At 47.7% G+C, this 142,284-nt stretch overlaps 3 protein-coding genes and 1 pseudogene across 7 annotated transcripts; 2 read left to right on the top strand and 2 right to left on the bottom strand.

Moving 5' to 3' along the window:
- The first annotated feature begins 12,370 nt into the window (after positions 1–12,370).
- PTMA (prothymosin alpha) lies at positions 12,371–17,385 on the top strand. Its single transcript, XM_047773751.1, has 5 exons — positions 12,371–12,612; positions 15,367–15,438; positions 15,700–15,793; positions 16,266–16,339; positions 16,616–17,385. Exons 1-5 carry the CDS (start codon positions 12,568–12,570, stop codon positions 16,661–16,663), a joined length of 333 nt encoding a protein of 110 aa, XP_047629707.1. The 5' UTR covers positions 12,371–12,567; the 3' UTR covers positions 16,664–17,385.
- Positions 17,386–32,361: 14,976 nt separating this feature from the next.
- PDE6D (phosphodiesterase 6D) lies at positions 32,362–82,787 on the bottom strand. The gene is made up of 5 exons (XM_047773752.1): positions 82,565–82,787; positions 37,043–37,131; positions 36,032–36,157; positions 35,248–35,353; positions 32,362–32,954 (listed from the first exon to the last, which is right to left on the bottom strand). Exons 1-5 carry the CDS (start codon positions 82,612–82,614, stop codon positions 32,873–32,875), a joined length of 453 nt encoding a protein of 150 aa, XP_047629708.1. The 5' UTR covers positions 82,615–82,787; the 3' UTR covers positions 32,362–32,872.
- Positions 82,788–83,175: 388 nt separating this feature from the next.
- On the top strand, positions 83,176–106,499 carry COPS7B (COP9 signalosome subunit 7B). 5 transcript variants are annotated; one of them, XM_047773753.1, is made up of 11 exons: positions 83,178–83,381; positions 86,317–86,425; positions 87,110–87,258; positions 88,226–88,493; positions 89,494–89,558; positions 90,492–90,669; positions 94,279–94,354; positions 96,911–96,999; positions 99,250–99,452; positions 101,519–101,624; positions 105,262–106,499. In XM_047773753.1, exons 5-11 carry the CDS (start codon positions 89,527–89,529, stop codon positions 105,418–105,420), a joined length of 843 nt encoding a protein of 280 aa, XP_047629709.1. In that variant the 5' UTR covers positions 83,178–83,381; positions 86,317–86,425; positions 87,110–87,258; positions 88,226–88,493; positions 89,494–89,526; the 3' UTR covers positions 105,421–106,499. The 5 variants fall into 5 exon arrangements, with proteins under 5 accessions (XP_047629713.1, XP_047629709.1, XP_047629712.1 ...); XM_047773755.1 differs by lacking the exon at positions 89,494–89,558 and having other exon boundaries at positions 83,179–83,381; XM_047773757.1 differs by lacking the exons at positions 94,279–94,354; positions 96,911–96,999 and having other exon boundaries at positions 83,176–83,381.
- Positions 91,311–92,213, bottom strand: LOC125122343 (60S ribosomal protein L28-like; annotated as a pseudogene).
- Positions 106,500–142,284: the final 35,785 nt, after the last annotated feature.

The following is a 142,284-nucleotide window of genomic DNA, read 5'->3' on the forward strand; positions in this document are numbered from 1 at the left end:
GTTTCTATCTTGATAGCCAAGGCAGCCCCCTCATCTACGGGGACCCCACAAGTACACCACCAGGGTTGAGGCTCCCTGACTCTTTCTGGGGTTTCAGGTCGCGATGCTTGGCTCTCTCGTGGCCTTTCCTGCAGCCCCCGGCTTCCTTGGCCTCCAGCCGCTGGCGGGTAGCAGGCAGCCCTGGCTCCTGGGAGACTGGCACACAAGTGCAGCCCCTGCGGACAGAGAAGGACTGAGGTCCCCTGGGAGGGGGACCCGAGGGCAGGGATCAGAGCCTCAGGGCAGAGCTGGGTGACCTCAGAGGCTAATACCACAACCACACCGCTACAGTTTCTTGAGAGGCAACAATCACGAACTTTGAATGACACGAAGAGACATTACTACCAAATAATAATAATAAAAGCTACCAATAGGCTCCAAGTTGTCGGTTGACTGAGATGTGAACCAAATGACTGCTGCCCGTGTCCCGAAAGGGCTCGCATCTCCCCCCCGCCCCTGCCCCATCCTCTGAGAGCAGTTCCGCTCCCTCCATCCCGCCCCGGCTCAGAGCCAGGCTACGCTGGCACATCAGGGCTTCAGGTGTTCAGCTGACCGCGAAGGCTCTGCACCCCAGACGGCAGCTGCAGGTTTGAGGAGGGTCCTCACCGCATGTCGCTGGGAATTTGTGAGCCCGTGGGGGTTCCGGGCCTTACCCAGGAAGCCAGCTCGGGGAGTGAGGGGGAGCCAGGCTGGGTGGTGGCTCTCCCCAGCCTGCCTCTGCGTTCTCGGAGGGACCAGCCCGGGCTCCGCCGGGGAACATCCAGGTCGACAATCCCAGGAAAGGGTTAGGGAGGCTGTTGGTGGCCCCTGAGTTCCAAGCTCCTGTGGCCTTTGTCCTGGGAGGGTTGGACCACATTTCCGGGGGCCAAACAGCATGCCAGCTGTAGGGGCATTGCTGTCATGGGAGGAGAGCCAAATCTGAATTATCTGGGTAAGTGCCATAGAGGGGACCAGGGAGAGGAGTGGCTGATTTTCACTTAAATACTGCAATGAACTTGACCTCCTTTTGGAAAGTCCCCCCGAAGTCAGAGAATGATAACGGGGAATTGGGGGTGGGATGGAAGGAAGTGGGAGGGGGGCAGAAACACCCCGCCGTCTTCCAGGCAGGTGGGAGATGCTGGGAAGGGCAGGCAGAGGCAGGAGCAGCCCCTTCTGGAGCCAGGGTGGGGGCTGAGGGAGGCTGGCACTAGGTGGCTGGGGTGGCGTGGGATGGCCTGTCTCCACCTCACCAGCTCCCTCTGGGGGCCTCCATGTCCTCTTCTGTAAAATGGGGCACCTACCTGATTAGTCTGAGTCTGAAGTGGCATAACCTGAGAGAAATTGCTTTGTTATAAAGGGCTCCAGCTTGCTTAATTACCACTTTTGGAGTTCCCGCTGCAGTTCAGCGGGTTCAGAACCTGACTGCAGTGGCATGGGTTGCTGTGGAAGCATGGATTTGATCCCCAGCCTGGTGCAGTGGGTTAAAGGATCTGGCATTGCTGCAGCTGTGGTGTAGGTCACAGCTGTGGCTCAGATCCAACCCCTAACACGGGAACGTCCATATGCTGCAGGTGCAGCCATAAAAGAATTAATTACTGCTTGAATTAATTTAGGCCTTGGTTCTAAAATTTATAGAATTACCTAAAGGCCAGGAACAGGAAAAAAAAAAAAATCACTGGAGGGAGTTACCTGGTGGCTCGCTAGGTTAAGGATCCAGCAGTGTCACTGCTGTGACACGAGTTTGATCTCTGGTCCAGATATGTCCACACGCCACAGGCATGGCTACAAAAGGGAAAAAATCACTAAGGGAAAATAGGGTAAGAATTCAGAGGGGTAGGGTAGTTTCATCAACCTTGGGGTGTGCTCTGGAAACCAGACTGCCTTCGAGGTGGGTGCTGGGCTTCGGGCAGCCCAGGCAGGGAGGGGAACGTGCTGTTGCAAGATGCTGATGGTCTGGGAGTTCCCATTGTGGCTCAGCAGCTCACAAATCTGACTAGCACCCATGAAGACGCAGGTTCGATCCCTGGCCCCTCTCAGTGGGTTACGGATCCGGTGTTGCTGTGAGCTGTGGTGTAGGTCACAGATGCGGCTCGGAACTGGCGCGGCTGTGGCTGTGGCTGTGGCTGTGGCTGTGGTGGAGGCCTGCAGCTATAGCACCGATTTGACCCCTAGCCTGGGACCCTCCATATGCCATGGGTGCGGCTCTAAAAAAAGACCAAAACCAAAACAAACAAACAAAAACCCCACCAAGATGCTGCTGACAGTCGACAAAGAAAAACCGACAAGTTATTCAGGAGACGTCTTAGGAGATGGTTATTGATTCCTGTTTACAGGTGAAGCTCATGGAGGTTAAACTTGCCCGAGGACTCTGGCTAAGCCACCGAGATGCACAAGGAACCCTGGTCAGATGCGCTCCGTCCCCACCCCACGGGAAGACAGCAGAGGGACCTGGAGTTTGTGCTCCTAAATCACCAGGCTACACTGCCCTGACGGTTCTGAGGCCTGAGAGAAATTTGGCCTGTGGGTCGCTCTAAAAGAATCATTGTGCAATGTTGTGCTTCCAGAGTTCAGAGCAAGGCCATGGTCAATGGCAGCCTGGATAAATGTTCAGGGCACTGCTGCCAATTGTCTACTGATGTCATGAAGAAGCTCAATGAACCAGCCCGGGCGGGCTTAGTGTTCCGAAGGCTGACTGCTGGCGAGCCCTTGGCCACAAACATTGCAAAATGCCCTTTGCCTGGGTCATCCCCGTCCCACCAGAAAGAATCTTGCCTCACAAGCAGAAATCCTCACCTGGGCGTTCCCGTCGTGGCGCAGGGGTTAACGAATCCGACTAGGAACCATGAGGTTTCCGGTTCAATCCCTGGCCTTGCCCAGTGGGTTAAGGATCTGGCATTGCTGTGGCTGTGGCGTAGGCCGGTGGCTATAGCTCTGATTAGGCCCCTAGCCTGGGAACCTCCTTAGGCCACGGATGCAGCCCTGGAAAAGCCAAAAGAAAAAGAAAAAAAAAGAAAGAAAGAAATCCTCAACTGGGATGAATTCTCTGCTTCTTCTGCAAACTGAGAAGCATGTGCTGGGGGACAAGAGCCTCAGGTGGTGAAAGACTCCTTACCCATCAACAGAGGAAAGCCCAAGACCTGGCCATGCCTTTTGAGGAGTTGGGGGTGGGCACAGGCTGGTGGGGGCAGCATTGCTTGTGATCAATGACTTTTTCCTTTGAAAGCTGGGGCTGCACCTGGAGGTACTGGTTTATTTTTTTTTGGCTGCATCTGCATCGTGTGGAAGGTCCCGGGCCAGGGATTGAACCTATGCTGCTGCAGTGACAACATGGACCTTTAAACCACTGCACCACAAGGGAACTCCCTGTTGTTTGGTTTGTTTGTTTGTTTGTTTGTTGTTTTGTTTTTGGCTGCGCCCGTGGCATGCAGAAGTTCCCAGGTCAGGGATTAAACCTGTACCACAGCAGTGATAATGCAGGCTCCTTAACAGGCCAAGCCATCAGGGAATTCCTGCACCTGGTTTCAAGCTCAGATCTGGTGTGTACTTTGGGCAACATCCACCTATTCTGCGCCTTGGTCTCCTCTTTTGTAAGGTGGGGATAACAAGCCTCATGGGATTGAATGAGTTAATGTGGGTCTAGAATTCAGAACAATGTCTGGCCCAGACTTTGCCCGGTAAACAGGAGCTACGATTCTCACATGGGCCTCTCTACCGTGTACATTTCAATGTGCCAGGGTTGAGGCCGTGTCACTTGCTGTCGCTTTTGTGCAAAGATCTGCGGGGTCCTAGCTGGTGGCCATGCCCCAAGTGGAAGAGCATGTTTGGAATGTCTCTGCCTGGACAAGTAAGTTCCAGACAAAGGAACATGACAAAACCCCCGAAGAACAACTAAGTGAAATGGAGATAGGCAACCTCTATGAAGAAGACTTCAGAATAATTATAAAAAGGATGATCCAAGAGCTTGGGGGAAAAAAGGAGGCACAGATTGAGAAATTACAAGAGATGCTTAACAAAGAAAGAAGACTCAAAGAACAGAGGTGAACAATATGATAACGGAAACGAAAAATACGCTAGAAGAAATCAGTAGCAGAATACATAAGGCAGAACAACGAGCAAGTGAGATGGAAGACAGACTGGCAGAAATCACTGACATAGAACAGAATAAAGTAAAAAGAATGAAAAGAAATGAGGTCCGTCTAAGCGACATCTGGGACAACATTAAATGCACCAATATTTGCATCATAGGGGTCCCAGAAGGAGATGGGATAAAGAAGGGGCCTGAGAAAATATTATTGAAATAATATTGAATGGAGTTCCCACCGTGGTGCAGTGGAAACGAATCCGACTAGGAATTATGAGGTTGCGGGTTCAACCCCTGGCCTCACTCAGTGGGTTAAGGATCCGGCATTGCCATGAGCTGTGGTGAAGACACGGCTTGGATCTGGTGTTGCTGTGGCTGTGGTGGAGGCCGGCAGCTGTAGCTCCAATTTGACCGCTAGCCTGGGAACCTCCATATGCCACAGGTGCGGCCCGAAAAATACAAAAAGACCAAAAAAATTAATAATAATAATAACATTGAGGCGAGAATAGCCAATAACTTCCCTAGCCTGGGAGAGGAAACGGTCAAGTCCAAGAAGCCCAGCAAACCCCATATGGGATAAACCCAAGTGGAATATCTCTGTTAGTTGGGGGACAAGGCAGATTTCAGCAGCATCCTCTTCCCACTGACCCCCTTGTCCCTCTTGGACCTGCGCCTGCCTGGCTTGTTTCCACGTTGCAACTGCCCAGACGCTCTCGCTTCTGCTCTCTCCCTTCCATCTTACCCTGACTCCAGGCTCTGGCCAAGCCCCACTTTGCTCCAGGAAGCACCCCTGGCCTCTCTGGTCTGCCCTGGTCTTTGAGTTTTTAGGGCTGGTGTCAGCCAAGGCCCCAGTCCTTCATGGAGAGGGAGGATGGATGGTGTGGAGCCAGGGCCAAGGGGGCTCTCGTCCTGGCCAGGGGGCCACTCTGCTGGCAAACCAGTCTCCTATGCTGGGTCCCAGAATCTCCATCTGTAAAATGAGGCTGTTTCCTGTCCTCTCCATCTGCAGGGGTGCTTGCCATAGCTGTTGGAAGTGTGTTCAATTTTTCTCTTCTCTGGCACGGAGCAGGGATCGGATCAGTGGAATGTCAGGCCCAATTCCATTTGATTCAGAGCAACTGAATGGTTATTTCTTGACGAAGTATAGCCCGATGTATAAAGCACAGGGCCACACAGAGCTACGGCCACCGGCCTACCCCACAGCCACAGCAACGCGGGATCCAAGCCACATTTGCAACCTACAGCAAAGCTCACGGCAATGCCAGATCCTTAACCCACTGAGCCAGGACAGGGATCAAACCCACATCCTCATGGATACTAGCTGGGTTCTTAAGCCACAACAGGAACTCCTTGGCCGATGCTTTTGAGGTCATACTCTTCAAGTACCTAAATGACAAGAGAGACTGGCCAGCCTCGGAGAAGGCTGCTGAGAGCCCGTAAATGGCCACAATGCCAGGCACGGTCGGCTGAAGAGGCCGGGGGCCCTTGGCTCAGGTGTGTGAGCTCCGGGCTTTCCTCCCAGGCGTTAAAAGCACGTGGAGCTCGCACCTCCTGAGAAAAGGTGCTGCCACCTTTCTTTTCCTTCCCTGGGGATGTTTGAGTTCTAGGATGTTTTATCCCATTTTGAGATTTTCCTATAGAATTATCCAAGTCAGGGCCTCATTTTTTTTTTCTATGAGATTCCCAGAATACCTCTTGGAGGAGAGAACGCTTTTAACAGGAACCCAAGAAATCTCCCGCAGTTGTAGAGCCCCTCGGTGCCACCTGGATCCGGAATCCGAAGGAGTCCCACGTTCACGACTGTCACCGCACATGGCAGCCACCAGCCCTCGCAGGAGGGCGCCCGAGGTCCTGATCCCGGCGTCACCAGCTCACTCTGCGATCTTCGCCAAGCCCCTCAATCCTTCTGCTCTGCCATGTGCAAACCAAAGGCTCCCCGTGTCACCCTGGCTTCTCCATGGCAGAGAAGCAGAATCCAGAGAGGACGCGGGGTTGGCACGGAGGACCATAGGACCCTTCTTCCCAATGGTGTGTTATAGATTTCTTTAGAAATGCCACCCTCAGCAGCACGTGACTAAGGACCTGGCCGGTTATCGCCATGTAATCACCCTGTCCCCTGTGTCCGGGAGTTTCCTCATTGGGGTGCTGAGGGTGCTGTGTCACCGCACAGTCAGGACCGTCGGTCACCCTGTCTGCACTCCCCCTTGGGTGAGAAAGTGAGCAAATCTTGGCTGGTGGTGTGTCCTCTGTTTTCCCCAAACAGACTGGGAGTGGCTCCTCTGCTGGCGGGGGGGCTGGGGGGGGCAGAGAAAAGACCCCTTTTAGTTTAAGAGAGAAGAGGACAGAGGCAACTTCAAGATGGCAAAGAGGAGCTCCCTGCCTGGCTCAGCGGAAACCAATCTGAGTAGGATCCATGAGGATGCGGGTTCAATCCCTGGTCTCCCTCAGTGGGTTAAGTCCGGCATTGCTGTGAGCTGTGGCGTAGGTCGCAGACGTGGCTCAGATCTGGCGTTGCCGTGGCTGTGGTATAGGCCGGCTGCTACAGCTCTGATTGGACCCCTAGCCTGGGAACCTCCACATGCCGCAGGTGCAGCCCTAAAAAGACACACACACACACAAAGATGTCAAAGAGCCTGCCTCTTGCAACTTCAAGCTGACTTGGGCTGGGATTTCTGGCCCGACCCAGAGCCCCTAGATTCTTGGCTGGGGCCCGCTCTTGGCTCCTGTCTCGCTGGGTTTCCACGTGGGGCTGCGTGGCAGGGAGAGCAGGTGCGGAGCTGCTCCGGTAAAGGCCTCCTCGTGGTCACATAGAGGTGTTTAGCTCCTCTTCAGGCGCGCTGCTCACGCAGGTGTTCCCCGGCAGGACACCGGGCATGTGCCCGTACACGTGCTCTCCTAGTCAGCACCTTCACCTGCCACCTTGACGCTGGGCCCACACACTCACCAACGGTAACCAGAGCTTAGGCTTAGGCAAAACACCCACTCGAGCTGTGTACATAGTCACGCACACACGTGGATGGATGCACAGAAGAGGGACCGGGAAGTGGCACATGGGCAGACAGAAGATTTCCGGAGCCACCGTGGCATGAGTGTGCTCAGGGGGTGGCAGTGGCCATGCACACAGCACACACACACCTCCTCCAGCTGCCTGAGCTCGTCTTCAGCCAGGACTCCAGCCTGGCAGCAGTTTGGGGGCAGGCCCCGAACTTCAAGAGATGTCCCCCCCTTCTCCCTGTCAGGCAGGAGCCTCTGGGTGGCCAGACCTGTGTGGGTACCAGAGCCTTCTGGGACAGCTCCCCGTGAGACCGGGCAGGCCCAGGCGTGCTGCGCAAGAGAGCAGGCGTGCGGGGGGTGGCTCTTACACAATCCGCATCCGGGCTCGGCCAGGCGGGAGAGTTGAAAGGCCCCTGGCAGCTCCCCAGGCCCTGGTGCCCGGGCAGGGAAACCACAGCCTGAAACCCCTGGGTTTCTGAAGGCGGGATTTTTTTGGAGGCCTGCTCCACTCAGGCTGCCTCTCCGACTCTGTCATTCCTGTGAGGCCAGCGGGCTGCCAAGCATGTTGGGCACCGAATCATAGGCTTCCAGAAACTCAGCTAGGCTGGTGCCCTCATTTCCCACCGAATATGGGAAGAATTTGCTGAAGACATTGTTCCTTTGTCCAGAGTCCCGCAAACACTGTGAAACCCACCCACTCAGCTACAGATGGCAGCGGGAAAAACGGGGTCCCGAGGACACTAACAGGTTTCCTGGGTGTGCCAGCCTCTACTTTAAACAGTTTCTGAATGTTAACTTGTTCAGTTCCTACCATAGCCTTGGGAAGTAGGTACGATTTTTGGCATCTCCATTTTTTAGAGGTGAGGAAGTAACTGCCTGATTTCACACAACTAGCATGTAGCAGGGCTGGGCGTTGAACCCAGGCCGCTTCACTCACATTTATATTCTTTTGGGTCTTTGGGGAATCAAAATGATGAGATGCCCCGTTGGGAATACATTGGAAATAGCTTAGGCGCAAAGGCTGCGAATTTAAGTGCCTATAGGGCCAGCAAGTGAAATACACATGTGTCTCAGGCCAGCTGGCAGAGGCTGGTTGTCCCCCTGGAGGGTGTGTAGGCAACCCAGAGGTGTCCCTCATGCACCTTTTTTTTTAAATTTTTTTTGTCTTTTTTTTGCTATTTCTTTGGGCCGCTTCCGCGGCATATGGAGGTTCCCAGGCTAGGGGTCGAATCGGAGCTGTAGCCACCGGCCTACGCCAGAGCCACAGCAACGCAGGATCCGAGCTGCGTCTGCAACCTACACCACAGCTCACGGCAACGCCGGATCGTTAACCCACTGAGCAAGGGCAGGGACCGAACCCGCAACCTCATGGTTCCTAGTCGGATTCGTTAACCACTGCGCCGGGAACTCCCTCATGCACCTTTTTTAAAGATAAAACTTGCCTGGAGGCCATTTGAGTCCCCTGGCTTAGAGCGTCTCTAACCTAAGCCCAGTGCACCTCGGGCTGTAAATAGAGCTGGGGCAGGAAATGTGGGCTACCAGGGCATACCAGTTTGTCTTGAGGGGTTTGAAAGGCCACAAAAGCAGTACGGGGCAGAGATGCATCAGTAAGTGAAAGTGATAGGGAATAGAACAAACAACCTGTTCAGAAACAGCAAAAGAGGTGAGGGGTTGCCTGTTACTGGAGGCATGGGGCTCTTGAGAGCCTAAATAACACCTCCACTCCTGAGCTGTCACATACCACACTCCTGTGGCAAGATGGAGGTCCGAGGCCACTCCTGACCCATGGCTCACAGAACAACGCAGATTCCTCCATTCTAGGGTTTTAGCCCCAACTTGGCCGTGGAATCACGTGGTTACTCCAAGTCCCTCGCTACATATGGATACATATATATCCCTTGGTTTGCTGTCTTGACTTGATAAAAGGAGAGTGATAGGACATTAGAGGTTTAACCTATACATTTGCTGATGTTCAATTTTTTATTTTATTTATATTTATTTTTGATTTTTTCTTTTTTATGGCCACCCCTGCAGCAGCATATGGAAATTCCTGGGCCAGGGGTGGGAATTGGAGTTGCAGCTGCTGGCCTACGCCACAGCCACAGCAACGCTGGATCTGAGCCACATCTGTGACCTCCACCGCCAGCTTGCTGCAATGCCAGATGCTTAACCCACTGAGTGAGGTCAGATATGGAAACTGCATCAAATCTCACAGACATAATGTCTGGTTCTTAACCCACTGAGCCACAACAGGAACTCCTCAATTGGTTTTTTTTCCTTTTTTTTTTTTGCTTGTTAGTGCCACACCGGAGGCATATGGAGGTTCCCAGGCTACGGCTCCAATCGGAGCTGTGGCTGCTGGCCTACACCACAGCCTCAGCAACACAGGATCCAAGCCACGTCTGTGACCTACACCATAGCTCACGGCAATGCCAGATCCTTAACCCATCAAAAAAGGCTAGGGATCAAATCTGCGTCCTCATGGATGCTAGTCAGATTCGTTAAAGGCTGAGCCATGATGGGAACTCCCCTCAACTGGTTTTGACGTACAAAAACATCTATTTCATGATTCAACCCTACAATTGTCCTATCTCCTTTGCAAGGTGCAGAGAATAAGTGCAAATGTTTGAAGTGTGAGCCAAAGGCTCACTGCCATGTACACAGCAGGCACTCAGTGGCTGCTTGGTGAAGGTAAATGCAGATTCCAGAACCAGGAATGCTGGGCATGAACCTTTCTCTTCCGCTTCCAACAAAGCCAGCTGCACAGCAACAGGGTCAGGCATAGCAGTTCTTCGAGGGAAATTCACATTCATCCAGTTCCTCCGTGGAGGTTTACCTCCCACCCCACCCCCTTAACGGCCAGAATCCAGAACAGTCATGTAGTTTCCAGCTGCGGACAGAGACGACTGCCCAAGGCCACTCAAATGTGGCAGAGAACAAGCTCTCACTGCATCCGGGTTTTGTGGATAAACAATCTCCTCCAGGGTAACCAGAGCTTAATGGATGCGCCGCAGGTAGAAGGCGCTCTTCTACCCTCCCTCGGAGAACGAGGCGCAGAGGAGGGGTGGGGGCAGCGGTGGTTAAGGAGACCCTTCCTCCTGGCCGCAAGTCCGCGTCGCTATTAAGGCAACTGGCGGCGGGCGGGAGGGGATCGAACAAAGGGTTGCGACGCGTGGTCCTCAGGGACAGCACAGCGAGTCCCTTGGATGGGCGCGCGCGCCTACCCTGAGGAGAATCCCACCTCCGGCCCGCCGTGGGGACCCAGCGGGCACCTCCTCCGCCGCTGCATACCCGGAGCGGGATGGCGACCGCCGGGCAGCGAGAGATGGCCCGGTGCCCCTGCCCTGCCCAGCACCTGCCCCACGTTCCTCCCGACCAAAGGACAAGGAGCCCAGGCTTCTTTCTCTCCGAAGGGCAGCTCGCTCGGGAAAGTCCCCACAGGCGAGGGGCCGGACTGGCAGATGTGAACAGGGATGCGGGAGTGACGCGCGAGGGACAGGGCGAGTGGGAGCGGGCCCAGACTCGGGTGGCGCCCCGGCACCGCGCGCCCGTTCCCAGATGGGCAGTGGAGCCCGGGGCCCGGAGAAGTAGCCGGGCGAGTGCGTGGTGAGTTCAATTAAGAGGGTCTCTCGGCGGGAGTGGGGCCAGTTGGCCCCTGACCTAAGAAAACCTAGAAAGGCGAGCCACTCAGCCTCTCCTCTGGCCCCAGAGTTCAAGCACTGCTGGACTTGGCATCCGTCCCTTCGCCATGATCCCAGGCTCCGGGTTTTCGCCATTCCCAAATCCGCGGCCCCTAGAGACAGACAGCAGAACCTGCCAATGGCAGGACGCAAAGCGTCAACTTTGTGTTCGCCCGCCACTCTCAGCCAGTGCGGTCTCGTTTCGCGGGAGTCCCGCCTTCCGTGTCGGGCGCCCCCTTCTGGCAACACAGAGGTGAACCCTATCTGTCGCCATCTTGTGTGTGGCACAGGTATTTTTCTGGAATGTCTTTTCACTTATTCTAATCTTTTCTCCCATACAGCTGGTCTCTCAGTTCGAGAGCCAAGTGCACTGGTGATAAGGAGACCGTAGCCTACGGTTTGCGGGTCGTCTGCGTGGGTTAGGTCGCCACGTCACGCCACGCTTGCCGAGCCCAACGCCATTTTGAGTGTGGCGTCTTGATGGTTCCCATCTCGGGGCTCCGCGTGGTTCCCTAAATGGCGCCCCAAACTTCAAGGAGCCCCCAAGGACTAGAGCAGCGGGACTAAGCGAAGATTTGTTACCCTCAATGGCGCCCCCCGCCCCAGCAATGAATAAGTTCACGTGCCTGCAGTTCACATGCCCTCCGCAGAGCCTTAAGTAGGGTGGGAGAGGGACAGACTCGAAGGCCGGTTCCTGGAAGGATCCTAGAGGTTGTCGCGACGGCAATGACCGCCCGGAGCTGGCGCAAACCAGAATCCTAAAGTGCGGGGCCCGAGGTGTGATGCGAGGCCCGCGGGCTGTGCTGCTCGAGGGCAGAGCCCAAACTGGCCCTCGAATCCCCTCGAAGCACGAATCCCCGAGTGTGCGTGCTTGGCACAGAGCCCGCTCGTCGGCTGGCTTAGGTGGTGGATGCCGGGGTCGGTGGTGGGCAACGGGGTTCCCCCCTCCCCAAAGACTCAGGGCGCCCAGGGCAGAGGGAGTAGACGTGGTAGAGGGCGGGGTGGCCCAGGTGCGCGGGTCCCAGCCTCACGCCCTCATCTCTCGTCGTGGGGCTCGCGGACCCGCGCAGGGACAATTCTTGGTGCAATGTGCCAAGGCACGGGGCGGGCGGCGGGCATCTCCACAGGCACCCTGCAGGGCACCGCCCGGGGAGAGCACAGCCCAGCACCCGGTCTTCCCCTCCCCCTCGCTGGCAGCCGTCGTATGCGCCGGCCGCCGCCTCCTCTTCCCTCCCCCTCGTTCCGATCAGCCGCGGGGAGGGGTGAGGACGGGGGGCTGGGCGGGCAGCTTTGCCGCGCTTCAGCTTTCTGCGTCAGCAGCCCCAGCAAAACAGCCACGGGAGCGCGCACCCGGAGCGCGAGCTCGCGCCCCTCCCCCACCGCAATGGTGCGGCTGAGACCCGGCAAACTCAGACCCTGAATGACAGTGCGGCGGGCGACTGCGCAGCGCGGGACGCACCAAGGCACTGCCGCTTTAAGCACGCTTGCCCATTGTTCGGAATAGAGCCAATGAGCGAGCGCCCGCTCCCTGCTCTCAGCCAATAGTATTTGGGAAAGGGAGGCCGAGCGCCGCCCACTAATCTATATTAAAGGTTCTGGCGCCGCGTGAGTTCCCCACTGGCTGGTCTGAAAAGCCATCTTTGCATTGTTCCCGTGCCCGGCTCTCCGCTCGCCGCAGCCGCCTCCGCCGCGCGCCTCTTCTGCCGCCGCGGACTCCGGCAGCTTTGTCGCCAGAGTCCTTGGACTCCCGCTTCCTTTTTAATCCGCTGCATCGGATCACCGGCGTGCCCCATCATGTCAGACGCGGCCGTGGACACCAGCTCCGAGATCACCACCAAGGTGAGTTTAGACGCCGCCCGCCCCTTCGGGGTCCGCGCGTCGCCACCGCCGGAATAGTGTTTGGCGCGCGGCAGCTGGGTGCCCCGAACCCGCTGTTGCTCTTTTCTGCGGGTAACCCGCGCGCCCCCGTCCTAGGCCCTTTGGCAGCCCACTCTTTGTGTGTGCGGGGGAGGGGGTGGGAAGCGCCGCGGGCAAGCGTGATGCCCGTCGGGGAGTGGGCCCGGGGTCCTCAGGGACCCGGGGGGGCGCGCGCGGCGCCTGAGAGGCTCGAGGGGAGGCTGTTCCAGGGCTCCCGAAACTTGTTTGTGACTCGTCTGAGTGGTGGCGAGAGGTTAGGGGCCCGGCTGAGGGTCGTCGGCCCGCGGGGCGCACGGAAATAACTTTGAAACTCGAGCGCGTTTGGAATCGGAAGTGGGGGGGGGCGCGTGTGCCGGCGCGGGCCGGCTGCGGGAAGTGGCGGCTCCGCGGCGAGAGCCCGCCGGCGGCGCTGCTCTTTGTTCGGCTCCGGGCCGCCCTGTTTCGCGCCTAGTAGTGGGTCCGAGAAGGTTTATCTGGTCTAATCTGTGATAAGGCGGTGTGGGCCGGCGGGCCGCGACGTCGGTTGTCTCCGCGGAGGTGTGAAGGTCTTCTCCGCCCTGGGTGCCCTCAGGGAGGCGGGGGTGGGCGTCTTGGTAGGGGAGTGTGCCGGGAGCAGCCGCCCAGTTTCAATAATTCACCAGCGGTGCGGGGCTTGGCTGAGGAGGCGGCGAGCCCACGCGCCGGAGGGGAGGAAACGGAAAGTGAAGGAGCGGCACGCCGGGGCGATGATGGGCGCCCCCCGCGGCTGCCGGGGGGCACCGTATGTGCGGCGGCTTCGGGGGCTAAGCGGGTGAACAAAAGCTGCGGCCGCGGCTGGCTCTTTGCGGGGTTCCGGGAGTTATTGGGCCCCGGTGCTGCGGAATCATTGCCCTCGGTTGTGAGGTCCTGCGCGTTTGGCGCAGCTCCGCTCCTGCGCGTCGCGTCGGTCCCGCTGTCTCCCCTGGGGAGTGTCTCCGCCCTCGGTGGGAGCACGGCACTTTGAGGCGGGACCGCTTTTTTACCCTTCGGCCCTTGTGCGCACTCCTCTCGTGCCCCTGCGGGTGCCGACGCAAGTCACCTTGGCGTCTCCTTAACCCCTGTGCCCCTGGCGTCACCTCTGGTCGTTCCCCAGGGGCGACTCTTCCGGAGGAGCGGAGCTTGGGGTCCGGATCTCGGCAGGGGGCTCCCTTTAGCACCCTCTGGGCCCAGCCTGGGAACTAGTTTGAAGGGGAGGGTCGGTCCTGCCCAGCGCGGGCGTTCGCTTTCCTTCTAGGTGATTTCCCGCTAGGAGCAGTAAATATCCCCGTAGAGCGCGTCTCCGCCAGCCACGGGCTACGGGACTCAAAGAGCCCCGCGGACTTCGGGGCGGCCTCCCGCGGGACTTTGCCCGCCAAATGCGGGAACGTAGGCCCGCGCATCTAGGCCTGCTTGGGGGTGCGTCCAGAGGCCCGGAAAGACTGGCGAGTAACTCGCACGCGATCGGCGGAGCCAGTGCGGTCCGCGGGCTCCAGGTCTCCAGGGTCAGGGGCGCACTCGGCGGCCCGGGGCCACGTGCTCCGCGCGCGCGGTGCGTGCCGAGGCCCGCGCAAAGCGCGCCGGGCGGGGGTGCGCGCCTGCGCGCCGCGACCTCCCCGCCCCCACAGCTCCCCGGGGCTTCGGCCGCCAGGGGGCGGGAGCGGGCGGCGCCGGGGTCCTTCGTGGGTCGTTCGGGGAGAACCGGGCCCGCAGGTGCCGTGGTGGGGCTGCTTCAGCGTGGCGGCGGAGCGGTGCCCCGAGCCCGGGCCGCTCGATGCCTGTTTGTGTTGGCGACGGAGTGTCGCCGCGCCGGGTGGAAAAAGTTCCAGTTGCACGGGGCTTTGGGGCGCTCCCTTTGGAACTCGAGGCGCGGTCCCTTGGACACAGCTGACCCGGGGACGCGCAGGAGAGAGGCCGGGCCGGAAATGGGGCGCTCCCGTGCTCCCGGCAGCGCACCTCTGAGCTCGGGAAGGTCTCCGGCCCAGGAGAGCGTCGCCTGGGCCAGCTGTTGGGTATGGGAGGATTGGTGGGATTCGGGTTCCTTCGGAAAACCCGCGCTTGCCAGGTCTTGACCACCGAGGGTTGGGTCTCCGCGCTCTGCTGCTCTCCCGCGGGGCCTCTGGCTGGTGAAGCGGCCTCCCCAGTTTGGCCTGTTGGCTCCCTCCGGTTCCCTTCCCGGGCTCGTCCGCCCACGGGAGTCCGCCCGCAGTGTCAGGGCCCTCCCCTCGTTGGCTTATTTATTTATGGCACATACCTCCCGTTTTCCAAGAAGGATTTGTGAGGGGCGGAGCAACTCCTGGTTGGAAACAAGTCTGTGATGAGTGCGTGAGTGAAGTGTTCCTGGGCTTGTCCGCCCGGCCAGACAGGTTTCGGGCTGTGGTGCCACATGGCTCCTTTCCTAAGAAGCTTGAGGAAAGCGGCGGTGGGGATAGCCGTGGTGGGCTCTTTTTTCAGAAAGATTGTTTGCTTTTGAAGAGTTGACTTGAGACAAAATCCTGAGCAGAGGTACACTTAGTATTCTGTGGTCTCTCTCTCCACCTGTAACTCACCTGTAACTGGGCTTTCAGCTTTGGATGGCCAGATCACTGCATCCTTCCTACCTGTAGGCCTGGGCCCTGGGCTTCTTTGCCAGCCCCGAGTTGTTCAGAAGACTTAACTGGTGTTCCCTCTTCCTTTTTGAAGGACTTAAAAGAGAAGAAGGAAGTCGTGGAGGAGGCGGAGAATGGGAGAGAGGCCCCTGCTAATGGCAATGCTGTGAGTGTCCGGCCGCCTTGCTCATGACCCATCTCCTGGCAGTTTTTGGCCAAGATTCCTTAGATACTGGGCTTAGTTGGGGGGGGGGGGTTGAGGCCTTAGGTGATTGTTGTGTCAGGATCTCCTGGGTCTCTTCAGGAGGGTCAATTGATGGGGATTCTCGGGGGCCTGGAGCAGCATTGGGCAGGGTCTGGAGGAAGGGATGGGGCAGAGTTGCTGCTCTGTCCTTGTCAGTAAGTCGCTCTGTTTTCTTGTGAGCAGAATGAGGAAAATGGGGAGCAGGAGGCTGACAATGAGGTAGATGAAGAAGAGGAAGAAGGTGGGGAGGAAGAGGAGGAGGAGGAGGAAGGTGATGGTGAGTACCCGTCCCTGGTCTGTAGAACATGGGGAGGTGTTGGGGGGGCTACCTGAGGGTGGCAGTGGGGCCACTGGAACACCTGCAGTTGTTGCTGTGGAGGCAGCATCTTCCTCCTTGCTTTAGTCTGGTGATGGGAAGCTGTGTCCTGCGCTTTGCATACCCGCTCCCACTGGAGCGTGCCCTCCGCACTGACCAGTTGGTCTGGCTTCTCTGGGTGTGGCTGCTTGAACTTTCTCTCTGAAGACAAGATGCCTGTGATGGGCAGTGTGGCTGCTCCTGACTGCCCAGTTTGTCAGGTGGCAGACACAGATCAGGGGCACTCAACCCTGGCTAGTCTGTTCCTGGGAGATTGCCCAAGTCGCTGTGATTTGCCTGCGGGGGCCCCCCCCCCCTGTTTCTGGCTGCCGAGACCACCCTCCCTGGCTGGCTGAGGAAGGCGGACTGGTTTACCTGGGTTTACTCTCTCCAGGTGAGGAAGAGGATGGAGATGAAGATGAGGAGGCTGAGGCAGCTACAGGCAAACGGGCAGCTGAAGATGATGAGGTGGGTCTGGCTTCAAGCGGGAGAAGATTGGAATCGGGGGCAGGAAAGGAGGGGCTGATGGGACTTGAGTCGTTGCCGGTTGGTGTGGTGCCTGGTCCCAAGGGGGTCCTTGCTCACGTTGAGCAGGAACTGGAAGGCGCCTGGGCCCAGCGTCCCAGAGCTCTAGAGGCCCCCGGGGCTGCTTGTGCCTCTCCTCACTGTGCGCCCAGGGGCTGAGGGTGTTTGGTGGGTGGGCGCAGTGGGTGGGAGGGGCCCTGACACTCTCTCCCTGCTCAGGACGACGATGTGGACACCAAGAAGCAGAAGACCGATGAGGATGACTAGACAGCAAAAAAGGAAAAGCTAAAACTTAAAAGAAAAAAAAAAAAAAAAGGCCACCGTGACCTATTCACCCTCCACTTCCCGTCTCAGAAGAATCCTAAACGTGGTCACCTTCGAGTAGAGAGTCGCCTGCCCGCCCGCCCACCGCGGGCAGCGCCACCCGCAGATGACGTGCGCTCTCCACCACCCCACCAAAACCACAACGTGAATTTGCCACAGGGAAGGAAAGAAAGAACCAAAACTTCCAAGGCCCTGCTTTTTTTCTTAAAGTACTTTAAAAAGGAAAATTTGTTTGTATTTTTTATTTACATTTTATATTTTTGTACATATTGTTAGGGGTCAGCCATTTTTAATGATCTCGGATGACCAAACCAGCCTTCGGAGCGTTCTCTGTCCTACTTCTGACTTTACTTGTGGTGTGACCATGTTCATTATAATCTCAAAGGAGAAAAAAAACCTTGTAAAAAAAGCAAAAACCACAACAAAAAAAAAACAATCTTATTCCGAGCATTCCAATAACTTTTTTTGTGTATGTACTTAGCTGTACTATAAGTAGTTGGTTTGTATGAGATGGTTAAAAAGGCCAAAGATAAAAGGTTTCTTTTTTTTCCTTTTTTTGTCTATGAAGTTGCTGTTTATTTTTTTTTGGCCTGTTTGATGTATGTGTGAAACAATGTTGTCCAACAATAAACCGGAATTTTATTTTGCTGAGTTGTTCTAACAAAGCTGTCTCAAGCCTGGTTATTCTGTGGTGTTCTTCAGGCTTTCTAGGGAAGGGGGGTCGGGGGGGGGGCATGGAGAAGAGGGAAAGATCTTGACCTCTGGCCCAGCTATCTTTCCTGGGGACAGTGGGTTGAAGACACCCCTTTGGGGGTGGGTGTGCCCCTTGGGCAGCAGGGACTGATGAGTGGCCTTGGTGGTCAAGGACTGAGCTGCATTTGGCTGGTGTGACGTGGGGGACACGAGTTAACAGGCTGAAGGGGGTTCAGTCTGGTCTCCTTACTGTTGGCACCAGGAGCCTCCTTCCCCAGGACCACATCATTGGGTGCTGCCACATTAACGTGGGTGCCCTGGAAGGAGGTGTACACAGCTCCCGAGGGACAGGCAAAGTGTGAGCCTAGGGCCAAAGATGCCAACTCCCAGTGGTACTGTTGGTGGCCCCAGCCTTTCACCTCAGAATCCTCATTGGATTATCCTGGCTGGGGGATGGTGCCCTCTGGTGGTGACATGAGCTCCTGCTCTCTTGCAGGGCGCTAAAGCAGCCCTGCCCTCTTTCTCCAAACTCGGGCCTCCAGGGGAAACATCCTACCTGCTGTTTAAACACAGTTGGAGATGGTAGGTGAGCTGTTTGGATTTTCCAGACAGGTGAGCAGGGTCAGGAGAGCAAACTGGAGGAAGGGTGGCCTCAAGCTCCAACCTTGAGGGAGAGGTGACTGTTAAGAGCCCTGTGAGAACTTTCTGGGGTCTTAACGGATGAGAATCATGAGCACCCAGTGTGTGGTGTGCTCTTTGGAGGGGGGGGTGGTCAGGAAGCCCCAGTGGTGGGGGTGCTGGCAATGGGCTTTGGTTCCCAGGTGGAAAAGCTGAATGGCCCTGGCAGCCTCTGTCCCTCCTGAATGCGGTCGTGAAGACGCTTCTTTGGTGGCAGGATCCAAGCAAGATCGTGGGAGGGGCGAGGGCAGGGTTGGGGGACACCCCTGAGTTTGTCCTGCAGGCAGAGGTGGCTCCGGGCAGCGGAGGGAATAGGGACCGAGAGGCCAGGCATTTTCTCCACTCCCGCCTCTAAAGCTGGCCACGTGGGGCTAGCCAGCCTTTGGCTGAGGTGGGGGCACGTACCCTGCCCTGCTTTAGGGTGAGGAAGGGCCCCAGGGACCCAAACCTTTCTTGCTGGGAGGAGACGGGGTATTTTATCTTCACTCCTGCCTTCTGCTCCTCCCTCTCAGGCCCCAACTGTTTGCATGAAGTAGTCACCCTTCAAGGTGACAAGTTGTGGGCGGGTGTGAATGGGGGGTGGGGGCAGATGTTATTAACCAGGCTTATCTATTTACAACTCTTTAAGGACCACCCACTACCCTGGGCCACTGACTAGGGTGCTCGGAGCACAAGGACAAAGGGACCTGATGAAGCGGGGAGGGCTTCTCTGTGGAGGTGACATTGAAACAGACGGGAAGGCCCAGGAGGAAGAACAAAAGAGGTGGCGAGGCTGTTCAGGGGGCAGGAGCAGTGCGTGGGCAGCCCTGATGCTGGAGGCTAAGAGGGCACACAGTGAAAAGGGGCAGACAGGGACCCGCAGTATGAGCCAGGTCCCCAGGAAGGATTTGGTGATGCCATGAGGGTTTTTTCATATAAGAAAACTCTGTGGAAAGCCCTGAAGTGGTATCTGCAGGCATGGGGTTGGTGGTGATGGTGGGGGTGGCGAGGGCTGAGAGGGAGAGAAACAGTTAAGTTGTCACGTGAGACAAAGCATCCAGATTGAGGGATGAATGGGGTGGCGGAGACCCTTCTCACCCAGGAGCCCAGGCTCAGGCGTGAGCCTCCGGCACTGCGAGGAGCCACTTAGCGCCTGGAAGGGGCAGGAGATGAGGCTCTGGAGCCACCTGGTGGCCTCGCCGTGAGGTGGGCTGTCAGAGCTGTTGAGTGCACAGGTCTAGAGGGCAGGAGAGAGGCCTGGCCAGGCCAGAGTAACCAAGATCGAGGGAGGTGGGAACAAGGTGGGCCAGGGAGAGGGCACAGCAAGAAGAGACAAGGCCAGTCACACCAGGGCGCCCACCAAACGGGGCCCAGTCCCTTCCAGTAAGTGAAAGCTCAGAGACCAGGGTGGCCTCTTCCTCTGCTCCATGCCCAGCCTCCGTTGCTCACCAGCCAGGTCAGCCTCTTTGTGCCTGGGGCAAGCTTGGTCTGACCTCGCGGCCTTTGCACTTGCTGTTCTGTCACAGGAATGCATGATTCCCAGGCCTCTGGCTACTTGCTCCATGTTAGGTCTTGGTACCAACGACAGTTCCCCAGAGAGGCCGTCCCTGGTCCTCATTCTTTCCCTTGGCCACATAGCAATTCTCACAAAATCAGCTTGTATATTTACCTGTGTGTTTTTTGGCTTTCCTCACTGAGGTCGGGTGGGGGGCACTTCTTTTTTTGGCGGGGAGGTCATGCCCCCAGTATGTGGAAGTTCCCCAGGCAGGGATGGAACCCGCACCACAGCAGCCACCCAAGCAGCTGCAGTGACAACTCCAGATCCTTAACCTGCGCCACCAGGGAAGTCCGGGGGGGAGGGGGCACCGCTTCTTCATCAAGATTTTCTACACATGGTATTCTGTCCATTTCATTAATTTGTTCATTCACCCATCTGCCCACCTTTTTACCAAATGCCCTCTCTGTGCCAGGCACTGTTCTCGGCTCCAGAAAAAAGGAAAGAGCAGGAGAGACACAGCGGGACACCTCCTGGTGGTGGGATGTCATTCCAGACCTTGTCTCCCACACACTGATTACTGCCAGGCGCCCAGGCCCTGGGAAGGCCTTGCCCTTCTCAGGGGGTTGGAGCCTGTGGAGGAAGCAGTGTGGAGGCTCCAGGCTGATCATCTATCTCCCCTGGGGCTGTCCCCAGACTCCTGGGTCAATGTCAGATCAAGGCTTTGGTAGGAGGGCCGCTCTGACCCTGTGTGCCCATCCCACATGCCTGCCAGGCTCGGCTGCGGGACTCTGGAGGCAAGACTGGCCAGCTTCTCTGTCCTGCTGCCCCGGGCAGCTTGTCCTGAGGTTTTTCCCAAGGCCCAGAGCCTGGGGGTGGGGGTGGGGGGCCCCTGAGGCAGGGGAAGGAGTTGAGGAAGACCTCATAGCAGGCGACATAAGGCGCTGGGATCAGGTCTCACCCAGCTTGGAGCTAGAACCCCCCCAAGCCCCTAGAAAGGAGGACAGAAGATTCTTAACCCTGTCCAGACACAGGCATGCAGCCCTGTTAGTAGGAGGCAAGTAACTGAACCTTGCTGGGCCTCAACCTCGTCCCCTGCGTGAAGGGAGCAATAGAATGAAGCCCGTGCCAGGCGCAGAGCTGCCTTTCTTAGGGCGGCACGGTGGGGCCAAACTTGCTGCATCCCCTTGCTGCCGGCACCCCTCCCAATGTTTCATCTGAAACAGCCCTGGCTGCCTTCAGCTGAGCCCACGTTTCTCCGTCCTGAGCTTAGTACAATTTATCACTGCCTGGGATGTGTCCCCAGGGTCCAGGGTCACCTTGCTCCTACTCCCAAAGTCCCCTCCAAGGGCAAGAGCAGGGCACCCCAGGAGCCCAAGTTGGAAGCTACGTGGGGAACGGGCGCCCTCTGGTGGGCATGGAGGAACTGCACGGGGCTCCCCTGCGTGCTGCTCAGTCCGGGAAAGGGCAGCCTCAGCAACCCTCAACAGCAAGGTCCTCCTCCCTTTCTGTTGAGGGAACCTTAGTCAGACCTGAGAGTCAGTGGTCATTTCCCAAGCCTTCCCTCTGGGCAGCTGATGGCCCATTTCAGAGATCTGGTCCTTCTTTTCCTGGAGGGGAGACCCCAGGCCTTCCCAGAGCCAGAGCCGAGGCCAGGGTCAGCTCCTCTGGAATCATGGGCCTTCCCTGGGCTCTGGACCCCTGGGATCCGTCTTGTTTAGTTCTGCTCAAATGCTTGGTGTAGGAGTTCCCTGGTGGCTCGGTAGGTTAAGGACCTGACATCACTGCTGTGGCTTCTGTGGCTTGGGCCACTTCCATGTGCCATGGGTGCCTCCAAAAAAAAAAAAAAACAAAAAAAAACTTGGGGTTCCTGTCGTGGTGCAGCAGAAATGAATCTGACTAGGAAACATGAGGTTGCAGGTTCAATCCCTGGCCTCGCTCAGTGGGTTAAGGATCTGGCGTTGCAGTGAGCTGTGGCGTAGGTCACAGACATGGCTCGGATCTGGTGTTGCTGTGGCTGTGGTGTAGGCCAGCAGCTGTAGCTCTGATTAGACCCCCAGCCTGGGAACCTCCATATGCCACAAGCGCAGCCCTAAAAAGCTAAAAAAACAAAACAAAACAAAAAACGGTTTAGTGTGTACAGCAGGCCCAGCTCTTGGCCATTTCGGGTCCCTCACAGCAGCCACTGCCCTGGCCTTCAGCGGCTTGGCACGGGGTGGGTGTTCCCAGCTGCCCTCTGGGGCCCTCCAGGCTGCCCCAGGCCTGAGTGCCAGGATCTGATGCTGCTGCTCCACAGCTCCACTGCAGGCCCAGGGGTCCAAAGGCCTCCTAGATTCCAGTCCTTCCAGTGCCCTGAGGTGGTCCTGCCTGCCAGCTTCAGGCCCCTGACCACTCCATGGTCCCCTCCTGGTAGAAGCCGCTTCATGAGAATGAAAATACTGCAACAACTTTACAGGGGTAATCTAATTTTACAGTGTGGCTGCTCCTCCCTCCCAACCTGAAGCCTTTGAAGGCAAGGGTGGGGCTGTCTTCAGCCCCTCCTCTCCAGAGACCTCAGCCTATGTCCACAGGCTCTGGTCTGAGCTCTGAGAGGTGGGAAAAACTCAGGTTAGAACACATAGATGAAACAATCTAAGGCCTCCGGATATGAACCTTATATCCTGGGTGAAAATTATATGTGCATTATTTATGGAGAAGGCCTAGCAGCCAGGGGTGGGTGTGGATTCCTTGAAGTCATGGGTGGATTCCTTGAAGTCCTGGGCCTAGCCAAAAATCAGCTGGGAAGGTGTCTGTCCTCGTGAGCTCTCCATCAAGCCTGCTCCCATAGCAACAGGAAGTGCCAGGTGGTCACTTGAGACACCCTCATTTTACATGCACTCATGCTGGGGTCCAGCTGCGAGGTTCTTGGCAGGGAGCAGATCCCTTGCAAGAAGGAGCTGCTGGTGAGGATTCCAGAAGGTACTAGGGACATCTGTTGTTTTTGCCACCAGCAGCCATCCCTTCACTCTTCTCTTGGTAATAATCTCTTGAAACTGTCATTTGCCTCCTGGAGTATTTCCTTTTTTTTTTTTTTTTTTTTTTGCCACACCCAGGGCATGTGGACGTTTCCAGGCCAGAGATCAAACCCATGCCACAGCAGTGACAATGCCAGATCCTTAACCTCTTGGGCCACCAGGAAACTCCCTCTTCCCCACTCTTAATCAAGCCCCATGGCCATTCAGTGCTTGGAGGCCCCCCCGGCCACACTCATTGGCTCAGGGCTGGCACATGACCCAAGTTGATCCAATCAGAGTGAGCCTTGGGACATTTTTTTTTTTTTTGTCTTTTTGCTATTTCTTTGGGCCGCTCCCGTGGTATATAGAGATTCCCAGGCTAGGGGTCTAATCGGAGCTGTAGCCGCTGGCCTACGCCAGAACCACAGCAACTTGGGATCCGAGCCGCGTCTGTGACCTACACCACAGCTCACGGCAACGTCGGATCATTAACCCACTGAGCAAGGGCAGGGATCGAACCCTCAACCTCATGGTTCCTAGTCGGATTCCTTAACCACTGCGCCACGACGGGAACTCCAGCCCTGGGACTTTTGATTGTAGTATTGGGAAGGTAGCAAATTTGGGCCTTGAACTTAGGCAGCTGAGTGAGAAGCTGAGGCTGCAGCCCAGACAGACAGGAGCAGAGCTGAGCCAAGAGGCAGAGGCACCCTAAGTTCTGATGACATTGCTTGAGCCCCTGGGTCCAGCAGTGCCTGAAGCTAGAACAATCTCTGGACTGTTTAATTATACGAGTCAGTAAACTTCTTCCTAGCTTAGGCTGGTTTGGGTTGGGTTTTTGTGGTCTCTGAGTCATGCTAGTAAACAGGAGAATACAGGGCTCCAGGCTCCAATCTCCAAGGCCAACCAGGCCTCCATGAACAAAGACAGCTTGAGGAGGGAGGAGCTCAGAGATGGGGGGCTCCTCTGGTGTGGTTTCCAGGTTGAGAGGGAACAGAGGCAAGTGCATCAGCCTCAGATGCTCATGGTCCATCTTTCAATAGGACCGCAGAGTGCTGCTCATTTCCTGTCTGGGGAAGGGATGGCCCAGCGTCATCGGAGCTGCCCCTCCTTTTTTATTGGTTGGATCCATCCTCCTGAATCACCTGCCTGGAGCCTCCTTTTCCCTCATCTCCTCTGACCTTCCAGGGACTCGCTGAACTTCCAGTGTTCCCACTTGTGCCTCACAGCCAAACCACCCCACTGAACTACCTCCATTGCTCTCGAGGCTCCTAGATAAGAGGTGAGACCCCCTCATCTTTATGTGGCTGGTGCCTCCCAACTGTCTCTCTCCCCAAGCTGGACTGGAGAGGTGAGAGTCATCCTGTTGGGAGAAGTGTTGGGTTAGACAATTTTTTTTTTTTCTTTTTAAGTCGGCACCTGCAGCATAAGGAGGTTCCCAGGCTAGGGGTGGAACCAGAGCTGTAGCTGCCGGCCTTTGCCACAGCCACCAGCAATGCCAGATCTGAGCTGCATCTGCAACCTACACCACAGCTCCTGGCAACGCTGGATCCTTAACCCACTGAACAAGGCCAGAGATCAAACCCACATCCTTGTGGACACTACGGTGGGTCCTTAACTCACTGAGCCACGATGGGAACTCCTGGGCTGGACAATGTTAATAGCGTTTTCTTTGCACAGAACTCACCAGGTCTTTAATATACCAAAGAGCCTCTAAGAATAAGGTTTAACATGCAGCTCAGCCCAAATTTATTTGACCAGGATTTTTTTCACAGAAAGCCCAATAACATGGTGAAGGACATTTGGGTCCAGAAAAAGCTGATCTTGCACAAGGACCATCATTAGGGCTCAGGGAATAGTCGCTGAACTAAGCAGATGAGGGGAAAGGATTCCTTTGGGAACTGGTTCCACGGTCTGGCTCTTATAGCCCTGCACGGGCCTCCTGCAAGCTCCCTCGGCTCCAGGCGGTCTGGGGCCCTCTGCTCACAGCAGTGCCCCTTGTCAATGCAGCCCAGGAGGGAACTGGTATCAGTAGGGCTGAGGGGCAGCAAAGGATGGAAAGTGGTACAAACCTTTCTAGAAAGCATCGGACCCTGTATATCAAGATTCAGTGAGTACAGATTTTTTGACATAGGAATTCACCTGCAATGCCATTCTGTATCCTAGGAAAACTTTTACCCCTTCTCACATAGTTGATCTCTCAGTCCCCACAGTGTCCCAAGTCTGACTCCTGTGGTGTCCACTGGAGGCCAGGGCTGTGGCCTGCTGGACAGTCACCCAGTCTTGAAGGGGCTGAGGAAGGGAGGGATCCAGTCGCCTGGGGAAGTACACTGGAATCTACAATCCTGACCCTTGGTCAGCTTGCCCTGTGAGCCGCTCTCCTAGTCAACCTGCAGTCAGCAGCTCTCCCCAGAAGCTCATGCATTTCCTTAGAGACAATGTGATCTGAATGCATTTAAAGAAAAAACATTTACTGACCTGGGCAATAAATGGGTCCCAAATAGGTGGGCAGACTTTACTTTCTTGCTCTGCCAAAAATCACAAACCGTGGAGTTCCTGTCGTGGCACAGTGGTTAACGAATCCGGCTAGGAAGCATGAGCTTGTGGGTTAGATCCCTGCCCTTGCTCAGTGGGTTAACGATCTGGCGTTGCCGTGAGCTGTGGTGTAGGTCACAGACGTGGCTCGGATCCCGCGTTGCTGTGGCTCTGGGCATAGGCTGGCAGCTACAGCTCTGATTAGACCCCTAGCCTGGGAACCTCCATATGCCTCGGGAGTGGCCCAAGAAATGGCAAAAAGACAAAAAAAAAAATCACAAACCGTGACATACATACATACATACATGCATTTATTTATTTATATATGCATGCCGAGGCACGCAGAAGTTCCCGGGCCAGGGATTGAACCCATACCACAGCAGCCACCCGGGCTGCAGCAATGACAATACTGGATCCTTAACCCACTAGACCATCAAGGAACTCCTGCGACTTTTATTTTATTTTATTTAGTCTTTTTAGGGCCACAGTCTGGCATGTGGATGTTCCCATGCTAAGGGTCGAATGAGAGCTGTAGCTGCCAGCCTACACCACAGCCACAGCAATGCCAGATCCAAGCCGCATCTATGATCTACACCACAGCTCACAGCAATGCCAGATCCTTAACCCACTGAGTGGGGCCAGGAATTGAACCTACATCCTCATGGATGCTAGTCAGATTCCTTTCTGATGAGCCACAATGGAACTCCTATAACTTGACTTTTAAATGGAATTCCCTCATGGTGCAGCAGGTTAAGAATCTGGTATTGTCACTGCTGCAGCTCTAGCTGCTGTTGAGGCGCAGGTTCAATCCCTGGCCCAGGAAATTTTGCATGCCATGAGCATGGCCAAAAAAAAAAAAAAATTGTAGTCTGTTGTTACACAATGACATTTTTCAGATGGGCACTCTCAGTGGCTACTTGCCACCCTGGGGAGACCAAGGAGGTGGCTGTGGCAGAGGCAAGGTTTTCCGCTGCAAATGATCACACACTTCCTCCACGATGCCGCCAAATCCACAACTGAGCTCTCAGACTTCTGAGCCATAATAATGTCATTTGAGCCCGGAAACACTTGAGGATCACTTCGGGGACAGAACCATTTCAATAGCATAAAGTATCTACTTTTTTTTTTTTTTTAATGGCTCCATCCATAGCATATGGAAGTTCCCGGGGCAAGGAATGAATCCAAGCTACAGCTGTGGCAACACCAGATCCTTAACCCACCGTGACATAGCAGGAACTCCCAAATGTCTTTTTTTTTTTTTTTTGTCTTTTTAGGGCTGCACCTGTGGCATATGGAGTTTCCCAGGCTAGGGGTTGAATCTGAGCCGCTGGCCTACACCACAGCCACAGCAATACTAGATCCAAGCTGCGTCTTCGACCTATACTACAGCTCACAGCAATGCCGGCTTCTTAACCCACGGAGGGAGGCCAGGGATTGAACCCGAGTCCTCATGGATACTAGTCAGGTTTGTTACTGCTGAGTAATGACGGGAACTCCCTAAATGTTTTGTTTGTTTGTTTGTTTTGTTTTTTTCAGGGCTGCATGTGAGGCATATGGAAGTTCCCAGGGTAGGGGTCAAATTGGAGCTTCGACTGGAGCCTACGCTACAGCCATAGCCACATCAGATCTGAGCTGCATTTGCAACCTACACCGGAGCTTGCAGCAACACTGGATCCTTAACCCACGGAGTGAAGCCAAGGATCAAACCCAAATGCTCAGGGACACTATGTTGGGCCCTTAACCTGCTGAGCCACAACAGGAACACCATCAAATGTCGATTTTTTTTTTATGTCTTTTGTCTTTTGTTGTTGTTGTTGCTATTTCTTGGGCCGCTCCCGCGGCATATGGAGGTTCCCAGGCTAGGGGTTGAATCGGAGCTGTAGGCACCGGCCTACGCCAGAGCCACAGCAACGCGGGATCCGAGCCGCGTCTGCAACCTACACCACAGCTCATGGCAACGCCAGATCCTTAACCCACTGAGCAAGGGCAGGGACCGAACCCGCAGCCTCATGGTTCCTAGTCGGATTTGTTAACCACTGCGCCACGATGGGAACTCCCAAATGTCAATTTTTAAGTAAATGTAAACCCTCCAAGAAAACCTTTAGCCTAATTGTACCAAATGCATTGTAGATTGCTGCTCAACTCAAGCCAATTAAAAGAGAGTGACAGTTAGCAGACAATCTGCCAGAAGAGTTGATGTGAATTCCAGTTCTGACTGAGGGTTGGGTTCCAAGGCACCAATATGCAGGACCAACAATGACCCATGGAAGAAAAGAAACGACCATTAGCAACTTCTGCAACAACACAAAAAGGTGCAATGAAGTTCCAGTTCTGTAAATAGGTCGAGCAATCACGTACTGCTCCATTACAGAGTCCTGAGCACCATTCAGATAACATAGTGCATAGCTCAAAACACACACTGTAGCCAAACATGAAAGTAAGAATTATAGGAGTTCCTGTCGTGGCTCAGCGGTTAACAAACCCGACTAGGAAACATGTGGTTTCGGGTTTGATCCCTGGCCTTGCTCAGTGGGTCAAGGATCCGGCATTGCCGTGAGCTGTGGTGTAGGTTGCAGATGCAGCTCGGATCCTGAGGTGCTGTGGCTCTGGTGCAGGCCAGCAGCCGTAGCTCCGATTAGACCCCTAGCCTGGGAACCTCCATGTGCTGCAGGTGTGGCTCTAAAAAGAAAAAAAAAAAAGAAAAAAGAAAAAAAGAAGAAGAAGCCCTTCTAAGAAATTTGGGTCAATGCCTTATCTTACTGTGAATACATTTCCTTCAGTAAGTACAAGAGTTTAAAAGCGTTCCATGGAAACAAGAGCCAGGAGTTCATAGCTGGGTGGTCAATACCGTTTGTTGCTACCACTGCCAGTGACAGTGAGGTGTGTGTGGATTTCTAACCCTCTGAAAGGCATTTTAAAACTAAGGGCTTTAGCAGAAGTCCCCAAACTCTCACTGTTCACTATGTGTCTCAGTAATTTTTTTCACGGTGCATCTAGACCAAAATATATAATAGTCTCTTTATTAAGAAATTAGGTCCAAACATCGTAAATTAGGTCTCTTTTTTTTTGGCTTTTTTTTGTTGTTGTTGTTGCTATTTCTTGGGCCGCTCCCGCGGCATATGGAGGTTCCCAGGCTAGGGGTTGAATTGGAGCTGTAGCCACCAGCCTACGCTAGAGCCACAGCAACTCGGGATCCAACCCGTGTCTGCAACCTACACCACAGCTCACGGCAACGCCGGATCGTTCACCCACTGAGCAAGGGCAGGGACCGAACCCGCAACCTCATGGTTCCTCATGGTTGTCGGATTCGTTAACCACTGCACCATGACGGGAACTCCTTAGGTCTTAACTTAGTAGCTGTTGTATTATTTCAGAAAAAGAAAAGCCATATAAGTTGAGAAAAACTATTTTTATTTCATTGACAATCAGAATATCATACTAACAGTGTGTGTATGCCTTTTGGGCATAGCTTCTCAACCTCAGAATCAGATTGGACACCACACCCACCGCCTGTTCACACAGATTTTTTTTTTGGCTGTGCCCATGGCATGCGGAAATTTCAGGGCCAGGGATCAAACCTGCACCACAGCAGTGACAACACTGGGTCCTTAACCCACTGCGCCACCAACGAGCTCCCTGTTCACACTGACTTTCAATAGTGTAGAGCAGATGCCCCATATCACTGCATTTCCTTTAACAACTCAAAGATCCTATGGCACCCCTGTGGATTTGCTGTAGTGCCCTGGGGTTCCCCTGGGGTGCGCTGGGGTGCTTGTTCCCATACAGTTTGGGAACCAAATGAATTTACCAGATTTCTGATTCTCGCTCCACTCCATTGCATCCCTCAGTTACTTAAAGTTATAGTCAAGGAGTTCCTGTTGTGGCTCAGCAGTTAACGAACCTGACTAGTATCCATGAGGATGCAGGTTCCAGCCCTGGCCTTGCTCAGTGCGTTAAGGATCCGGCATTGCCGTGAGCTGTGTTGTACATCACAGACGAGGCTTGGATCTGGTGTTGCTGTGGCTGTGGTGTAGGCTGGCGGCTATAGCTCTGATTCGACCCCTAGCCTGGGAACCGCCATAGGCTGCAGGTGCGGCCCTAAAAAAGACAAAAAGACAAAAACAAAAACAAAAAAACCCGAAAGAGTTAGTCAAATTTGCTCAGTTTCAGACCAAATAAAAGCACCAAAAAGAACTGCCAGGCCATTTTATGTTTTCACTTTGAGAACCCATTTTAACAGTGCATTTTGACCACTGCACAACAATGTCCTGGTCACTAGCAAGAAGTTCTAAAAATAAACCAGGCAATACACAGGGATTGGTGATCAGATGCACATCCTGGGACCCTCTCTGGTTGTGATGTGAAGGATAAATCAGAAAGGGAGGCCACGGAGCTCCTGTCGTGGCTCAACGGTGAACAAACCTGACTAGGATCCATGAGGATGCGAGTTCGATCCCTGGCCTTGCTCCGTGAGTTAAGGATTTGGCACTGCTGTGAGCTGTGGGGTAGGTCACAGACGCAGCTCAGATCTGGTGTTGCTGTGGCTGTGGTGAAGGCCAGCAGCTATAGCTCCAATTGGACCCCTAGCTTGGGAACTTCCATATGCTGCAGGTGCAGCTCTAAAAAGCAAAATAAAAAAAAAAAAAAAAAAGGGAGGCCATGCTGTTGGCTGCTCTACTAGAGACAAAGCTCAGGAAAGGCAGGCCTGTGCCTCCCATGACTTCTCACTGATACACGCAGCAGGCCTGTACGTGTAGCCTGCATGTGGTAGATGGAGCTTCCTCCCCAGCTCAGGCCCAAAGAAGCCAGACAAAGTACTTCGCCGTGTGCATCGCAGAGGTCACACAACACACTGGCCAGTGACACAGATGGGAAGACGGACCCGAGGACACTTTAGCCAAAACTCTCTAAATAGGAATCTGTCTTTGAAAGAAGCCTCTTAAGTTCTCCCACGCCTCTCTCAAAGGCCGTGCTGCCTGGGACTCCCCTATCCTCTCCCCTCAATGTCCTCTTGAGCACAAGCTCCATCTACCAAGGGGATCTAGCCATGTGCAGGCTACACGTACAGGCCTGCTGCGTGTATCAGTGAGAAGTCATGGGAGGCACAGGCCTGCCTTTCCTGAGCTTTGTCTCTAGTAGAGCAGCCAACAGCATGGCCTCCCTTTCTTTTTTTTGTTGTTTTTTTTGTCTTTTTGCCATTTCTTGGGCTGCTCCCGCAGCACATGGAGGTTCCCAGGCTTGGGGTCGAATTGGAGCTGTAGCCATCAGCCTACGCCAGAGCCACAGCAACGCGGGATCCGAGCCGTGTCTGTGACCTACATCACAGTTCACGGCAATGCCGGATCCTTAACCCACTGAGCAAGGCCAGGGATCGAACCTTCAACCTCATGGTTCCTAGTCAGATGATTCGCTAACCACTGAGCCACTTTCCTTTTTTTTTTTTTGGTTCTGTGCACTGAACGCTTCCCCTCACCTGCACAGGTGAGAACTGGGACCACCCTCTGTACCTTAAGCACGCTGCTCGGAGACCTCAGTTTATCTACAGCCACCGGTGTACATATGCGTGTCTCTAATGCTCACTAAGTGCCTCTACCAGCATTTCAAAGTATGGTCCACAGACCACCTGTGGCAGAATCACTGAGGATGCTTTCAGAGGCAGATTTCTGGGCCCCACACCTACTGGATCAGCATCTCTGGGGGTGGGCAGGTACCCATACACGATTGAGAACCAGTGTCTGTACACTGTGCCAGGCCTGGTCTGCATGCTTCTCCTTCTAATAACATTGTGTGCCTTTTAATGTATTCACAACCCCTCCAGATTTCCAGGCATTTGGAACTGCACCCACCCTCCAAGGCCTGACCTTCACCTACCAAGGGTCACGGTCCCTGCAGCTCCTGTGTCCTGTGCCCCGGCCTGTGCCCCCTCCCTTCTCCTCCCATCACGGCACTCAGCCATCCTCCCGGTCAGCTCAGATCCCACCTGGGCTCGCAATTCCTTGATCAGTGTTGTTCCCGAAGTGCACGCACTTTTTTTTTGCCTTGCTTGTTTCATGACAAAATGATCAAAAGCGTCTCAGAGTGACTGGGCTACGAATTTTTTTGTTGGTTTTTCAGAGCAGTGAGCAAAGAAGTGTGTTCCTGACAGTGCTGGCTGGGGAGTGAGTGGAGACGGGCAGTGAAGCAGGTCTCAGCAGGTGGAGGAGCCTCTTCTCCACCAGAGGAGTCCAGGCCTGAGAAAGCCCCCCCCGCCCCGACAGGATTCTGGGGAGCAGATCTAGTTCAGCAAGAGGGAAGGAGACAAGTTCACTCTGAGAAAAGACATGGCATTTCTGGAAAGCAGAAGAAAGGCTTGACTCACTTTTACTTTTTTTTTTTTTAAAATCCAACCTTTGGCATTTAAAAATTAGCTTCTGAAGATAATAGATCTAATGTGAAGAATGATGGTGAAGGTTTACCGAAAATGCACTGCTTTTCCTCCCCACCCACACATGTGAACAGGCCCTGGGCGGTAACAGATGGAAGGAGCAGGAATCTGGGAGCAGGGCTGACACCAAAGAGGGCTTATTTCTTGGTGTATTTTTCCCTCCTCTGATCTCAGATCTTAGGACTTTAGGATCCTGAAAACTCTTTTTTTTTCTTTTTTTGCTTTGTAGGGTTGCATCCACTGCATATGGAAGTTCCCAGGCTAGAGTTTGAATAGGAACTACAGCTGCCGGCCTACGCCACAGCCACAGCAATGCGGGATCCGAGCCATGTCTGCGACCTACACCACAGCTCAGAGCAACAGTGGATCCTTAACCCACTGATCGAGGCCAGGGATCAAACCCGCAACCTCATGGCTCCTCGTTGGATTCATTTCCGCTGAGCCATGATGCGAACTCCTGTAACTTCTATCCTTTCACTTAAAAATATGAGAGGCCCTCTTCCACCAACTTAGAACATCTAGCCTTTCTGGAAACCTCTCGAATAAACACACACATTATAAAAGAAAAAGTTAAAAACAATAACAAATAAACAGGGACATAGGCTGTGGGAGAGAACCACTAAGTAGCACGTATAAAAGACCAATGTTAAGGTCCTGGGTCTTGTTTGCATACATTGTACGTTCCTGGAAAGCAGTGACTGAAGCACTTGGGCACCGCAAGATCTATCCGCTCGCCTCGGGAGTAAATACAGGAAATGTGATCCTACAGTCTCTTAAGTGTCTTTCTTCCCATCACAGAGCCAGGTTCGTATTCCGAAAAAAAGGAGAGATGAAAGCAAGGCCATGCTAAAGACGTAGGAATATTTTAATTCATATGTTTTAATTCATTACGTAATAATAATATCACAGTCTATTTTACAAGTTAAATGAATGAGAATGTATGAAATAGAAATGGTAGGAAAATACTAAACGTGGGTCAGGAACATGAATTTTTCCAAAACCAGGGGCCAAAGGAAGATGTGTTGCCTGCAGGGCCCGAGGAAGAGGCAGGGAGGGTGACGGGCACGGCTCTTGGTGTGTTTGTCCCCGTGTCTGCTCCAGGAAGGAGTCCAGACTCCCCCTCTGCCCTGGTCTGGGGTTGGGAGTTTAGTCTGGTCAGTGGAAGGTGGTGGCTTGAGAGAAAAAAGGCTTCTGGTTACCTACACAGAGCTGGTCCCCTGGTGGCTGCAGGTGGGTTTTGCCGTAGAGGGAATTAGGGGTGGAAGTGTCAAAAATCGAATGTATGGAGGAAAAAAGTAAACAGTTTTCTCCTTCCCCCTAAAAAAACCATATTCTTGAAATGCACACACATTCTTCTCTCAAACGTAGAAAAGTCTCACTCTGGATGTGCTTACAAGAAGATCGTCGTCAAAAAACTTTGTCTCTATGATAACATTCCCGCTATAAGTAAGAAGAGAGGGCAAAAGAGTGAGTGTGTTAGGCAACAGACTTCGTTTCCACTAAGTGGTTTCAATCTGGGTCTGCTGGTGCTGGGCCTGTGGCCACGCCCTCACCTATAACCTTGACTGAGGGATGTTAAAATCAGTGTCCACATGGGGTTAGACATCTAACAGGACACTTAACTTGTGTGACTAGGTTTGTCTTCTCAAGAGTCAGAAGTCGAAAGAGAGAGCATGTCTTAAACCACCGTATACTGAAGGCCCTTAGCAGAGTGCTCTAAGACATTGACTTTCTTTTTTTTTTTCTTAGGGCTGCACCCACGGCATACGGAAGTTCCCAGGCTAGGGGTCCAATGGGAGCTGTAGCTGCCGGCCTACACCACAGCCACAGCAACACCAGATCCAAGCCGGGTCTGTGACCTACACCACAGCTCACGGCAATGCCTGATCCTTAACCCACTGAGCAAGGCCAGGGATTGAACCCGCAACCTCATGGTTCCTAGTCGGATTGGTTTCTGCTGCACCAAGACAGGAACTCCAAGAGATTGACTTTCTGACCACACGGAAACCTGCAGGCCCCAGGAGTGGGGTCCTTCCCTCTACAACTGACTCTAGTGGGCTGGCTGGCCTGCATCTCCTCTGCTCACTTTGCGTAATGGCGCTGTGCTCTTCTACTGGGGACACCCCATCTCAGGTTCTTGGGGCAGCCGAAGGCTCCCTCCCTCACCTGGCAAAGGGGTGGGCACAGGATGTAATCTGGGCCAATCAGACCCCCTCCCTGGGGCAGGATCCTTCCGATGGCTGCTTCAGGACGAAACCACCCACAATTTTCGCTACCTGCATCTTTCGAGCTACTGAGGTCTCAGCCCTACTCTTTCAACTGTCATGCAAGCCAGAGTCAGTTTCTATGACCTACAGCTCAGGAACCCCAAAGGATACATCTGTATTGTACGGAGGGCAATTTCATTTTTCTTGATGAGTATCTCGGTGCTTCCAAATCAAACTATCCTTGAACTGAGTTAAGGGTAACAGGAGTACTATGTTGGGTTCTAAAAAGTAAGGCATGACTTAAATAAACTAAATATGTTATCACAGACCTACTGATGTTAGTACCTGAAAGAAATCAGGCCTGGTCAAGAAGAAGTCATACAAGGGCCAACAAAATCTAAGCATATGACACGACATATGACACTATACTTTTCCAGGGTAATTAACAGCCAGCGGATATATTTTTGCTGGTAGTTAATTATAAAACAGGCAAATAAGGAACTCGAGCTCAGACTGGCCAACAAAATATAAAAATACCCACTATACGATGGTGGGTATTAAAAATACGATTAAAAATCGATTCGAGATTTACGAAGTAAATAACCTCTATTTACAGATTCAGTGTAGCATTCATAAAGGACCTGCTTAAAGAGATGAACCAATAGTACACAGTTACTTGTGTGAATAGTTTGCTACTAGGCAATATTACTAAAACTTTTTTTTTTTTTTGGCCATACCTGTGCCACATGGAAATTCCTGAGCCAGGGTTTGAACCCACGCAACAGCAGTGACCCAAGCCGCAGCTGGGACAATGCTGGGTCCTTAGCCCACTGCACCGCAAGCAAACTCCCTAAAGCTTTTGAAAGACTAATATCTTTTCCCAAGAGAAAACAGTAGGTGGGCAGTTAGTGACATTTTTGGGGGGAACAAAGGATGAACAATTATTCTTTGAGCAGGAAGCACAACTATTAAAACGGTAAGCAAACCTCTGAAAAACTATAACCAAACATTAGCCTCTAAAGCAGAATCAGGACTTTGTCAGGTTTTGATGAAAGCCCTTCAAAGGAAGTACAGAGTACCAGAAGTTAGGTAGTCAGGAAAGGGAGCAAATTAGCACAGATTTTATATACATTAGGTGCCAGTTTCCTTCCATACCATCTCATTTTATCCTCACTACACCTCTGTGCGGGAGAATTACTAATTCTACATTTACAGAGGAGAAGAATAAGACCAAAAAGGCCCAGAGAGGTAAAGTACAGGGTCCAAGGTTACAGAGCCAGTCAGAGTTAATCAGGAATTAAGTCCAAGGTCTAATCCGAGGTGGTTAATTCTTCCCATTCTATCCCACTGGCTTTTTCACATGACGAAAGCCAGGGAGCTGTAAACTCCAGACCCCGATACTCTTTCACCCTTTTTCTCAACCTTGGCCGCCTGCCTGCCTGCCTGCCGACCGGGACGCAAGTCCCACCAGTCTGGGATTCCTGCTTCTAGACACGGCCCACGGTTCCTGCGGCCCGCTCACTCACGTTAGCACGCTGGCTGGCATCATCTGGGACTCGGGCGCTGCCTCTATCAGGGACTGCCAGGTGTTTGTGGAGTTGGGGATCACAAAGCCAAACTCGAAGAACCACTCTGAGGGAAGAAGGAAAAGCGGGTGAGCTGGCGCCCTGGGCAGACCCTCAGGTTCCTTGTCCCCTCCTTGAGAGCAAGCCTCTTCCTACCCGAGGACCGCCGAGGAAGCCATCACAAACTCCCCGGGCCAGAGGCACAAGGAAAGACCCAGAGGCCCTCTTGGGGCTGTCGGAGGCCTGCGCCCCAGGCGCCGGGGTCTAAAGGACTAGGACCAGCAGCATCTTCTTGGAAGTGGGCTGGGTGTGGATTATAAACAAAAGTACAGAGTGGCCTTTTCACTTGGGATTTCAGCTCGAAGACACACACGTGCACTCTTCCACTTCACGGTGAAGTGAATGCAGAGTGGCCTTGCCAGGCGAGTCTGTACGAGACTGTGTGGAGAGCACTGTACCAGGCCCTAAACAGCAGCTTCCTCGTGACCGGGTTACAGTACACGTCAGTGACAAGGCAGCCCACCAGGCTCAGAAACCCTTTTGTTGGCTCAGAGCTCCCTTGGAGTTGCTAGCTTTGTTTTCGCTTCTTTTCGCTGGGGCTCCCCAGTCTGCCAGCCTGTAGGAACTCTATCACAAACTGAGATGCAAAATAAATGTTATCAAAGCAGTGCTCTAGTTCGCTGAGCCTTGACTTTTGTCCCTGTCACCCTAAGCCCAGATTTCAGGCATGGAGGCAGCAGAATACCTTCTAGGCATTGCCCTTTGAAGTAAACTTTTTGTTCCAGGCGAAATTTTTCCATTTGCTCTGCTGAAGAGAAGTTCAATTCTCGAGACACTGCCTTGCATTTGAGAATTTTCTTGGGAACACGGGCTGGTAAAGAAAAAGAAATATTGAAACCATTTCTGAGAGCTTCTTAGAGCTGATTTAGAGAACATGTTATCTATGTTAAATTTCAGAGAATGCCTTGGTAATAGAATTACACTTCTTAAAGGCAGAGGTCCCAAACTGGTCCAGTGCATTTGATGGAAAGATCTTCCAGGAACAACCGATTGAGGGCATCTAAAGGCCTTAGCCAGCTCCTCTTATCAGGAAGGGGGATGCATGGGAACCTTCTCTCTATTCTGTTCTGCTAGTTTTATTTTATTTATTTATTTTATTTCATTATTTTATTTATTTTATTTTATTTTATTTATTTTATGTCTTTTCTAGGGCTGCTCCCGCGGCATATGGAGATTCTCAGGCTAGGGGTCTAATCGAAGCTATAGCCGACGGCCTACGCCAGAGCCACAGTAATGCAGGATCCAAGCCGCGTTTGCAACCTACACCACAGCTCATGGCAACACCGGATCGTTAACCCACTGAGCAAGGCCAGGGATCGAACCCGCAACCTCATGGTTCTTAGTGGGATTCCTTAACCATTGAACCATGACGGGAACTCCTCTGTTCCACTAGTTTTAACTCCTTGGTTTTTCTTCCACTTCAGGGAGATACAAATGCAAATTTTCTTTTGGAAAAAGGTCGAGATCTTAGTTTTTAACTTTGGGTAGGCTAATGTAGCTAATGTTAAAGTTTCAGCACAAAGTGGGTTTTGGGGAGTGGGGGAAATATGAGATAAACACTAGAAATCTCAGCACCACGTGGACTGGCGGGCTGGGCCTGTAGAGGCTGGTTCCCTGGTGGGTCTGCATTAACCTAGCTCCCTGCTGTCCATGCTCCTGAGTCATCAGCCCTGTGCAGACAAAGGGTGGAAAGTACCTTCATGCTCCACCCCAGGGACGGACAGGTCTTCTGTTCCTTGCCAGAGTATCTTCCCTGTCTCAGCATCCCGAAGGTTCATCCAATTTCTGATCAAATATATTAAGGAAGAATAAGGCATCGGAGGGACGGACTCCTGCTTTGTACTCTAGGCATCTCAGGTTTGCTTTTATCAACTCTTATTTGTTTTTTAGCAAGTTGGCCTAAGTGCTAAGGACCACGAAAGCAAATAAGAATGTACAGGAGAGTGCAAAAGACACCTAAAGGAAGCAGCAGAGACTTGGGGAGATCTTTTTATCGACATCGTGAGAACTTTAAGACTGTACACATCGAGAAACGGCAAGAAAGAGGTAGAAAATGAACAGTGCAAAATCTAAAATTTTCCAACAGAATCTGACCAGCCAAGATAAAAACCTAAAGAAACAGATATGAGAGGAATCCCAGGAAATGACTCAGGCAGATTGCCCTCCAGCGAAGAGCACAATCCATACGCTTTACTCACAAGTCCAGACCTCTCAAGCAGCTTTTTAGTGGCCTGCTTTTGTTTCATTATTATTATTATTATTTTTTATTATTTTTTTTGTCTTTAGGACCACACCCATGGCATATGGAAGTTCCCAGGCTAGGGATCCAATCGGAGCTGTAGCCGACGGCCTACTACGCCACAGCCACAGCAAGTCGGGATCCGAGCCACCCCTGTGACCTACACCACGGCTCATGGCAACGCCAGATCCTTAACTCACTGAGCGAGGCCAGGGATCGAAGCGGCATCCTCATGGAGGCTAGCGGGGTGTGCGACCCACTGAGCCATGACGGGAACTCCTTAGCGGCCTGCTTTTAAGTATAAGAAGACAGCCGAGGATCACCAGAAACTCAAGAAAGTATTTACTATGAAAGGCAGTCAAAACATGGAGAAAAAAGGTAACTTAGAGGAAAAAAGAGACTACAGAGGAAGATAAAAACTTTTTAAAAGCATTAAAAACACACACACAAATGACTGTTCACAACATAATCCTTACAAATACTAAAAGTTATATACAACTGAATTCTGCATATTTCAGGTGATTTTGAGACCAATCAACTAAAAATCCCTCTCAGTCAGAAAATGCCTTCTCACTTATGTTTTTATATTTTCTCATTTCTATATTGCTCATCACACAATAAATGAATCAGTAATAACAATTAAAAAAAAGGAATGTTCCGGAGTTCCCATTGTGGATCATCCGGTTACAGATCTGCTGCTGTCTCTGTGAGGACGTGGGTTCGATCCCTGGCCTTGCTCAGTGGGTTAAGGATCCAGCATTGCTGCAAGCTGTGGCATAGGTCATAGATGAGGCCCTGATCCAGTATTGCTGTGGCTGTGTGCAGGCCTCAGCTACAGCTCTGATTTGAACCCTGGCCCGGGAACTTCCATATGCCACAGGTATGGCCATTAAAAAAAAAAAAAAAAAAAAAAGAATGTTCAGAGGACAAAAAGAACTCTAGGAAAATATACATTTTGACAGGAGCATCAAACAATTCAATACAAGGGTTGGAAGACGAAGAGATTCTTTCAGAAAGAAAAGGAAAACAATTATAAGGATAGAAGATAGGAGTAAAGATACAAAAACTGGACATCAGTATAAGAGGCCCCACCTTTAACTAAGAGGAGATCAAGAAAGACAGAACAGAAGAAACCACGGAGAAGAAATCAAGAAGACGAATTCAAGGCCCTGTCCTAGATTAAAAGGTTTAGCAAGGGCCCGAGTCACATCACTGTAAACTTGGAGAACATCAAGTTAAAGGGAAGCTTCCAGAGGGAAAGGAGTTGTTAAAAAAAGGGTCAAAATCAGAATGTATGAGACTTTTCAACGGGGACTCTGGAGGATGGAAAAAAATGGAGTAGTACCTTTAAAATTCTCAAGGAAGCGATTCCTAAAACTAAAAAACCCCTACTTTCTCAAAAAACGAATGGTCTCTTCAAAACGACAGGGAAGAGCAAAGAGGATGACAGTGAATCCATGAAGCAAGGGACCTAAAACGAGAGGCAGGAGAAGGATCCTCAGGGGGACGGTGAAGGAGACCCCATGACAAAAGCTCCTTCGTTGGCCCAGAGCAAGGGGTCCAGGGGCCAGACGGGAGCAAGTCAGAACATTCAGGGAGAAGCTTTCTTTTAAGAAGATGAAATTAAAAAAGAAAAAGAAACAGAGAAATTCATAGACTGGCTGGTGTGTTTATGTGGAAAGAGGATTTATTCAATCAGGGAAGATTTGGCGGTCAAATTAGTGAGACGTATAGACAATTTAAGCAACTGAATAAAAAAAGAGATAATTATTAGCATGAGGGAAAAGTCAAAGGTGGTGCTGGGAGAAAGGAGGGGTCGCGATATACAATATGCGCCGAGGCTTCACTGCAAACGGTGTGCATGCAGTGACGATAACACAGACCACGCACGGACCCACTACAGTCACCCTGGGAGGCTGCGGGAAGGAGAGAGTGTGCGTGTGATCAAGTGTCAAGCGGTGAGAGAGAACAAAACTCATTTCCTAAGACAGGAGACAGACAGAGAGACAATGCCTAGAGCAGAAACATTCAGACACAACCACAGCGTGCTGTGTAGAGGCATCAAGGAAAAGAAATCGTCCAGAGAAAAAATTCTTTTCTCTGGGGAGTAGAACACAGGAGTGGGAGCACACGGAATGTGCTCTTCCTCATTAGGAAAGCGGGTGGAGTTAAGGCTCTAAACGCTGTACACATACAGCTTTGATAACAATAAAGACTCAATTTAAAAGGAGAGACCCAAGTGTTTTGCTTCTAAAAACCAGGGACAAATCACTAGAGGAAGAGGAAATGAACATCCTCCGTGCCTGCAGGCTGAGCCTGCGAAAGACGGTCAGTATCTGTAAAGAGACGAAGCTTCATAGAAATAGTTAATACAGCTTACGTGCCTTTTTTTTTTCTTTTTTGCTGTCTAGCAACCAAACGCTCTTTTCAAGCAGCTCCCTGCAGCCTCCCTTCCCCCATGGGAGGCAGTGACTGCTCTGCACTACAGCGACTAGAAGATCTAGATCCTTCTCTCTGGGTCATGGTGCAGCTGGGGGGAAGCACATGACCTAGGCTTGGCCACCTGAGCCCTGAAGCTGTAGTCACACAGGATTTAAGGAAGAGTTGGCAGTTCTTCAGGGTGGGGCAGCAGGCTGTGCCAACCTGACCCTTCTTGCAGTGTGGCCAGCTGCTCTAGTCCCTGTCCCTCCAACTGCCAGTCAATTCTGAAAGCACCAGAGCCTTCCAGAGCCTCTCCCATGGTCTGGGTAGCTTGCAGTGAAGAACCCTAATGACAGGTTGATGAGCATCGTTACGTATGTGATGGTGTGACATTTCACCCTCTGGAGAGATACTTTCCAAGTTTTGCTGCTTTATAGGAAAAGTCATGGGAGTTCCCGCTGTGGCGCTGGGGAAAAGAATCTGACCAGCATCCATGAGGATGCAGGTTTGATTCCTGGCCTCCATCAGTGGGTTGGGGATCCAGCACTGCCATGAGCTGTGGTGTAGGTGGCAGCCACGGCTCGGATTCTGAGTTGCTGTGGCTGTGGTGTAGGCTGGCAGCTGCAGCTCTGATTTGACCCCTAGCCTGAAAATTTCCATATGCTGCGGGTGCAGCTCTAAAAAGAAAAAAAAGAAAAGCCACAAAAGATAACCAAGGGCTATTCAGCAGTGTGCCTTGAATGTGATGGGTACCAAAGCCTCCTGTGCCTTCAACCTGCTTGCGCACTGCCACCTGAACCCACCATTGCTTTGAGGTTGTGTTGGCTGTGCCATTCTCCTCTCAGTGTGTAATCCTGAACAAACTCTCTTTGTGTGCTCATTATATTGCTGGATATTGCTGCTCTGTGTCACCTCTGTGGTTTTCTCTCCTCTGTTTCATATTTCTATGCTCCACTTTTTTGGGGGCATCCATGGTATAGGGATTGAACCTGAGCCAGAGCAGAAACCAGAGCTGCAGCAGTGAAAATGCCAGATCCTTAACCCGCTGAGCCACCAGGGAACTCTCTTTGCTTTTTTATTCTTGGCTGCATCTGTGGCATATGGAAGTTCCTGGGCCAGAGATTGAATCCAGAGCCATAGTGCAACATACACCACAGCTACAGCAATGCCAGATCCTTAACCTGCTGTACCACAGTGGGAACTCCCTACTCTTTTCTTTTTCTTTTCTTTTTCTTTTTTGGTCTTTTTGCCTTTTCTAGGGCCGCTCCTACAGCATATGGAGTTCCCAGGCTAGGGGGCTAAACGGAGCTGTAGCCACTGGCCTACACCAGAGCCATAGCAATGTGGGCTCTGAGCCACTTCTGCGACCTACACCACAGCTCACGGCAACGCCAGTTCCTTAACCCACTGAGCAAGGCCAGGGATGGAACCCGAAACCTCATGGCTCCCAGTCGGATTCGTTAACCACTGCGCCACGACGGGAACTTCCCTATTCTTTAACAACTAAATTCAACAGCGAAAGTATACATACTTGCCATGTCTTATAATTCTAACACATATTCTTACCCATTCTAGAGTCTTCATATATTAAGAGAAAGCTTCCCTAACTGGAGAGATAAAACAATCTATATTATGGCTCTAGCAAGTCCACTCTGAGCTTAGATCTAAACAGAACCGCCTTAGAAATTTAAGCCCAAGGTTTTCAGAAGACACAGTACTCACTGAACCTGCTCTGTACATGGTTTTTTCTTCTTTTTCTACAGTCTCTCTCCTTCTCCCTCTCCCTCTCTTTCTTTGGCCGTGCCCGAGGCATGTGGAAGTTCTGGGGCCAGGGACTGAACCCGAGCCACATCAATGACACCAGGTCTTGTCAACTCACTGAGCCACCAGGGAACTGTTTTCTTCTACATAGTCTTTTATGTACCGATACAGCCATACCACCAGACTTTCTTAAATTAAACAACAAAACTAAAATTACTCTTAATGTTCTAGGCTCACATGCAAGTAGGACATTCTAACAGAAGTACTGCAAGAAAAGCCTCAGGGAAGGGGCTCTCCTCACAAAGCAACAGATGGATAAGACTCAGCAGCTTCCAGAAAAAGCATTACTGCCCCTGGCCCAGGTCAGCAAAGAAAAGCCTTGGGCCAGGACTCACTCTTCAATCTACTAGGGGATAAAAAGAAGAAAGGCTTAAATTAGAGTGTCTCTCTGAAAGTTAGTGGATAGTGAATTTAAGTTTCCTCCATTTTGTAGCAAAGGAGAGAGGCTGCGAAAAATATATAGTTTATCTCCCTAATCGAAGCATGTCTTCTCTGATAAACTATCAGATTAAGGACTTAATTATCTTTTGGGAAAATGCATTTTTTAAAAAATATATTTGGCTAGTTCAACAATTAGGCATTTCCTGTATACACCCTAATCTGGAAAACTATCTATTAGTGTCTATATCATGCACTTCATTTCATAATCCTAAAAAAAAGCCTGTGAGATTTTAGCTGTAATAAATAACACAAAATGAGAGAAATACAAACAGAGCTCCATCCAATGATGCTGGGATGGAGGCTACTTAGTTCAGGTTCTACAATTTTAGGGGTGAAAAGGAAGGCTCTTAGATCAGTGATGCAGTCATTTGCAAACGGCTTTCTAAATCATAAAAATACAAATTCACGATAGCCTATCAGCAAAAAATAAATAAAAATGATTGAGGTAGGCGTCTTAAAATGATAACAATGAGAAATGCTGGTCTGCAAAAGAGGAAGCATATTTGGCTCAAAATGCTGGAAATGAAAGGCAAACTCTGATGGCTGATCATCATCTGGCTGAAAATATTTTTAACAGTTTTTTGCCAACTCGAAAGAACGTTGAGTTTTAAGACTCAGAGGTCAAGTCACTTCCAATCTTGAGAAAGGAGAGGATTAGGTAGACAAGCTTTAAGGAGGGGGTGCTGGAGGACTATTTATAAATACCACCTTCTGGGTCAGCCAGGTCTTTTCTCATTTAAAAGCTCCCTGGTGATTTATGCGCAGGTTGGAGGACACAAAGGAGTGCTCATTTACTGAGGGCCTTTGCTGGGAAGAGAGCTGGCCTTGGTAGCCCCTTATTTGGAACCAGGCAGACAAAAGTAAGAGTATCTTAAAAATAAGCTTCAGACCAAAAAGCAATCGTTTGTAAGGTGCCATGCCTTAGGAAGGAAATAAACTAAGACAAACCTTACGGACGAATGAGAGACACTTGGCTCCACGTGGAAGGTGGCATAAGTCCTTTCATGTTTTAAAGACCAGCCGTGGTCTGGAGTGACTTAGGTGCAGCCCAGCACAGGAGCTGGGGATAGACCTGAGGTAGAGAAGGCAGTTAGGGAGGTGGGGGTGGACAGGGAAGCGAAGGTGTAGGGATTGGAAGAAACCAGTTAGAAGAGTGGGATATGAGGTAAATTTCCTCATACCTTAAAAAAGCGCCTTGGAGTTCCCGTCATGGCTAGTGGTTAACGAATCCGACTAGGAACCATGAGGTTGCAGGTTTGATCCCTGGCCTTGCTCTGTGGGTTAGGGATCCGGCGTTGCTGTGAGCTGTGGTGTAGGTCACAGACACGGCTAGGATCCCGCGTTGCTGTGGCTCCGGCGTAGGCTGGTGGCTACAGCTCTGACTCGACCCCTAGCCTGGGAACCTCCATATGCTGCAGGAGTGGCCCAAGAAATGGCAAAAAAAAAACCCAAAACAAAAACAACCAAAAAAACCCTCAAAAAACCGCCTTAAAATACATTGTCACAATCATCTATAGAAGCATTTTTCTTTTTTTTTTGTCTTTTTAGGGCTGCACCCTCAGCATATGGAGGTTCTCAGGCTAGGGGTCTAACCGGAGCTACAGCTCCCGGCCTACACCAGAGCCACAGCAACGCCAGATCTGAGCCGTGTCTACGACCTACATCACAGCTCATGGCAATGCCGGATCCTTAACTCACTGATTTGATTCCTAGCCTGGAAACTTACTATGCTACAGGTGTGGCCCTAAAAGAAAAAAAAAGTGACAGGTGAAGGGGGATAATATTTCTAAATTCACATGTTATTTTATTAAAATTATGATCCTAAATATGTATGTAAAAACATACATTTGCCTAATCCATCCACAGCTCTTTCTAAACATACTTTTTCATTGGAAAGATAAGAGACTGCCTTATATTCAGGGTCCCCTTAAATTTGGGCATTATTCTGATAATTATGTAGGTTTTCTCTACTTAAAATCAAAGCACTCCTTGAAAAAGACACATGCACCTGTATGTTCACTGCAGCACTATTCACATTAGCCAAGACATGGAAACAACCTAAATGTCCATTGACAGATGAATAGATTAAGAAGATGTGGTGTATATACACAATGGAATACTACTCAGCCATAAAAAAGAACAAAATGCCATTTGCAGCAACATGGATGGGCCTAGAGACTCTCATACTAAGTGAGGTCAGAAAGAGAAAGACAAATACCATATAATATCACTTATATCTGGAACCTAATATACAGCATAAATGAACCTTTCCACAGAAAAGAAAATCATGGACTTGGAGAATAGACTTGTGGTTGCCAAGGGGAGGGGGAGGGAGTGGCATGGACTGGGAATTTGGGATTAATAGATGCAAACTATTGCCTTTGGAATGGATAAGCAATGAGAGCCTGCTGTATAACACTGTGAACTGTATCTAGTCACTTACGATGGAGCATAATAATGTGAGAAAAAGAATGTATACATGTATGTGTGACTGGGTCACCTTGCTGTACAGAAGAAAACTGACCAAACACTGTAAACCAGCTACAATGGAAAAAAAAAAATCATTAAAAAGAAAATCAAAGAACTTATTTACTCATTTCCTTCGAAACAATTTATACTCGGAGTTCCCATTGTGGCTCAGAAGAAACAAACCAGACTAGTATCCACGAGGATTTGGGTTTGATCCCTGGCCCCACTCACTGGGTTAAGGATCAGGTATTGCTGCGAGCTGTGGGTTTAAGTCCCAGACACGGCTCAAATCTGGGGTTGCTGTGGTTGTGGTGCAGGCTGGCAGCTGCAGCTCCCTTTCTACCCTTAGCCTGGTAACTTCCATATGCCACACCTGCGGACCTAAAAGATTCATATTCAAGCTGGATAATTTGCAGTGCTACTGAGATAATTCTCCAATGATATAAACTCTAATTCTCCAATAATATCAATCTAAGGATGAAAGATATATAACATTGCAATTCACCAAGAAGGGAATTGGTTTATCAGGTGTTACTCTATTCTAATCTTTTATTTTTTAATTTTTTAGGGCTGCAACCCTGGCATATGTAAGTTCCCAAGCTAGGAGTTGAATTGGAGCTGTGGCTGCAGGCCTACACCACGGCCACAGCAATGCTTTATCCAAGCTGTATCTGTGACCTACAGTGAAGCTCAAGGAAATGCTGGATCCTTAAACCACTAAGTGAGGCCAGAGATCAAACCCACTAGTATCCTCATGGATACTAGTCGGGTTCTTAACCTTCTTAACCTGAGCCACAATGCGAACTCCATAAACTTTTAATTTTAGAAGCGTTTCAGATTTACAGAAAGGTTGTAAAATAGTAACCAGTTTCCCTTATCATAAACATCTTACATTTGTCACAACTAATGAATCAACAGTGAGATATAGTTATTATTATATTTTTTAAGGGCTGCATCTCCCATTCCTGGCCCTGAAAGCCCAGGTTCTGTGTTTCTTTTTTAGGGCCACACACATAGCATGTGGAAGTTCCCAGGCCAAAGGTTGAATTGGAGCTGTGGCTGCCGGCCTACACCACAGCCACAGCAATGCCAGATCCGAGTGGCACCTGCAACCTACACCACAGCTCACGCCGGATCCTTAAACTACTGAGCGAGGGCAGGGATCAAACCCGAGTCTTCATGGATACTAATGGGGTTCGTTACCGTTGAACCACAATGGGAACACCAATATATTATTATTAATTAAAGTCTACAGCTTGTTCAGATTTCCTTAGGGTTTTTCTTTTTTTTTTTTTTAGGATCACATCTGTGGCATATAGAAGTTCCCACGCTAGGGGTCGAATTGCAGCTGCAGCTGCTGGCCTATGCCATAGCAACACCAGATCCGAGCAGCATCTGCAGCCTACAAATGCAGCTTGTGGCAATGCTGGATCCTTAACCCACTGAGCAAGGCCAGGGATCAAACTCTCATCCTAATGGATATTAGTCAGGTTCTTAATCTGTTGAGCCACAATGGAAACTCCTCAGATTCCCTTAGTTTTAATCCTTAGTCTTTTTCTGTCCCAGGATCTCATCCAGGATCCCAGATTACATTTGGTGGTCAAGTCTCCTGATACTCTTCTGTGAGAATTTCTGAGACTTTCCTTGATTTTCAAAAATTTTATTTATTCATTTATATGGCCACACCTGCAGCACAAGGAAGTTCTGGGGCGAGGGGCTGAACCAGAGCAGCAGCTGCCAGCCTACACCACAGCCACAGCAATGCTGGATCCGAGCCGCATCTGTGACCTACGCCGAAGCTGGTGGCAATGCCGGATCTTTAACGCACTGGGTGAGGCCAGGGACTGAACCCGCCTCCTCACAGAGACAACATAGGGTCCTTAACCCACTGAGCCACAATGGGAGCTCCAGCTTTCCTTGTTTGGGATGACCTTGACAGTGTTGAGGAACGCCGGTCAGTCCTTCCTGGGCGTCCACCAGTTGGCGTTTGTCTGATCTTTCTCCTGATGAGACTGGAGTTGTGGGTTTGGGGGAGGAGGAACATTGAGGGAAAGTGCCATTTCCATCATATCCAGAAAAGGGTACCTACTACCAACATGACTTATCACGGCTGATGTTGGCTTTGACCACCTGGCTGAGGTGGTGCTTGCCAGGTTTCTCCACTGTAGGTCTTTTCCTCTTGTTCCCACTGTGCATTCTTTAAAGGAAGTCACTGCCTAAATTAAGGGGTGGGGGAGTTACACGCCACCTCCCTAAGGGAAGAATAGCTGTGTGAATATTTGTAACTACACAGTGGAAACTTATCCCTTGTCCCATTTGTTTTTAAATCCAATTATTTATATCAGTCCAGATGGTTCTATTATCAAGTGGCTGTGCTCCCTACATTTTTTTTTTATCTCCAGCAAAAAAATATTTCAACACTAAGCAATCTGTTTAAAAATATTTATTTAAAACATTCACCTATTGGAGTTCCCATTGTGGCCCACTGGAAATGAATCTCACCAGTATCCATGAGGATGTGGGCTCACTCCCTGGCCTCTCACTCAGTGGGTCGGGGATCCGGCATTGCCGTGGGCTATGGTGTAGGCTGCAGACTGGGCTCAGAGCCCACATTGCTGGGGCTGTGGCTGGCGGCTGCAGCTCTGATTCGACTCCTAGCCTGGGAACTTCTATATGCTGCAGGGGTGGACCTGAAAAGCAAAAAAACCCAAAAAAACAAACAAAGAAAAAAATATTTTTCTATAAGTCTCAGGAATCCATTTGGATTGTGGAGGGAAGATAGTGACCAGAGGGCATATTAGTATGTAGTCACAAGGAAAAACTGAGAGAAAGGAAACCAAAATTGGTTTGGAGGAGAACACCTGGATTAGTGTCCAAGTTCTACCACAGAATAGCTGTGTGATCTTAGGTAAGTCATTTATCCTGCCTGAGTTTTAGTCTGAGTTTTAGGCTGATAATACCAAAGCCTTAAGGTTATTGCAGGATTAGGCAGAATGCCTGCAAAAGTACATTATAAATTGTAAACCATGATAAAAATGTAGGGCATTATTATGTCATAACTATTCTGGACTGGAAAAAGCAAACAAAAGGGAAGTAACTTCTCATAAGCTATTTCAAGTTCCCTAATAAAAGCACATATTACCTTTTTGTGTGTGTGCTTTTTAGGGCTGAACCTGTGGCCTATGGAGGTTCCCAGGCTAAGAGTTGAATTGGAGTTGTAGTCACTGGCCTACACCACCACCATAGCCACGCCAGATCTGAGCTCTGTCTGCAACCTACACCACAGCTTGAGGCAACACTGGATCCTTAACCCACTGAGTGAGGGCAGGGATCAAACCTGCATCCTCGTGGATGCTAGTCAGATTTTTTTCCACTGAGCCACGATGGGAACTCCAAAGCACGTATTATCTAAATGCTCCATACTTGTCAATAAAGGAAAAGTCATGAAAAACATGGTTGTATTAATGTTTGACTTTGGTTTTATTCACTCAAAACCTTATAATTCCATTAGAAAATATGCTGCAGTCCTTTGTGCTGCTCACACATTAATCAACATTTCTTTTCCCATCTTCATTTTTTTTTCTTTTCTTTTTAAAACATCTTATCTGTTTAAGAGTACAGGTAAGACCTCTTATACTTGTAAATACACATATACTAAATATTAGATACATAGAGAGCAGAAATTGTATTCAGGAGTTGGAGTAGCTTAACATGAAAACAAATTAAAGGCAGATACGGCTCCTTTAGTTTTACATTTCAAATAAAACCTAACTTTAATTCCTTTTGGTTTTCTACTTTGCTCATATCTTAGGACACAGAACTCAGGACTGATGTGTATTAACTAAAATTAAGAGGTAGATTTTTTTTTTTTTTGAGAAAAATCATGAGAAAATGATTTTTTTCTTTCGGCATTTGTTGTTAAGCTAATTCTCTTCAGGTATTTTTTCTCCTGTTATATGTTTGATACAAGAGCCTCCCAACTTCTCTCCTTCAATCTGTAGTCCATTGTTTCTCAAAGTGTGGCTGTGAGGGACTAATTTCTTAATCAGTATTTCATTTCTATCTCTTCAAGTGAGGCCTGGGGATGTTCATTTTAAACAGTAATTCCTATGTGCAGTAAAGTTGAAGTCCCACTTGTCTGGGCTTTACAGTCTAATACGCTGTGACTAGAGTTACTTTCCTAAAACACAAGCTGGATCATATTGGTACTTCTTTAAAAAAAAACCTTCAAAAGATTTTCACTGATTTGATCAGATCAATCTTTGTAGCTGCTTCTGCCATGTCAATCACTGGTTTCACTTCCCTAAAGGCCAGTGTGTGGCTTCTTTAAAGAGAGGGGCGGAATTACCAGGCTCTGTACCAGGTTTGTACTTCCTGGCTAAAACACACTATAAACTGACATCTCTGAATGAATCAAGACTTAAAAATGAGTTTCTACTTGCCAGTGGCCCCTCCCTGACAACTATCTGATTTTCTCGGGCTTGCTCCTCACTCTACTTCCCTCTATTCTCAACTCTCACAGGCTTTGAGAGGTGTTTTGTGTACTCGCCTAACTCGATAATGGGCTTCTCGAGGGCAGAGGTGTTTTCTCTCACTGAGTTGATAGCAAAAACAGGGACATCTTCTGGCCGTGAGTTCCTGGCTTTGGTCATGTCGATCAGTAACATTCCAGGGTGTCAAAAGCAATCGGCAAAAATTTTACTTTTCTTTCGGGTAATAGGGCTAAGAAGGATGAACAATGAAGAAACTGCTCTCAAGTTACTAGGTCTGGGGTATTCTATAAAAGGATAGTCAATATTAGTTTTTTTTTTTCTTTTGGTCTATTTTTTAGGGCTGCAGCAACGGCATATGGAGGTTCCCAGGTTAGGGGTTGAATCAGAGTTGTAGCCGCTGGCCCACGCCACAGCCACAACCACAGCAACGCCAGATCTGAGACACGTCTGTGACCTACACCACAGCTCAGGGCAATGCCAGCTCAATAACCCACTGAGCAAGGCCAGGGATCAAACCTGTGTCCTCATGGATGTTAGTAGGGTTCATTAACCACTGAGCCACGATGGGAACTCCAATATTAGTTTTTTATAGGGTACATTTTCTTAGGAAGGATTTTAATTTCAGGATTATGTTTGAATTAAGGTGGAAGAGGGACAAATTTCTTAATCAGTATTTCATTCTTATTTTACTTTGTAAAGAAAAATTTATCTCTTTTTCATGGCACTTATTAACAGGTATCTTTAGCGTTATTGTATAATTTTTATTTACCTAGGACTTGGTTCTTGTTTCCAGTCTACCTGAAAATTAATCAAATTCTGGAAATAATCCTTTCCTTCCAATTTAATAACAGTTTAGAATTACAAATTTTGGAAAATGGAATCTCTCAAGATGCCAACAAAATCAAAACAGGGGCACATTCCTAAACTAAGCCAGAGAAAGAAAGATCATAAGCTCTACTAGCCTGAAATTTGACCAAGAATGAAGGAATCACTTTAATTTTAAAAATTATTTAATTATTTTTTCTTTTTATAGCCGCACCTGTGGCATATGGAAGTTCCCAGGCTAAGGGTCAAATCAGAGCTGCAGCTGAGGCCTACGCCACAGCCACTGCAACATCAGATCCTTAACCCACTTAACGAGGCCAGGGACTGAAACTGCATCCCCACAGCTTAATCCGCTGAGCCACAATGTGGGAACTCTAGAAATTATTTTTATTTATTTTTATTTTTTGTCTTTTTAGGGCTGCACCGGCAGCATATGGAGGTTCCCAGGCTAGGGGTCAAATTGGAGCTGTAGCCGCTGGCCTACGCCACAGCCACAGCCACAGCCACAGCCACACCAGATCCCAGCCGTGTCAGCGACCTACACTGCAGCTCACGGCAATGCTGGATCCTTAACCCACTGAGTGGGGCCAGGGATCGAATCTATGTCCTCATGGGTGCTAGTCAGATTAGTTTCTGCTGAGCTACGATGGGAACTCCAGGAATTATTTTTATATGGGCTATTACTATAAATAACTAGCAGAGTATCCTTTATATTTTCATAGTATTTTTAGAGATTTGCTGGTTTGTAAAAATAACATCTGCTTTCTGGTCATCTGAATGTACACATTTAACTAGAAAAAGACACCACATCTAAGATTGTATGAGATGTCTTAATCTAACAGGGGAGAGAGAGAAAGAAGAGAGAGAGGGAGAGAAAGGGAGGAGAGGGAGAGGAGGAGAGAGGGGGAGATAATATTTAAAGTCCTCATTTGAAAGTTGTAAGTGAATTTTTGTGTACTGTGATTCTTCAGGCAGGGTACATCCAGGATAAGTCTTCATTGTGATAGGAAAGAATGCCAGTCACATTAGATAACAACGTCTCAACATCATACCCACTTAGCTATAATCTTATTTCAGACCTGAACCCTCTAAAAAACCAGAACTTAATTTCACACCACTGCAATAATCTTTCCATATCACACAAAACCTCTCTTAAAAAAAATAATCCTTTGATGTCTTCATAAATTTACATTTTTTTTTCTTTTTTTTGAGCCAAAGAACCTGAGGCGCATCGCTGCCATATCAATGGCACCTTATAATAATCATAGACCGTCAATAGCCTCAAGCAAGCAAGGGTCAAGTCCAAATTACCTATGTGGAGAACAACGTCCAAGGCAGCACTAACTTTATCTGACCAGGAGAACCTTAAATTCTGTGCTACGGCCGCATTTGCCGGCTCAGGCGGCTGCTGTCCATGTGCTCTCACATATTATCCTTTGTTTCCCTCAGAAGCCACAGGGGAGGGCTATAGGGTTTGCTTTTGACTTGTAACAACAGCAGAGGTTATGGATTCCCTCCCCGGCCTAACCTGACTCCTGGCTCCTCCCCTGGAAACAGGGTAAAACGGAGACAGAGCACGCCAGACAGGACAAGTAATCTCCTTTTCCACGAAACTTTTAGTTGGCTACTTGGTGAACACGGAAATGTCTGTCAGAGGAAGGGGAAAAAAAAGGAAATTCTGCAGAGCTGAGTTGACAAGGTCTATTAGTTTCCTTGTTACTCTGTTTCTTTGCTCAACTTCTCACTTCTTTTCTACACATTGCTGAGTCTGACTGTACATCAGAGAGTTGACTGCTTTACTGCTCTTCACCAAATGGACTCTAGGGTAACCCTAGAACATATGTTATCCAGAGAAAACTGTAGTTAATGGTACTGCACCAATGTCCATTTCCGGGTTCTGATAATACCCCACGGCTGTGTAAGGTGTTATCAGTGATGGACACTGGATGAAGGGGACAGGGAAACTCACTGTTCTATTTTTGCAGCTGCTCGTGCTAAAAAATAAGCTAAAATTACTCCAAAATGAAATTTAAAAATAAAAAAAATAGACAAAGACACCCATATGCACATCCACATTACGAGCTTTACGATAACATTCAAGACTCTAAGGCGGTGCTTTTCTTAAGGCCGTCAAAATTCCACTGCTTATACATTTACTTATGTTTACACCTTATTGAGTTGGTTTTTTTCCTTAAAAATGATGGTCAGAATTAAAACAAAAACTTCAATAGGGAAATAAGGCAAAAAAAGGACTTATTTCCAAGTGAAGGTAAAGAGAAACTGTGGGAAGGGACAGGAAGAGGCGGTTTCTTGTCCTCCTTTGACTGTGGGTTTCTCTCTCGTGCTGAGAATTACAGGTCTGGGGTGGGGAGAGAGCTGCTGAGTTATAAACAGCTGGTAGTGGTTCTGAACCCAGGTAACTAGAAAAATAATGGTCCTTCATAAAAAATTTAAGAATGAAAAAGAATTTTATTTTAGAAAGGAGGGGAAAAGAGTTGGTAACAGTGTGGTGAAGGAGGATGCAACACACAGGCCCTTTGAAAACCTCAAGGATGAAAAACCATATAGAACACGGAGGTGGCAGTGATGGGAGGTACTAACGTGTACTCAAGCTACAGTGATTAGCAGGGGACTAGCAGGCAGACTGTACTAGAAAACCTAGCCGTGACCTCAGCATATATCAAGACTTCTTGGAGTTCCCGTTGTGGCTCAGCAGTTAACCAACCCGACTAGCATCCATGAGGACTTGGGTTCGGTCCCGGGCCTCACTCAGTGGGTTAACAATCCGGTGTTGCCATGAGCTGTGGTGTATGTTGCAGACACGACTGGGATACCGAGTTGCTGTGGCTGTGTCACTACAGCTCCGATTCGACCCCTAGTCTGGGAACCTCCATATGCCTCTGGTGTGGCCCTAAAAAGCACACATACACAAAAAGACTTCTACACTATATGCTAAATTCTAAACCACTGAAGAAAAATGGTTAATTATGTTTTATTAATATAATATACCATAGTTGGCCTCAAGAATTAGATAAAAAGAAAATATAGGTGAATATGTGACCTAAGGATGAGGAGGGCTAAACAGAAATGCAAAAGCAAAGATCATAAAGAATACAGTGCACATAATTCCATAAAAATAATTTAGGAGCTGAGTGGTTTCAGAAGGAAGGGGAGAGTACGAGGCTTGGGGGCAGAGAGCAAAACAGACTAGCTTAATTTTTTGTCTTTTTAGGGCCACACCTGTGGCATATGGAGGTTCCCAGGCTAGGGGTCGAATCGGAGCTGTAGCCACCGGCCTACACCAGAGCCACAGCAACGCGGGATCCAAGCCATGTCTGCAACCTACACCACAGCTCACAGCAATGCCGGATCCTTAACCCACTGAGCAAAGCCAGGGATGGAACCTGCAACCTCATGGTTCCTAGTCAGATTCGTTAACCACTGAGCCACGACGGGAACGCCTATATGTGTATTACTTGAGTTACCTTAATTTAAACAGTATTGCAGAAAGTAAAACCATAGAACACCTTCTATTTCAAACTCATTATAAAGTCAGATGAGAAACTAGAAAAATAAGACAAGCAAATGGACAGTCATTATTATATAAGGAGAACTTCTATAAGAAAAAGATAAAATGGCTCAATAGAACACTGGGCAAAACATGGGAAATACAGGTTTTCACCTGTTAAACTGGCATTGCCAGTTAAGATCTGGCATTGCTGTGAGCTGTGGTGTAGGCTGCAGCTTGGATCCTGTGTTGCTGTGGCTGTGGCATAAGTCATTAACCGTAGCTCCGATTCTACCCCTAGCCTGGGAAAGTCCGTATGCTGTGGGTGTGCCCCCTCCAAACAACCCCAAACCAAAAACTGGCCCCTGAGCCTGGACCCCAGGAAGGTGGGGGAGAAAGTGCTGTCTCCCCAGGGTTCCCAGGGAGGCGCCTCCTTCGGGGAGGGTCAGGTTTCAGAGAGGCAGGCAGCTGGGAGGGAGGAGACTTGAGAATGGAGAAGGTTGGGGAGAACTGGGTGGAGTAAAGGCTGCGGGAAGAGACCACAGAAAGGACTGGGGCCCAAAGGAGCCTGCATCTGGGAGGCTACGGGAAGTCTCCAGAGTCACAGAGTCATTTATAGCCTACTCTCAAGGTTTCCAACTCTGATCCAATTATTTTGGTGCCAAAATTGCCTGAGGGCTTTGTTTCTTTGGGCACCGACCTTCCTTTCAAGTCAGTCAGCAAGTCCTATTTTCTTCCATTGAAATGCATTTTCAGGATTTTCTCCCATCCAATCTGCACACTACTGCCAGGCTATTGTTTGTAAAATATCACTTGGATCATGTCTTCGCCCTGCTCAAAAACCTTTCAGGGCTTTTTCCTGTCATCGGGTCAAGTGTAGACGACACCATGTGTCTCTAGTTCACTTTATAAAACAGCTGCCTCAGTGAAAGTGGTCCAGTCATGGACCTGTCTCTGTGTGGGACACCATCCCTGAAACCTTTTTTATGCTTTTCCTAAGCCCCATTTCACACTTGAAATACCCTTGCCTTCTTACTTCTCCATATTCTAGGCTTCTTTCACATTCAGCTTCATTCCCTCTTCTTCTATCCGCTGGGTCACAATGGGAACTGCCCCAAAATTCTTAAAAAATATGAGTAATTCTTTGTGCCTTTGAGCTAGTTAAAGCCTTCCTAGCTATGACAGACAAGAAAAACACATGTGGGAGTTCCTGTTGTGGCACAGCGGAAATGAATCCTACTAGTATCGTGAGGACATGGGTTCCATCCCTGGCCTTGCTCTGTGGGTCAGGGATCTGGCATTGCCGTGAGCTGTGGTGTAGGTCACAGATGTGGCTCAGACCTGTCGTTGCTATGGCTGTGGCTGTGGCTGGCAGCTGTAGCTCCAATTTGATCCCTAGTTGGGGAACTTCCATATGATGTGGGTGGGGCCCTAAAAAGCAAAAGAAAAAATAAGTTGGACTTCATCAAAGTTTAAAACTCTTGTGCTTCAAAGGACACCTTTTAGAAAGTGGAAAAGCAGGGAGTTCCCACTGTAGTACAGTGGGTTAAGGATCCAGTATTGTCTCTGCAACGGCACAGATTCGATCCCTGGCCTGGTGTAGTGGATTAAGGATCTGGCATTGCTACAGCTGTGGTATGGGTCACAGCTGCCGCTTGGATTTGATTCCTGGCTGGGAACTTGCATATGACACAGACACGGCCCCCCAAAAAAAGAAAAGAAAAGAAAAGAAAAAGAAGTGGAAAAACAGTCTGCAGGATGGGAAAAAATATTTGCAAATCGCCGATCGGGTAAGGGAATTGTATCTAAAGAACTCTTGCGATTCAGTAATAAGACAAATAACCCAATTAAAAAATGGGCAAGAATCTGAACAAACATTTCTCTACAGAAGATATACAAATGGCCAAAAGCTCATGAAAAGATGTTCAACATCATTAGTCATCAGGGAAACTCAGGTTAAAACCACAATGAGATACTACTTTCCACCCTCTTAACGAGTATTACCAGGAAGACTTAAGTGTTGACAACGATTTAGAGAAAGGGAAACCCTTATACCCTGCTGGTGGAAATGCAAAATGGTACAGCCTCTTTGGAAGAGTATGGCAGTTCCTCAGAAGGTTAAACAGACTTACCACATGTCTCAGCTATTCCACCCCTAGGTATACGCCCAAGAGAAATGAAAACACATGTTCACACAAAAACCTGTACATGAATGTTCATAGCAGCATTATGCACAAGAGCCAAAAAAAGTGAGGACAATGTCCATCAACCGATAACTGGATAAATAAGATGTGGCATAGCCACACAATGGACTACTGTTTGGAATTCAAATGGAATTAGGCATAATGTATGGGCTACAACATGGATGAACCTTGAAAACGTTACCTTAAGTGAAAGAAACCAGTCACGAGAAAGTCCACAGAGACAGAAGGTAGATCAATGGTTTCCCAGAGCCGGGGTGGGAGGGTGGAGGAAATGCGGAATGACTGCTAAGGGGTGCTCGGAACTCCCTTCAGGGTGGTGAAATGTTCCAAAAGTGATTGTGCTGATGGCTACACAACATTGTGAACACACTAAATACCACGGAATTGCACATATCAAATGGGTGAAGTGCATGGAATGGTGAATTGTATACAAGCTGTTAGATATGTATTTTAAAAAGAATTATAGAGATATCAAAAAAAAAAAAGGCTTCAAAAGTAATGAAAGGGTCATGAAATGTTTTGAAAGCAAAAACCCAGAAAAGAATCAGAGAAACACTTGGTAAGTGTGTGAAAAAAGGAATCTGTAGGAAGAGAAAGGATCTAGCACAAAGTTAAAATATTCTTGGTCTGGATCTATTTTGAAAAACAAATTAAAAAACATGTGGTAGGGAGGGATAAAGAGGGAGTTTGGAACTAACATACATACACTACTATATATAAAACAGATACACAAGGACCTACGGTATAGTACAAGGAACTATATTCAATATTTCATAATAACATATAAAAGAAAAAATCTGAGAAAAAATGCATAATTGAATCACTTTGCTGTACACTTAAAACTAACACAACTTTGTAAATCAACTATACTTCAATAAAAAAGCCCGCATATATGTCAATTCTATCTCAATAAAACTAGAAAAAATTAAAAAAATGAGTCTAACACAATCTAGTCCACTTTTTCTGTAGTTTTATTTTATAAATGACAAAAAAAGGTCTAGTCTGCACATGGACTCTTTAGATACGGGAACAGCTTAATAGCAGTTATTTCTCATGCCAAATACACCTTCCCTCCTATTGTTTTCTAAACCATTGCCTTTTATTTTTTAGTCTTTTTAGGGCTGCACTCTCAGCATATGGAAGTTCCCGGGCTAGGGGTCCAATCAGAGCTGCAGCTGCCGGCCTATTCCACCGCCACAGCAACACCAGATCTGAGCTGTGTCTGTGACCCACACCACAGCTCACGGCAACACCAGATTGTTAACCCACTGATTGAGGCCAAGGATGGAACTCGCATCCTTATGGATGCTAGTCGAGTTGGTCACCACTGAGCCACAACAAGAACTCTCCATTACTTTAATAATAATAAAAAGATACAGAATTACAAATCTACTAATTTGTACTACTAAGGCCATCAATGAAATCCGTAATTCATTTGCATAGTACCTTAAAGTTTATAAATCACTTTTACATATATTATCTCAGCTGACCCTCTTGAAGCAGATTATCACCCCCATTTTATTTTACTATTATTATTTTTTTTTTCGTATTTTTAGGGCTGCACCTGCAGCATATGGAGGTTCCCAGGCTAGGGGTCCAATCGGAGCTGCAGCTGCCGGCCTACACCACAGCCATAGCAACGCCAGATCTGAGCCACGTCTGCGACCTACACCACAGCTCATGGCAATGCCGGATTCTTGACCTACTAGCGAGGCCAGGGATCGAACCTGCAACCTCATGGTTCTTAGTTGGATTCATTTCTGCTGCACCACTATGGGAAGTCCATCACCCCCATTTTAAAGATGAAGAAACAGCCCCAGAGACATTAACAGATTTATTTAAAGCCTCACAGCTAGTGAGAGGTATAGACAGATTAGAACTAGGTCCCGCTCTACTAAGCTACCTTCTAAGTTTATTAGAAAACATTGCTCTTTTGTACAGAATATTCCTTTAGTAAACAATTTTTTCTTGACTTTTCTCTTACATATAGCATTAGGAACTAATTTTAAATAAATAGTAATTTTGTAATATTGGAACACAGCTTAATATACCGTATAACATCTATTCTACACTAATCTCAAAGATATATTTCAGTTTTTAAAAATCAAAAAACTACACAGGATGAACAAATTCCACGTTGACTTGCTAATGGCTAAGAAGTCAAAATAATGCTTTTGGGCAACTTCGTAAGGCATCCAAAAACCAAATATGAGTTTCATTCATTTAATTTATCTAATATGCTAACATCAGTGGTCAGGATAAATTCTTTCCTTACTTTGTGTTTTTGTATCTTATTTAAGAGTTAAGGCATTATAATGATAGATAGCATAGCGTATGCACATATACAAAATACAATACCATTCTGAACATAGATAAATGTGGTCTAGCTGCAGGGTAGGTCACAGATGCAGCTCGGAGCTGGTGTTGCTGTGGCTGTGGTGTAGGGTGGCAGCTGCAGCTCCAACTCGACCCTTAGCCTGGGAACTTCCATATGCCATGGGTGTGGCCCTAAAAAGATAAATAGATAAATAAATAGAAATAGGAGTTCCTGTCGTGGCGCAGTGGTTAACGAATCCGACTAGGAACCATGAGGTTGCGGGTTCGGTCCCTAACCTTGGTCAGTGGGTTAATGATCCGGCATTGCCGTGAGCTGTGGTGTAGGTTGCAGATGCGGCTCCTGGATCCTGCACTGCTGTGGCTCTGGCGTAGGCCGGTGGCTACAGCTCCGATTAGACCCCTAGCCTGGGAACCTCCATATGCCGCGGGAGCAGCCCAAGAAATGACAAAAGGACAAAAAAAAAAAAAAGATGAATAAATAGAAATAAAGGATAATAAATGTGGTCTAAAAACCTAATTTTCAAATTTTGATGTAATTTTAGCTACAAAGTTTCTTAATTATTTCCCCTTAATTTTCCTTCCAGAATGTCTAGAATTCCAAATAGTCATCTATTATGCAGCTGTTAAAATATTTACTTATATATGGAGTTCCTCTTGTGGCTCAGTGGAAATGAATCTGACTAGTAACCATGAGAACACAGGTTCCATCCCTGGCCTCGCTCAGTGGGTTAAGGATCCCGCGTTGGTGTGAGATGTGATGTCGCAGACACGGCTGGGATCTGGCATTGCTGTAGCTGTGGCGAAGGCCAGCGGCTACAGGTCTGATTGGATCCCTAGCCTGGGAACTTCCATAAGCTGTGGGTACGGCCCTAAAAAGACAAAACAAAACAAAAAAAAAACATTTATTGATACGAAGTAATGATCAAATTATCATTGGTAAAAAAAAGAGGAAAAAAATCAAGTTAATCCATATTTGAATATGACCGAAGGGTTTTGGATTATAACATGGCTGAACTGGACATTTAATTTGTTTAACATTTACTGAACATCTATGAGTGTTAGGCTCAGGGCTAGGATGTACTATGATTAATAAGACATGAGCCCATACATGTTCTCTAGAGTTCTCATCCAGGTAGGGAAAACCACCAGGTAAAAAAATAATTACAATGCAACGTGAGAAGGACTATCTACACTGGAGGCTTGTACAAAGAACCATCTTTGGCTTGCCTGTGATCAGGTCTTATGAGATAAGATAAGTGTCAGTGTCTAAAACATGCCTTCAAAGCTGAATATTCACTCACGAACCTGTATCAACTTTCAGTACTGCGCCATACCCAGGTGTCTCCTCTCTTCCTGATTTGCATACCCCAGTAAGAGAGCCAAGGTCGATAGCACCACTGTCTCAGGTTAAGGCACAAACTCAGATCAAACACCACTCAAAGGAACACATATCCCCTCATGACTTCAGTCCGTAGGTATAGCTCCCGAAGTCTCTAGGCTGTGCAGTATTATGGAATCTTTCTCTCCAGAAGAAACGCTAAGTTTAAAAGCTCTGTTAGAACTACAACTTTGCAAATAAAACATTAAGCTTGAAATTAAAAACTCCACATTTCTGAACCTTTTAGATACAGCTTCTGGTAGAGAAAAGCTTAAATGAAGTAAAAAGATGACAAGCAGAACTTTTCTCCTGCAGAGTCAGCTAGTGTACATCTTTTAAAAGGTTCCCCAACTGCAGACTATATCTCCTTTCTTCTGAGTATAAAAGGACCATTATCAAAATTATCCCTTTCCCATACAATGCAGCTGGATTGGGACAAGAATAGAACAGTCAAGAAGAATAGGCCGAAGTATTTATTCCCAAGTTTGGGGAAAAGGAGGTACTGGACTTTCTTTAATTATAACATAGCCTGGCCACTATACTCCATGGACATTTTCAAGATGCTGCCCTAAGGATTTTCCAGCTTTCCATATCATAATGTACATATTAATGCAGAGGAAACTCAAATTGTAAGGGATATTAGTTGTCTTGAAGCACAATTTCAGCTAAGCCAAAAAGATCTGAAGAGGAAGTTTAGAAATATAATTCCTGGAGGTCCTGTTGTGGCTCAGTGGTAACGAGAACCTGACTAGTAACCATGAGGAGGTGGGTTCAATCTGTGCCTTGACTCAGTGTGTTAAGGATCTGGTGTTGCCATGAGCTGTGGTGTAGGGCGCAGATGAGGCTCTGATCTGGAGTTGCTGTGGCTGTGGTGTAGGCCAGTAGCTGCAACTCCAATTGGACCCCCTAGCCTGGGAACTTCCATATGCTGCACATGTGGCAAAAAAAAAAAAAAAAAAAAAAAAAAAAAAAAAAAAAAAGGAAAGAAAGAAAGAAAAAAAAAGCAAAAAAAAGAAATATTAACTCCCTCCAACAGGAATCATAATGTTGCAATCTAAACATCACTAAGGGTTTCCTGGGGTGCAGAATCTTCTGGGATGGTAAAGTCAAGTTCATGTTTTAGGTTTAAGAGCTCAAAAAAAATGCTCGTACTCAGCTGACAACAGTTACAACAGCCTCTGGGAAGGTCTGATCTGACCTCACTGCAATTTTGACATCTCCATTTAAAAATCTTCCCTTCTGTGGACAAGGAAAGTTTCTAAACACGAAAGGTTCCCAAGAGTTAAAAAGTCTCTCAAAGAGTCTAATTAGTACACAAATGTACTTTTTACAGCAAAAGTCCAGTCATCTTGGATTAAGAGTCACTTTAAACAATATAAAAGCCCATGTAAATGATACTTAATGGTATGAGAAAATATTTGTAATGTATTTATATGTGAAAAGGATAAAATTTTAAAAAATTAAGCCATTTACAAAATACATGTGATCACATTTATTAAAAAGTATACATACACACATGAGGATTTTTTAATCTAAAGAACTCATGGCTACTATAGGAAGTTTGGAAAAGAGGGGATGAAAAACAACAGCTGTGCACTGGGCTAAGACCCTGGCACTGCCACAAACTGCGGCGTAGTTTGCAGATGTGGCTAGGATCCTGTGTTGCTGTGGCTGTGGTACAGACCTCAGCTATAGCTCCAATTAAGCCCCTAGCGTAGGAACTTCCATATGCCACAGGTATGGCCCTAAAAAAAAGAAAGACAAAAAAAAAACCCCAATAGACCAGCTATTACCTATAGACCAGGATTACCATTTAATATTTTAGTGTCTATATTTCTAATTATATACATAAATAATATATATACAAATAAGATATATTATATACACATATATATACCTTTCCAAAAAAGTAATCGTACAAAACATTGGCTTTTGTTAAGTCCTTAGTCTTGCATTGATTTATATATAATGATATTTTAAGAAACTGAGGCAAATTATAAGATTTATGCACAAGAGTGGTCCTCAACCTTGGCTGCATGCTGGAATTGCCTGGGGAATATTTAAAATCTCCAATGCTGGAGTTCCCGTCGTGGCGCAGTGGTTAACGAATCCGACTAGGAACCATGAGGTTGCGGGTTCGGTCCCTGCCCTTGCTCAGTGGGTTAACGATCCGGCCTTGCCGTGAGCTGTGGTGTGGGTCTCGGACGCGGCTCGGATCCCGCGTTGCTGTGGCTCTGGCGTAGGCCGGTGGCTGCAGCTCCGATTGGACCCCTAGCCAGGGAACTCCATATGCCGCAGGAGCGGCCCAAGAAATAGCAACAACAACAACAACAACAAAAGACAAAAAAAAAAAAAATCTCCAATGCTTGGACCACCTCTCAGACCAATGAAAATCAGAGATGTAAGCTGGGCATCAGTATTTCAAAGTTCCCCTGGTGACTCCACTGAACAGCCAGGGTTGAGAACCACTACTTGACTGCTTTTCCCCCTTTGAGCAAAATGTGATTTACGGCAGTGCTTTCTTAAACTTTCACGTGCATACAAATCATGTGAGCATCTTTAGAAATATAGATTCTGCTCAGTAGCCCTGGGATAGGACCATACTCTGAGGAGCTGCAAGGCTCAGGGAAAGAGAACTCTATTTTAAAGAATAGAAGGAAAAAATCATAGCCACTGAAGCCCATATACTACGCCATCAGACAGGGAAGGGTGGTCTATACCAGATGAACAAAAAATTGATATGGGAGTTAAAAGATGTTTCTAGGAAATAAGATTTTAAGGAACTGAAAAAAAGTTTGGAATAACTACATTTTTTCAGGGGAAAATAGCCATTGGAGCTTATACAGTTTGTGTGCAAGAAGGAAAGCAAGCAAGCATGGAAGAGAGAGAAAAAAAAATCAAATGTCTGAAAAATTGTTATGGACAGGGAGTTCCGGGTATGGCTCAGTGGAAATGAACTCGACTAGTACCCAAGAAGATGCGGGTTTGATCCTTGGCCTCCCTCAGTGGGTTAAAGATCCTGCATTGCCTTAAGCTGTGGTGAAGGACTCAGACGAAGATCCTGTGTTGCTGTGGCTGTGACGGAGGCCGGCAGGTGCAGCTCCCATTTGATTCCTAGACTGGGAAGTTCCAGATACTGCAGGGGTGGTCCTATAAATAAATAAATAAATAAATAAATAATATAATAATAATAAATGCTGTTATGGACAAAATAAAAATCTGCTGCTGCAGTGCTGTAAATAGATAGAGAAACACTATAAGGGGACATGCAGAATATTTCACTGATAAAAACATGTTTGGGAAGCAGCACAGCTAATAAACTGAAGTTGATGCAGATTAATAACCAGCCTCCATTAACTCCCTCCTGGGACATCAGAGACCCCAGGAGTATAAGTCTCCCCTGGCAGTGCTTTAGGAACCAACAACAAACAGTGGACTATTTGCCCAAAGGCTTCTCTCTGAGTGCAGAAAGAACATCAAGAAGCTCAAACATGGGGTGTCTTTGCAGCTTCTTGGCAATACTCTTCTTCCACTAGAGATAGAGAGGGGAATTTTTTTTTTTTTGCCCCTGAGGGCTTGCCTATGGAAATTAGAAATGCCTAGCATAATTTTTAGAATGACAATATTTAATATAGAAATATTCCTAAGTCACCATCAGACTGTTATTCCTGAAAAATAATTTCTAAAAAACAATAAAATAGGAAAACTTTCATATAAAGTTATCTGGAGCATTATATGAACCAGCTGGTACACTTTATCAGACATTCCTTATTAAATGGGCCATCCGAGTAAATTTCTGTTTAAATGGACAGAAGAAATGAAAAAGGAAGACGTTACCAAGAAATGGAAAGAATTCTGATGTCAGATGATTCATGACATACATCTCTTGGGTGTAAGAATCTTTGACAGAATTATACACAATCATAATAGTCCCACTGATCTTTTTTGTTTGTTTGTTTTTTCTAGGGCCACACCCAAAGCATATGGAGGTTCCCAGGCTAGGGGTCCCACACCACAGCCACAGCAACACCGGATCCTTAACCCACTGAACGAGGCCAGGGACTGAACCCGAAACCTCATAGTTCTTAGTTGGATTCGTTAACCACTGAGCCATGACGGGAACTCCCAGATCCCACTGATCTTTATATTCAGTACTTATTTACTGAATAATGGTGATGGCTAACATGTGTTGAGTGCCAGATACTAGCTAAGTGCTTTATTCACATCTAAATTAATCCTTACAACCCTATGTAATAGGCATTATTATTATAGTCCTTGTATGGATGAGGAATCTATAGTTTCGAGATGGCAGGTACCATGCTCAAAGGTTGCAAAGCCAATAAGTTAAAGAGTGGTTTTTTTGGAGGTTTTTTTTTTTTTTTGGCTGCGTCCTCGGCATACAGAAATTCCCGGGGCCAAGGACTGAACCTATGCCGAAGTTACCACAATGCCAGATCCTTACCCTGCTGTACCACAGGGGACCTTCCTAAAGTTGGTTTTTGAGTGCCTGGTTTCAACATCCATTCTCCTAGCTTTGTATGTCATAAACAGCCCTCCTGCGTGCCCAGTATGCAACAGGGAGAAACTATACTCAAGACTAGGGGACAGAAAGCCCAGAATCAAACCCACGCACCTACAGCCAACTAATCTATGACAAAGGAGGCAAGATTATACAATGGAGAAAAGACAGTCCCTTCAATAAGTGGTGCTGGGAAAACTGGACAGCTATATGTAAGAGAATGCAATTAGAACACTTCCTAACACCACACACAAAAATAAACTCAAAATGGATTAAAGACCTAAACATAAGACCAGATACTATATTTCTTAGAGGAAAACATAGGCCAAACACTCTCTGACATAAACCACAGCAATATCTTCTCAGATCCATCTCCTAGAGTCATGACAATAAAAACAAAAATAAACAAACGGGACCGAATTAAACTGAAAAGTTTTTGCATAGCAAAGGAAACCCTAAACAAAATGAAAAGACAACTCACAGAATGGGAGAAAATACTTGCAAATGATGTGACCAACAAGGGATTAGTCATCAAAATTTATAAATACCTCCTGTAGCTCAATACCAAAAACAACAAACAGCCCCATCAAAAAATGGGCAGAAGATCTAAACAGACAATTCTCCGAAGAGGACATACAGATGACCAAAAAACACATGAAAAGATGTTCAACATCACTAATTATTAGAGAAATGCAAATCAAAACCACCATGAGGTACCACCTTACATCAGCCAGAATGACCATCATCAAAAAGTCTACAAACACGGAGTTCCCGTCGTGGCGCAGTGGTTAACGAATCCGACTAGGAACCATGAGGTTGCAGGTTCGGTCCCTGCCCTTGCTCAGTGGGTTAATGATCCGGCGTTGCCATGAGCTGTGGTGTAGGTCGCAGAGGCGGCTCGGATCCCGCGTTGCTGTGGCTCTGGCGTAGGCCAGTGGCTGCAGCTCCGATTAGACCCCTAGCCTGGGAACCTCCATATGCCGTGGGAGCGGCCCAAGAAATAGCAACAACAACAACAACAACGACAAAAAAAAGACAAAAAAAAAAGTCTACAAACAATAAATGCTAGAGAGGGTGTGGAGAAAAGGGAACCCTCTTACACTGTTGGTGGGAATGTAAATTGGTACAACCACTGTGGAAAACAGTATGGAGATTCCTCAAAAAACTAAAAATAGAATTACCATTTGATCCAGCAATGCCACTCCTGGGCATCTATCCAGAGAAAACCATGACTCGAAAAGATACACATACTCCAATGTTCACTGCAGCACTATTTGCAATAGCCAAGACATGGAAACAACCTAAATGTCCATCGACAGAGGAGTGGATGAAGAAGATGTTGAAATTACTCAGCCATTCAAAGGAAAGGAATAAGTGAAGTTGGTCAGATAGTGAGACACCAATGTCATATGCTTATCACTTACATGTGGAATCTAAGAAAAGGCTACAATGAACTTCTCTGCAGAACAGATACCGACTCATAGACTTTGAAAAACTTATGGTTTCCAAAGGAGACAGGCTGGGGGGGGAGGCCTGGGGGTTTGGGATGGAAATGCTATAAAACTGGGTTGTGATGATCGTTGTACAACTATAAGTGTCATAACATTTGTTGAGTTTTAAAAAAATAAAATAAAGACATCACAATAAAAAAAAAAAGAAAAAGAAAAAAGACTAGGGGACAGAAGATGAGTAAGTCATGATCCCGAAGCCTGCAGTACAGGACAAGCAGTTCTTTCAGGGCATGAGGCCAGAGAGGCACTTCAAACACTGCAGAATACAGGATGGCTTCCGGTGCTGTGGAATGCTGGCTCAGATCATGCAGCTAGTGTAACCCACAGGTCAGAACGCATTTACTTTTGGAGACCCTGATTCTTGACCTTCCTTGGTGGGTAGAAGACATATTTACAAAAAGGACACACTACGTGACTAGACACATTTTTTTTTTTTTTTTACCTCAGGCAAGTGTTCTAGAGTCACTCTAACTATATAAAATCAATAAAGCCACAACAACGTCCAGGTAACAGATCTAGCTGTAGTTGAGGGGTTGGTCTCTTCCCCATTCAAATGTTAAGGGGTGTTGCTGGACAATCCAGTTTAGTCAGGACTGGTGGATAGAATCAGTCTCAGGTTGAGGTTACTGTCTCTTCCGAGTTTCTGTAAAATCTCCAATGGCTAAGGGAAACTCCACTGATTGCATTAGCCTAACAATGGCTATAAAGGTCAATAATTCTTAATCTATGATTCATTACCAACGCAGACAGATAAATAAAGTCCTACCCTTCAACATTTCTCAGCACTAGCTTCCTAGCAGGCTAGTTCAACTTGATAACTGCAGACATTTAAGGCCAGGGAAAAGGTGAACAGTATTTCCAGCCTTATCTGGCATCTGGCTCCATTAATCACTTGAAGCTGGTCTTCAAAGAAAGAGGAGGCAGGGTAAAGGAACTAATAGCTCAGTACCTACATTCAACACACATGCGAAGTGCTGTCCTAAGGGCTCTTCTCTTTTGTTTTTCAATCTTATCTCCTTTAATAATGACACTCACATGAAACAGTACTGCTCTCAGAAGTTAAAATACCTTTCCCAGGAACTCACAGCTAGTCAACATAGCTAGCATTCAAGCAGCGGCCTGTCCACACTACATACTCTTGGAAAGAAAGTGGCTTCAGCCAGCTGCAAAAATCCTGGTTATCTTTGTGAGGACAGGCCCCCACTGCTAGAAGAGCTAAGGAAACTGGTGAGAGGGTGAGAAAGGCAGACAGACCCCCAAATATACCAGAGAAATGGTCCTTTTGCCCCTCCTAACAGTGTTCTTTTGGGATATGGTTAGTAGAGAATAAGAACTATGTATTGAGCTATTGATGCTGTACAGTCTTCCCTCAGTATTTGTGGGAGGATTGGTTCCAGGACCCTCCATCAAAACATAATTTGTGGATGCTCAAGTCCCTTATTTCTAAGATGGCATAGTATTTGCTTATGATCTACACACATCCTCCTGTACACTTGAAATCATCTATAGAAATTTATAATACTGAACACAATGTAAATGCTATGTAAACAGTTGCTGGTGTGGCAAATTCAACTTTTGCTTTTTGGAATTTTCTGGAACTTTTTTTCCTGAATAGTTTTGATTTGCAGTTGCACTCCCTGGATGTGGAACCCATGGGTATGGAGGGCTGACTGATCCACAATGGAAACAAAATTCTATTTATGAAAATAAAACTTCCCTTATAAGTTGCATTCAATTAATTACTGCAAATTAATGATCTTGAAATGTAGCTATGTGTTCGAACACTAAAACGTACACCTCACGCTTTTCTATCTCCTGAATGAAGCCGTTAATTCCTTATTTGAAAGATACTCAAGACTTTATAATTTGCTTTTAAGAACTAAAAATTTGCCATGTTATAGGCAATCTGAAATTAACTGACATAGAAAGTTTATTACAAAGTTTTTGATATAAAGACTACTTATCCTATACAGCTAATCTTCTAAGAAGATGCAAAAAGAAATAAGAAAAACCTCAGGCAAGGAAAGCATTTGGCAGTGTGATCCATATTACAACATGAAGAACTTCTTTGGTTTAAAGGGTAGGAGTTAGTATTTGAAGTCAATCTTGCCAACTGTAGATTTGCTCATAAGAGCTTGTTAGATAGTCAGGTTAACATTTTTCTGCACACAGTAAGAAAAAGTTTTATATATTTGGCAAGATCAAAACTACTATTTCTCAGAAATTCACGTAGGTGATTTACTAGTATTATATTTGCCTCACCAAAGAGCCCAAGGAACAATGGTCAGAGAGTGATAACAAAAAATTTATTTTACTTGAAGGGTAATATTACCATAGCACTCTTTGCTTTCTCACTAAATCCTTTCCCCTCAACTCTCCAAAGAGAGCTGCTACTGTCATTTTCCCTTCCTGCTACTAGAATTCATGCTTACCACTTCATTCACATATTTATTCCCCAAACACGCACTGAAGTTCTACTGTGTATCGGGCACAAGTTGTGTGGGGGATTCTACACCTGTGTTACTCAAAACGTGGTCCCAGACTGGTGCTGGTTTGTGAATGTGCTGGGTACCACCTGCGACGAGTGTTTAAAAAATCTGATAGCAATTTAGCAGAGTAATTTGAATGTTGATTCTAATAATAACATTTTAAAATTATATTTTGTATGTCACTTTTCTAATAATTTTTATAAAAATATCAGTCTGTAAAGGATTAGAAGTAAAAACCTGGTTTGTTACCAGTAATAGTTTTAGAAGCACTGTTCCAGAGGATAGAAAGGCAAGACCTCTGCTCTTGCATGGGCTCGGCTAATCTTCAGTGAATGTCTAAAAAAAAGTCCTTCCATTCTCAGACATACACATTTCTTTTTTTTAATATTTTAGCATATTTTCGTATATAATTTATATATGGTTGGATCATATGACTAAACACATTTATTTATTGTTACTGTAAACACATATGTAAGTGTAAATAAATGTTAATTTACAGCTTAGGGGTGAACTGCCTCAGTCAGCAACCTATGCTTGAGAAAGGGACACGGTCAGTTATCAAACATTGATATCCAAATCTAAACCAAAGGGATTGTTAAATTAGCACAAGAAACATTGGTAAAATTATTTCATTGATGAAATGGGCCATGTTCAAAATATGTGGTAGGCAGAGTTCCCTCATGGCTCAGCGGGGTAAGGATCTAGCATTGTCACTGCACTGCTAGGGCTCTGGCTACAGCTGTCCAGACACATACACTTCTGAGGAACATATAAAGTTCAGGCCTGTAAACAGGTTTGGGGAATATTAATTTTTTTAAAAAAGGCTGTAAGGTAAGGAGTTCCCCTCTGTGGCTCAGTGGTTATTGAATCTGACTAGGAAACATGAGGTTGTGGGTTCAATCCCTGGCCTCGCTCAGTGGGTTAAGGATCCGGCATTGCCATGAGCTGTGGTGTAGGTCGCAGACTCGGCTCAGATCCTGCGTTGCTGTGGCTCTGGTGTAGTCGGCGGCTACAGCTCCAATTAGACCCCTAGCCTGGGAACCTCCATATGCCTCGGGTGTGGCCCTAAGAAAGACCAAAAAAAAAAAAGGTTGTAAGGTATCAATAGTTTAACAGAGATAAGAAGGAAGGTCAAGAAGAGAAGTCTTATTTAATAAAGAACAGGCAATTAACATGCAACCAGGAGGGCAGCAGGTATAATGAACTGCTATAAGTCTTGGAGTGAGGTCAAGGCTTACTGGAGGGAGGAAGACATTGAATCTAGCCTCTGCCATCCTTTCCATTCTCCAGTCACTCCTGCACAGCCTGTCCTCCAGCCATCCCTCCTTGCTGTACTTCCCAAAGACAATATCTTCTTTTGCTTGAGTGTTTAGCAGACCTACAGCATCCCATCCTTCAGTACTCTCCTTAAGGACCCGACGCTATTGTCAACCTCTCTGATTACGGTCCCTGGTACACCCCAAGACAAGGCTTTGATTCCTCATCAGTGCACCTGTACACTTGTTTACACCTGCATCACAGCACTCATGAGCATGTACTGTTATGTGTGTAAGTTTGCAAGTCAAATTCCCCTGGCACTATATTATTTATCCTTTTCTTCTCAGTGCTCAGCACATAACTGGCTCTCAAATATGTGTTGAACCACACTGAGCATCAGAGAACTGACAAGTCAGAGGGGTTGATTAGAATTCTTGTTCAGGCTGAGCAACCAGAAAGCAAGGCTCACTGAAGAGTGTCTCGAAGCCAAACAAGGAGGGCTGCTCATTCAGGGTTCAGCAGGCTGTGGAAAGGGCGGCTTAGAGCTGGAGCTCAGTAAAAAACAAACAGCGACAAACAAACCAAAAACCCCATTCTACTTAAGGAGAACAGTTAAGTCAGTCACCCAAATTGCAGGTAAAAACATTTTAGGATTTAAAAGCCCATTCTGTACTAAGTTGAATTCCTGACTTGGCAGAGCACCTGTAAATTATACGTGGGCATGCGGCTCATTACCTGCAGTCTGAGGAATTTCAAGGTAAGGAGAATTTTCAGGCAAAATGGCTGACTAAGCACAGATGACGTATGCTAATGTCTACTGGGCAGACCCGAGCAATAGGAGGCAAAGCGTCTATACCAAAGTCACAGGCAAGAAGAAAAACCTCCCCCTTCTCATTCCTCTGGGGTGGAAGCAGCTGCAACGACCAGCAGGAAACAAAGGGAGTTTCTATTTAGTGGTATCCTGAGCATTTTCATCATAGAAATGCCTTTCTTTGCTCTGTTTTCCTAGTTCTTGGTTCAGTGGCTTTTTCTTCTCATTCTCGGTCCTTTAACTCTGCCTTTACGAGCTCTCCCCTCTCAAACCCTCTCCTCTGTGTTGACTTTCCGAACTCATTTCCTTCTCTTACTCCCACTTTCAGCAATTCTTAAACATCAAAGCCCTCCTAGGCTCCTTTTGCACCAGCATTGGTTATATAGAGCATCCTATTTTTTAGGGCATTTTAAGAACAAATTCTAACTGATGGACATTTAAACATCTTTCTCCTCCCAATAATTTCCCAGGGATTTTCCCTGTGGTATTTTTCCTCCTTATGGGGCAAGGTGAGAAGACATAAATGGATCCCTGAGAAACCTGGTTTCAGTATCCTTGAAACAGAATATGGGGCAGCGTAATCAGTGGTGAAACAATACTCTGGCCCCAGGTAGAGGTACCAGGTTTGGAAAGCACACAATCAAAATTCAGACTGGCCCTGGGAAACAGGGGATGCAAGTAATTTAGTATTGAGAAAAAGATCACTACTTGAAACATAACACAGTCTTCTCACTAGCAAAGTCAAACAATGAAACAAACCTTTCTTTTTCTAGTAGGTCTATTATTCTACTGATGTATGTGCAGTTATGTGCCTGAAACTGCTCAGAAACAAGCTAGAATAGACATAACCAAAGAGATTCATAGACACTCTCTTTGCATTTTTATTTGCTTCTCAGAACCTCCTGACTGAAGAGATAGCACAGGGCACTTCCCCAAAGGTGCATGCCCCAAAGGAGTAACAACTATTTCTTATACGCTAATTAGAGGAATAGGAATATTCCCTTAAATCCTATCAAAATCCACATTCAGAAATCCCTGAATTTTACCTAGCTTTAAAAATGCTACAGTATTGGAGTTCTCATCGTGGCACAATGGTTAATGAATCTGACTAGGGACCATGAGGTTTTGGGTTCCATCCCTGGCCTTGCTCAGTGGGTTGGGGATTCGGTGTTGCCGTGAGCTGTGGTGTAGGTTGCAGACTCGGCTCGGATCCAGCGTTGCTGTGACTCTGGCGTAGGCTGGTGGCTACAGCTCCGATTAGACCCCTAGCCTGGGAACCTCCATATGCCGCAGGAAGCGGCCCTAGAAAAAGGCAAAAAAAGACAAAAAAACCCCAAAAAACAAAAAACAAAAAAGTATTGAGGAATAAACTTATTCAAATTATAGCCCTTTTTTTGAAAAAGCAAAGCCAAAGATGATTTTGGCTTTCAAATGGGACATATGTGCCAGGTAGGGGGCTTGCCTCACTATCACTCCAACAGTGATAATTCCCAGAATTGTGAAAAAGGCTTCAGATGTCTAACCTGCAGTTAAAAAAAAAAAAAAAAAAAAAAAAAGGAAAGAAAAAGAAAAAAAAAAGGCACTCAGACTCTGGCTTTATCGACACCCTGAAACACGAAACCTACAAATTTCCAAAACAGAAAGCACCTCTGAACTTTAAAGCAAAGATAAATAATTTTAACAATGTAATAGTAAGCATAATGCATTTATAGAGCTATAGTTTTTAGAGCGACTTGCCATACATTATTCCACTTAAATTTCATAACACTGCTGTAAGGCAGATGGAGCAAGAGTGATCCTTGTTTTATAGATTCCGAGGAACTTGCACAAAGTTAGATAAGTTTAAATAAGTGACTTTTATTCTTTAATAAAATCTACCTACTCAAGCTACTCCTCTGATCTCTGCTTTCTCAAGTCACCAGATTTCTTGAAAGAGTAATTTATTCTTACTGAATTTATTTTCTCATCTATTATTCATTTTTTTTAATCTTGGCAGATGATTGATTGTTAATTTGATTCCCCCCAAAACTACTATTCTCAAAATCTGCTTTTCTCAGAAAGACCACCAGCGGCCTACAAGGTGTCACGAGACTCTCAATGAGTGAATGCAATTTCCATCAACTTCGAGGACTTGTTTTTGATCCTCATTCTTGACACCAGCTCCCCTCTGAAACCCTCTCTTCCCTCACTTTTCCATCACTTTCCTTCCTCTGTTACTCCCCAGTATCTTTAAAATTAAACTGCTCAACGCCTACTCATCATCCAAGATCCTATTCAAATGACAATTCTTGTCTTCCAGAACACCTCCAGCAGGAGCCATTCTTTCTCTGGGGTTGCCACAAGACTTCATACGACTAGGCATGAATTACATTGTGTTCCGATTGTTCTCATCTTCTCCTCTGTCTCTGTCTCTCCCTCCATCCCTCATAAAACTTCTTTGGATATGGAAACTGGCCTATCATTTTCTATCTCTTGGGTTTAGCAAACTGGCCCTTACAGACCCTACTAACAAATGCCTGAATGAACCACTAGTAAGTGGCAGCACTAAGGCCAGAGCTCTTGTCTTTTATCCTTTCTACAGAAGATGGCTCAAAAGCAAAGGCATTTCAGTCTTTCACTTCTCATTCCATGAAAGTGATCAGGCTAGAGTCTCAGATTTAGTCTCTTAAATATTTTTGGCAGTGACCTGTCTATGAACCAGGTAGTGGTGCCACTACCTGGTATAGTTACACCCCTCCTACAATTTGACCATCCACTCTCTCTCCACCATGAGAGGAGGACACAGGGAGAAGGTGGCCACCTGTAAGCCAGGAACAGAGCCCTGCCCAGGAACCAAACCAGTCAGGACCTTGACCTTAGACTTCCCAGCCTTCAGAACTGTTGAGAAATAAATGCCTGTTGTCTAAGCTACCCAGTCTATGGTATTTTGTTGTGGCAGCCATAGTAGACTAAGACATGCTACTTAAATACTTTCTGGAAAATTTTTTTTCCAGCTAACTCTAATTGTTAAAAAATTCTTCCTTATTCCAAGCTAAATCCTTTATCTGAGAGCTGAGGAAAAATGAATATAGGGGATATGCTCACAATGGAAGAGAATAACTTTTGAGTGAAAAATAAATCTGTGACAAACACTGAGGAAAAATTTTAAACCCAAAATTGATAATACGGCAACAAAAAGAAATTTTCCAGAAAGGCATTATGGTATACTATTAAAAATAGTAGTATGGGAGTTACCGTCATGGCTCAGCGGAAGCAAATCTGGCTAGTAACCATGAGGACGCAGGTTTGATCCCTGGCCTCGCTCAGTGGGTTAAGGATCTGGCGTTGCCATGAGCTGTGGTGTAGGTCGCAGATGTGGCTCGGATCTGGTGTGGCTGTGGCTGTGGGGGAGACTGGCAGCTGCAGCTCTGATTCAACTCCTAGCTTGGGAACCTCTGCATGCTGCAGGTGCGGCCCTGAAAAGACAAAAGACAAAAAAAAAGTAGTATGTAGAAAAACAAACTAAGGTTTAAATTAAGGTTCTACCTTTATCTGACTGACAACCTCGTCAGTCCTCATTTCCTCCATCTATAAAGGATAAATAATAACATACAGAGTTGTGATAATGTAATAATGTAGCAAATGTTTTGAAAAACTGAAAAAGACTAAGAACTTCAGATATTATTAGGATATCTCCTTTCTTCTTGTGGCTATGTTTACAGCGTTATTTATTTAGAGCTATTTTTGTTTAGTTCTCTAGACTTTATCTAAATTCAGAGGCAAAAATTGCTCTCCATAACTTTTAAATCAGTGGATCCACAACACACTAAACAAAATACATCATCATTACTGAGGATCTAAGAAAAGAGTTGTCAGAAAACAAAAAGGAAAGATATCATGCTTTGATTACATCAAATCACAAAAAAATGTTTTGTCTATTTTAGGTGTAGTACACATCTCAGTAGAAATACTTGCTGAAAAAGCATCCTTGTTAACTAAGAAAGGCTGCCACCAAATCAATGAACTGCAGTGTTGGACGGATTTGAGTTCCTTTGGAAATCACCTAACATCTGATCTGATGGGTACGTCATTTCCTTCAGCAATACTCTTGACAGACAGGTATCCATCTGCTGCTTAAAATAGTTTCTGGAAAAATTATATTTCTTCTGGTTAACTCTGTTTATTAAACTGGGCTAAACTCTGCCCCCTGTTAACTTCTAACCCTGTGTCCTCTAAAAGCCACACAGAACACATTTAATTTTTTCTCTTTAAAAAAGTTTTTTTAGGAATTCCCCTTGTGGCTCAGTGGATTAAGAACCTGACTGGTATCCCTGCGGATGGGGGTTCAATCCTTAGCCTCACTCAGTGGGTTTAGGATCCAGTGTTGCCCTGAGCTGTGGTGTAGGTTGCAGACGTGGCTCAGATCTGGCGTGGCTGTGGCTGTGGCTCGCAGCTACAGCTCGGATTTGAACCCTAGCCTGGGAACTTCCAATATCTGCAAGTATGGTTGTAAAATGGAAAAAAAAAAAAAACAAACAGTTTTTTTAAACTTTAAAAGAGAACACTCAAGTCCTTTGTCCAACTCATCTCCAAGTTAATCCTCCTCGGTTCTCCAATTACCATACTGACAGGTTTCAAGTGCCTCTCCTCTGAACCAGCTCCACTTTGCTGTGTGCCCCGCCCCCCCTCACCACCGTAGACTAAGCAAATGCCTCCATAAACAGTATGCTGCTTTAGTCTAATCCATTGAGCTCTTTATGGATACTGGACTCCAAGAAAAATATATTTGTTTTTCTTGTCAGCTTCAAAATTATCAGCAGGTCAAAAGGAAAAGAAGAATATTGCTCCTAAAATCTTGCTAATTTGAATTTTAAGCATTCAAACAATGGTTGGAACAGTCAGATTACCAGACAAGATGGCCTTGCCTTTGCAGTATCTTCCTATGACACTAAAGCTCAGGAATAGGGACTGGTCCATATGTTTAGAAGTCAAGTCCTGTCCTAACATGGGGATTTGTGGACACAGAGTGCTAACAAGTGAAGCCTGTGCGGCAAAGCCTGATGAGAACCTAGATCTGGCAAACCTCAGTATCTCTACTAGTCCCTTATCAAAGACACTGATGATACAACTGAGGTTTTCCATGAGAGTCTAACCATATTCTGTTCCATTTTTCCAGAAGGTAATATTTCACTATAAACACAATTCTGGAAAGAAATTTAGAAAGTCTGAAGACTACAAGGATCTAATTACGCTGCAAATTTCTCCCCCAAATGCAAAAGCAGTAATTCCTGTTTAAAAATCCCAAATAACACAATCAGTAGGACATTATAGTCATTTCATCCATTCAGGATAACAACAACTTCTCAGAGCCCACGTACAAGGATCTTGGAGAACAAAGTACCAATCACTATCCGTGTGAAGTCAGTAACTAGACAATCTGTGATCAACAGTGCTTTTTGACTGTATGGGTGGTACATTCTGGTTACCTTCCCAAAATCTGAATTGGTAAGACAAACACTATGTTTAGGAATTATAAACCCCAGACTCATTTTTAACATTTGGCCAAAGCATCTCTTAGGCAATACAGACATTCAAGAGAACTTCAACAGTCTGCTATTATTTTTATTTTTATGGCTACACCCATAGCATATGGAATTTCCTGGGCCAGGGATTGAATCTGGCCTTGCCGTGAGCTGGGGTGTAGGTCACTTTGACCTATGCTGGATTGAACCCGTGCCTCCAGAGCAACCAAAGCTGCTGCAGTCAGATTTTTTTTTTTTTTTTGGTCTTTTGTCTTTTTTGTTGTTGTTGTTGTTGCTATTTCTTGGGCCGCTCCCGCGGCATATGGAGGTTCCCAGGCTAGGGGTCGAATCGGAGCTGTAGCCACCGGCCTACACCAGAGCCACAGCAACGCGGGATCCGAGCGGCGTCTGCAACCTACACCACAGCTCACGGCAACGCCGGATCGTTAACCCACTGAGCAAGGCCAGGGACCGAACCCACAACCTCATGGTTCCTAGTCGGATTCATTAACCACTGCGCCACGACGGGAACTCCTGCAGTCAGATTCTTAATCCACTGTGCCATGGTGAGAACTCCAACAGTCTACTATTCTTTTTTTTTTTTTTTAATTAGGGCCACACCTGCGCCATATGGAAGTTCCCAGGCTAGGGGTTGAATCAGCGCTATAGCCGCTGGCCTACACCACAGCCACAGCCACTCCAGATCCGAGGCGTGTCTGTGACCTACACCACAGCTCACTGCAACGCCGGATCCTTAACCCACTGAGTGAGGCCAGGGATCGAACCTGTGTCCTCATGGTTACTAGTCAGATTTGTTTCTGCTGCACCACGGCAGGAACTCCAACAGTCTGCTATTCTTTTTTTTTTTTTTTTGTCTTTTTGCCTTTTCGAGAGCCGCATCTGCAGCATATGGAGGTTCCCAGGCTAGGGGTTGATTCGGAACTGCACCTGCCGGCCTACACCACAGCCTCAGCAACGCAGGATCTGAGCCGCATCTGTGACCTACACCCCAGCTCATGGCAAGGCCAGATCCTTCACCCACTGAGCAAGGGCAGGGATCGAACCTGCAACCTCATGGTTCCTAGTCGGATTCGTTAACCACTGCACCACGACAGGAACTCCAGTCTACTATTCTTAATATGGAAATCTAAGTGCATATAAGACATGAAGCTAAATATTTTTGACTGAAGTAACGTCAAAGTTCAAGTGCTAAGAGAAAGAGAATGTGGGGGATCTAGAAGCAAACTGTGGAGAGGAAATGCAAGAACACAAATGAAAGGTGCTTGTAGAAACTTTCTGAATCAAACTAGTTCTTTTTTTGCTCACCTCCCACAAATTGGAATGTGATTACTTCCTAGAAAACAAGATAAACACGTATATAGCAATGCTTATTAACTGAATTGTTTCTTCAAAGGGGCAGAACAGAGATATTACACTTGCTCAGTTAGAGAATAATAGGAGTTCCCGTCGTGGCTCAGTGGTTAACGAAACGGACTAGGAACCATGAGGTTGCAGGTTCAATCCCTGGCCTTGCTCAGTGGGTTAAGGATCCGGCATTGCCCTGAGCTGTGGTGTAGACTGCAGACACGGCTTGGATCCCGTGTTGCTGTGGCTCTGGCGTAGGCCAGTGGCTACAGCTCCGATTCGACCCCTAGCCTGGGAACCTCCATATGCCACAGGAAGCGGCCCTAGAAAAGACAAAAAAAAAAGAAAGAGAATGATAGCACTGACGTCACTGGTTATACCTCAGAAAAATAAGTGGCTTTACAGTAACATTAACACTATCCCTATTGTCAATAAGAAGTATTAATGAAACAATGCAGTAGTTAACATTTATTACTTGCTATGTGCCAGGCACCATGCTAAGCATTTTATATGCACTCTCATTTAATCCTCATAGCAACCATCTACGGAAATGAAACAGATACTGAAGTTCAGAGTGTGAGTGCTCTGCCTAGCATCACAGCAGTGGAGGCAATGTCCGAACCTAGAGGCCACGCTCTGATGATTGCCCTGTGCTTTACTGCAGGTACATGCAAACTTTTGATAGATAGCAGTTACTTTCCATAAAGGACACACACACACACACACAGAGCAAATGAAGCATCCCTTTTCCCCAGTGGTTGCTAACACTGAATATCACCACTCTTTCAAAAGTTTTGTCAATTAACTGGGAAAAAAGGGATCGTTTGTTTTTTTGGCTGTGCCTGTGGCATGCAGAAGTTCTAGGGCCAGGGATCAAACCTGAGCCACAGCTGCAGTCCAATCTACAGCAGTGACGACGGCAGATCCTTAACTGCTGAGCCACATGGGAACTCCTCCTTTGCCTATTTTGAGTCAGATATTTATATTCTGGACATTATATTAATATCTGAAGTATAAAGAAAGAAAGAAATGGAGACAATTAGCTATCTTTAAAAAAGTTAAATTACTGCTTCATACCTTATACCAAAGTAAATTCAAATGGATTAAAACTAATGAAATAATAAAAGCATAATCCTTTCTTATAGCAGTGTCCATTTCTTGATATTAATTTAATAAAGTTATAGATTTATGTTGAGGAAAAAGTAATTTGAATAGGCAGAAGAGTGCATTATAGCCTATACTAGAAGACTAGTATAAGAGGATTTTGACAAACCTTTATCACTGAAAGTAATGAAAAGTAATTATCTTTGAAAATTATACACATGGTACATTAAGTGAAAAAAGTTTCAAAATAATACTTATGATTCCATTTTAATAGAAGGAAATACATTGAAATTAGCTATATTAAAAGGCACTATTAAAATATTAACAAAGGTCATTACTAGACTGCTGGAGTTTATTAAGGAAAATTAAATGCCATTTAAAATGCATCACTTTTGAAAATATGCCTTCTAAACAGATATAAAGGTGGTTAGACTTCTGAGAAGAAGGGTCTACAACTCACTCATTTTTATGTCCTTTAAGTGCACAGTGCCCTGTTCAGAGGTCTCCCAACAGACCTTAGTTGAATGAATGAAATGCGGAATGCAGGATTCACAAACAAAATCTCCATGTCAGCTACTTAAAATACTCAAATTCGAAAACTTGCAGGAGGATCGCATTTGTGTCCCAGGTAATACTTCATCCACAACTTTAGTTTATAATTAGGAAATGTTATACTTTTAACAAACAAGAAAGAAATGCAAGACACAATGTGTAGGAGCTGAAAGGGGGTGAGGTGGAGGTGATGTGAAAAAGAAATCTTAAATTTTTTTTTCTTTTTTGGCCGCCCTGTGGCACACGGAACTCCCTGGCCAAGGATCAGATCCAAGCTGTACTCGTGACATAAGCTGCAGCTGTGGCAACACAGGATCCTTAACCCACTGTTCAGGGGTAGTGATAAAACCTGCATCCCAGCTCCTAACATGCTGCGAACCCTGTTGCGCCACTGTGGGAACTCCCAACATTTTATTTTTGAAAAACCTTATGGCAAATACAAAAGTTTATATTGAATTCTCTCAGACACATAAGTCAGACTAGCTCTGACTTATGAAGTATGTTATTCATACTTATTGAGTATCTATTATGGGCCTATGAGCAAGGTTCTAGTTGCATAAAGGGGACATGAATATTTATAAGGAACTTACAATATGACTTCAAACTCATAACTCTGTTCATGATAAATCAATCCTATTGTAAACTATACTACATCATACTATAAAACTATAATAATAAAACCAATGTGTTCAGGAAAGGAATGGGAAGAGATAAATGGATCAATGAAACAGAAATATTACAAAAATAAACCCATGTGTTATGGAGACCTAGTATATGGCAAAGACGGCACTTCAAAACAGTGGGGAAAGGACTACTAAGTAAGGAGTTCTGGGGCAACTAGCTATCCAAACAGCAAAGGAAGTTAGATTTCTACCACACATCATACGTGTCAATATATTCCAAGTGGGTTAAAGAGCTAAACATGAAGAAAAGAAAAAAACGTAGGATATTTACTTAACCTCAAGATAAGGTATTGCGTCTTCTTAAACAAAACACAAAATGCAGGCCACATGAAAAATATCAATAAATTTGAAGTGCTAATTTCAACAAAAAAAACAGACAAGTGTTCAAGAAAAAACAGGCAAGCAATACGTTGAGAGAACATGTTTGCAATATACAATACAGGCAAAGGATAGGTATTATAATAAAGGACACCTACAAAACAGTAAGAAAAATAAACAATTCAACAGTAAAATGGGCAAAAAGAAAATCAACCAGCAATTCACAGAAGAAAAAGAAATGGCCAAAGAGAAGATTTTGCGACTTCTCTAATAACAAAAGCAATGGCGGACAATACATAATGCTCACTAGGTATCAGGTGCTTTGCTAAATACTTTAGACACCAACTTATTTAATCCTCACAACAACCCTAGGAGATAAGGTACTATTTTAATCCCTTTTTACAGATGAGGAAATTATGGCAACATAAGGGACACACACCAAGTGTGCAGGGCTGGAATTCAATTCAGACAGAATAGCTCTACAGACCAGTACAGCCCTTAATCACTAGTCTATATTTCCTCTTGAGGGATCTAGGTATCAGGGAAATACAAGTTAAAACAAGCTATCATCTATTGATCAAATCAGTAAAAATAAAAAAGAACAACATAGTCAATGTGGAAAACAAGCACTGTCAACATTGTTGGTAGAAGAATATAATGGAGATTTGGAGATTTCTTTTTATAGTAAAAACTCTTCCTACAGAAAAAAGATACTTTGAAAGAAAGTTCAGAAAGACAATTTATCCAAGAAAAGATGGACAACAGTCAGGTAGTTTCCTACTAAAACACTAATTTTATTTTTTCCTGAAGGTAGTAACAAATTCTAGAACTCCTTTCCATTTCACTCTTAATTCAGATGCCAGTGAAGGCAATGGGAGGATGAGCATTCCATTGCTCCCATGCTAACATTTTTCATTGGCTGCTTCCCTTGCGATTTAATCAGCCCATGTCAAAAAATTTCCCAGAAAACACTGAAGTCATTACTTAATTGGTTAATTCATCTTCCTTTCTAGCAGATGATACAGGTTCTGCTTTCTATGTTTTTCCATATTTGTCCCTTAGCCCTTTTCTTATATTTTCTTTTCTTTCTTCCTTCATCTTTCTTTCTCTCTCTCTCTCTCTCTGCCCAAGCCCATGGCCTGTGGAAGTTCCAGGGCCAGTGATCAAACCCGCACCAAGTTCTGACCTGAACCACAGCAGTGAAAATAACAGATCCTTAACCTGCTAGGCCACCAGAGAACTCCTCTCTTAGCTTCTTTCTTTCTGAACAAGGTTTAAGAGCAAAGACTGAAAGTGAGAAGCTCAAACTTTCTCTTTTGCTTTGCTTTGTTCAAAAGCCATTAAAAAGATCCTTTTTTACTTTGAGTAAAATGTTAACTCCAATCAGACAAAAATATTGCTTCTGAAATCTCTCAATTCTCCATAGTCTCTAGTTTACTGTCTACAGCATAAATGTTACATAACAAAATACATTACTTAAGGGAAAAATAAAGTCCATGTCATAGCTTTTCTAACACTTCAGCCACCCCTATCTACTTATAGGCGCTACTGTGAAGAGGAACACGGAAAGGTATATGGACCTATAAGAGGCTGTTACTAAACTTCACTGTATAAAACTGCTGGAAGTTTATCATGAACCGCAGTATGCAAAGGTGATAACGCCTATGGCAAATCAGCTTCTATTTGAAAAATTTCATTTATACATCCGAAACTTCCTGTAACTTTTTTGCCGTTGTGTTTTAAAATTTATACTTGGTTTCTGATTATGACAAAGCAATTAAAATTTGCAGGGGTGACATGGGCATTGTGAAAACACAGAGGCAGCTCAGAGAACAGGGATTGACTAAACCTCCAGGGGAGGTGCCCTAAATGATAACTACATCTTCACTGAGAGAAGAATTTAAGCATGTTCCATATGGTAGGTATAGGAAGAGATTAAGGTCAGCAGGAAAATGTAAAATTGGAATGGACAAGATTGCATTTTTTTTTCATCTGCATCATATGGTCACAGATTAACACTCCATTAAAACACCAAGCCTCACGACAGTGAGAAGGTTGCACCCGCTGCACCGTAACAGGCCTGAGGCAATGATTTCTATATCCTACTAAATCCTACGGTGTCCCCAACGTAATCAAATAATTGCTGGACAGCTCCACCAGCTCTACGCGTTAACCACACAAACTGGACGGAGCAGAAGCCTTTGCCAGGAGTCCCAGTGCAAAACCACAATACCTCGAGGCATCGCACCGCATCTCACACACACAAATTTAGGGCCCTTATTTCGCTGGAAAATAAAACTGAGGAGCTAAGGGAGAAGCAGCGACCGTCCAATGCCTCCAAGGGCCGAGACAGAGTTAAGATGAGGTCCATCTCAGACTTCTCCCGCCGCACCTGCCTCTCCAGCCCTGGAAGGAGCCACAAGTGAGGAAGAGAAGTTGTGGAAACAAGACGCGGGGGGTGGGGTGGGGTGGGGTGGGAGAACCCGAGACAGTTCGATACCCGCTTCTGCATTTGTCCCACACAAGGTCACTCGCTCCAAGTCACTTTTCCCTGCTGCCCGGGTGGGCTTCCCGCCAAAGAGGCTGCTGGCTTCGAGGCCAGCCCACCGCGCCCCCTCGGCCCTTGCCTGCGGGCCGCAGCTCCTTCCCGGTCTCTCTTCTCGGACCCAAGCGCGCCTCCCCGACACCCGTTTCCGACGCCCTGCGCCTCTCTAAGCTCAATTCCGGGGCTCCTCGCCTCTAACCCCGGGGCTCCCGTCAACGTCCCCTCCCTCCCTCCCTCCCTCCGGACGCCCCTTTCCGCGCCTTCTGCGCCCCGTCCCGCCGGGGACCCGGGACGCCTTTCCTTCCCTCCCTTCCCACCGCCCCCTCCCCGGGTGCCCACCTGGTGCGGCCCCCGCCCCCGGCCGGTCTCCTCAGCGAGCGGCCGCCTCCCAAGTCCTCCCGGCCCCGCCCCGCTCCCGGGTGGATACAGTTTGAAGCCCCTCAGGATCTCCTTGGCCCGCTCGTCCTTGGCTGACATGATGCGGCGGCCGCCGCCTGCGGCTCTCCCACGCTGGCCCGGCGGAGCCTCGCAGATGGTGCCCAGGAGCCGAGGACCGAGCCGGCCTGGACACCTCGGGCGAGCAGCGGCTGCGACCAGACCCGGACCCGCCTCTCCCTCCCCTCAGCTCCCACTCCTGATCCCTTCTCCTTCCCCCTAGCCGCGGAGCGCCCGCCCGGAAGCCAATGGAAAGCCCGTCTTGGCGATTGGCATCTTGATCAACCAATAGAAACACTCAGCGGCTTCGCAGGGGGACGAAGAGCGTCAATGGGAAGGGCCCATCCCGGGAAGTCCCGTAGGACAGATTTTTTTCATTCGGTGTGGTTGCCTAGAGTTTGCCTCAGAGGAGGGTTGGCTTCAGATCGGCACAGGCTCCAGGGGCTTGCTCCTGCGGCTGGGGACAGTAGGGCTCTGAGATGACGGCAGGCTGCCCTGTGCGATGTGGCGGAGACTACACTTCCCAGCATTCTAGGGGGTTGTGCGAGGGACCACATATCCCAGCACGCAACAAAAAGCCCAGGGACTGCAAATCCCAGCATTCCCTGCACCCTAGTCCTCTGTAACTTAGATTCCAGTGTGCCGCGCAGTGTGCGCAAATTCATACATCTGCCTGTAGGCTTGGTGGTTTCTGAATCCCGAGACTTGAAACTCTTTGGGAAGATCCTCTTCAACCTCAAAAGAAGATGACAGCCCACAGAGAGACAACTTGTATTTTCATGGAACTCAGAAATCTCCTGCAAATCATGGTAAGCCTGAAACAACAAACCCCAAAACACTGGTTAAACCATGAAAGCTAATATAACAAAATGACTCGTTGAAATCAGGCTTGCTCGTTGGCCTGGGGCGCCTTTTACGTGTTTTGTAGAGGTCTCTGCTGTGCTCCTGCGTTGGACTGGGAGAGATATGGATTGTGAACTCAGAATATCAATACAGTTAGGCTTAGGAGAATTTGCTAATCCAGCCCCTGTTTTACATATGAGGAAACCGAGGCCCAAAGAGGCAAAAAGATTGTCCACAGGTTACAGCAAGTTGGGGCAGAGTTAGGATTGGGCTCTTGAGTCTACTGTAGTCTGGGCTCTTTGCTCTACACTAGGGTGGTGATATTTTTAGCAGCATGGCTATGCTATCTTAATATTCTCCTTGGTGAAGTTTTCCCACTCAGGTTGAAACACCCAGAGGTTAGTGGGAATAAAAAATGTTGCCTGCCATTTCAGTAAACAATGAATGTTACCCACTATCAAGCCACTGGCCACTGAAGCCACCCCGGAAGATGGGCTCAGAGGTGAATTCAGGATACATGGAGGAAAACAGGATACTTGCCCTACATAGTTAAGATGCATATCTAAGGAATAATTTCAATGATCCCAGACTCTTGCTTCTTCCCATTCATAGAAAAGCATTAATCATTAATCCGAGATGTCTAGTTTTTGTGATTGGCAGTGCTCTTTTGTGTTCGACTAAACGTTTGTTCATTTTTTTCCGGAAAAAAACTGTGTATCCTGGCTCCTCCCATATCTCTTTGGAGCAGTTCCTCAAAGCTATCTGAGAGGCTGTCTCCCAGGCTATAGTCCTCAATAAGTCCCCCCACCTCATCTCACCCCTGCCGGAAATAAAACATAACTCACAACTTTTAGGTTGTGTGTTTTTCTTCACTCGACCTTAGGTAAGCATTTATTTGGTGGATTTCCTACAAGTGAAGGAGGATAACGTTTGTTTATCCCCAGTCCAGATAAGACCTGGTGTTTTATTTATTCTTTGTTATTCAAGGTAACATTTAATGTGATTTCAGGAAAGTAGGCAAAATTGTAGTGTAAGCTAAGGTTTCCTTGGAGATCTGCTGTCTCTTTTCCTAGGCCTACGTCCCTCCTCCTGTCTCCCTTTTACCCACCTGGGAACTCATCCAATTTTTCCTTCCATGTAATTTAACAAACAGCTTTTTCAGTTTTCATTATTGGCCAGGCTCTCTGCTAGTAGAAAGTGAAAGACATGATCACTGCTAGCAGAAGATAACCATCTAGTTGGGGAAATAGGCTCCCCTGAAATTCAAGACGGGCTGTGATAAATGCACAAAAGAAAGGATGGTTAGAATGCTCTAGAGGCCCCAGTGGCAGGGATAGGAATTTTTTCTAGGTTAAATTTTTTTATCTGTACATTTTTTTGTTCATGAGGATAACATATATAGCAAGAAAACAGTTTTTTCCACATGCATATGTATTATCCTCCCCCCAATCAGGATATAGAATATTTCCAGCATCTCCTGTATTTCCCTTCTCAGTCAATACCGCATCCTCATCTACGTCTTTTCTGACAGATCACTTTTGCCTATTCTCGAATTTCATTTAAATGTAATCATACAGTTTGAGTCTGACTTTTTTCATTCATCGATATTTTTGTGAGATGCATTCATGTTGTATGTAGTCATAGCTTGTTTTTAACAAATTGCTGAATAGTAGTCCATTGTATGTATGCAGCACTATTTATCTACTCTGCTGTTCCTGGGCATTTAGATTTTCAGTTACCAGTTTTTGGCTTTTAATAACAAAGCTGCAGTGAACATTCTTATTTGTTTCTTTTTGTGGACCCCTGCCCTTGTGTCTACAAGAGGGCTTGCGTGGAGGGCGTATGATCAGCAATAGTAGCTATTGCCAGTTTTCTAAAGTATTTGTACCAGTTTTCACCTTCACTAGCAACACAAGAGTGTTCTAGTTGATGCTTATCCTTGACAATACAGGGTGGTGTCAATTTAAAAGTTTTTAACTATTTTGGCTAAATGTGGTTATCTTATTCTAATTTTTATATGCATTATCTTTGGTGTCGAGCACTTTTTCATATGTCTTTTGCCCGGTTTTTAAATTGGGCTGATTCTCCTCTTATTAATTTGTAGGGGTTTTTTTTTTTTTTTTTGGTCTTTTTAGGGCCACACCTGAGGCATATGGAGGTTCCCAGGTTAAGGGTCGAATCGGAGCTATAGCCGCTAGCCTACACCACAGCCACACCAGATCCGAGCTGCGTCTGCGACCTACACCACAGCTCACAGCAATGCCTGATCCTTAACCCACTGTGTGAGGCCAGGGATCGAACCCGCAACCTCATGGTTCCTAGTCGCATTCGTTTCTGCTGTGCCACAGCGGGAACTCCCAATTTGTGGTTCTTAATATAGTCTGGATATGGAGTTCTTCGTCTGATACATGCTTTACAAATATCTTTTCCAAGTTTGTGGCTTATCTCTTTAGACTTGTACTAGTGTGTGGGGGTTTTTTTGTTTTTGTTTTTGTCTTTTTGCCATTTCTTGGGCTGCTCCCGCAGCATATGGAGGTTCCCAGGCTAGGGGTCTAATTGGAACTGTAGCTGCCAGCCTACGCCAGAGCCACAGCAATGCAGGATCCGAGCCATGTCTGCGACATACACCACAGCTCACAGCAATGCCAGATCCTTGAGCCACTGAACAAGGTCAGGGATCGAACCCGCCACCCCATGGTTCCTAGTCGGATTCATTAACCATTGAGCCATGACGGGACCTCCTGTACTGGTGTTTTTTCATAAAGAGAAATTCTTAATTTTAATGTAGTGCCATAGTTCAGTGTTTCCTTTTTATGATGAGTGCTTTTTGCATTGTATAAGAAATCTTTGCCTATCTGGTTGGTGGATTTTTTGTCTTTCTTTCTTTGGCCTCGCCTGCAGCATGCAGAAGTTCCTGGCCAGAGATCAAAGCCAAGCTTCAGCAGTGACCCAAGCCACAGCAGTGACAACACTGGATCCTTAACCTGAGGCACCACCACAGAACTTCCTGGTGGGTGGAATTTTCGCAGACAAATATGAGGGAAGAGCATTGCAAAAAAGAGAGCAAGCTTGAGCCTAGGCCCTGGGGTCAGAGAGGGAAGACGTAAGTCCTCTTGGGAGGCGTGGAGTTTGGGCTCTAATTAGAGTAGAGCAAGACAAAGCTGGAAAGGTAGGAAAGAGGCATACTGAGAGGGACTTTAACTGTAGCCTTGGCATCTGGACATTATTGTGGAGGAGGCGGAGGCACAGCTGGAATATTTATAATTAAACAGAACTTAGTTGTCCTCCTACCATCAAATTTGCCCCTTCTCTGCAGCCCTGTTCACTTAACACCTCCTCCAGACAGCTCTGGCCTCCCCAGCCAGAATCCAGGGCAATAGCTTCCTTTCCCTGCATTCAGATGGTCGCCAGGTCTGATAGATTCTATGGTCTAAATGTCTCCAACAAGGACCATTCTCTTTTTTAAGATCTCACAGTCTTTTAACTGGAATTTATCAGTCCCCTCAAGGGTTTCCCATCCTCCAGTTCTCTCCCCATCTAATCCATTCCTATAGCAGCTAGTGTCCAAAATGGCAATTATTCAGACCTCTCCACAGCTTAAACCCCCGAAATGGCTCCCCAGTGTCCTTGAGATAAAATAAAAATTCTTTTACATGGCTTATACTCTTTCTGATGTGCTTATTCATTCTTCCAGGCTCAACACAAGCCTCATTTCCTCCAAGAGGCTGCCTTAAATAACCTGTCCCCAGGGCAGAGACAGGAGAGCCTTATCTGAACCCCTGGGGTGCCTGTGGCACCACCTGTCATAGCCCTGTCCTTCCCAGGAGCTTCCAGCTCTCCAAGGTAGGAACTTTGCCCCCTTTATTCCTCCTTTTGCCTGTAAGGTGCCAGCTTTCTCTTTCCCAACACATTCTCTTCTATGCTTCCAAAGCGTTGTTATTCTCTTTCATAGCACTTAATACAGTGAAGCTTTTTGAGGGCAAGAACTTTGTCTTATCTTCGTATAAACTTCTAGGACATAATATGTACTGAAGAATTTTAAAAAATAAATGAATGAGTTGAAGTTCTCCCTTGTCGCTTCGGGTTAAGGAGCCAGCTTTCTCACTGCAGCAGCTTGGGTCATTGCAGTGGCGCAGGTTCAGTCCCTGCCTAGGATTCCACATGCTGCAGGTGAGGCTGCTAGGGGGTTGGTGCTAGGCTCCTTTGCCTCATCTGATTTCTGCATTCTGAATGCACAAAAGGTAAATAGGGCTCTTTTTCTCATCTTCAAGACCCGAAAATCTGTGGTATATACTTTAAAGGAACCAGTTTAAGCGTTCAGTTATATGACATTCTTAGCCATCTTCCAGGGAAGTTGGTAAGTACCAGATGCAATGCAAGGAATATCATTATGGTCACAGAACCATTGTTGACTCAACCCATCTTTTGCTTATTTTAAAATATGTCCTGAATAGAAGTGAGGGACATGGTCTTTGGCTTCAGGTAGCCGGAGTTTCAAAGCTGACTTTGGCACTTACTGGCATTTGGATTTTTAGGTTTAGTTATCTCCCCCGAAAAATGGGAATAATATTACAGGCCATAGAGTTAAGAGAATTCAGTGAAACAACGAACAGCACTTGGCACATGGAAAAACGCTCAGTAAACGGTGGTTGTTACTAGGCTTAATAATGTTTCTGTACCGCGGCAGTGGCCACAGTCACCATAGGGAGATTCTGAGGAGTAAACTTGGTCAAAGAGATTTATGGCCCAGGAGGGTGATGGTGATGGTTTGGGCTCCATAACTGCCTGGGGTGCATTCCTCTCTTCCCAGGACCCCCACCCTATCCTGGGCTATAGCCCCATTTCCCTGTTCTGGGCCGCCCTGGAGGGTCTGAGGCCGCCAACGCGGCAGGGGGAACCTGGTGTGGGCGGAACTCGAGTGCAGCGGCGGGAGGCTTCCGGGGGAGCCGTAAGGGCAACGGGTCGGCGGAGGCAGAAAAGCGTCGGACGCCGGGCCGATCATGGACGCTTGACAACCTGCGGGCAGGCGCCGGGAGGCCACGCCAGCGACCGAGAGGACGGAGAGGCGGCGAGGACAGGTAGGGGCCGGTGAGAGGGCGGGGACCTGCGCTCCAGGCTTGTCTGGGCTGTCAGGCTGAGCGCCAGCCGTGGGCAAAGCCCGCGGCCACGCCGCCCCGCCCCCGCTCCGGGGAGCGCGCCGGGCGGCTCCTCACTCTGCACCCACGGCCCTGCCGGGAACACGCCACCCACCCTGAAGCCCACCCCAGGCCGCGACTCTCAGCATCTGCACCGCGGCTGCTCTCGGTTCACCACCCCCAAAGGCTGCCTCTTTGCCGCTCTGCCGTCCGTCAAAATAGCGCCCCTCACGACGGGAATTCTTCCCCGTGAGTTCCTAGCTGCCTCCTCGGGCCCTCCCACTTTGGAAGAAAGCATTTATCAGCTCCTCCTTACCTCACTCATTGCCCCACTGGCTTTGCTTCTTAGGCCGAGATTGTTTTGAGGGACAGAAGTTTCTGTCCATTTTTTACCCTTTCTCCATCCCCAGGCCCTATCATTCAATGTCTTCACACGTGTCCGCTTGGAAAGGAGGTATTTGTTTCTCCTCTCTTAACGATCATCTCCCTCCTACCCTCTTCCTCCAATTTTCCCTGGCCTCAGCAACCTTTATTCTCTTTCGCACTTCATTTTTTTCTGTTTCTGACAAGACCTTTCTAGGTAACCCTAGGTGAAACGGCATACTTGTTTCTGCAATACTGTGAAAGGGCTGCAGCTCTCTGTGCCTGCCTCCGAAGGAAAACTTGGTTTCTCTTGCACCAAACTATCCTTCTTTGATTTATTCTCTTCTTCCCTCAATTATACTTCTTCATTTTGTCCCACTGCCCAGTGCATATCATTCTTGGAGGAGTAATCTTTGCTTATGCTGGACTCCTGTAGAGTAGTGTGCAGTGCGTGAGTTCACACACACTCAACTTGTAGTAAGGAGATTATACAATTGAGGGACTTGCCTGTCTTCGTGTCTTCAGGATGGCAATACTACGTCTTCATTGTTTTCTCACATGTTTTTGTTGTTTTCTTGAGGTTTCATGCAAATTCTGAAGTTGGGTTGGTGAAATGTCACACATCACTAGGAGGCCAAATAAAAGGTTTTTCCTTGTGGACTTACACCGCATGTATGAGTGTACTTCCTTAGTTGGAATATGTTGCTGCTCATCTTTCAAGATGATTTCCCCCTTCCCCCCCTTTGCCATGCTTGAATGACTTTGATTAAATGGGCCATCTTGCTTCTGGGGTCTTTCCTTATCTGTATCTGGCTGAAGGTGGGATTCAACTGACACACTAGAAGCTGTAACTGATTCCTTTTACTTACATCTGACTGCCTCTGTGTATGGCCAAGATTCTCTGCTTTTTAACTAGAGTCTAACAATGAGCTGGAGGAGTTCCCACTGTGGAGCAATGGCTTAAGAATCCAGCTGCAGCGGCTTGGGTCACTGTGGGGGTGAGGGTTTGAGGCCCGGTGCAGTGGGTTAAAGGATCTGGCATTACTGCAGCTGTGGTATAGGGTGCAGCTGTGGCTCGGATTCAGTCCCTGATCGGGGAACTTCCATATGCACAGCAAGTGGTGAGACTCTGTGTTTGGTCTTGGTTAGGTTTAACGACTTGGAAGGTACTGCCTTTGGGAAAGTGCAAGTTGGTGATGAAATTACTTTTACTAAATGAGTTTCAAACCTCAGAGTAAGGACAAAATCTCTTTATTATTATTATTATTTGGCCATGCCCATGGCCTGTGGAAGTTCTGGGGCCAGGGTTCAAACCCTCGCCACAGCAGCCACCGGAGTCTCAGAAATGACAGTGCTGGATCCTTAACTCACTGAGCCACTATAGGGAGTTCCAGGACAAAAATTTCTTTAACTCCAGGTTGAACCCTACGCGTCTCACAAAGTGAGATCTGGATTCAGGAACGTTTTTTGTTGAAATACTATAAAATTAAAGTATTCTGATCTCTGATCTAGCAATAAACCAGCATACATTTTGCAAAGGAGAAGGAAGAATTACTGAAACACTTTGTTTTTGGACAGATCTCAAGGCCAGAGAATGGCTGGTGAACAGAAACCCTCAAGTAACCTCCTGGAACAGTTTATTTTACTCGCCAAAGGTACCAGTGGCTCAGCCCTCACTGCTCTCATAAGCCAAGTTTTAGAGGCTCCTGGAGTATATGTCTTTGGAGAACTGCTGGAGCTGGCCAATGTTCAGGAGGTAAGAGCAGTTTCCAAAAAAGTTCTCTTTCTTCTTTGTTCTAAACCTTCCCGTGATGTGATTCTCCACGTGTCCAAGGCATTTGAGTGCTGAAGCCTTGTGGACCTGTGAGGTGCCCTGTTGAGAGAGGGATGGGAGTTGATGGGGCAGGAGAAGAGAGTGAGGGTGATGTCCTGGGCTCCTTCAATATTTTCAGTCTGAATTTGGGGTACATTTTTTAGACTGGATTGCTGATAATTTGAAAGATGGGGAAAAGCCAATTGAACTGGATAAATTAGAAGAGTAGAGTATAAGTTAACAATGGTAGTTTCAGTCATTCTTGGGGACAAAAAATCTCCAGTGCAAATACAGACAATGAAGATTGGTCGGGTACATACATGGCAGAAAATGATTGCTAGTGAAGAGGAGACGGGCACGAATAAAGGATATATTGTTGTGAGAAGGGTGGTGTTATGCTAAAGTAAATGTGCAAAAAAGATGTGATATGAAAAGCTGGTAAGTAGTCCTTTTTGCTTTGTTTACTTCTTTGCTTGTTGTTATTAAAACCTTGGGTATCACTTTTGGTTGTCGGGCCTTAAAAATGAGAAGATCTGGTGAAGATTAACCAAGTGGGACAGAGAATGTAAAGCAACCTATACTTTTCAACCTCTGCCTCCCACTTTGGATACTTTTATGTTTATTGAAAAATCCGGCGACATCTTTACTACTTTGGGGGTTGTGCTGAGGAGCTCTTGGTGGGGCGGGTTGGTTGGCTTCCTCTCCACTATCACAGCTTATTTCTGGCTGCCCAGGATAGTACCAGCTCTGCCATTAGCCGCCACATGCAGATCTGGGCAGTACTTGTTCTTATGGGTCATGTGCATGATGCTGCTGAGGGTCCCCCGGCGCATTCTCATTGATGGTGGTCCACACACAGGAGATGGCTGGCTTTTGTTGGCTCGTCTTTACTTCAGGACTGTTAGGACACTTTCGCCACTGGCTGCCAGCTCCATGCCCACAGCCTTGCCGTGGATCAGCTCGTGGTAGTAGAAGGAGTTGTGGGTCTTCAGGTTACTGGACTTGCTGCTCTTCATTTGCTTATTCCTCTCGATCAGGAAAGTTGAGCAGTTCCCCATGATCATCCATGGCAGATGTGTGGACGTGGACGTGGCGTTGTTTCCTCTCTCTGCAGCAGTTGTAAATAAGACCCACTTATTTTTTAATGGTGAATTTTTATTTAATGTTAGGCTGGCTTGCTGGACTGTAAGCTCTGTGGGTCACCCTTGTTTCCTTAGGGTTTATTATGCAGCCCGATGCACAGTAGGCTTTCAGTAAAAATTTAATTTACCAGCGATAGAAAAGCCATCCTGTGAGGAAAATTTAAGAAAGCAGTTCTTTTTCTTGTGTTTGTTTTTAAAGAGATTTTATTTTTTGAGCAGTTTTAGATTGACAGCAAAGTCGAGAGGAGGGTACAGAGAGTTCGCATATACCCCTTGCTTTTAAACATGCATAGCCTGCCCCATTTTCAGTACCCCCCACCAGGGTGGAACTGCGTGGCACGTCATTGTCGCCCAAAGACCATCGTTGACATTAGGGTTCAGGCTTGGTGTTGTACACTTTCTGGGTTTGGGCACATGGATGATGGCGTATATCCACCAGTACAGTATTATACAGTTTTCCACTTCTTTAAAAATCCTCTGTGTTCTACTCATTCATCCTTTGCTCCCCTCTAATCCCTGGCAACCACTGATCTTTTTACTGTCTTAGTAGTTTTGACTTTTCCAGAATGTCATGTAGTTGGAATTATAGATATGTAGCCTTTTCAGATTGGCTTTTTTCACTTGGTAATAGTGCATTTAAATCTCTTCCATGTCTTTAATGGCTTGATATATCATTTTTCAAAAGAAGAGACGACCTTCAGGTTCAGGAAAAGTCGGAGTGAATATGCCAAATAGTTGTTTTACATGGAAATTTGTGTAAGAGGAGATGGATAAAAATTAAAGCCAGAAAGATCTTTTTGATGTAGACCAGTGGGAGAAACTTTGGAGTGTCTGCTCTAGAGGAAATAGTGTTTTATGGTAGTTTTGTAATCCTCTGTCTGAAAAGTGGGGGCTAGATTATATGGTCTCTTCCACTCCTTTTTGTGTGTGTATCTTTTGTCTTTTTAGGGCTGCACCTGCAGCATAGGAGGTTCCCAGGCTAGGGGTCTAATTGGAGCTGTTGCTGCCAGCCTACGCCTCAGCCATAGCAACACGAGATCCGAGCCACGTCTGTGACCTAGACCACAGCTCACGGCAACGCCAGATCCTTAACCCACTGAATGAGGCCAGGGATCGAACCTGCAGCCTCATGGTTCCTAGTCAGATTCCTCTTCCACTCCTTTTTTTGGCTGTGCCTTTGACATGCAGAAGTTCCCCAGCCAGGGTTGGAACCTGTGCCACAGGAGTGACCTGAGTGGTTGCAGTGACAACACCAGATCCTTAGCCTACTGTGCCACAAGAGAACTCCACGTCTCTTCCACTTCTGATTCAGTACATCAGGAGGTTCTTGGTCATCTGAGAAGGTAGATCTGTGTCTAGGATGCCAGAGTCATCCCTGAAGTGCTTAGCAAATCACCTTTATCTTCCCACAGTTTGCTTTTTCCATATGTGACCTGAAAATAAGCCAGTTGCCTTTCAGTGGTCTGAAATTTCAGATGCAGTTTTGGGAACTTTTTAAAAAGATGATTAAGGGAGTTCCTGTTGTGGCTCAGTGGTTAACGAACCCAACTAGTATCCATGAAGACACAGGTTTGATCCCTGACCTCAATCAGTGGGTTAAGGATCTGGTGTTGCTGGTAGCTGTAGTGTAGGTTGCAGATACAACTTGGATTCCACGTTGCTGTGGCTGTGGTGTAGGCCGGCAGCTACAGCTCCAATTAAACCCCTAGCCTGGGAACCTCCATTTGCTGCAGGTGCAGCCCTAAAAAGACAAAAGACAAAGTTAAATAAAAAAAAAATAAAAGATGGCTAAGGAGTTCTCTTGTGGCACGGTAGGTTAAGGATCTAGTATTGTCACTGCTGTGGCTCGGTTCCATCTCTCTGGCTCGAGAACTCACACAAGTGGGGCCAAAAAAAAAGTTGTTGTTTTTTTTAAAAAAAGATGGTTAAAATTGAGTAGTAAGATTATTGATGTGCACAGCGCACCGCTTGGGTTTCCTGATTCGGCTTCACTGAGTGTGGTGAATGGAAGATAATGGGTACGTGTTTGTAAGGGAAACGCCCAGCTGCAGTAACTGGTTGCAGAGCAGAGCAGTTCCTGGCAGAACAGTATCTCTTTCATTTTCTTTCTGTGAATGGCTCTTCCCTGCTAGCATTAGTGAGGAATAAGTCATGTTAATGAAAATTTGTCCTTGGGGCTGACTGATGCTGGTTTTCTGTCCTGCCCCGGCTCTTCTGTCACACCTTATGCTGATCGTCTCCAGCATTCACAGTCTACATGCAGTCCTGAAATGTGGAGCCGGCCTTAACTTTGTACAGCAGTACAGACTGTGGCACGTGACCATCTGCCCTCTGCTTGAACGCAGCTGCAGTGATTGGTAGACAGTAAGGTCTGTGAACTGTTTTTGTTTTTTTTTTTTCCCCTCCCCAGCTTGCAGAAGGAGCTAATGCTGCTTATTTGCAGTTGCTGAATCTGTTTGCCTATGGAACATACCCAGATTACATAGGTGAGTTGGTTAAGATCCTCCAAAGACTTTCTATGTTGCTCTGTTTGGATGTGTTGCCTTCACAAGGATCGCCGAGGTCTGGGATACCAAACAGGGCGTGGGAGCTTTACCTGAACCCGTTTTACTGTGCTCTGTAGGTGACCTCACATGGGGACTTTCCCTTCCCACCTTTTATTTCCCAGTGGTAAAGTGGGGCTATGGGTATGCTCCTCCATAAATATACCCCTTATTTTCCAGAGGAGATTCTTGGGGACTAGTGTTTGTAGAACACTAGGAGGGTCGTGAAATGTCAGAATACTCACTCGTAAAGTATTTAAGCATTTAAAATGTTATGTCAATACCATCACCATATTAAAGAAAGTTTGGGTTTTTTTTGTCTTTTTTTGCCATTTCTTGGGCCGCTCCCGCGGCATATGGAGGTTCCCAGGCTAGGGGTCGAATCGGAGCTGTAGCCACAGGCCTACGCCAGAGCCACAGCAACGCAGGATCCGAGCCGCGTCTGCGACCTACACCACAGCTCACGGCAACGCCGGATCGTTAACCCACTGAGCAAGGGCAGGGACCAAACCCGCAACCTCATGGTTCCTAGTCGGATTCGTTAACCACTGCGCCATGACGGGAACTCCCTAAAGAAAGTTTTTAAAATAGGGGACAAAAGTCACTCATGGTCATACCACCATCAAACTACTGTTAGCGTTATGGTGCTGGACTTCTCTTCTTCGTGCTTGTGATTTCTGATACGTAGGTGTGATGAGACTGTGTACAGTTTTATATCTTGCTTTTTTCACTTACGTCATAGGCATTTATCTGTGTTTGAAGTCTTCACAGTCATTTTTGATGTTCTTTCATCTAATATTCCATCATGTACTTCACCCCTTCTCTTTTGTAGATCATTTGAGCCATTGTAAATTAGAGTCTTAAATATCAGAAATGAGGTGCATACATGTCCAAACACTAACTTACCTTCCACTCAGGGCATTTGTGTCTGGCTTCCCTAGTTTATTTTAGTGGTGTGACATGGGCCTGGCAGTTTATTTTGTGGTGTGACTCAGGGTCTTCCCCGCTGTATCCCTGACTTCCCCCTCTTCCTCACTTTCCTTCTCTTGGTCACTTCTCCTTACTCTGTGCTATTGTCAGACTGGACAGTTTGCCACCTGCCAGCTTTTTCTGACCTTTGCTTTTTTTTTTTTTTTTTTTTTTGTCTCTTTAGGGCTGCACCTACAGCATATGGAAATTCCCAGGCTAGGGGTCAAATCCGAGCTGTAGCCACCGGCCTACGCCACAGCCACAGCAACACAGGATCTGAGCCGTGTCTTGCAATCTACACCACAGCTCACGGCAACGCCGGATCCTTTAACCCACTGAGCAAGGCCAGGGATGGAACCTGCGTCCTCATGGATGCTAGTCAGATTTGTTAACTGCTGAGCCACAGCAGGAATTCCACTGCATCTACTCTTTTATATAACACCCTTGAGAGATACCACTGGTAGCTAAACACAGTCATAGTTTTACAGCAAAACAAATGACTTTTCACAACAAGTGAGATAAAAAGGTATTCCATGACACTCCTCAACTCAATTTAGGTCAGGAAATGCCACCAGTTGAGTTCAGCACCCTGCTCTAGAAAGAAAAATCAGTTTGGATTCATCGTTTTGGAATCCAGGATTATGAATAAGGAATTGAAGACATCTGGAATCTGTCTTGTGGGGCTGTTTTGAGGACAGACTGGATGTGTGTGTGTACGTATGGATGTGTGTGTGCACTTACACTAAGTAAGCCTTGCTGTGCGTTACCTGCAGCTGCTGCCATTTCTGTCATCATTACTGTTACTGCTCATGGTGCCCGTCCTTCAAGGATCACCTTACACCCCCCCCCCCCTTTCTTTCTTTTCCTCTCTGGTACCTCGCAGGTGTGATTAGGCTCACTTGCACACTCTCTCTCTTTTTCTCTCCCGCTCTCTCTTTCTCCCTTTCTGCCTCTCCCTCTCCCCCTCTTGCTGTCTTCCGGTAGTTGGTACCTTTCTTCTGGTGGTTCTATCTTGCATTTGTAGCTGTTGAAACATCTGATGGTAAGACTGAGGACAAGCCCAGGGCCATTGAGTTGCACAACTCTGGGTGGTAGTTGCTACTCCTGGAGTTGTGCAGTGCAGCAGCCCTGACAGGCCCATTTTCTTTACCTTGATTCCCCTGGAGTCATTTAAGACAGTGCGTTGCTCATAACAGATGCTCAGTGAAGACATGCTGAACTTGATTGAATGTCACAGAGGGCACAGATAGTATTCCGTTAGGATAATTGTCATATCATTTTGTGCATTCGTGCCTGGTTTCTCAGGAAACTAAGCTTCTGGTGTGTAGAGATTCAGTTTTTCTTTTTTGGAAGCATGTGGTCTTTCAGAGAAGACAGGGAAACTGGAGCATGGAATATTTACCTAACGCATGAATGCAGTCCTGCAGTGATGCAGTAGTCGGTTTGATGTGGGAAGTTGGTACACTTCTTCCATAAAGAAATCCTAATTTTATGTTGTGTCTTGATTTTTTGGTGGGTGGGACTGAGCAGCCAACAAGGAGAGCCTGCCAGAACTGAGCACAGCTCAGCAGAACAAGCTGAAACACCTTACCATCGTGAGCTTGGCATCGAGGATGAAGGTACGGCCTGAACTCTTTCCTGTCTCCCTCCTCACCTCGAGGCAGGTGTCTCGTTGGCATCCGTGTGGGAACTCCCGGTTGCACACAGTAGAGTTGCATCATGAATGTGTAAAGTTTGCCTGGCAGAGGACAAATGAGACAGAGATAACAGTTAAAAGAGTGTAGACAGTTAGTCACCATGCCATTTAGGAGAAGCATGGCCAGGAGGGGCTGTGAATCAGCAGGTCTTTGTGGTGGCATGCCATGGCACCTGATGTGGTGTGAGCCTTTTGCCATGCTTCAAGGAGGTTGCTGTTTCAAGATACAGATTTTTCAAACAGCACAGCATCTCAAGGCAAGTGAACCACTTCAACAGTTGCTCAGTGCATAGTGAACTGTGCCAGCGTTGGAGGAAGAACCTGCTGTGTTACACCCACTGAGAGGTAGTTTTTTTTGTTTTTTTTTTTTTGCTTTTTACAGCTGTATCTGTGGCGTATGGAAGTTCCCGGGCCAGGGGTAGAATCGGAGCTGTAGCTGCTGACCTACACCACAGCCACAGCCATGTGGGATCCAACCTGAGTCTGACCTGCACCACAGCTCACAGCAACGCTGGCTCCTTAACCCACTGAGTGAGGCCAGGGATCGAACCCTCATGGATCTTAGTCAGGTTCGTTAACTGCTGAGCCACGAAGGGAACTCTGAGGTAGATTTTTAATATGCTTCCTTCCTCTAGGGATTTTTAAGGTTAATTATACTAATTGAAAATTTTGCCTTATATGCTAATTCTGACCCTAACCTTCTGTAAGATACCACTCCACCATGTCTCTGAGTTCTTTGCCCCACTCGATTTAGAAGACATGCAGCCAGCTGCTCATAGCTGTTAACAAAGAAGATCCGGGTTTGATTAATTTCTAGTTGATTTTGGCTTTCTGCCCCATCCCAGCCTAAATGTCTAAGTTTTTGTGGGGCTGTGCCTTGAACAAGTTTGCTTTTTGCATCTCTGCTCTGTGATTGAGCCTGCGAGATGTGTGTTGGTTTTTGGATTGCTGTTTCACTTGCTGAAATTGTTTTACCTGCTCTAATCACAAATTTCTGATTCTTATTAGCCTTTCGGGGGGAGGCCTGTTTTGTTAGGAAGTGAGGACCTGAACTTTTTTTGGTCCTGATCGTGGATTTCTCAAGCGTAGCAAAGAGCAGGAGAGACTTTTCCCCTCCTTTCTGCAGCCTGTCATTGTAGGTCCATGTGCTACCACAGGGTTCCAGACCTTTAGTCATAGAAAATCCCTCTAGGTATGTTTGCTCTCTTCTCTGCATACATCTTCCTCTTCTCTATTCCTGCAGACTTGATTGCTGGGTTACTTTTCAAACTAATAATGATAGGTCAGAGGATTTGCAGAAAAACTGGATATTTAGATATCCAGTTGTCTTGGAGTCATGCAGAATGTTGCTGCAGCCCAGTATAGGCTGCTGTTAGGGAATTGACATTGGTTGTAGGAGACAGAGAAAACAAATGTCAATTTCAGGGTGACCTCTGAGCGGGCAGTACCCACCGGCCACCTGTAGATGGATGTGTTAGCCTCTAAGTTTTTTATTTTTATTTATTTATTTAGGGCCGCCCCCATGGCATACGGAGGTTCCCAGGCTAGGGGTCGAATCGGAGCTGAACCCGCTGGCCTATACCACAGCCACAGCAACACAGGATCCAAGCCGTGTCTGCAACCTACACCACAGCTCACCGCAGCACTGGATCCTTAACCCACTGAGCAAGGCCAGGGATCGAACCCGTGTCCTCATGAATACTAGTCAGGTTTGTTAACTGCTGAACCATGATGGGAACTCCTGCCTCTAAGTTTTTTAAATTGTGCTCTGCTGGGCAAGCAGCCAGTGTCTCTGGTGCCTGAAATTGTTTGCAGTTTATGATGATTTGGCATTTTATGCAAATTCTGCAATCTTCCAGAAGGCAGCAGAGTGCCATATACTGATTATTTCCCTTTCTCCTCGGGAAGAGTCTTTAAGATCTCTGAGGATGCTTCAGAGCATGCGAGCTGGGAGCTGGGCCCAGTCCAGGAGGCTGGGGATGGAGGAGAGTGAATTCCTAGTTGCTGCGGGTCTCTGCTCATTTATCCGTCCCTTGTGGCCATAGATGTTAATAGCTACCACTAGACTGCATTTCCCCGAGCTCCGAGGCAGCTGTTGGCTATCTGGGTAATACTTGCATTTTCTTTATGTTTGCCACTGGCTTTTGTAAGTGTCACATGGCCTTATCTGCAGTGTATCCCCTACTCCGTGCTGCTGAAGGACCTGGAGATGCGGAACCTCCGGGAACTGGAAGACCTCATCATCGAGGCTGTCTACACGGATATCATCCAGGGCAAGCTGGACCAGCGAAACCAGCTGCTGGAAGTGGATTTCTGCATTGGCCGTGACATCCGAAAGAAAGATATTAATAATATTGTCAAGACCTTGCATGAATGGTGAGGCTCAGAGAGGAAGTGCCCCCTTCTTTAGGAAGGGGGTATCTGGCCTGCCCTTTGTGCCTTTGTTTGGGGAGATGTGGTCCTCAGTCACCACCTGCAGCTACGTAGGGGCCTTGGGACAGTAAGCTAGAGAGCTGGGCTGCCTTTGTGACTACAGCTGTGTGACAGCAGGAATCATTTCCGGCTTCCTAGTGTCTTGGTTGTAAAATAGTCCTTGTCCTTTGCAGTTGGGGGGCTCTTTAGCAGGCCGTAAAATGCCTAGGGTTGGCAGGTGGAGTCTCTGAAGCCTCACCATGTGACAATGAGCCTGTGCTTTGCAAACTTACCCTCAGAGCTTAAGCTCAGGAAGTTCATGTTGGTCAGATTCTTGGGATAAGAGAACCTGTGTTCAGCATTAGTAACATTGCTTAGTGTTTGTAAAACAATGTGAAGGGTATTTACACAGACACACACACAGAATATTTGATAACTGTATTCTAAAACAAATAAAAAGAAGTGGGACATTTGTATGTACTCTTTTATTTTATTTTTTGCTTTTTAGGGCTGCACCCACAGCATGTGGAAGTTCCCAGGCTAGCGGTCGACTTGGAGTTGTAGCTGCCGGCCTACGCCACAGCCACACACAGCACCTCGGGATCCGAGCTGTGTCTGTGACCTACACCGCAGCTCACAGCAATGCCGGATCCCCCACCCACTGAGTGAGGCCAGGGATTGAACCTGCATCCTCATAGATACTGGTCGGATTCGTTTCCAGTGCATCACAGCGGGAAGTCCTGTGTGTACTCTATTTCAGTGGAATTTGCAATCACTGCAGCACATGCTACACGGATTTTTTTGGAGTTACTCAAGTGATTTGGGGCTTAGAAAGCCCGGTGGGCTTAGTCGGGGAAGGGCTTTTCACGGAGCGGTGCAGGAGGCCAGGGTTAGAGTCTGCTTGGAGATGAGGAGAGTGGGCTCCCAGGCGGACACGTGGCCTTTGGAGGTCATGAAGCAGGGCAGGCAGACCGTGTGCAGAGGGGCAGGGAGATGGTTTGCTTTAAAACAGGCTGACTCTAGCTTAGCCTCCAGAACATGTATCCCAGGGTGTACGGCCCAGCTCAGACCCTCCAGGCGTCCAAAGACCCCCGAGGTTCCCTCACTCCAGCTACTCTTGGACCCCAGGGTGTGTGCTCCCCACACTTTACCCCCAGTTCTGTCCCCAGTAGGACTCCGGACGCCACCCTTTTACAGCATCCGACACAAGCAGGAGCTTTTGAAATATTGTCAAGCTGATACATCGGAATCATGGGAAATAAACTTAGAAAATACCCCAAACATGAAAACAGTCTGTTGTATATAATCTAGGCTTCCAGTCTTACTAATGTTGCCCGTCTCATTCCGTCTGTGAGACAACTGACACAGTTTTCACCCCCACCTCTAGCTTCCATCCTGACCCCTGCCCTGGATGTGTACCAGCACACATTTTCACTACTTGTCTTTAGGCATTGGAGTTAAGATTTGAAACAAAGTTGGCCTGTGGAATGGTACCAGAAATACAGCAAAATGTTCATAACCATTGATTCTAAAGTGGAGGTTATATGGGTATTTATTGTACTATTCTTTCACCTTTTTTTTTAGGTTTTTACAATTTTCAAAATAAAAGGTGGGGAAAATGACACGAGGGGAATGGCAGTCAGGAAGTAACACACTTCTGAGAAGAAGGGCAATCTCCAAAATAGGATGTTGGAAAATAATGTTTTCTGTTGAGAGAGCTAACTAATCAGTGCACCTGTGAGTCTCTCCTAGTTGTTTAAACGCGCATCCTGTCCAGCCTCCCCAGGGGATGCAGAGGCTGGCAGTGAGAGCTGTGTTCTAAGAAACCACTCCGCATGCCCCGTGTGTGTTTCCACAGGCCCTGTGGCATGCATTCAGAAACGCCCGTCTTTCCGAAGGCTTGAGGGAGCAAGAGCCCTGGCAGACGGAGTGTCACAGGAAGTCTCTGAGGAGTCGGGAGGGAGACTGGGGAGGCCAGAGGAGAGCCCCCAGGCCTTTCTGCGGCTCAGGGCTGGTTACCTCCTTTATAGGTGTGATGGCTGTGAAGCGGTCCTGCTGGGCATCGAGCAGCAAGTTCTGAGAGCCAACCAGTACAAGGAGAACCACAGCCGGACTCAGCAGCAGGTAGAGGCAGAGGTAAGGAAGGGGGCGTCCGGCCCTGCTCGAGGGTATCCCTGTCTGTTCCTCTGCCTCGTGAACTGTGGTGTCGACGCAGCAGTCCACACACAGGCACTGGGTGACGCGCGGGGCAGCGGCAGTAGCTCTCCCAGCCCTTCGTCTCTCTCCTGATCCCTGGTCGCCGGCTTGGAAGGCAGAGAATGTTGTAATTCCTCAGTAGTCGTGGACTGTGCAGCTGTAGAGCAGAAGAAATGAGTTTGGGGATGAGTCTTAGAGATGATGGCGGGTTGGTGGTTCCTGGGCGGGGTGGAGGGAGGGGTGCACTTGGGCAGGGGCACGTGGGGCTCAGGGCCCGGGTCCTGCTCTGCCTCCGCTGCGTGGTGCGTGCCCACGTTCATTTTCTCCTTCTCTGCATGTGTGTGTTGTCACCTTTTAAAATGCATGCGTCTCATGCTAAAAAAGGGAGAAAGGGACGGAATTCGGTGGATGAAATGCAAGAGAAGATGAAGGTGTGTGATTGTGGTGGTAGACGCCTGGCTGTTCAGGACACTTTTAGCCTCCGGGAGAGACGCAGGCACCAGGCTTTGAGTGAGTGGGCATTTGTGGTCCTGTAGCCTGGACACCTGTGAAGCCATTTCCTAATTTGTTTGGAGCCCTTAAGTTCAGAATTTTATTTTAATTTTATTTATTTATTTATTTTATGATTTTCCTTTTTCCATTATAGTTGATTTACTGTGTTCTGTCAATTTCTGCTGTACAGCAAAGTGACACAGTCATACATAGATACACATTCTTTTTCTCACATTATCCTCCATCATGTTCCATCCCAAGTGACTAGATACAGTTCCCTGTGCTATACGGCAGGATCTCACTGCTTGTCCACTCCAAATTCAATAGTTTGCATCCGTTAACCCCAGACACCCAGTCCATCCCACTTCCTCTCCCTCCCCCTTGGTAACCACAAGTCAAGATCAGAATTTTAGCATTGAAGAGTTCCCGTTGTGGCTCAGTGGTTAATGAATCCGACTAGGAACCATGAGGTTGCGGGTTCAATCCCTGGCCTTGCTCAGTGGGTTAAGGATCCAGTGTTGCCGTGAGTTATGGCTCGGATCCCGCGTTGCTATGGCTCTGGCATAGGCCAGTGGCTACAGCTCTGATTTGACTCCTAGCCTAGGAACCCCCATGTGCCATGGAAACGGCTGTAGAAAAGGCAAAAAGACCCCCCCAAAAATTTTTTTTTAATTTTAGCATTGAAAATCCTTTTCTAGCATGAAGGAGCTTGAAGCGTTAATGGTACTTAATGAATTTTATAAGTTAGGTGTCCAAAAGTGTGGCAGAAGGGGACCCAGAGTTACAGCTGAGGAACATAAGAAATAAGGAATCATGCCTTTCCAAAGGGGAATTGGTGAAATTTGGAGATTTCCCCTCCTCTGTGACGTGTACTCCTTGAAAATAACCTGTGTCTTACTGAAAATAAAGCCTAGTCTTTGGGGGACCAATTCATTGTCCCATGCCTAACACATAATAAGTGCTCAAATGATTGTTATATGTTTCACCCTGTAAGAGTCAGTGGACTGCTGAGCTCTGCTTTTCATGAACTAGAGTAAATTTATTTCAGATACACACACATTCTTATATACATACACATACTTAACTCCGTGAATGTTCCATGTACTGTTAATTTTAACCCTACTTCTAGCTAAAGATGTGTGAACTATATTTAATTAGCATTAGCTAAGGACAGATCAAATTAGGAAAGTAAGCCCGCTGCTTCTCTAGTAAGCTGTGTAATCCCCCCTTGAATATTGTGGTCTCTCCTCTGAGCTGGGATTGATGTCTGAGCAAAGTAGGAAGGGCTGACCTCGCTCTTCTCTTCACTGACTCTTCCCTGTAAATCTAACCCCGGAAGCAAATGAGGCTTGGAGGCAAAACACACCCACCTGACCTGGGATAGCCTGTGTGAGAAGCAGACTGGCTTTAACCTGGCGGGTAGCCCGGAGCAGCCTGATCACCACTGGCTGCCACATTTTGCCTGGACTGGCTAATCGGGTGGTAGGTGGTGGGCTTGGATTATGATTGTTTGCAAAAATGAATGCTGTTAGTTCCAGAATTTTGATTGGGTGAAGTTTCTTTCCATGATAAATGGCATCTGATGAAAGAAGGCACTGGCTAATGTTGAGGCACAGCTGGGCTTCTCAAATTGTGGTTATTAAACAAGAGAGAGTCCCTGGATTTGCTCTCAGGGGCCCACTCTTGAAAACAGTTATGGCTGCCCTGGATGCTGCCACCAGGTGGCAGTAAAGATTTGATCAAGTTTGACAGAAGGAAATTGGAGGAAACCACCAGTTACAACTAAATTAATAAGCTTGTAGCAAATCTGGAGGAGACAAGCATGAGAAGAGCGACAGCAGGGTCGAAGCCCCGAGCCTCATCAGACTTTCTGTTCAGAGGCGTGATCTGGGCCACCATGTGTAGGATGCTGATGGTCCCCCAGCTGAGGCACGTAGAAGGCACTCACTAAATATTTGTGGACCTTAAAAACTAATCTACCATGAACAAAGCTATAATTCTGTCCTTTTTTTTCCCATTTTCTTCTTTTTACAGCCACACCTGCCTGTGGCATAGGGAAGTTCCTGGGCCAGGGTTGAATCAGAGCTGCAGCTGGGGTCTATGCCACAGCCGCAGCAACACTGGATCAGAGCTGCATCCACGACCTATGCCATAGCTTACCTCAGTGCTGGATCCTCAGCCCACTGAGCAAGGCCAGGGATCGAACTTGTATCCTCATGGAGACTGTGTCAGGTCCATAACTTGCTCAGACCCAGTGGGAACTCCTGTGCTAACTTTTTTAGTCATTTTCTCAGCTGAGTTGATTTTTTTTTTTTTTGGCTTTTTGGCTTTTTGGCTTTTAGGGCCACACCCACGGCACATGGAGGTTCCCAGGCTAGAGGTCTAATCGGAGCTGCAGCTGCCGGCCTACACCACAGCCACAGCAGTGCAGGATCTGAGCCGCATCTGCAACCCACACCACAGCTCATGGCAACACCAGATCCTTAACCCACTGAGTGAGGCCAAGATCAAACCCGCATCCTCATGGATGCTAGTTGGGTTCATTAACTGCTGAACCACGACGGGAACTCGGATTTTTTTCTTTATTTGTCCTTAAGTAAGATTGCTTGTTCTCAGAGGGGAGAACTGGATGTTTTCCCCCCAGAATCTTATAAGAGCAGCTATCTTCTGGTGAGTATTAGCTGTAAGAGCCTTCCCTCTCAATGAAATCAGCCCCATCGCAAACCTGCCGAAGAATCTTCTCTCCTTTTAGCCTTTCACAGAAATAACAAAACCAAATAACAAAACTGAACAGTTACCATTCTAGCAGACCTGGAAGAGGTATGTAACCATGACCCCTTGGCTTATTCCTAGTTTTCAACCAAGAAAGCAATAATTCCCCTTTTTTCACTCAACCCATTTCCATGTGTCTTCCATGAGGCGCCCCTGCTTGTTTCTCCTCATCTAGGTTTCTGAAGATAATCTCAGATTTTCTTTCAGAGGAGTCTGGCTTCTTCCCTGAGTGGCCCCTGTTACATTGAGAACGAGTTACGACGGGTCTCTGGCACTTAGCAAGCTGAGCACACTGACCTGTGTCTCGCTGCAGGTTACCAACATCAAGAAGACACTCAAAGCCACGGCGTCCTCTTCCGCGCAGGAGATGGAGCAGCAGCTGGCTGAACGAGAGTGTCCCCCGCACGCCGAGCAGAGGCAGCCCACTAAGAAGATGTCCAAAGTGAAAGGTCTGGTCTCCAGCCGCCACTAGGGCCGGCGGGGGCAGCTGGCACTCACCAGGCCTGGGTCAGGTGGCAGGGGGACGCCGAGGGCCTGTTTCCTCCCCTCTCTACCTTCCGTGAGTTCCAGACCTGCCTGTCCCCTCACCAGCGCCTCCCCCACATTGGTACTGTTCCAGAAGAACCGTTAACTCCCTCCCCTCACCCACTCCTCCTTCCCCAGTTGCTCCCTTCAGACTCAGGGGCTCCACGGATGCCACCCCAACAGGGCCAGACACTGCCCAGCTCCCCTCCAGGAGGTTCTTGTCTGTCTAAGGGCTTGTCTCCCTCCCAGTTTTTCTTTGGCTTCATGTCGTTTTGTCAGGCTGCTCATAAGCCGGAAGCAGCTTTGCTGGCCCACGGGGATGACCGCGAAGGAGGCCCCTCTGTGCGTGAGGGGCGTGCCTTCTCCAGCCCCGTGCCCCGCAGTTCCCACCCAGGCGCAGGTGCGCTCTAGCCGGGTATCAGAATGCTTTGTTTTCCCTCTCCTGCCTTATCCTTTGCTGGCAGCTCCGATCAGGCCATGGAGGGATGTGATGCTGGGCTGTGTTTACTAAACCTGCGGGTTTTCAGCCTCTTAAGCCCAGCTCCAGTCTCTCACTAGTTGGGAGCCCCGGGCTGACTAACCTCTGGTATCTGAGCACCGGTGGAGGGTGCTGTGGGTGTGCCGGGAGGCAGAAGCTTCTTCTGGCTCGGTGTTCTCTCCTGGCTGCTCCTCCTGCTGCCTCTGACTCCTCAGACGGGTCTTGGGGTCTTGGTGTGAAGGCCCCGGCTGCCCCCCGGACCTGTCTGCCAGCACTTGCTCTCCCGGGATCGTCCATCCCTCCCGGCTGCATCTGCGGTGGGGATGGCGGCGTCCAGGCCCCTCTCTGGTGAAGGATCTGTTGCTGCTTCTGTTTCTTTCTTCCCTCCCTCCCCGGCTGGTGACCCAGAGCCCTCTGATGATGGCGATCTCCTGGCAAGAGAAAAGGACTTGACTAGCCTTTCTGAACTTGAACGGTTTCAGGTTATATTTTAATTTTTTTTTTTTTGTACAGGTTCTGATTCTAATACATTTCAACTTGCTTTTTTCCCCCCTTGTGTCAATATTTGTTATAGACTAATCGCCGGGGATTTTCACCTGGTTGGAGGGTGGTGTGTGTGTATGTGTGCGTGTGGTGGTGTTTTGTTGGGGTTTGTTTGTTTTAAAGAAAAAGTGGAGGTCCTGGACTGAGAGAAAAGCACATTTTAGAACAAAAAATAAAAGTAGGTTTAATGTATGTGATGATGGAATGTGGGATTGCATAGCTGGTGGATCTGGAGAGGCTGGCATGAGGGTGGTTCAGAGAAAATGTGATATACTGTTTCAGAGCCATGGTTAAAAAAATGGATTCTCCTTTTTCCAAAATGTCCAGCAGCTGCCTGCCGTTGCTTGACTGTTCACAAAGTACTCTCGTTTCCGTTTTCATGGTCCGTGTGCCCGTATACCTTTATACCCAACTGGAGGGTTTAATTCCCAAAGTATGTTTCATGAAACCCTTTGCTAGATGCTCTGTGGAAAAGGGGTTCTGTTGTGAAATAAATCTGGCACATCTTGCACCCCCGTATCCTCACTGGAAATTCATTGTTAAGGTCTCAGAGAAGGCTTGGGGGAGGAAGCCTGTTCCCACACTCACTTCACCACCAAATCCTTTTTGGTGCTAGCTTAGTGGAGCGCATTTTGGGGAAATTTTGGGAAACACTTTTCTCAAAAACACCTCCCTGCCTGATGGGTTTTTCCAACTATTCTTTCTAGACCCAGAACAGTCCCTCTCGCTCTCAGCAAGTGGTTCCCCCATCCTTTTTGTTTCCCACTGCAGGAAATGCGACCACTTGCTCCACTGCCCAGACCCTCAGGAGCCGTAGGTTCTCCTCCCCAGGTCTGCTCTTCCTTAGAAATGGTAATGACAGTGATAGGAACAACGTCCATAAAGTGCTCAGTTGCGTGTCTTCACGCACAGTAAGGCCCCGAGTCTCTGCCACCACACGGCCTCCTGAGGTTGGAAGGGTGAGTGGTGCAGTCGTCCTCACTTTCCATGCGAGAAAATGGAAACGGGGATTCAGGGTCGGGGTGGAACGAAGACTCCTGGACCTCCTGACCTGCCTGCAGTCTGCTCTGTGTCACGTTCTCATTTAGATCAGCTCCCCAGGCTGGTCTTTGGCACCCTCCTACCTGCTCGTTCCTCTGAGGCTGCTTCTTGCTCTTCACTCACATCTAACACATCCCGGCCTCTGCTTCTCAAACCCTCCCAACCACTTAGAAGGACACAGAGAGGGTGGGGTGGGGCTCCGGGATCAGCTGGAATGCTCTTTGCTCTGTTGGACCCTGGTAGGAGCCCTGGCCTCCCAGCTCACCGTTTCCCCCCTGGCATGCCCTGACAGCAGGCTGGGGTCTGAATTGTGCGTGGCGTTTTCACATAAACACTGTTCTCAGAAGAGGGTCCTCTTAGGTGGAACGCCTTAGGTGGGGATGAGACCCTGTGGTATGGAACTTGGTCGTAGTGCCTCTAGCCGCTTTATTATAATTATTATTTGTTTTTGGCCACACCTGCAACATGTGGAAGTTCCCAGGCCAGGGATGGAATTGGAGCCCTTGACCTATGACAGCTGCAGCAACATCAGATCCTTAACCCATTGTGCCACAGCAGGAACTCCCTGGCCACCTTCTTTACCCCTGAGCTGTCTGCTTCCAGGAGTCCTCTCCTGCCTGCTTTTCTGTCTGCCCAGATGAGAGGCATGGGGGTCCTTCTGGGGTAACAGGGAGGTGGTCAAACTCCCCCGGTACAGGCTGATGTCAGGTTCCAGATCCGAGATGACTACCACAAATCACAGAATCCCCATCTCCAGACTTCAGATTGATAGGAAAAGGTGGTGACCAAAGAAGCTAAGATGATAAAGAGCTTGTGGTATTTTAGATACTTGGCATTTTCTTTATCTCTGATGTGCTAGGTTGCCTGAAACAAAACTACAAACCAGTTTTTATGTTGAAAGTCATTCTAACTTTTTTTTTTGAATGAGCAGTTGGTTGATTTTTACTGGATGTGATGGAATGTCACGCTCCTCACGTGTCGTGTCCGAGTTTCGAGTATAGCATGCTTTTTTTTTTTTTTTGGCCGTGCCCTGGGGAACTCCAGGTATAGCACTCCTTGATGAGTCTCTGACTCTCCGTGTCTTGCTGGGGATCTGTATACAGCCACGAACGTCTGGCTGCTTCATTAAGTCTTTTCTTACAGTTATGCTCGAGATGTGCAGATTGAAATACATTTAAATTATGCATTTCATTTTCCATCTCCTTTACATGAACCTGAGGGCATTAAATGGATCTTTTAAATATCTGTCTATCATAGGTAGGTTATTTATAACTTGACCTCAGGACAGTAAAAGTGGGTGTGTGTCCATTTTTAAAAGTGAATGCTGGGGTCTGTTTAGGGATGAGAAATGTTTTAATTGAGGATGAAATCCACCGTGCAGGGATAGGGGAGCAAAGACGGGAGGCAGCCCACATCTTCTTGAGGTTGTTTATGCCTGTCCTTACATTGCTTTTTCCCAGCAAAGCCCTACTGGGGACTCATTTAGTTACTTACCTCTCCAGGTTTTGAGCCGTAGGAAATGGAGCGGAGCCAGGGAGGTGAATCGTGTAACCTGTGGAGAGCGAATGGAAGTAAAAGCAGAAGGTCACAGTGGACCCTAGCAGATCCCTTTGGCTAGATTATAGGAAGAGATGCCTCTGAAGAAGTTTGAGAACAGGCAGAGAAACGCAAGGACGATCTAGAGAGGCTGGGGCTGATGTAGCACCTCATACAGCCACTCGAGAAGCACAGCTGCAGGGCCGTGCCTTGCACTTGCCTCTGAACTTAACTGGGTCCCCCAGGCTGTTGGGATGAGTCCACTCTCACCCATCCCCTAGAGCTGTTAAGTTTCACCATTCTTCTTCTTGTTTGTCTTTTTAGGGCCGAACCTGTGGCATGTGGAGGTTCCAGGCTAGGGGTCAAATCAGAGCTGTAGTCGCCAGCCTACACCACAGCCGCTGCAACTCAGGATCCGAGCCACGTCTGGACCTACACCACAGCTCATGGCAATGCTGGATCCTTAACCCACTGAGCGAGGCCAGGGATTGAACCCGTGTCCTTATGGATGCTAGTCAGATTGGTTTCTGCTGAGCTGGGACGGGAGCTCCTCACCATTTTTAAAAAGCCATTTACTTCATCACATCCCTCTCAGCAGATGCCTGTGTTTCTAGTTCAGAGAGAAGACACCACCAGGTGGGAAATCCCTCAGGTTTCTTGTCTTCTGTCCACGGAATCATCTGCATCCACCCTTTATACTCTTGCTCTTGTCACAGAGGGAGTGCAAGTCTTCCACCTGAGGGGTTGCATCCCTTTCCCCAAGAGCTTTCGCTTAGGTCCCTGGCCGCCCCTCCTCTGACGGCTGCCTGTGGTGAAGAGTTTTACACCTTCAAGAGACCCTCCCTACACCTGCTGGCCCCTTCCAGCCGCCACTTTTTTCTTCTTTACCAAGAAAGTTGTCTACCCTTCTGTCCCTCCTCCCCATCCACGGGTCAATCCTTTGCCATGTGGCTCCTGTTGCCGACCATTCACTGACAGTTTTCTTGTCAAGGAGACCAGGCCTCCAACACAGCTCTTTGGTCTTTGTCTGGCTTTCACTTTATGTTAAAGTCGGCACTCTCGAGCCCATTTCCTTAAGTGTTCTCCTAGTTTTCACAGTCTCAGTCTCTCTAGATTTTTCCTTTTGTCTTTTTCTGGGGTGGGGGGGGGTCTTCTTAGGGCCGTACCCGAGGCATATGGAGCGTCCCAGGCTAGGGGTTGAATCACAGGTGCAGCCGCCAGCCTACACCACAGCCACAGCCACAGCAACTCGGGATCCGAGCTGCCTCTGTGACCTACACCACAGCTCACAGCAACACCGGATCCCCAACTCACTGAGTGAGGCCAGGGATCATGGATACTAGTTGGATTCCCTCCCGCTGTGCCGCAACAGGAACTCCTCTCTGTCTATTCTAAAGTAGTCTTCCTTGAGAGTTCTGTGGCGGTGTTTGCTGGAGTTGTGTTGTGACCTTGTTTTGCTTCTGTGCATTCACCCCGTGGCGGTCCGCTTACATTTATAACACCCACATCTCGCTCTGGCTCGTTCTGCCAACGTGCATAGTCAGCAGCCGCCTGGGCATTTCCACTTGCCATCTCCCAGGTCTGCTCATGCAGTCAGTCAAAAGTGCCCACCATTCACCAACGGTACCATTTTATAGGGCTGCCATTAACAAAATGCCGCAGACGAGGGGGCTTAAACAACCAATGTGTTCCCTCATACCTCTGGAGGCTGGAAGTCCAAGATCAAGGTGTTGGCAAGGTTGGTGTCTCCCGAGCCCTCTCCTTGGCCTGCAGATGCCACCTTCTCGCTGGGTCCTCAGGTGGGCTTTCCTCTGAACAGGCGCATCCCTGGCGTCTCCTCCTCTCCTTACAAGAACAGCAGTCCCGCTGGATTAGGGCCCCTCCTTTATGACTTCGCTGACCCATCAGTACTTCTTATTTTTCTTTTTTGGCCATGACATGCAGCAGCTTTTTATGGGATGTCCGTTCCCAGACCGGAGATTGAACCTGGGCTGCAGTGGTGAAAGCGCCACATCCTAACCATTAGACCACTAGGGAACTCCCCTACCCTTAATTATTTCTTTAAAGCCCTGGCCCCCAAAACAGTTACATTGGGATGAGAGCTTCAACATAGGAATTTTGGGAGAACATAATTCCGTCTCTATTACTTGAGCCAGAACTTGGGGTTTATCTTTAACTCCTCAGCTCACATCTGATCCACCATATCCTGACTATTCTGTTCTTATCATTTTTTGAACCCATCCTCTTCCCATTTTTTCTGCCACTTGAAGTCTTTGAAAATCCATTCACTTAGTACACTTTTTGGATACCCGTCAAATGCTAGGAACGCAGCCCAAAAAATGTTAAAAAAGAAAAGATTAAGGACAGTATATGGAAGGAAATGATAAAAATGCAGAAATAAATGACAAAATAAAAATTGCTAGTCTAAGAGGGTTTTTTAAATAATGAAAGAGATAAGTACCTGGAAAAATCTAATTAATAAAAGACAATAAAGAGAACAGTTAGAATTTAAAAACTGTAAGATGTATCTACTATCAATCTATTTGAAAATGATAGAGAATTTTCTGGAAAATTGACCATGATTTACTCAGGTAAAATATTAGAACTGACTAAAAGTCAAGAAATGAAATTTAAAGGCTACTGAAGACATATCTCTAACAAGGCTCTGGGTTCATATTATTTACTGCGTGAATTCTTGTTATTAAAGGATTCAGTGATTCATCATCAGGCTGAGCAGATTTCTTGCTGCCTTTTTTTTTTAAGAATAGAAAACTCAATTAAAATAACGTTTTTAGGGAGTTCCTGTCTTGGCTCGGCGGTAACCCAACGAGTATCCGTGTGGATGCAGGTTCGATCCCTGGCCTTGCCCAGTGGGTCAAAGATCCGGCATTGCCATGAGCTGTGGTGTAGGTCGCAGATGTGGCTCGGATCTGGCGTGGCTGTGGCTGTGGTGTAGGCCGGCAGCTACAGCTCCAATTCGACCTCTAGCCTGGGAACTTCCATATGCCGAGGGTGCGGCCCTACAAAGACAAATAAATAAAAGCTTTTCAGTTGTACCCTATTACCAAAATCTAACAAAGTTGTTTTTTTGTGTGTGTGTCTTAATCTTGTTTATCAATGCAGATGAAAAGAATTTATAAAATTAGACATACAACCTAATCTTTTAGGGAGCTAAGAAAAGGATGCTTCCTTTACCTGATAAATACTATATAATTAAATTCCGGTGACTACCTTGTCACTTCAGCAAATACACGGGGTGTCCCCACTACAGCAGTGGTCTTACTAGGCTGCTGACCATGCAGCTCACATTGGAAACCTGATGGTGACTGATGGCTCTGGCAGGAAGAGGGCCTTTGGTCGCCTGGCAAGTTTCTTGAACACCTTGGGCCTTGGGTGAAGCAGGGCCAGTGAGAGGCAGCGCGGCCCGATGATGAGGGAAGGGGCCTGCCCCCCTGGCCTCTGCCCTCTTCTGGAAAGGGAGCAGAAGAGTGACACCCCTTCCTAGGGGGCTAGGAGGATTCCAGGAGGCCAGGCAGGCTCGCCCTGAGCAGGACGTTACTGGTCGTGGGTGATGTTTCTGTTTTTGTTGATGTTCGGACTCCACTATTGGCCAGGACCATCGCACGCTCCATTTCAGAGCCCTCTGGATCATTTCAGGAGAGAATGGAGACCTCAGCAATACGCATCCCGGGAATTAGGCTGAGAGCTCCACAAGCCCAAATCTGCCGCATCCCAGTGTCTGGCCCTGTGCTGGCGGTTTCTCCTTCCTCCTCTCCCCTCCCTTCCCTCCTCATCGCTCAGCCCCTCCCGCCGCCTCCCCCATCATCGTTCAAGTGTTAGATGCAGACTCTCCGGGGGCCTCCCCTCCACCCAGCCCAAGTCTCTGCCAGAGCTTGAGGACCCCCTCAGGCAGTGCCCTCGCACCCTGTCACGTGTCCCCCCTGCCCCCATCTCCAGTCTGCCTGGAGGCACCATGCCCATGGGCACTGCCCTCTGACCCCTTTGCCTTTGTGCTGTCTGCCTGGGTTCCCTTCCTCCCCTCCCCCTTGTCCACTTGGCACACGCTCATCTATGAAACCCTTTTCTGACTCTTGGAGCTGGGGACACCCTGGCCCTCTGAACCGTCTGGTGCCCCACATCTTTTTCTGTGTCCCTGCCTGTCCCCTCAGCGCAGTCCTCTGTTCATTCACCTGCAACCCTCCCCCCCCTCCCCCCGGACTGAGCTCTTCCTCTGTGTGGGGCTGTGCGCTCCTCCCGTTCGTGGCGCCTGGCATGGTGCTGGGCACCCCCACCCAGGATGCCTACCCTAACCAGCACTGGCTGAGGCCCGGTCTGGGCCGGGTGTGGGTGGAGGGTGGCTCTGGGGGTGGGAGTCACACTCTGCAGTTTGGGGGTTACCCTAGTGGAGCAGCATCCCATCCTCACCAGAAACAGTTGGCTGGGGGGCTGGCTTCGGGTGTGGAGCCTCCATCAGGTGAGGCTTGTCCAAGTGGAGACAGGGCACTTAGGTGCTTGTTATGTACCAGTTGCTGGCTAAATGCTTCTCACAGGTAGCTCACTGGATCCTCACAACTCTTGTTACCCCGGCTTCACCACTAAGGAAACAGCTCTGAGTAACGGCGAGGCAGAGCTGGTTGTGTGTCTGGATCTGACTCAGAGACTAACTGAAGCTCAGGCTTGGCTGCACATGCAGGAGGCTGGGAGGCCGGGGGTGGCGGGGTTCAGATCTGGGAACTAGGTGTGGGTGACAGCAAAGGGGCTGTTAGCCCTGCCAGGCTGTTTATACTGTTCTCTAATTTGCTTTTTTCTCTCTTAGCATATGGTGAACATTTTTCACACTCTGGTGGCTTTTTTTTGGGGCGGGGGGATACTCCTTCGGCATACAAAGGTTCCTGGGCCAGGGATCGAACCACGCCACAACGGCAGCCCAAGCCGCTGCAGTGACAACCCGCGACCCTTAACCCGCCGTACCACGAGAGAACTCCAACATCCTCTGGTGGCTTTACAATATGTCTACAAGTTTTTTGACACGCCTCTCACAAGAGATAGAGCCTGATTCTCCTCCCCTTGAGGGTGGGCCCATCTCAGTGACATATTTCTATTGAATAGAAGGTGGCAGAAGTGATGCTGGGTGGCATCTGAGGCTGGATGAGAAGGTGGTACAGCTTCTACCAGCTCTGTCTTGGGATGCATGCCTCAGGATCAGGGGCGGGAGCAGGGGAGAAGGGACATAGAGAGATGCCCCAAGGGCCTTCCCAGTACAGGTGCCGCCTGGGAGTGAGCAAGCCTTTAGGTGGTTCCAGCGCCTGGCCTTCAAGGCAGGTGACAAAGGGGGCAGAGGCAGCTGTCCTTGCCCAGCCCGCCCAATGTGCAGAGCAAAATCAATGCTGCTGTCGTTGAAGCTGCCAGCTTGGCAGTGGCTTGGTACTTGGCATTGGCTGACTGGCATAAATGTCAGTGAGAGTAATACTCCTCCCTCATCTTGAATTGCACCATGTGGCTGTACCTGTTTGCCAGGCCGTTCTCCTACAGCTTCTATATTCCTACAACAAACCCAGGGCTGTCTCTTATAACGGACCCCATGAAAAGAATCCCTACTTACATGTACATAGCACAGATGTCAGCCGCCCGTTTTTGAAGGTTGTCACCTTCCTGTGGCATGTTTGGAAGGGGGATGCACTGTCCCACATCCACCTGGGTCTGTTCTACCGCCGCAGCTCCTCAGCGCTCTTTTGGCTCCTGGGGCTCCAGCTGACTACCCTGCCGCTGGTCACTCCTTGGAATCCTGGACTGCATCTCTGACTTCATAGAGCTTTTGTTCCAGGCGGGAGTTGGACAATAAAGAATAAAATAGCTAAAACCCAGCCCCGTTACTGTGAGTGTGGAGGGGAGATGGGGTGGGGAAAGTGTTTCAAACAACAGAGGTGGCTTCTTGGAGGGCAGCTCTGAGAGACCACAGGCCTGGTTCTCAATTTTGAAATGGTTTCCTGCTTGGCTTCGGGGAGAAGGATGGGGGCACCTCACCCAAGAACATGGGGGTATGAAGATTGGCTCTTCTGCTTGTAATTTCTTGATTCAATTGTCTGATAACTTCTTTAGGAAAAATTCCTAGAAGTGGAATGTTTGAGAGCCAGGGTGGTTGGAATTTTTTTTTTTTTAACCTGTGGCATGTGAATGTTCCCAGGCTAGGGGTCCAATCAGAGCTACAGCTGCACAGCTCACAGCAACGCCAGATCCTTAACCCACTGAGCAAGGCCAGGGATCGAGCCCGAATCCTCTTGGATTCTTTTTGGGTTCGTTAACCACCCAGCCACGACGGGAACTCCCTAAAGTGGTTGGAAAATTTAAGGCCATTGCTACATGGAACCAAACTACTCCAGAAAGCCTTGCTGACTTAACATTCCCCCCAGCTGTGCAACCCGGAGCTTCCCGACAGGGTGCCCGAGCCCAGGTGGGTTATGGGCATGAGATTAAGAGCCCTTCTCACTCCTAAGACTCACTTGAGCCCAGGGTGCCTTGCTGAGGTGGTCACTTCTGTGTGTGCCTTGTAGCAGTTCATATGTCCCCAGCCCTGGACAGCACTAGCCATTGGCATTCTTTTCCATTCTCACCAGTCTGGTTGGGGGAATACTATCTCCCTGATGGTGTCATTTACATCCTTTTAATTACCAGTGAGGGTAAGTGTTTCTCTATGCTGATTATCCCATTGCATTTATTCTTTTAAGACTTTTTTGTTCTTGTCCCTCACTCATTTCTCCACTGGGGTCCTTTCTTTTTTTTAATACGAATTTCTAAGTACTACCTGAAAACCACCAGCAGAGGGCAGCAGCGCATCAAGGTGCCCAGAAAATGGTGCAGGAACCTGAATCTTAACGGTGACACAGCCTGGGCCCTGGGGCCTTGGTGTCAATGGACTCAGAGGAATTTAGGACAGATAATGCGGTTAATTCCCTCTCTAAATTGAGTAATTTGTCTGAAAGGCTATGGGTGGGCTAGGAACAAGAAGATGACTTTGAAAGGGTAAGGTCCCAGAGTGGGAGACAAGTTCTGTCTGATGGGGGATATGCAAGAGCCCCAGGCAGAGGGCACTTTTTAGGTTGTTGTGGCATCACGTGAGTCCCAGGTTGCTGCCAGAGTATGGGATGGGCGTGTGGACACAAATGCCCACCCCGCCTTCCAGAAAGCTAGCTGAAAAAGCTTTCAGATAAACCAGTCTCTCTCTGAGCTGCCTTGCTTGCTGTCTCGTTGGGAAATTGAAGCAGCTTCCTAGGCAGGGCCTGGGTGGTGATGCTGGAACGTGGGGTTGTGGCGCGGGGAGGGCTGGGAAGGCTGCCCCAGCCTTTCCCTGGAGGAAGTTAGATGAGCGTCAGGGAGATGTGCAGCCCTTGAAATCACATGCAGGATGTGCATGCACTTACACATCTTATTTTTAAAAAATTTTGATTTTGGAGTTCCCGTCATGGCTCAGCGGAAATGAATCTGACAAGCATCCATGAGGACACAGGTTCTATCCCTGGCCTTGCTCAGTGGGTTAAGGATCCAGCGTGGCTGTGGCTGTGGTGTAGGTCGCAGATGTGGCTTGCATCCTGAGTTGCTCTGGCTATGGTGTAGGCCAGCAGCAGTAGCTCCGATTCGAGCCCTGGCCTGGGACCTTCCATGTGCCACAAGTATAGACCTAATAAAATAAAAAGATCCCAACAATGGCTGTGGCAATTCCAAACCTTTCATCCTCACCCCACACCACACAGAAGAGAGAGAGTGAGGGGATCTCATCATTCCCTACAGAAATTATAAGATGCCGTCTGGTTGGACCAGCCTGGGTCATGTGCCCATCCCTGAACCAGGGAGGCTGGGCCAAGGGAACGAGAGAGGCTGATTGGCTTCTGTCTGGACTCCCAAGCCCTCCTCGAGCACCTGATGATAGGGACAATCGCAGACTGGAGGTGGGTTCCTCCCACCCTCACCAGATGGAGCAGGGGGGAATGTGTCTGGAAAGAAATTTGAGGTGATGTGTTTCCAGAGAAATGGAAAACAGATGCCACAGGTGTCCACTGTCTTTGGTATGGGGTCTTGTGTCCCTCCCTGGGCCAGCAGCTATGACCAGGACCGGACCATTAAGTACAGACATGTCTACTGGGATGGGGGTACAGTTGTTGCATGAGGGGGGTGATGGCTAGGCAGCTGCCCCAGAGAGGTCTCTGCCGCAGCGGCAGCTCATGTCTTTAAAACACTCATCTTCTGCAGATTGCCACTTGCCTCAGGATGGTAACCTGGTCACGGCATCTCTAACCACCCCCACCCCGTGGTCTAGGTCTGCAGGGGCCCAGCGGGCGGCAGAGGAGAAGCTGTGGTTGAAGCAGGGTTTTATGACCTGGCGTTTATAGCAGTCACTGCCTCACGTTTCTTTACAGTCCATCCAAGCGTGTATCTCTAGACTATGGTTTAGTCTTGCCTCCTTTAAAAAACACCTCTTTTTTTTTCTTTTTTTACCTCTTTTAATGAGGCTCTTTCTTCATCCTTTTCTTTTCATTTTGTTGGTTGAAGAATCCAGGCCATTTGACTGCAGTGTTTCGCACAGTCTGGATTTTGCTCCGCTGCCCTCTGGGTTTGCTGCCCACTGTCAGCTGGATCTAGAGGCTCAACCAGACCCAGCGTCTGTCTTTCTGGCAAGACTCTTAATGTGATGTGTTCCTTCATCAGCTGCCTCTCCTTCCGGGTGTGCTCAGCTGTGGATGCTCAGATCCATGACTTCACTGGGGGTCCGGAATGGTGACATACCTTGTTTTCATCGTGCTCTGATTCACATGTTATTGTTTATTCATTTTGCCATTCCACACAATTTATAAGTAAATAGGCTTTGAGAAAATATACTGGGAGTGTTAAACAGATGAGGGCAGCATTGATGAGACTGTTGCAGTGTTTTATATACAGTAATGAAAAGAACCACAGCTGCCACCACTACCGAATGATGATGATATTCTAATTCCATCATTCCCTTTTCATTTATTTGCTGGAATTCTTTATAAGCAGATGCTTCCTTTCATCTCTCATGAGGTTACCCAGTGGTATAGCTCCAATGGGAGAGGCAGGATAAATGCTTTCTTCTTTCCCTATATTTACCAGTTTGCAAAATAATAAACTGGTTCCTTATCCTCTGCAGGAGACCGATTGATTTTTTAAAATTTATTTTTCTTGTTATTTCCCCAATACAATTTTTTTCTACTGTACAGCATGGTGACCCAGTTACACATACATGTACACGTTCTATTTTCTCACATTATCAGGCTCCATCATAAGTGACTAGACAGAGTTTCCAGTGCTACACAGCAGGATCGCATTGCTAATCCATTCCAAAGGCAATAGTTTGCATCTATTAACCCCAAGCTCCCCATCCACCCCACTCCCTCCCTCTCCCCCTTGGCAACCACAAGTCTATTCTCCAAGTCCATGATTTTCTTTTCTGTGGAAAGGTTCATTTGTGGCATATATTAGATTCCAGATAGCAGTGATCTCATATGGTATTCGTCTTTCTCTTTCTGACTTACTTCACTCAGGATGAGAGTCTAGTTCCATCCATGTTGCTGCAAATGGCATTATGTCGTCCTTTTTTTAATGAATGAATAGTATTCCATTGTGTATATATACCACATCTTCCTAATCCAATCATCTGTCGGTGGACGCTTGGGTTGTTTCCTTGTCTTGGCTATTGTGAATAGTGCTGCAGTGAACATGCGGGTGCACGTGTCTTTTTTAAGGGAAGTTTTTTGTCTGGATATTTGCCCAGTGATTAACTTTTTCAGTATCATTAAGAGCACATGGATTTAAATCCATTTGGTGAGGTTTACTTCGTTGCAATTATTGCTCTGGTCACAGCTCAGACTGTCCTGTCTTTGGCCAGGGCTAACACCGGTGGGTGGGCGCCTGTGCTCCTTTGGCACCGCCCTCGTCTGTGCCCAGCCGAGCCTTGATGGCTCGTGTGCAGTCGTCAGGGTCAAGATGTCCCAGTCTCCTTTTGCACACTTTCTCCTCAGACCTGCAGTCAGTCTTCTCTCCATTCAGCCCTGACCTTTAGCGGGAAGCGGCACTTCCTGACCACAGTGTGGACTCAGGAGGTGCTCACTGCTACCGGGTCAGTTGTTATTTCCAGGTCTTTGCAGTGGCCAGAACGAATAGATAGGGAGAGTACAATGGATAACATACCTCATACGTTTATACTGTTATTGCCAATTGAATTTCATGACTACAGATTTTTTAGTTCCTCTTTAAAAAATTATTGCTGTATCTCCTTTCTTCCATGCTGAGAATCCTGATTTTTAGGACACATGGGGACAATAGTTAAAATATCCCATAATTACTCATTTATTTCAGCAACATTGCACACACAACAGGGAATAATAATACTAATGCTGCTACCACCAGAATGAGAAGTGGCAATAGTTTTAAAGTTCTCACCCCAATTTTTATAGCTATTCTACGTCTTCATCGATGGAGCTTGTAGCCTTCACATGCCATATTCTCTTCCTTTTATTTATGTTTTTATCAAAGTATAGTTGACATCATATCACATTAAGGTAGGTGTACTGCGTAAGGATTTGGCACTTGCGTACACTGCAAAGTGATCACCATGATACGTCCAGTAGCCATCTGTTCTCATAAAGTTATTGCTGTATTACTGACCATATATGCTTATGCGGTACGTCACATCCCTGTACCTTACTTATGGTTAAGTGGAGGTTTGTACCTCTTAGTCTCTATTGTCTATTTCCCCCCTTCCCCCTTCTGGCAACCAACCCTTTGTTTTCTGCATCCAAGAGTCTATTTTTGCTTTGTTTTTTGTTTTTGTTTTTTGGATCCCACATATATATGTTCTCCTCTTTTTAAACCTGATATAGTTTTGGTTTTCCAAGTAACCATGTATTTAACGCTTTCCCCTGGTCCTTATGCTTTCTTTGTCTCTTTCTTTCTTTGAGCCGCACCCACAGCAGTTGGGCGTTTCCAGGCTAGGGGTTGAATGAGAGCTGTAGCTGCCAGCCTACACCACAGCCACAGCAAAGTAGGATCCAAGCTGTGTCTGCGAACTACACCACAGCTCATGGCAACACTGGGTCCTGCCAGGGATCAAACCTGCATCCTTATGGACACCAGCTGGGTTTAGTGCCGCTGAGCCACCACAAGAACTCCATTCTTATGCTTTCTTATGCTGATGTGTCTAGGTGTTTTGGCAGTCTGAGGTTTGTTTTCTAGCAAATTCTTCAGGAAGTGTTCATAGGAACAGTATTCCCCGAGTTCGTATAACAGCTTGTACTTGCTGTACTTGATAGTTTTCTTGGATATAAAGTCAGTTTTCCTTGGCTCATGCTTTTGCCCCCTTAGATAGGTTACTCCATTTTATTCTGGCACCGAGCAGTGTTGTTGAAAAGTCTGATGATAATCTGATTTTTGTTCCCTAAGTCACTTATTCTGTTCCCCCTTGATGTTTAACAGCGTTTTCCCTATAATATCCAGTAAATTTACTAAAATATGTCTTGGTATTGCTCATTCAGAGTCAGTTTTCTCTCGTATATCATGTACTTTTAAATTTTTGTATTATTTAATTTATTTTGATTTTGATTTTTAAGGCCACACCTGCGGCACATGGAAGTTCCCAGGCTAGGGGTCAAACTGGAGCTGTAGCCAACACCAGATCCAAGCAGCGTCTGCGACCTCCATGGCAGCTTGCTGCAATGCTGGATACTTGACCCACTGAGTGAGGCCAGGAATTGAATGAGTCCTCGTGGATACTAGTCAGGTTCTTAACCTACTGAGCCGCAATGGGGACTCCTCATGTACTTTTTTTTTTGGTCTTTTTGCCTTTTCTTGGGCCACTCCCGTGGCATATGGAGGTTCCCAGGCTAGGGGTCCAATCGGAGCTGTAGCCACCAGCCTACTCCAGAGCCACAACAACGCTAGATCCGAGCCGCATCTTTGACCTACACCACAGCTCACGGCAATGCCGAATCCTTAACTCACTGAGCAAGGCCAGGGATCGAACCCACAACCTCATGGTTCCTAGTCAGATTCATTAACCACTGTACCATGACGGGAACTCCTCTCATGTACTCTTTTAATCTGTTGTGTCTCAGTTCCCAAAGGCATCCTTTAGTCTCTGCTCTGCAGTCATGGAGGCAGACCCTGAAACTAATTTTCCTTTGAGAGCTGGAGCATTGCTTTGGGAGCAATGGAGGAGGAAGGGGTTTCCCTTCTTGATTCTACTGCGCCTCCTGCAGCAGCTTCACGCAGCACACACAGTGCGTGCACCGTGGCTCCAGCTGCACCTGGAGATCAGCAGCACAGGGCACCTCCCCGTGGGGAGCTCCCTTTGGCCTTCCTTTGGGTGGCTTCACAGCCTTGACAAACGTTACCCTCCAGTGAGTCACAGCTGTGTCCTCTTCCAAGTCTTGGTCTCTGTCCTGGGATGGGGGACTTGTTCTTGGCTCCTGTGTCTGGGCCCTATTTGTAGAGGCTTCTCCTTTTATCTGCTACTTCTTTTTTCTTTGTAGAGTTCCTTTTCCTCCTTACTAGCCATTCCGCTATCACTCCAGTCTGCTGTTCGGGTTAGTAATTCTCCATGTTTCAAATCAGCTTTCCCTGTTCAAATGACTTTGTGGCTACTCTCTCCTAAATGGATCCTGACTGATGCAATGTAGTATCAGATGTTTTTTGTTTTTCCTTTTTGTTTAGGTTTTCTTGAATTTTAGTTTTTAGTACGTGTTGTGTTTCCTGGCTCTGAATTTCATTTTCAGGAATCCTTTGCCTATTTCCAATATTTATCATTTTCTCTCGAATCCCTTTATATGTTCTTTGCTTTCTGACTTTAAAAATGTGCTTCTTTTCACTTCAAATTTCTTTCTTTTCCTTCAAATTTCATTCTGTTTCTCATGAGGCATGGTTTGATTCACTCTTGTATTTCTTCTGATTTGGTCTTCATATCTGAGTTTATTTTTCTTTTATGTCTAAAGTTGTCCTAAGTGGTATAAAAAGTTAGAGTTTTTCTAATTCCAAATGTTATCACTTTTTTCTTCATTTGGAATAATTGGTATGGTTTCACTCGTCTGTATGGTTGATTGTGGGAAAACATCTTCCCTCAATTCTGAAGTGACTGCAGAATGGCACATGGCAGGTATATGGTTACTATGGGAACTGGGCTGAAAGGGACTGGTAAGAAGGATGTGCCTGAACTAAGCACAGGGCGTCCACTCTGGATCGCAGAGTCAGCGCAAGCAGGACCGCCATCTGTGCAGGCACGTGTGTTTCTCAAGGCGTTCTGCAGTGATAGCTGTGCCAGTTTCCCTCGTGCCCTATAGATAAGAAACACCTGCCTAAAGGCCATAGTTAAAGAATAGCTTGCCACCTGACTGAGAGCAGTCACGCCCTAAGCCTCCCCCCCCCCCACCTCCTCACATTTCGAATGAGCACAATAAAAGCAGTGAGGCACCTGCAGTCTGGGCTCTTGATCCATGAGGTCTTGGGCGCCTGCCCCCACCCCGGAACCATCTTTAAACTTTACTCTGTCTGTGTATCTTTCTTCATCGCCGTTTAACTTTTCTCAAGCTTTGCAGCGCCCGTCCTTCACCCCCCCGCTGGCTGAGCTGGTCTCGGCAGGTGAAATTCTTCTCATTCTCTTTTTCGTTTTTCCTTACAAACACTTCAGATGATATTTGACATTGATACTTTGTGTTTTTCTTTTTTTATATGGAATTGGTTCTCTGGACCTTTTGGAATGAGGTCAGTTGAGAAAGCTTTCCCAACTTCTCTGTTTTTGTCCTATAGTGTTTAAAAATGTATAACAGACTATTTGAACTAAGAAATGCATTCAGCATGTTGCAGGGTACAAGATCAATACACAAAAATCAATTGTATGTCTATACACTTGCAATGAACAATATGAAAATGAAATTAAGAAAACAATGTCATGGAGTTCCTTGATGGCTCAGCAGGTTAAGGATGTGATATTGTCACTGCTGTGGTTCAGGTCAGTCCTGTGGTGCGGGTTCAATCCCTGGCCTGGGAACTTCCACATGCTGTGGGTGTGGCAAAAAAAAAAAAAAAAAAAAGGAAAGAAAGAAAAGAAAAGAATTTCATTTACAGTAACACCAAAAAGAATGAAACGCTTTTGAATAACTTGACAATAGAAGTGTCAAATTTATACTCTTAACTATTGTTGAAAGAAATTTAAAGATTCCAAATAAATGGAAAGACATTCTAAGTTCATGGATCCAAAGATTTGATCTCTTTTTTCTTTTTGGGCCGCCCCATGGCATATGGCATTCCATGGCCAGGGATCAGATCTGAGCCGCTGTTGCGACCTATTTGCACTGCTGCAATGCTGGATCCTTAACCTACTGTGCTGGGCTGGGGATTGAACCTGCATCCAAGTGCTGCGCAGATGCCGGCCGCCGATCCCATTGTGCTGTAGCAGGAACTCCAGATTCAATATTTTTAAAATGCCAATTCTCTGAAACTGATCTGCAGAATCAATGCAGTCCCTGTCAGAATGCCAGCTGGCTTCTTTGCAGGCATTGATGAACTGATCTTAAAATTAATACGAAAATTCAAGAACATCAAAAACATCTCAAAAAAGAAGAAAGTTGGAGGACTTCCTGATTTCAAAATTTACTAAAACGAACAGTGATTAAGACCATGTGGTAGTGACATAAGGATAGACATGTAGAAAAATGGAATAGAATTCAGAGTCCATACAGAAGCCTCGCACTTGAAGTTGATTTTTTACAAAGATGCTGAGATAATCAATGGAGGAAACGATAGTGTCTTTAACAAACGGCGCTGGGACAACTGGAAATTCACATGCAAAAAAAAAAAAAATTAAAGTTGTATACCCACATCACACCATAGACAAAATTAGCCCAAAATGTATCATGGACCTAACTACAAGAGCTAAAACTATACAATTCTTAGGAAAAAAATTAAATTTTTGTCATTTTTGATTTGGTAATAGCTTCAAAACCATAGGAAACCAAGAAAAAATAGGTAAATTGGACTTCACCATAATTAAAAACTTTCGTGCTTCAAAAGACACGCACATTAAAGTTAAAAGACAACCTACTGTATAGGAGGAAAGATTTATAAGTTATATATCTGATAAGGGACTATATATGGAATTGTCGTAACTCAATAATAAAAAGACAAATAATTCTGTTGTGATCTAGTCAGAAAGATGCTTGGTCCTTGTTTCTGGTTCCTGGCACAGAGCTACTAAACCCCTTGAAATCTCCTGTGTGATAAGGGTAATAGGAGCATCCCTTGTTGCTAATGAGGGGACTTTTGGTTTACCCTTAGGTAGCTCAGCATGGGAGCTGGTTCTCAGAGAGAGCAACCTTGATGAGAAGCTTGGAACTGGGCTGCAGGTTGGGTTAATCCCTGGTGGCACAGTTGGGCTTCCACAGCGGAACCTCCATAGGAGAGCTGCTGAGTAGGTGAACCCCTCGCCATGCCAGGAGGGTGGCACACCCCAACTCCACAGGGATAGAGGCCCCTGTGCTCAGTATTCTCGAGTTCTATGAGTCATTCTAGCAAACTGTTGGACCTGGGGCAGGTGGGACCCTCTGACTTTATAGCCACGTTGGACAGAATTATAGGTTTTCTGGGGACTTGTTACTTGTGGCTGGTGTCTGAAGTGGGTGAATCTTATAGGACTGAACTCTTAAACCTGTGGAGTCTGATGCTGACTCCAGGTAGGTAGTGTCAGCAGAGGCCTGCACTGTAGGACACATAGTCAGGGCTGGAAAGTTGGAAAAGTGAGGTTGGCAAAGAAGCCACATGCTTTGTGTCACCTCTTACCAATTAAAAAAATTGGCCAAGGATCTGAAGAGGCATTTCTTCAAAGAAGATGCAAATGGCCAATAAGCACACAAAAAAGTGCTCAACATCTCTTGTGGGGAAAACGCAGATGAAAACCACCGTGAGACACCACACCCACTAGGATGGCAATCACCGCAAATGCAGATAAGGACAAGGGTTGATGAGAATGGAGACACTGCTGGTGGTTATGTACGATGCTGCAGCCATTTCGGAAAAACAACATGGTAAACCCCCAAAGAGTTCAGCACAGAGTGCTCATCTGACCCAGCAATTCCATTCCAACCCTAGGTTTATACGCAAGAAGGTAGAAAACGTGTCCATGCGGAAACCTGTGCACGCATCAGCCATTCTTTCTGGGGGGGATGGCGGTGGTCAGGAATGGATCAGGCAGGGTCCTGATTGGCTATTCTTTCCAGCCTCTCTCTCTCTTTTTTTGCTGTGCCTGTGGCACACAGAAGTTCCTAGGCCAGGGGTTTGACCTGCACCACAGCTGTGACTCGAGAGACAGCAGTGACAATGCCAGATCCTTAACCCTCTGTGCCGCCAGGGAGCTCCTCCAGGCTCTTTCTGATGCCTCTTGGAGGACACTCTTTTTCCCCTGTCTTCCTCCTTAGTGGGGGGTTGGGCAAAGCCTCAGTGTAAGCCCCAAAGAGTACCAGCAACTAGTCATCTGTAACTCATCTAGCACTCCTGCAGGCCCTCGGGGTCTGGGACCTGAAATTTGATGAAATGTGACTTTAACCCCATGAAGACAGTGTGCTCGCAGACCACTGTTTGCTCAGGGATCCCAAAGGGACAGGACGGTGATTGCAGTCATTTTCTGCCATGAGGCGTGAGTCCACCGGCCTCTACATTGGAAAATAAATTTTTTAGCAGGTGCTCTAACACAAGAATGCCAGACCACGAGCAGCTGTCCCCCGGTTTGGGCTCTCCTCTGAGAGGCATCTGGGAGATTAAATCCCATCCAGGAGGTAGTTCGCAGAGACATAAGTCAGCTCTGGCATTCTGTGACCTCGTAAAAATGCTAACACCCTTTTTCTCATCCATGTGTAACTCTGGAAGAAATTTAGCTGGCTTCAGCCGTAATTTATATGGGCATATAATAACCCACTTATACCCTAACGCTGTCATTGAACACCTGCCTTATCTTTGTCACTAAATGGCACACTGAAGCTTTATTGTCTGATAGCGAAGCTTTCTTTTTATGTCTCTTTGATGATGTACGGCCCTCCAACGCAAACAGGAGAGTCTGTGTGGCTACAGAACAAACCAGCCTAGCTTTCACCAAGAATACCCTCCCTTTGTAGCTAAAGTCCTTTATAGATGATATGCTTCCGGAGTTCCCGTCGGGGCTCAGTGGAAATGAATCCAGCTAGGAACCATGAGGTTTCGGGTTTGATCCCTGGCCTCGCTCAGTGGGTTAAGGATCCAGTGTTGCCGTGAGCTGTGGTGTAGCTTGCAGATACGGCTTGGATCTGGTGTTGCTGTAGCTGTCTGTGGTGTAGGCTAGCCGCTGTAGCTCCGATTGGACACCTAGCCTGGGAACCTCCACATGGCATGAGTGCGTCCCTAAAAAAAATAAAATTAAATTAAAAAAATAAATAATACACTTCCAAAACAATAATTCTTCTTTCAACTGTCCCCTGAGGCCTGGTGTTCAGGCCCCAAGTGGAGGCCTAGGTAGGGCGGGACTTGCTTTTGGGCAGCGGGCATGTGGCATGTCTGAGGTCCAGAGGTGCCTTTGCAGGACAGGGCAGGGTTGTTTCTTTGAGAACTGGGACCAGAGTGTGAGCCTGACCCCACTTCGGCTCTGTGCTACCCCCAGAGTGAATGGCTGCTCTGTGGGGGGGCAGTCCCTCTCTCTCCAGCTTTCTCTCTCTCATAAAGCTGCGGCCCGAGAGAATATTCTGGTCTCGGCTTCTCCCACCTGCTGCTAGTCTTCCCCGTCCAGGAATCACCTTCCTTCAAGGTCAAGATCTCCCCGAAAGCTTCTCCCCAAAGCTTCACGTCCCCCCAGCGCGTCTCTCCTGTCCCTTCATCATGGTGCCTCTGTTAAGGCGCTTCCCTAAACTGCTGCACAGCACTCATCTGATCTGATCTGCCTGGGTGACAGACTCCTACAGGCTCGCTGGATCCCGTTCCTCTCTGCATCACCTCTAGCCCTGCCCGCAGCAGATGGTCTATTTGACAAGGGGTGAGAAGTGGACTCTCATTGCTGGTTTAAGCTGCAGATGTTTTCATGTCTGGGTGGAGTGTATTTCCTATATTGTGTTTTCTCATTTGAGAAGGGTCTCTTTTTACCCCCTGCCCATTTATGCTGAAGGGCTTCGTGTTTTTCATCAACATTTAATTGTGCTGTAGCTATTTTCCGTATTTGGATAAGCCTTATAATTGTGGTAAGGTGGGAGAAAAATCCACCAAGGTGGTACATTTCTATATGATCACATCTGCTCATGCCTTCCTTTGCTTCTTCGTACAGCATCGTCAGAGTTTACAGTCAGTCCAGTTTTCTTTGGTCTTCTGGTCTTCCTCTACCTGTCTCCCAGGTGACAATTCCCAGTGCTGATCTGCTAAGAAGCCAGGCGAAGCTCTTGGGGTTAACAGGTCTCCCTGCCCTTCTTCCCCAGGAAAAGGGGCCTGGATGGCCCTGGGAAAGAGGGACCCTCCTGCTGTTCAGGGCTGTCCCCCTCCCTAGCTCTGTCTTCACGTCCTCAGGGTTTGAAGATGGCCTGCATCTCGCCTCAAACCCGTAGATTAGAACCTCCTAAAAGCATAGACCATTTTTGCCACATCCACTGCTGCATCATGGTGAATGGCTGGGGATGTAATTAAAACAAACTCTCCTGCTATGGTCTGAATGTTTGTGTCCCACCATCAAATTCCCATGCTAAAACTTAACCCCCAAGGTCATGGTTCTAGGACCTGAGGCCTTTGAGAAGGGATTATGTCAGGAAGGTGGAGCCCTCAGGATTGGAATAAGTGCCCTTATGAAAGACTCCCCTTGGAGTTCCTGTCGTGGCTCAGTGGTTAATTCACCCGACTAGGATCCATGAGGATGCGGGTTCGATTCCTGGCCTTGTTCAGTGGGTTAAGGATTTGGCGTTGCCGTGAGCTGTGGTGTAGGTCGCAGACGCAGCTCAGATCCCGTGTTGCTGTGGCTGTGGTGTAGGCTGGTGGCTACAGCTCCGATTCGGCCCCTACCCCGGGACTACCATATGCAGTAGGTGAGGACGTAAAACGACAACAACAACAATAAAAGAGAGAGAGAGAGACCCCAGGAAGCTAGCTCGTCCCTTCCACCGTGGCGTGAGGACACAGTCAGAAGCTGGCAGTCTGCAGCCTGGAAGATGGCTCTCCCCAGCACTTGACCATGCTGTGTCCTGACCTTGGACTTCCGGCTTCCAGAACTGTGAGAACTAAGTTTGTTATTTTGTTGTAGCAGCCTGCATGGACGCAGATACCTGCCAACCTGGAAAAGCTCTCACAAAGGTAGCAGAGAAAGAAAACAGGTTTTCTGTTGCACAAACATTAAACCAGGCTGCACACACATTACAGGCACTCCCCCAAAGAGATTGCAGAGAAAGAAATCTCACCCTTCCCCGGAGCTGGGCAGCTACGACCCATTATATACGTGTTAACTGTCCTTACTGGAAGGAAAGGTGGAACAGCTCAGATCTTTTCAACAAGCAGGAAGTTACATCTGGAGCCAGGCACCTCGGCTAAAACTCCCACAGAGACGGAGAGAAGGGGGCCACCCTTCATGACGGTCACATTTCAGAGACGGCTTCAAGGCCCCAAGAAAGGCATGCCTGCAAAACTAGTAAGAGGCTCATTTGGCAAGATTTACATACATCTCCGAGCAGGAGAAAGCACTAAAGGGAGTGCTAACGGCACCACGGGAAGTCTAAAATGATTTTAAAAATTAGATTTGCATTCACCCCTACAGAAGCAGCTAGCAGAGGATTGGCAGATAATAGGTGCTCGGCGATTGAGTGTGTGCCTGCTGCGTCCCTTCCTCCTGGAGAGCAAGACTTTCCCTGAGCTGTCAGGTTCGAGGAACAAAGTCCCTGTTCCCAGGCCTGCCCTGCTCTAGGGGACAGTCACCGCCCCCCCCCCATCTGTACTCTTGCCTCCCTCCCACTCTTCCTGGCTTTTCCTCCAGGCCTCTGTGGTCTCAGAAGGCAGTGAGACCAGGAGTGACAGAACTCTTGGGAGGCGGAATTGCTTGGGTAGACAAAGCTTCTGGGGGTGGGGGGTGGGGGCTGGGGGCCCTGCTGGAAGCTGGGGCCTCAGGTCTGGGCCCAGCAGAGAACCTGTTGCCCTTCTTTGAGGATCTTGGCTTCTGAGAGCCCCTGCCCCCCCCCCCCAATCCTGGTCATACAGTCTTCTGGATGGGTGCCTAGGGCTTTCTAAACAGCTGACTGTCCTTGAGTGGGCAGCCCTGCCAGACCCTAGAACAAAGCCCAGGTCCCCTAACCCGGGGATTCTAACAGGGGCCAGCTTGGAACTGGAGGATACTGGGGATCTCCAGCCAGATGCTCACGGTGGTTTCTCACGTTGGACCAGCACGAAGTCAAAACTTGTTGGTCGAGCACTTTCTTTCTCCTTCTTCGGAGAGGGGGCAGTGCCTGTGAAATCCAGGATTTGGAGGTAGCTGTTCTCCTAGCCACCGTTAAACCTGCAATTTTAGTACTTTTCTCAGACAAAAACTATTCTCTGAAAGAATCTGCATCTTCACAGCAGATCACTAAGGGAAGGGTATTTCAAAGCAGAAACCAATGTGGATTTTTTAATTGAAATTTAACATGGTTTCTGAGCCGGTCCATTGTTGGCTGAGGACAGTCCCTTGTACGAGGACCTCAGGGTCCACGTGGAGGCCCCTGCCTTGCCCACCCTTTTGACCCCACTCAGCTATCACCAGCCTCTTTAGCTGCCAAGGAGAGGACGCTGGAATCAGCCGAGGACGGGCAACTTGAAGCTCCCCCATCCCCTCTGTTCCCTTTCAAAATAAACACGCACGAGATGGTGGTGTCGTTCCTACCTGGACTTTCACTTTTGAGGATACACCTGGGGTTTCTCGCACCACCTCTTTTCCCTGCACAACAGGACTCCCCCTTCCAGTCCGTCTGCTTCTGGAGAAGATCAACGGCTCGCAGCCCCGACAGTCACTGCCTTTGCTTTGGGAATGCAGATCTCCAGGTTTAGCGTTTGCAGGTTGGATTTGAAGGAGAGGCGTCTCTCTAATGCAGGAATGCTGCTGCCAGAAGACACAGCCCCTTCACTCCAGAAGCAGGGCTGTGTGTGACCGGAGGGACTGGCTGGGCAGGAGGGGACTCTGTGCTGGCAGTAGGGCTTATATCTGTTGCAAGAGCAAAATGGAAGCTACACTCCCACGGTTTGCCGCTGGAGCTCCCTAAACTACAGGCTCCTTTAGGGAGCAAATACTTGTGGGCATTGAGGGTCCCAGCTGAGAGGGTCCATCAGACCTTGCTGGTATCAACTGGTAAAAGCCCCGTTGGGGACGTCCTCTGGCCTGAATGTTGGTATTTCAACTTTCTGACTCGTGGATTTCTCGGCATTCTATCCTAAGAAAAGAATTCTAAACATGATGAAAGCTCCATGCCCAATTATATCTAATATAACATTATTATTGGAGAAAAAAAAGTAGAAACAACCTGTGCGTGAGGTTAGGCAAATATTTCATTTACTTGTGCTGCACTTCGGTTTTTCCAGCTGCAAGGAAGAAAGCCCCACGTGGGGTTTGTTGCAAGACAGCCAGAGCCCGGGACAGGCCTCTCGGGCTTCCTCCGGGCCTTCCTGGAGGCCGCTCTGCTTTCCTGGCGTGTCTGCTGTCACCCCCGCCCGCTCCTGACAGCCTTCTCCCGCACCTCCTCTCCTCCATCCCTCTCTTCCTGCTCACGCTTCTCCTCCTCCTCCCCCGGTACAGGCGCCTCGGCCTCTTTGTCGCTCTGAGGCAGAGGCATGCTCTGAACATTCCGTAAAATGCCATCTGAAGACAAAATCAAAACAGCTTTCGAATTCTTTGGAAACCATCCCATGCAATACAGATTGCCTGTCGGCTTTATAAATGGTGAGAAAATGCGTCTGCCACATCCATACATTTGCTAAATTCATCAAACTGGTCATTCGGAGGAACTGGTAAAAGATTCCTGAGATGCTAAATGTTGGCCAAACAGAAAGAAAACTTTTCAAAGAGGTCAAGGAAATCAGTGTAAACTGAAAACTCTTTTTTTTTTGTCTTTTTGCCTTTTCTAGGGCCGCTCCCGCGGCATAGGGAGGTTCCCAGGCTAGGAGTCTAATCGGAGCTGTAGCCACTGGCCTATGCCAGAGCCACAGCAACACGGGATCTGAGCCGCGTCTGTGACCGACACCACAGCTCATGGCAACACTGGATCCTTAACCCACTGAGCAAGGCCAGGGATCGAATACGCAACCTCATGGTTCCTAGTCGGATTCGTTAACCACTGAGCCACAATGGGAACTCCTAAACTGAAAATTCTTATAGGAAATGTTGTAAATGTGGAATAGCTTAATATAAAGAGTGGAGTCAAGAAGGCTGAATTGGGAGTTCCCATTGTGGGTCAGTGGGTTAAGAACCCGACCAGTATCCGTGAGGATATGGGTTTGATTCCTGGCCTCACTCCATGGGTTAAGGATCAGCATTGCCATGAGCTGTGGTGTAGGCCTGCAGGTGCTGTCTCCGATTCTACCCCTAGCCTGGGAACTTCCATATGCTGCAAGTGCAGCCCTAAAAAGACCAAAAAAGGGGGGGTGGTGGTGATTCACTTCTGGAGATGCCCTCCCCCTGCCCAGTCCCACAGCAACCACCCCATCTCCATGAGTCCCTCCCCTGCCTATTGGCTCTGGCCAAAAGTCCTCACGGGGAGTTCCCATTGTGGCTCAGCGGTAACAATCCCAACTAGTAACCATGAGGACATGGGTTCGATCCCTGGCCTTGCTCAGTGGATTAAGGGCCCGGCATTGCCATGAGCTGTGGTGTAGGTCACAGACGTAGCTCAGATCCCACATTGCTGTGGTGTAGGCTGGCAGCTGTACCTCTGATTCAACCCCTAGCCTGGGAACCTCCGTATGCTGTGGATGCAGCCCTAAAAAGGTAAAAGATTAAAAAAAAAAAAACCTTAAAAAAAAACAAAACCATAAATGAAAGTCCTCACAGCATCTTGAAGGGCTAACAGAGTTTTTTGTCTGTTGTCTGTCTCCCCAACCAACATCAGCTCCTCAGAGCCCGGGCTTTGTCTGTTCAGTGCTCCATCCTGGTTCCTATAATTGCACCTGAAGATCAGTGAGCATTTGTTGAATGACTGAAATAAACTCATGTCCACCTCAGTGGGAGATACCCGAAGTCTCCACGGAGCTTGGAAAGCTTGAGGATGGCAAGGCCCCTGGTGGCGACCCGTCTTCTGTCCCTTTCCACAGCGAAAGGTATGTCTCCTGGTCTCTTTATTTTTCCAGATGAGTTTTGGAAGAATTTGGGCCCAGTTTCCAAAAGCTTCCATTGAGATTTTGATTGATGTCAATTTGAAAAGAAATGACATTGTTACGACAAGACATGTCTCTGTTTCTCCTTGTCTTGCCTGGCTCTCCGTTTTCATATAGTTACTGCGTATTTACTGTTCGACGCGGTTTTTAGGGCACTTTACTTGCACAGTTGTTCTTGTTGGGGGGGGGGGGGTCTGGCCCCTGCTCCCTTATTTTCTAATTGTTGCCATGGAGGAAAGGATTTGATTTGTGAATGTTTATTTTGTATCCATTCACTTTAAATAAAGGGTTATCAATTCTAAGAATTTTTAATTTGATTATCTTAGGAATAAAATCACATTATCGACAAATGACACTTTTATCTTCTTCCTTTCCTTCCTCTAGTTGGACCTCTTCTTCAGCTGTTTTTTATTGCATTTGGCAGAGCAGATCCTTTCTTAAATAAACCTTTCGTTAGGGAAGACGTTTAGGACTCCACAGAATATTTAAAGAACAAAAGCAGGCAAGTGACATGTCTTGAGTTCTGGGTTGCTGCCAATGCAGTACTTAGAGGAGATTTATTGCTCCCAGTGCTTATATTAGGGAGGCAAAAACAGAGAGAAACCATAAATCAAGTCGATACCTGAGGAACTTTGTTCCCTTTACGTTACAAACCAAGAAAAAGGAGCAAAAGGAAGTAATGAATTTCAGCAAAATGGAGGAGGAGAGAGAATTGATAAGCTTAATCAGAAGCACGTGGGAGGAAATGGCCCTTCTGCCCAGTGCGGCAAAGGGGGACAGGATGGGGCCCGGGTCCCACCAGGCAGCTTGGCTCTTCCTTCTCCTCAGATGTCTGGGGTTGGGTCGTCCTGGGCCAGGGGTTTCTGTGGACCTCGCAGCCCCCCACTGGCCATGGACGCCTGACTGGAGGTCTTGCCCCCGTCAGTCTCCCGGAACCACTGGGGGTGAGGTTGAGGTGCTCAAGATCAGGAAGGACCCAGCCGAGCCTGCTTCCGGGGAGAAGGGGGGGGTGCAGCGCTTGCGGGAGCCACGAGCGCCCCCTGTCGTGGGGCTCACACCTGCGCTGTGTAAATCCACCCAGTCCTACAGGGCTTATTGGGACTTCCTTTCCCTCTGTCTCGCTTGTTTTTCATAACGATGACAAAAATCTCATCCCGATGTAGAAATGGTTTGCCTGCTCTCAAGCCAGAGCATTTGGGGGTCAGATACCTGGGCGGGGTATAGTGTGGGGGCACAGGTGACCAGGGAGGGCACAGAGAGGGGGACACGGGCTATGCTGGGCTCATGGATTCTTTTTAGGCTGGTTCTTTAGTGGATTTAACATGATGTTTATTTGAAGGGAAAGTTCCCTCACAGTCAGTCTTAAAAAAATTAATAAACCATTCTAAAATTAATAAACTAACTTCTAAAAAGGAGCAAATGCAAATTAATACACTCGGGGAAAAGGAATGAACTAATACGAAACATATTTTACAAGCGAAATGAAAGGATCAGATTCTCAGCAGTCTGCTTGCATGTTTTTATAACAAAATGGAAATTAATATCTTCCCAGGGGCTCATCATCCATTCCCCTTAACTCAATGTAATACGCAGCAATTTTTTTTTTTTTTTTTTAATGGAGGAGAAAAAGCTCCCAGCTGCTTTTTTGAACAAGCCGAGACGGGAGGACATCTTGGACTAGGTCGGGGTCTGCGGAGAGTTCCCTGGTGGCCCCTTTTGCAATGGAAGGAGAGTGGGTGCTCGTTTCCCAGGTGGGGGCAGGCGAAGAGCAGGCCTCGCAGGTGCTGGCCCCCTTGGTGGGCAGAGTTGTGGCACAAGCAAACCCAGGGCTGCCAGAGACCCCTGCCCTTCTCTCTGAGAGCTGAAGTTAGGAGGCCTGTAGGGTCATCTAGTGGTTTCTGGCCAAGGTTGCCTGGTTGACAGGGCGATCTTCTTCCCGGCACAGTGTGGGCTGAGGCTGGAAGTCCAGCCACCCTGCCGGTGTGGAGGTTTGGGTAGAATCCCAAGCTCGTGAAGATAGCCTAAGGCAACCAAGTCCTTGGAGCCTAAAGGAGGGGTCCCCTTGGGTCAGGACCGACTGGGGCATCACAATAGTGGCCCACAGCATCCTAAACAGCCTTTGGGACCAGTTTTCAGCAGCGACACCGGGTGGCAGCATCAGAGGCAAAGGTGGCAGCTGACTCTCCTGGCCTGGGGTGCGGTATGTGTTAGGGAGGCCTCAAGGTGGCAGTACTGAGCTGCCTGCCAATAGAAGCTTGCAGACCTGTGATTAGAAATTCAGAAAGATGTGACCCCCTTTGTACGCTGAGCTGCTGAAGCGAATCACACCGTTCCTTTCCATGCACTTAGCACCAGAGATTAAGTTTCCATATTTCACATAATCAAATTAGTTTGTACAGCTTTTAGAAAGGAAACAGGTGTTCACCACAAACACATCTAAGTTTCAAAGTTTTAGAACAGAATGGCATTTTCTCGAATGGTCAAATCTATCTTCCAACTGGCTTTGCTTCAGGTAATGCTACTGGCTGCAGCAGACAAACCCCAAAATACGTAGGGCTCAAACATCATAGAAAAGCCAAAGTAGGTATTGTGCTCTGCAGGCTGGCTCTCAGACCCAGGATTCTGTGGTCTTCAGCATGTCACATCTGGGGACACCATGCTTGTCCCCATCAAGCTGACCCAGGACGAAGAGCATGGGGGCCACACACGGGAGCTTTTCAAGGGCCAGGCCTGGGAGCAGCACCTGCACTTCTGCCCACATCCCACTGACTGGCCATACCTCACTACGAGGGGGCTGGGCTGGGCTGTCCAGCCATGCCTCGGAGGAAGAGAACAGGTCACAATGTGTGTCCCAGACAGGACGCTGATGATCACAGGAGACCCAGAGCACCCGTCACAAAATTTGGATTGGAAATGCCAAGTTCAGTGTAAGAATGCCAGCCTCCTTGAGGCATGTGTGTTGGATGAACGAGTGAAGGAGGCGTATGTTCCTTTTGAGGGTGCTTCTTGCCAACTCGCCCGCAGTACGGAAGCTCTGCTCCCACCCTCTGCCCTGACTGCCTTTTCATCTTGGCTGTTCTCACGGTCCGGGTCAAGGAGCATAATGACACGTTCTTTCATGCTCACATCCAACCCGCTGTTCCGGGGATGCCTCATGGCATCATGAGTGTCACCACCCAGGGACGTGCACACTCATGCAGCTCCAGCCCTTCCAGGCGTCGGGGGCACTGAAGGTTGTGCCAAGGGGAGACGCTGGTGCCGGGTCCAGGTAGGGTGGCTGGCTGTCACCCTGCAGAAGCCGCTTGGGATCATGCTGGATTTTGTGTGCGGTAACCTCCAGGGTCTCTGGGAGTGCCTGGAGGGGTCTTTGCCAAGGGAAGAGTCCTTGAGATTAGATGGGGGTTATTCCCATGGCATACAGGCCACTGCCACCTTGTGCTGAGGGCGAGTGGGGCTGCGAAGTGGGCAACGCAAAATCCAGAGCACATTTGTTCTTCAGGAGGCACGTGGTCCCTTTGAAGCATTTGGCACCCGATGAAGATGCTTCAGGGCCGTTTAATTTTCTCCTCCGCAGCCCTTGGGTCGACAAGGCCCTCCCTCATCCTGGTAAGAGGCCCTGTCTTTGTTTTTGAGGGGGTTGCATGTTCCATCCAGTGAATACCCTGGAGCTGGTCCTGGTTAACCTTTGCGTGATGTGTGTGCTGGGCACCTACTCTGAACCAGGTGCCGGGCCAGGCACTCAGCCAACGCTGTTCCCTGGTCCTCACAGCCCGCCGGCGCCAGGCTCTGCAGCAGGCTCTTCCAGCTCTGGGAGCCAGAGCCTGGCTCCAGCTGCCTTGGGGGCTCCCTGAGCCATCCAGAAACTCCCAGGTGCTCTGTCTTCTGGGGTGTTTTTAAAACAGCTATTTTGTACTATTTTACCAAAAGTGTTGGATGTGAAAGGGGTTTACTTCACAAACTGTTTCACTGTGAATATTTTTATAGTCATAAAAAGCCTTTAGGGAGTTCCCTTGTGGCTCAGCGAGTTAGGGACCCAGTGTTGTCCCTCCTGGGGCTCAGGTTACTGCAGTGGCACAGGCTCAATCTCTGGCCTGGGGAACTTTTGCACACCACGGTATGGCTAACATTTCTTTTTTAAAAGGCCTCTATGTCTCCAGCCCCGGAAATTTCCCCATAGACCTCTCCTGACAGCCTTGCAGCCTCTGAGCCCCCAAGGAGGTGCCCCTGACATACCCTGACTCCATTTTGGGGGTCCTTGTTACTTCCTGCAAACTCGGCCTCCTCATTATGCGGAACAATTTAACTCTCCCCCACCCTGGATACGGCAAATTCTGAAGAGCTGCCGGAGGTGTCACCCTCCCGCTCTTCCTCCTCCCTCCCCACAAGGGGCTGCCTCCTTCACCCCCGACCCCCCAGGCAAAGGGGCTGCAGTCATCTCTGCTCTTTTCTTTTCTGGTCTCTTCTCTTCTTTTCTTTTACCATTTTCTTTTCTTTTCTTTCTTTTTTTTGGGGGGGAGGCTGCATCCAGCCTGATCCAGGGATCAAAGCTGCACCATAGCAGCGACCCAAGCTGAGCCACCAGGAAGCTTACTTCCTCTTTCTTTCTTCCTTTCTTTCTTTCTTTCTTTCTTTCTTTCTTTCTTTCTTTCTTTCTTTCTTTCTTTCTTTCTTTCTTTCTTTCTTTCTTTCTCTCTCTCTCTCTCTCTTTCCTTCCTTCCTTCTTCTCTTTCTTTCTTGCCCATGGCATGTGGAAGTTCCTGGGCCAGGGATTGAACCTGTGCCACAGCAGTGACCTGACCCTCTGTGGTGACAACCCAGATCCTTCGCCTGCTGAACCACAAGAGAGCTCCCCCATTTTCTTTTCTCTAACAGGGCAGAGAGCTGTCCCGCAGCAGCACTCCAAGTAGAGGGACCCTGGTGTGCCCCCCTTGGAGATAAATTTTGTGGATTTAATGCAGCTCCAGGACCAGCCATTCTGTCATCGATTCAAAAGAGGAGCTGGAGCTTTCTGGCCAGTCTTTCTTGCTGCTCGCAGTGCCTGGCCCCTGGCTCATCGCTCTACCAGCTGCATACTTTGCTCCCTATTTTTTTCCAGATTTCTGAAAGGAAACCTGATTGGCTGAGTGAATTTCCACTTTCCTTTCATGCCAGGCACACAGTGGTCACGTCCCCACCCCGGTCAGTCCACTGTGGTCAGGGTGGCAGAGCTCATGGCCACCCAGGACCTGCTTCTTACAGAAAGGAACTGGGGAAGTGGGTATTCCTCTTAGAACAGGCTTCCCTGCTGCTCCTGGGTTGCTGTGTGGTACAGGCCCCTGTTTGGGTCAAAGTCATACAGCTATTAAATGTCAGAGGCAAGGTGCCAATCCAGACATGCTCAAGCCCAAACCACTTAACCATCAGCTCCTTATTCCACGTTGGCCTTTCAAAGACAGTCGTAGGAGATACAGGGGGCTGGAGAGGGGTTCTTTGGCCAAGACTGAAATGTGGCCAGGAAGGGAGAAATAAGAAAGTGCTGTTTTTTGATTCCCTCTTTTATTTTTTTTTTTATTTTTGCCTTTCCTAGGGCCGCTCCACAGCATGTGGAAGTTCCCAGGCTAGGGGTCGAATCGGAGCTGTAGCCACCGGCCTACACCACAGACACAGCAATGCAGGATCCGAGCCTCATCTGTGACCTACACCATGGCTCATGGCAATGCCGGATCCTTAAGCCACTGAGCAAGGCCAGGGATTGAACCCGCAACCTCATGGGTCCTAGCTGGATTCGTTAAGCACTGAGCCACAACGGGAACTACGATTCCCTCTTTTAGTAAATACATTTACAAACTCCCTATCGAGAACAGCTATCAAGCCCCTAAACAAACCAAAAAACCCTCACACTGCATGATAATGCAAGTAAAAACGCCAATAAATTATTACCGAATTTTGGAAACGTGACATGAATTGCATATTGAAAAGTCAAGGGAATGGGGTGAGGTCATCTTAAAATGGCAGAAAGCCCCCCAAATTAGAGCCAGCTGTGCTCAGGCTGCACACCTGGCTCCACACGGCCAGTCTGCGTGAGAGACGGTCAGGAACAGAACACAAACCATCCCGAGACCCACCGGAAACCAAGTCCCTCGCCAGGTAGGAACTGAGGTGGGGGTGCAATGATGTCAGCAGCTCTTTCCACTCTCCAGAGTTCAACGCTTCGGAGACATCCTCGAGGGGTTTTTAAAGCTTTCCACCCTTTTGTTTTATTTTCTGAATTTTAAAACCTGCCTTTTCCCACTCTCTTTCTCCTCCTTCGGCCTCATCATTACTTCCTGTTCAGGCACCTGCAAAATAGTCCCCGTTTCTCTTGATTCAGGCTCCTGAGTATTTGTCCTAATTTCCTATGACAACCTCTTTGAAGAAGGACGGTTCATGGGGACATTAAATGATTTCAACCAAGACCCTCTGGGTTTGAATCCCTGTTCTGATCTCATCAGCCTCCTGAGCTGGGGTCTATGCCTCATTTTTCTCATCTGCAAAATGGGGATAAACGTATTAACCACTTAGTAGGATTGTTGTGAGGCCTGAATGAGATGATTTACATTAATTGGTGGAGTAGTGCCTGGAACATAGTAACTACTTAATAGATATTGGCTATTTTTCATTGTGAAATAGGATATAGGAAAGTTGCGTGACATTTTGACCCTAGCCATTTTGGGCATTCCTGAGAAAGGCACAGAAAGGGGGGCCGTGGGGCTGCCTGGTTTGGGGCTTGCATACATCTCCCTGTGGGTCTTACTTAATTCCCTCCAAACACGGTGGCTCAGAGTGATTCTATGCACTGTTGTCGTCCGCACTTGCAATTCCATAGCTTAGTGATCTTTCACCCATTTGTTGTGAGTACTCGGTTTATGGCCATCAGACATACACTGCCCCTTTTAAACACCCTCCAATCTCTTTGCGGGGATTTGTGCTTATCCGATCAGGTGCAGTCTTTGGGGAGCTGTAGATCGGGAATTTTCTAACCTGACTGCTGAAGAAATCAGAGAGGTCTTTTATTTTTTATTTATTTATTTTTTTATCTTTTTTTTTTTTTGCCTTTTCTAGAGCCGCTTCTCGTGGCACATGGAGGTTCCCAGGCTAGGGTGTCATTGGAGCTGTAGCCACCGGCCTATGCCAGAGCCACAGCAATGCGGGATCCGAGCCGCCTCTGCGACCTACACCACAGCTCACGGCAACACCAGATCCTTAACCCACTGAGCAAGGGTAGGGACCGAACCCGCAACCTCATGGTTCCTAGTCGGACTTGTTAACCACTGTGCCATGACGAGAACTCCTCAGAGAGGTCTTTAGAATCCACACAGATCTCAGACTGCCCAGGAATCCTTGGGCACAGGACCTACGCTCCACTCATCAGGCTGCACTGGGACTCCAAGACACACGGACGAGTAGAGAGACCCAGGACAAAAAAGAAAAGGGTTCCTGTCGGCTCATGGCAGGTGCAGCACCACCCTAGTCCCTGCTCTGCTCCTGAGCTTGTTTCTTCTGCCTTCCCATGAGCCTTCTGAGTTACCCTTTAGGCTTCCTATATGCTTCTAGCTGGCCAGCGTCACGGATTCTCTAGCTTGCAACCGGAGACCTCTAACTGACACTTACTTGTTGAATTCCATTGAGAGCTGTTCAGTTTCTCAGCTCTGACCGGTTAAAGAGTATGAAAAACAAGCCTCTATTGGTTCAAAATAGCTCCATGAATTGGAACCCACATGGAAGGTTGCAGAATAATGAAAAAGTCACAGAACTGGTGGTCCTACTCTGAGTCTTATTTATCTGCTTAGATGCCATCACCCAGGTGATCTAAAAACCTTCTGGGTGTTCCCGTCGTGGCGCAGTGGTTAACGAATCCGACTAGGAACCATGAGGTTGCGGGTTCGGTCCCTGCCTTTGCTCAGTGGGTTAAGGATCCGGCATTGCCGTGAGCTGTGGTGTAGGTTGCAGACGCGGCTCGGATCCCGTGTTGCTGTGGCTCTGGCGTAGGCCGGTGGCTACAGCTCCAATTCGACCCCTAGCCTGGGAACCTCCATATGCCACGGGAGCAGCCCAAGAAATAGCAACAACAACAACAAAAAAGACAAAAAGACAAAAGACAAAAAAACCCAAAAAAAAAAAAAAAAAACCCTTCTGCACGCCAGATACTCCCTGTAAGTGATAGAGCGCCAGGGAAAGAAAGGCAGTTGACCGGAGCACGGAGCCCTCAAGCAAGATTTATTGAGCAGCAGAGTGGCCGGGAGCCCTGAGCCAGAGGAACTCCAAGCCCCCGGCCCTTGGGAGAGAATCAGGTTTTATAGGCAGGGAGTCATGGGTTGAGTTCTATGGGTCCGGGATGGCGGTTGAGATCATGGCATAAAAATTTAACTTTCTCCTTGGGGCTGTCTTTGTCCTTGGGAAGTCAGCCACTTCATGGGCTTGGTGGTTCTGCCTGCGGAGGTCCCGATAAAATAGATACTGCAGGTCTGGGGCTGGGGGGGGGGGGGGTCGAGGAGTCAGGCGGACTTATTCTTTCTCAGGCCTTCCTTTTAGTTTCCACCTAAGAGTAAGGAATCACCAGATCTGTCAGGCAGAGTGTGGAGAAGTGGTCTGTGGAACAGGAATCAAATATATAATTTTATATATATTTTAAATTTTTTATCCAAGTAGAGCTGACTTATAATGTTGTATCCATTTCTGCTGTACTGCAAATTGACCCAGTCATATATATATATATATACACACACACATGTATATATACACATATATATATATTCACACATTCTTTTTCTCATATTATCTTCCATCACAATCTATCACAAGTGATTGAATAGAGCTCCCTGTGCTGTACAGCAGGACCTCATTGCTTATCCATTCTCAATGGAATAGTTTGCATCTACTAACCCCAAACTCCCTGTCCATCCCACTCCCTCCCCCTCCCGCATGGCAACCACAAGTCTGTTCTCCAGGTCTATGAGTCTGTTTCTGTTCTGCGGATAGGTTCGTTTGTGCCACATCTTAGAAGGAACCAAATGTAGAACCTTTGCTTACCAACACCAGGATCTCCTTCTCACCCAGCTTTAATTTTCTTCCTGACACTCTGCAAACTCTTTCCACTCCGGGCCTGCTCTCCTGCATGTTCATCCCACGGGTCTCCTGCCTCTGGTCTCTATCCCTTCAAAGCCATCAGGCTTATGGCGGTTGGAGCCATCTGAGTGTTGAAGACTCGTCATGGCTCGAGGGAGGAGATATTGGGAAGCAGCCAAAACAACCATCTTACATGGAGGAGGAGAGAAATGGAAGGTCTTGAAGACGAAATGACTTGCAGAGCTGGAGTTAGAATCCAGGACCCCAGACCTCCCTCTGTGCTCCTTTTATTATACCCTATGGACACTCATGAACCAGGAGCTAAAGTGGTTGGAGAAGGTAGGTTGGCAATGGCAGTAACCAAGTCTTTGTTTCCCATCTCTGACCCAGGCCCTTTGCAGGGAGATGCTGAATGGCCTCCCACTAGGGCCAGCAGAGTGTAATTCTCAACCCTGTGGCTGTTGGGTTTGGCCATGTGACTTGCCCTGACCATTGGAATATGGGCAGAAGTCAGCTCCAAAGAGCATCTGTGTTGCCACCCATCCCACTTGCTTTTCTCCTGTTTATCGTGGAAAGAACATACCCCTGGTGGCCACTGGTCTCTGAAGGAGAGACGTGGAAGAGAACAAAATACAACCAAGAGTCTGAAGTAGAGTTGCTGCCAGCAACCTGCAGATCTGTGAATGTAACCTAGATGGTTGCTGCTCTAAGCCCCTGAGATTTCTGAGTGTGTTTGTTACCCAGCATGAC

The sequence above is a fragment of the Phacochoerus africanus genome, chromosome 3 (assembly GCF_016906955.1).
Source record: "Phacochoerus africanus isolate WHEZ1 chromosome 3, ROS_Pafr_v1, whole genome shotgun sequence".
Classification (NCBI taxonomy): domain Eukaryota; kingdom Metazoa; phylum Chordata; class Mammalia; order Artiodactyla; family Suidae; genus Phacochoerus; species Phacochoerus africanus.

Excerpts from the sequence above, each read along its gene's own strand:
- PDE6D (XM_047773752.1), bottom strand. The coding sequence starts at position 82,614 with ATGTCAGCCAAGGACGAGCGGGCCAAGGAGATCCTGAGGGGCTTCAAA. Across the intron at positions 37,132-82,564 it reads ATCCTGAGGGGCTTCAAACT|AAATTGGATGAACCTTCGGG; the intron begins GTATCCACCCGG and ends ATATTTGATCAG. Across the intron at positions 36,158-37,042 it reads CCCTGGGGTGGAGCATGAAG|CCCGTGTTCCCAAGAAAATT; the intron begins GTACTTTCCACC and ends TTTCTTTACCAG.
- COPS7B (XM_047773753.1), top strand. The coding sequence starts at position 89,527 with ATGTCACACATCACTAGGAGGCCAAATAAAAG. Across the intron at positions 99,453-101,518 it reads GTCAAGACCTTGCATGAATG|GTGTGATGGCTGTGAAGCGG; the intron begins GTGAGGCTCAGA and ends CCTCCTTTATAG. Across the intron at positions 101,625-105,261 it reads AGCAGCAGGTAGAGGCAGAG|GTTACCAACATCAAGAAGAC; the intron begins GTAAGGAAGGGG and ends GTCTCGCTGCAG.
- PTMA (XM_047773751.1), top strand. The coding sequence starts at position 12,568 with ATGTCAGACGCGGCCGTGGACACCAGCTCCGAGATCACCACCAAG. Across the intron at positions 15,439-15,699 it reads CCCCTGCTAATGGCAATGCT|AATGAGGAAAATGGGGAGCA; the intron begins GTGAGTGTCCGG and ends TCTTGTGAGCAG. Across the intron at positions 16,340-16,615 it reads GGGCAGCTGAAGATGATGAG|GACGACGATGTGGACACCAA; the intron begins GTGGGTCTGGCT and ends CTCCCTGCTCAG.